Consider the following 135595-nt stretch of genomic DNA (forward strand, 5'->3'; position numbering starts at 1 on the left):
GTGTTGGCCTACGACCCCCATAATTCTTGGTATGCTTGCTGCGGATGATGTGATCTGTAGCATAACACTTCAGGATACCATAATTATTTAAAATGGGATAGATTATCCTATATGCATCAAGGGTGGGGAATCACTGAAGGCCAAACTCAATTTCAGTGCTATCCTTGTGGAGGGCTGCATTTCAGGGATGGGTGGTGCCAAAGTCATAAAGATAGAACCAAAAATAACACCACAGTTTAACTCACTTCCAATTATTCAGCCTTAGGAGATGAATTCCAGCTTTTAGAATGTGGAAACCCATTCAAAACCTGGCAAAATCGCAAATGACTGTGTCATGGGGAATGGAGGTTTAGCTGTTCATGGGACCCCCAAAGGGCCTGACTGGGAAACCAAGAGGACCTGATTCAGCCCCAGGATTTGAAGTTCCCCATCCAAATACACATGGGCTGGAGAGTCCAGCGCCTCCTAAAATCCCCAGTAATAACAGGATTTATTTATATGACGCCCAATCATTTGGAGCTTTTGCTTTTTAAAGCCAGCGGCTGAATTTAGCAGTGGGTGTGGCATGAGGAGTTTTCAGGAGATTGCTACACAACTGTCATGCTTGTCTGCCTACATCTTTCAAATATTGACAGAATCCACTTATTGCTCCACTTGTTGGCAAGTCAATGACCTATGTCTAAATGCAAAGCTTATGGGAAAGGATAATAATAAAGATTACAATCCTAGACATATAAATTACTGGAGAGAAATTCCCACTGAATTCAGTGAGGCTTATCTCTGAATGGACAATGAGAGAGAGAATGGTGTCTCTAGCAACTTTGGACTGCATATTATATCTAGACCTATTTTAGAATACACAAGCCAAACAATTTGAGGTGCAAAGGTAGCCTTGCTCAAATTAAGAAGCCCTTCTCCAAATATTTAGGATTTCAGGACCCACAGAATAAACAGCAACGTTATCAAGAAAAGATAAAGTGGAATATACTCCAGGAATGGGTGGTTGCACACGAAGGGGAGCTTGACTCACAGCTTGAGAGCACAGAGATCATGCTGCCTAGTCATTCATTGTCCATAAGTGGATCAGCTGTCTGGTGAAGCAGCTTTCTTATCTGCTGGCTAAGAAGGGGGGGGTATGGAGGAGGAAGGGAGAGAAGAGGCATGGCAAGAGATGGGGGGATGACTGGTGACATGAGAAAAGCAGCTGATCTCCTTCAAGATTCTCAAGCCACAACTGACCGAACATGACACCACACCCTTCCTATTCCTCGGCAAAATCATGAGACTAATAAGAATTTGTAGGCTTGTAAACACAGAATGATGGTCTCTTCCAGAGACTGGAGAAGCTGCTGTAGGTTGTAACTGTATGTACAATTGTGCACGTGGGTGTGCATCTGTGTGGGTGTGGATAGGGTGCTGTTGGTACATAACAAAAACAACATCAGCCCAAAAAGTTGTTAATAGAGAAAAGGTGAGGATCCTATGACTAGATGATCATAGGAAACAAATACTTAAGCTTGCAGTTGAGCCTTAGCTTGCAGCTGATGTGGATCAGGACCACCACACCAAGAGAGGAGAGAACAAAACCTTCTCCCAGGATGATTTTGCTCTTAAATTGCCCCTTCCCCAGATATATACTGTACAAGGGCTTGGAAAGAAGAAAAATCTCAATTCCCCACATATATACATGGACTTAGAAGAACAATCTCAGTCAGCATCATCTGAGCTCTTCTCTCTCATTTTAAGCCCCATGAATTGGCTGGGTGTGTAGGTTTAAAACATCTCCTATACATGGTGGTCTCCTACTTATACATTATTATACAGGGTTCACCTGCATAATAATATTGATACTTGTACTTGTACAGCTAGTATTTAACATAAGGGGTAACTCAGCCCTGTGTGAACTTGTCTGCTCATTAAAGTATTAACTTGGGATCATTTTATGAGTTCCATTTGGTCTCTCTGGTCTGTTGACATGGGGTCTAGGAGATAGTCATGACAGCTAGTGACTTCCATGCCACTGGGATAGTGAATCTGCTTTCAGTCTATCCAAGGTGCTATCCAACCCTCACCCAGACCAGGATCAGCACATTTGAAAGTTCCTTTAAAGATCAAATCCAGAGCAGATTCAATGCTCCACTTACACGGAAGCCATTGGAAGAACTTTCCAGAGGCTGTGGCTGGACTTTGAAACAAAACCTCCTTGTGGTGCCTGTCTGTCCCCCTCTCTTACAGCCCTTCCCTCAGCAGGCAAAGGCTGTTGTTTTTAGAATAGCTTTGGGTTGATGGCATCTGGCAGTCCTACTTTAATCTCCTCTGCTAGCATTGTAGCTTGTTCATACCAACTGTCTTCCTGCTCTTGATTTTATTAAACACAAATATAGAATTAGAATGGCCTTACAAATTTTCTGTTTTAAGGTTATATAATTGTTGTAATGTCTGATTCCAACACTTTTAAAAAACTTTTTTCAGTTTTTATAATTTTTATCTGCAGTGTTTTAACCAAAAGTACAAAGCAACCCAAGTGAAACATAGGAAAAATCAAACAGAGTTAACAACTCAATTTTATATTGATGTTCATTTTCCTGTATGTTCCTCTCTCTCCCAAATGAGCATGTATTTAGAGACACAAGACAGGGTAGATACAAGCACTTGAAGAATATAACTGAGTTTTAATTTTACACATTATACGGTACGGTGTATAGGAAATGTAAATGAATTTCATGTTTAGACATGGGTCTCATCTCCAAAATATCTCGTTATGTATATAAAGATCTGAATCACCATTAGAAGAACTTGCATGCATACAAGCACACACGCTTGTGCATGTATAACATAACCTCCGTTTACTACAGAGATTCTTTAGTGTACCCCCTCTTCTAAAACCCACAACTATGGCTTTATATATTTATGACTCTGTGTAATTATCTTACAAGCACAGGACCAAGTACCTAAACCAGACTCCTGCTTGCTGTTGAAAGCCATATAAAGAAAATGACCCCAGTTCCCATTTTCTCAGACTCTAAAGAAAAGTTTAAACCAGGCTTGGAAGTTGCCCATGGATGAGGCCTTATATCCATTGACCTCTCAGGCCAAAAGAGACCTCAAGATGGCAAAAATGCATTTGTGGAGTTGTAGAATGTTTAGGAGTGTGCCACTCACTGAAAAAGCCCACACTCCTGCTAATCACCCTAGAGCAGCCTAAGGGTGACTGGAAGTGACTTATCATCACTTCCAGTTGGGTGGCTGCAAGCCTTTGGACCTCCAAAGGAATAAAAAAAAAATACAGCCTTCTGAACTTTGGAATGAATCCACCACTGGTTTAAATACATGGAGACAATGGATGGAATCATCTTGGTGGCCTATTCCTGGACAATATTTCTTACACGTATGCAGTTCTACTATTTTTGGTTGTTGTACAATGGATGTACTCAGTTCATGGTTGCTTACAGTGGCCATTTGACAAGTGCTCCAATCCTATGTACAGCAAGAGCTGTTCGACAGTGGAATATGTTGTCTTGGAGAGTGGTGGAGTCTCCTTTGGAAGTTTTTAAATGAAGGCTGGAGGGCCATCTCTTGGGAGTTCTTTGACTGTATATTCCCATACTGCAGGGGGTTGGACTGGATAGTTCTTGCGATGTCTTCCTACTCCATGATTCTACTATTCTATTCTATTCTAAGTTGTGACTGAAGTAGAGCTGGTGAAATTTAAGGAATGATTGGTTTATCTAGGTGTTGACTCACAATTCAATGGACCTTCTCCTGTGAGAGCCGAAAAAAACAGGATTCTAGCCATGCAGTTGCACATATTTGGCTGGTGCACAACTATTTCTCAGTGCCTTCAGTTTAACACTTTATTCACTGGGATTCTAGAAACAGCCACTGGGCATTCCTCAGTATACAACAGAACAATAAGCAGTCACACTGGCAGATACCCAACTGGTTGCACAATGTAGTCAGCAGAAGGGCAATTTTAACACAACAACCCTGCAAGTATATGCATGATGCAAACCTGATGTCAGATGACAGCCAATATATTATTTGATGAAATCTGAAGATGTCGGAGAGGAGATCAACAGGGACTGCAGTAGATTGCGAATGAGAGAAGATGGAGCCCTGGTACTTTAAGAACACCCAAAGGGCCCAGCTGGATCAGACCAAAAGCCTATCTAGACCAGCATTCTGTTCCCACAAGGTTCACAGCTAGAAAGCTCCAAAGCTGGAGGTGAAGGCAATTGCACCTTTCGCCCAGTGCTCTCCAGTAACAGATAGACAGAAACACACTAACTCCTTCTGACACTGAGGGTAATATATAGCCATCACAATAAAGAGATATTGATAGCCTTCTCCTCCATTCATTATACTATTCCCATATTACAGTTCTTTGAGTTGGTGGGCTACATCTCCTTGTGGTAGAAAATTCTATAGTTTAGTGATGGGCTGTAGGAAGAAGCCTTGGTTAATATTATGCATTATCTCCCCTCCCTATCCTATCACTAATCCACAGTGCCTGTCTCTTTAGAGTTTGACCTTCATTCCTCTGAATCACTCACAGGCTTCCATTTTTAAAAGTCCTGTTTAAAAAAAGAAAATAATGACAAAATCTTGGCAACAGAACAATTTCCTTGGCATAGAATGTGGGTCACCTTGGTGCAGACATCAGGATGGGAAGGTTTTTTTGGCTCAAGAAGCACAAATCTGTCTATGGCTGAAGTCAAAATGTTAGTTCCAGGAAAAGAAGATCAAACAGCCGGATGTTAACTTTTTTCCTCCAGGAGCATGGGGAAACACATTGTAAACAGGCAGAACTGGAAGTTTTCTTGCCATGGTCAAGCCTGCTAGGTTAATTGAGGAGCTTAAAAAGTTACCTTTAAGGGCTACAACTCTAATATCTCCTCAACCAATAGGGTCAGTGACCATGTTAAATGAGATGGATTCTGGAAGTTCTGAGTCCAAAAGAAAATTTTCTAAGGTCTGGGTTAACTGGGCCGCAATTATAAGAAAATTAGGGCATTGGAAGAATGTGGAATCCCAATTCAAAACTGGAGAATGGGTTGGGTCCCCCATATACAGAATTTTGAAATCCGAAATACTCCAAAATCCAAAATTGTCCACATGAGTGGCTGAGATAGTGACACCTTTGCTTTTTGATGGTTTTGTGTTTCATGCACAAAATTATTAAAAATACTGTATATAAAACTACTGTTAGGCTATGTGTATAAGGTGTATACAAAACATAAATGCATTTCATGTTTAAACTTGGGTCCAATCTCCAAGATATCATCATGTATGTGCAAATATTCCAAAATCCAAAATTTTTTCCAAAATCCAAAACATCTCTACTCCTAAGCACTTCAGATAAGGGAAACTCAACCTAAGGCTGTTTTGAGGAGAGAGACAGTACCAAGGATGGAAGAGAAAACCTGCATGTATGTAGGTGGAACTGACAAGATGTGAATCCAGTGAAGCCAGGCAGCTGCTTCTTTGCAAGTGTCTGGCACCTGCTCCCCACTCAGTTATGGTTCTGCAGTCCTAAGCCGCACCTGGTTTGTTGCTGCTGTCTTCCTGCAGTTAAACTGTCATGGTAACAAACAAATACAAGGATGCCCTAGTACAGATGGGGAAGCAACCACAGGTCTTTAGGGCTTAGTCAGAAGCCCAAAGCCAGTTCAAATGAAAGTCACCAGCATTCCCTTCCCGATTCAATGGTCTAGATCCTATTTTCAAAATAGGTTCAATGTACTGGTAAGCTCCTTTAAAATTCAGATAAAACCCTGGAGGGGGTTCACTGACTCACTGACTTGGAAACCACTATCTGATGCTGGCCCAAATCCATGCCTGGTTATCCTAATCTTTCTATATTCCAGTAGTATCACTTACAGCACAGAGATAATTTTATTTCTGCTATTTTTATTGTTTTTTTTAAAAAAAGGGAATCAGAAACCTTCTGCCAATCATCCTGAGCTTGGCTTTGAACTGACATCAGTTATAGGGCCATGAAACCTAGTTCAGCTAAAATATAATCTGAAATTGATGGTGAAGTCAACAGAATTCAGCACTTGGCTTGTCCCTCCTCAAGTGCGACACCAACATCAGACTCCAGTTTGTCAATATCCCTCTTGAATTGTGGTTCCCAGAACTGGACACAGTTTTTCAGGTGAGATCTGACCAAAAGAGTATAGAGTGTTATTATTACTTCCCTTAATCTAGGCACTACACTCCAGTGTCTGAACCACTCTGGAGGATTTGGCGGTCAATTATGTCTACCAAAGCTGCATTTCTACTTTCCAACAAAGCCATGACATGAGTGATCAGAAGGCTTTTTCCTCTTTAACATTTTCCTCTTTTCGACTTAAAAATGTGGAGGGGGGGTTGCAATATGGTTGTAAAGATAAATAGCATTTCACAGAGGATACAAAGAATGCGATTCTCTATTTTATGTAAAAAAAATGGACAGCCTCTGGGGACCTCAACAACAGGTGACCATGGCTACATGCCACCCATGAACCATCTGTTATGCACTCTCAAATAGCCACTCATAGGAGGAAGCAAATGGGAGGAAATAAGCAGCTTGTGAGCTTATTTTCTTGAAAACACAAAGTCAGTTCTGACTTCAGATTTTGTGCAAACATAACCGTTTAGAGTCAGCACATTCCTTGTCCAGTCATCTCATAATTTATATTTAGAAAGGCCAGAATCAGAACTAAGCAAAAAGTATGAACACAGAACTGTAGCGCCCCCTCCCCCCTTGAATAGTGATCACACTAGTTGCTGGGTTGCTTATTGAAGTCAGAAGATGTGAAACACAACTAAAGAAATGGAAAGAACAGTGTGGGAGGAAGAATCATATGAATGTATGCTTTTCTGTCTCACAACTCTGAAAAGCTCAATGGAAGAGCACATGCTTTCTATTTCAAAGGTCCTGAGTCGTGAGTACAGTTCCTCACCTTTACATTTTACAAAGATCTTCATGCAGCAGTTGCATAAAACACCTCTGCTAAAAAGGTATCCATTTTGCAAAATCCGGAGGGCCACAGATCCCCTCACATTACTACACAATGTGCAAACCAGCCCAAGGACAAGAACACAACCTGGTTTTAAAGAAAAAATCCCTTTTAGCTACAAGAGGCAGTGACATTTTTCTGTGACAAGGAAAAACCTTTTAATGTGCCCACAGGCTGTCCAATTCCATAGACAGAAGAGTCCTATCTCTCCAACAGCCACTCCAGAAGTTTATTTTGTTCTCTGTAATGACAGGAAAGAACATCTAGAGCAGAAGCCATTAACAGACTCCTCTGTCCTCGATAGACAAAAGGATCCTGTGTTCTACTGAATGGGTATTAGGTCATAGAGGTGGCATATAAGGCCAATGAGCACTGTGTTGTTATGTGCCTTCAAGTTGTTTCTGACTTATGGCAACCCTAAGGCAAACCAGTCATGGGGTTTTCTTGGCAGGTTTCATAAGAGGGTGTTTGCTATGGCCATTCTCTGAGGCTGAGAGTGAGTGACTTGTCCAAGTTCACCCAGTGGGTTTTCATGGCTCAGCAGAATTTGAACCCTGGTCTCCAGAGTCCTAGTCTAACCACTACACACATCACCTACATGTTTAAACTACTTTGCTCAACCATGGTGGAAAATCTGCTACGTTGCTGGACTTCAAATACCTATCATATCATATCATATCATATATATAGCAGACACAAACAATACATAGCCAAATTTGCGCAATTAGAACCTCATATTATGGGCTTCTCTTTGTCACAATTTCTTAAGACAAAGATCTTTGTCAGAAGTGCAGATGTAAGACCATCTTTGATACCCTCTTCTCCAATTTCTGTTCCAATGACTGACATTCTTGAAACAATTTCACAGCCAACAAGATAGTTTGGATTCTAATGTTACTGAATAACTTGTTGCCAGGTCCTGAATATATTCCCACTCTGGAACGCACGACAGTTTCACAGCCTAGATAAGGCTAAACACAATTCTTAAATTCACAGACCATGAAATCAAAATCTTGGTGGTCAATAAAGTAGCAATATATGAACAATTAGGCAGGTGAAGCAATGCTCAACACCTATAAGTATCAAGAGAAAGAAATGAAGTTGAGACTGAATTGCACCACTGAATGATCTACAGTATGCTTCTATCATTGAAAAATGTGCATGCTTTTACTTGTAAGCAATGACACACACCCCTCCCCAATATCCCAGCTGCTCTACAAATATAGGCCAGGGAGGAAGGAAAGGAGGAAAAATGCAAGTTTTGAAGGCCCTCAATTGCCACATTTTTTAAAACAAAAAAGTCCCATTGCAGCTAAAAATAAATTTTTAGTTTATAAAACAAACAGTCACAGCATCAGGAACAGTCGGGGGGGGGGGGGGAGGGGAGAACCAACAAAAATTATACAAGCAAGGTTAACACTGGCATTTAAAAAAAATTTGAAAAGAGATATGAACAATCTAACTTATCAGTGTTTACTTTTTCTGTTCTGATAGCATTACATTGAATATTGACACACTTTTACTATACATTGATTGCATTGATTTGAACTCTAAATAGCAGGAGCCCAAATAGTACCCGAAGAAATGACATCCATGGATCATTTGTGCTTCCTATTTTTGTGATCAGACCTGTCTTTTTTTCTATTTGAAATCCTCCAAAACCCATACTCCTAGGCAGGGGAGGGGACAAAAAACAAATATCTTTCTCTCCAAGCCAAGGAACATGCAATTTGAGCAGTAGAATTAATGCAGTTTGATACCGTTTTAATACCCATGGCTCAGTGCTACGAAATTCTGAGCTTTGTAGTTTTGTGAGCAATTTAGCCTTCTATATCAGAATGTTCTGTGCCGCAACAAACTACAAATCCCAGAATTTCACATGATAGAGCCATGGCAGTTAAAGTGGTGTCTAAATGCATTAATTCTGCAGTGTGGCAGCTGCCCTGCTTGGCTCTGACAATCATTCTGAGCAAGACACAGCTGCTTTTGAAACATTCTGGTGCAAGGGGAAAACGCCACAGAAGGATGAGACATGAGAGCCTGAGACAAAAAGCAGAGCCTTGCCTTAATCAAACCTGGAGCATTCAACAATGAGGAACAAAACTGCTCATTGGTTAACATGAATATTAATATTTTTATTAGTTTTGTTTTAAATTTTGCAAGACATCACAGTCTAAAGGAAGATAATTTGTTGCGTTTGAAAGAAGGATCTACAGCCATAGTGGTGCAGCGATTAAATGACAGTTCACTCCCAGACAGGGGCTCAGGGTTGAATCAGCATTGCATCCTTCTGAGGTCGCTAAAATGAATACCCAACTTGATGGGGGCAATTAGCTTACAGTTGTAAACTGCTTAGAGATTGCTTAGTGTGGTGTGAAGTGGTATAAATGAAGTTACTATTGCTACAGTTTTGTGCTGAGATGTACAGAAGATTGCTGAGAAGGAAAGAATGAAGCCTGAGGACTGATAGCAGCCAAAGGATAAATATTGTCATACAAAGACTTGTTGTATGGATTTCCTACAGTTATTGCTGCAGCTAAGTGCCTGTGAAGCTGCTGCAAATTTCCAGGGAAGTAAGGAACTACCATTGCACCATGAATGAATGAAGAGCTCAAGACTGCTTAAGTAATGAAAGCACTGTCTGATTTTTCAAGTACTGCAGAGTATGAGAATAACTCAGTAGAATACAGGTGCTCAGGCCACTGAACAAAGTCCCTGGATGTGTGTCTGTGTATGTTATATGCCTTCAAGTCATTTTCATAGAATCATAGAGTTGGAAGAGACCACAAGGGCCCTCCAGTTCAACCCCCTGCCATGCAGGAAATCTAAGTCAAAACATTCCCGACACGATGGCCATCCAGCCTCTGCTTAAAGATCTCCAAGGAAGGAGACTCCACTACACTCCGAGGGAGTTTGTTCCACTGTCGAACAGCCCTTACTGTCAGGAAGTTCCTCCTAATGTTGAGGTGGAATCTCTTTTTCTGCAGCTTGCATCCACTGCTCCGGGTTCTAGTCTGTGGAGCATCAGAAAACAAGCTAGCTCCCTCCTCAATGTGACTTCCCTTCAAGTATTTAAACAGGGCTATTGTATCACCTCTTAACCTTCTCTTCTCCAGGCTAAACATCCTCAACTCCCCAAGTCGTTCCTCATAGGACATGGTTTCCAGAACTTTCACCATTTTAGTTGCCCTCCTTTGGACATGTTCCAGTTTCTCAAAATCCTTTTTAAATTGTGGTGCCCAGAACTGGACGCAATATTCCAGGTGGGGCCTGACCAGAGCACCATAGAGTGGCACTATTACTTCCCTTGATCTTCTATTGATGCAGCCTAAAATCGCATTGGCCTTGTTAGCTGCCGCATCGCACTGTTGATTAATGTTCAATTTGTGGTCTACTTGGACTCCCAGATCCCTTTCACACATAGTCTCGTTCAGCCAGGTGTCACCCATCCTATATCTGTTCATTTCATTTTTCCACCCTAAGTGCAATACCTTGCATTTCTCCGTGTTGTAATTCATTTTGTTAGCTTTGGCCCAGCTTTCTAGTCTGTTCAGGTCATTTTGAATTTTGATCCTGTCCTCTGGGATAGGATTAGCTACTCCTCCTAATTTGGTGTCATCTGTAAACTTGATAAGTATACCCCCAATTTTGTCATCCAAGTCATTGATAAAGATGTTGACTAGCACTGAGCCCAAGACAGACCCCTGTGGGACCCCACTGGTCACTTCTCTCCAGCATGAAAATTTCGACTTATGGTGACCCTAAGGCAAACCTGTCATAGGGTTTTCTTGGTAAGATTTGTTCAGAGGAGGTTTGCCATTTCCATCCTTTGAAGCTGAGAATTGTGGGACTTGTCCAAGGTAAGGGTTTTGTGGCTGAGCTGGGAGTCAAACCCTTGTCTCCAGAGTCGTAGTCCAACCCTCAAACCACTACACCATGCTGGCTTTCTTGCACAAAGTCTCTGAGTACATGCTGGTAGACACGATTTGCAAAGGAGAATTCTAGCATGCCACTGAGAAGTAAGCCACATATTGACTTGCTGTCCTCAATTTCTTGCTCAACACCCTAATCTTTCACAGGGTTGTACTTTGGTATGCACGGGATGAGATGGTTCAGGTGGTCTTCTCCAAAATCGCTTTGTTCAAATCCTCCAGGCTATGCTTCAGAGGCTGAGCTGCCCCAAGGGTTTGAGTACTGGGTTTTATGGCTTAAGATGGGATGAGACCATGCCTTCCATCTTCCTCAGATTTGGTGGTGGTGGACCTGGTGAGTGGCTTGCTGTGCTTCTTTGGACACAGTCATTGGAGAAACCTGGCAAGCATTAGGATTACAGTTGTTGCTTAAGGTTTGAAACAACTCTCCTGTTGTCCCAATGACATACTGAATAAGTCCTAGGGTTATGGAGCGTCTGAAAAGGACGTCTGAGACTATTATTATTATTATTATTAACCTTTATTTGTGAAGCGCTGTAAATTTACACAGCGCTGTACATACAATCTTTTTAGTTAGACAATTCCCTGCCCTCGGGCTTACAATCTGAAAAGACATGACACAGAAGGAGAAGGGAGTGGTGGAGGGAAAGGGTAAGCGGTCCAGCAGTTCCTCTCTACCTCCAAGGCCTGGACCAAGGTAGATGGACTGGAGGGAGGGCTTGGCTTCATAATGGATGGTTAATCTTCTTCCAGGGAAAATACATACTCTCAAGTAGAATACTACAGATAAAATACATAGCAATACAGGAAGTGGTTCAATAAACAGGCACCAAAAGAACATCAAATAGTAAGTGACAATTATGAAAAGCCTGGGAAGGCTTCTCTGAACAGGATGGTTTTCAACTCCGTTTTGAAGCTGGTTAAAGAAGTGATGGCTCTTGCTTGTGGGGGAAGAAGGTTCCAGGAGTGAGGGGCAGCAAGTGAAAAGGGGCGAATCCGGGATGGGGCAGAGGAAATCCTGGGCTGAGACAGCAGACCTTGACTACCAGAACGGAGGGCCCTGGTGGGAAGGTGAGGAGAAAGAAGGTCTGATAAGTAAGGAGGGGCCAGTCCATGGAGGGCTTTAAACGTCGACAGCAGGAGCTTATACTGAATGCGGAAAGGGAGAGGGAGCCAGTGAAGGGATGCCAGGACAGGAGAGATATGGTCAGAGTGCTGGGCAGTAGTGATAATGCGTGCAGCTGAATGCTGGACAGAGATTAAAGGACGGAGGTGAGAAAGAGGAAGCCCAGCCAGGAGGACGTTACAGTAATCAAGTCGTGAGATCACTAGGGCATGGACCAGGATCTTGGCAGTGCAGGTAGAGAGATAAGGTCGGATTTTCGCAATATTATACAAAAAGAATCTACAAGCCTTAGCTGTTGTCTGGATCTGAGGGATACACGACAGAGAGGAATCAAAGATAAAACCAAGACTGCGGGCTTGCTGGACTGGTTGAATAGAAGTGTTGCACACAGAGACAGAAAAGGAGTGTTGAAGGGTGGGCTTAGGAGGAAAGACAAGAAGCTCCGTCTTGGACATGTTGAGCTTCAAACGCCGATGGTACATCCACTGCGAGACAGCTGTGAGGCAAGACGAAACTTGCTGTTCAAGCCTTGGAGAAAGGTCAAGGGCGGAAAGATACAGCTGGGTGTCATCGGCATACAGATCGTAGGAAAAACCAAAAGAGCTGATGAGTTTTCCTAAGGACAGTGTGTAGAGAGAAAACAGAAGGGGACCCAGAACAGAGCCCTGGGGAACTCCAACAGATAAGGGAACAGGAGAAGTCTGACCACCTGCAACTACTGTAAAAGATCTGCCAGACAAGTAAGATCTAAACCAGTCGAGAACAGAGTCTGAGAACCCAAGGTCAGAGAGTATATCAACTAGAAGACAGTGATCAACGGTGTCAAAGGCTGCAGACTAAATGCGTAGAAGTTGTAGCAAAAACTTTCATAGACTTCATATTAAGATCATGTTCAGTGTGCACTGCCATACTTAAAAAGACTGCATCACCTCACTTGGTTTGGTTAGGTGCTCCCAGCTGTGATCCAGGGAGGCAGAAGGGTTGCAGCTATTTCAGGCTTCCATGTGCCCACAAGTCATTTCTTTCTTGTTCAGACCTGTAAAAGCTGTGGAAGAAAACCACAAAAGCTCCTGAGGACAAGGAGGAGCCAGTAACAAAGCATTCTCTTCTGAGCAGATGTTTCGTTTCCTCTCTTCTCAGCAGAGGAGCGAGGAACCGGGAGGATGCGAGACCAAGGACAGGAAAGTTGTTTATAGCACTGTTCGTTAGAAGACAGTACAATACCCTCACTGTTAGCCTCCAAGGACATAAGATTAAATTTCAGTTCCAAGGCATTTGCACCAATCCTATGTATATTTATTCAAAAGGAAGCCCATCATGTTTAATGGTTCTTACTCCCAGCTGTGTATGTAGTAAGACTGCAAGTTTCATTTTTGTTGCTTACTATCATGTTGTTCCTTGCTAGTTTTTAATTCACCCAGTCATGTGGATTCAGTTATCCACTCCTCCTCCTACTATATGACAGCCAATGTGATGTAGTGGTTTGAGTGTTGTAATAGGACACTGGGATACTTGGGTTCAAATCCTCATCCAGCCATGGAAACTGCCTTGGACAAGTTACATTCTCTCAGCCTCAAAAGAAGGCAAAGGGAAGCCCTCTCTGAACAAATTCTGCCAAGAAGACCCTGTGATAGGGCCACCTTAAGGTCGCCATAAATCAGAAGTGATTTGAAGACAGACAACAAACGTCTCTTAATAATGCTACCTCTTCTTTCTACTATGTGTGCTAGGAAGTGGAAGAGGGGCTAACAACTGTTTTGTTCTAAATTACACTGATCTTCATTCAGCCAGATATATGCCACCTTTGGATGCAAATAAGTACACAGAGGGCATACAACAGGGATAAACAATTCTGGACTTGCATACATTCTTGGCCTATAAGTTCCATTGCTCCCAACACTGGTCTGCTGGCTAGGGTTGATGGGAATTGTATGCCAAAAAAATAAAGTCTAGAGGGCCACTGCTGCTTTACACAAGGAAAGAGGCAGATAATGCTGGAAATAGGACTGTGCAGGCAATTACAAAATAGGCATTAAAAGCAGACAGGGGAAGGGGGGAGAACAGCTGAAGGCCGAAGATTGCAGAACAGTTATTTTTAGAAGTATGTACAAATATTGATAAAAGTGGGGAAATGAGATAAATGGGCTAGGATGGAAAGAGCTGCACAATATTTGTTTGAATTATATATCAGTATGCACGTGTGTGTGTGTGTGTGTGTGTGTGTATTTGAGACTGGTATTTGGGACACAATTCCCCTGTGCACACCTCGCTGACATGGACCAGATGTAGATAAACCGTCCTCTCAGGGAAGTCTTACTCATCTCAAGAAAAGGACAAGAAATTTCTCCAGGTATCATACTTCTGAGATTATAAGCACTGGTCAAATTTGGTACTGTGGAGGAAGCACTGTAAACTCATCTCCTGTTTTCCATTCTCAGCAGATATACAGACATATGTTAAATTAGTGAGAGACAGTATGGTTTAATGTTTACTGTACTGATCTGAGGATGAGGGCCAGAAACCTGTATCATAGTTAATGCATAACAGTGTTAGGCACTCATGACTGTTGTAATGTATTCACAATCCCTAGTTTAGGGGCTGTGTAGTAACTGTGGAAGTCCCACAATCTCTACTTAGCAGGCAGCAGTTGCTGCAGTTGAAGGGGATCTGTTCCACTGTCACCTGGGAAGCAACTAGCTGCCATTCCTACCCACTCTCTGGCAATCTCCAGTATGAGAGGGAAATGCAACATGTAACCTGTTTTTTGCAATGGAGATGACTGGAGAGGGGATAGAAACGATAGTCAGCTACTTCCTGAGCAATAGAGGACCAGACCCCTCACCATAGCTGCTGCCTAGTAAGTGAGGACTTGGGGGAGTGGGGGGGGTTTCATACTAGGACTCAGTGGATACCACTATAACTGTTATGCTCATGCATACATGAAGACAGTATTCCAGACATGAAATCTAGATTGCATTCCCCACTATACCATGAAAATGTACCGGGTGAGCATACCTCTATTACATTCTCTCAGCCTGCTCTATCTCACAGGGTTATTGTTGTGAGATTACAGTTAGGAGAAGGAAGAGCCTTATATAACACCTTCTGTTCACAGAGCAGGTGAGATATGAATGCAACTAATTAAAAAACTCCAGCACATCTCATCATTTTCCACATCATGCATCACTACTGCAGCAGAAGGGAAGAAACAACTCCAGAAATCATAGAAAATGCCCCAGGCCAGGTAGAAGGAATTATTTTGTGGTGATCTACTTCCTTCCTCCTCAATTTAACATGCTCAGTCCTAGAGTTAAAATGTAGCTCCATCCCATAGGACTGGGCAACCTTTTGTGTATTTCTATATGCAGAACATTTAATTGTTTAGAAGCAAATAGGCACATAAAATCAGAAACCAGCATCACAGATCAATTAATCCTGGGATAATAACCTCCATACACAATTCTGATTTGTCTAAGTCAGAGACTAGAGTGAGTTCAACAAGTAATTATCACCCCATGGACAGATCAAAGGCTTTTAACTAGTTTCCAATTCACACTATGACATTTTAGTTAATGTTAACCCCAGCAGGATTATCACCAGGGTGGGTGGGTACAAATTTACAATTCCACAGAGAATTATGCCCTATGAAGGCACTCTATAATGTACTTTATGTCAGGAATAGGAATCATGAGACCCAGCAGGTGTTACTGTACTGCAACTTTCAGCATACCCCACATTGGCTAGGGTTAACTAGTTGATAGGAACTGTAGTTCCACATCATCTTGAAGGCCACATGATTCCCACCCTGCCTTAATTTAAAACACCAGGAATTATGTTATCAGGCCTATCCTTAAGATACAGATCCCTCCATCTGTTCATCTGCCATGGTTCAGGCCTCAGAGGGAGAGAAGAATGCTGGACCTGATCCTCTTCCCTTCAACCATTCCCTTCTCCTTCTGTGTCGTGCCTTCTTAGATTGTAAGCATGAAGGCAGGGAACCGTCTAATTAAATGATTTTATGTACAGTGCTGTGTAAATTTACAGCACTATATAAATAAAACTTAATAATAATAATAATAACTTTGCAGAGCTCAAAAGATGTTCCCCACATGCTAACTTGAAATGAGCAACAGAACAACCACAACAGGGTCCCGTGAATATACAGCATATGGGTGTAGTTACCACAATGGAATTCCTTGTTCAGCCGGTGGGCTATTACCTTCTCTGTGTGCAAGTTCATAGGTCACACTTACAGTAGCATTCCCCTTTCATTTAGAGGAAGAGCCATAAGCCCTTTCCCCCTCCACAGGCTGGAGACGGTGGTCAGTTCCATGTAGAAGCAAACTTTTGAATGTATCTATTACCTATGATGCTTCCCTCTTGGAAAAAGGAGAGGGAATTATGTACCTGTAATTTTAGTTACCTAAGTGACGTACCTGAGGTTTTTTTTTTAGTGTTTGCTTAGGGTTTTTTTTAAAGTGTTTGCTGGTGTTTCCTGGTCTCTGGGACCCCCTCCAATGGCAGGTACAGCTAGATTTGCTGCCTCTCCACCAGCAGGCAAATACTTTTTTGTTTATACAGGCCAGCAGTGACTAATCTCATTTGCTATAAATGTGACTTTTGGGTGGATGGGTGCCGTACTTTTATTTGCCCTGGCCTTTTTTTTTTAAGTTGCATGGATTTTTAAAATGCTGTTTTAATTTGTTTTGTGTTTTAATTGTATTTGATGTATTTTATTGTAAGCCACCTTGAAATCCCATTTGTGGAAGAAAGGCAAGATATAAAATCAAATAATATATATAAGAACAGCTGTTTGATGGCTAGCAGGGCAACTTCTCACCTATCAGAAGTAATGCTGCTGCCGGATATATATGAATTAAGCCTTTAGACAAATCCACATATAAGAGTTAAGAGCACTGGGCAGCCTAATGATTAAGATGACATTTTGGATTTATAGATGCACACATTCCTCCCCACTGCACACTCCCATCATGTTCGCTTATTCAGAAGTGGTCAAATTTGTGACAAAAACATTAAACATACTCAAAAACTGTCAAGGAAGGGAAGGGAATGTTACCTGAAGTGCTTTGTTTTACAACAGGGTTTGGAAAACTGTGCTCCTCCAGATATTATTAAACTCCAAATCCCAGCATCTCTTACTGTGCTAAGTATGGATGATGGGAGCTTTGCTGTTGTTGTTGTGTGCCTTCAAGTCATTTCTGATTTATGACAACCCTAAGGTGATCCTATAATGGAGTTTTCTTGGCAAGGTTTGTTCAGAAGGAGGTTGCCATTGCTCTCCTCCGAGACAGTGTGACTTGCCCAAGGTCACCCAGAGGGTTTGCATGGCGGAGCAGTGATTTGAACCCAGGTCTCTACAGTTATAATCCAATGCTCAAACCACTACACCAGTCCAACAATCTTTGGACTCCTCACCCCACCTTACTGTAACTTCTATATCATCTTCAAAACAGGAATCAGTGAGCTGTTTCTAGTTACTGCTAAGCAGATATGGTATCTCAAACATCTTAAGACACATGCACATTTTGAACTTGCATACTTCCTAGAATTCACACTGAGATTTTTTTAAAAAATTAAGAGAAGTCCTGAAGAACATTTCAGATGAGAGGCGCATTACATTTTTCTAAATGAAATACTTACCCATCCCATCCATACCTCAAGGGTGGAAAAAATTTGAACTTCCAAATGTTTTAGATTACAACTCCCACAGTCCTTTGCCACTGGGCATGTTATGTGGGGATGATGTAGGCTCAAATATGTGGAAAACCACCCACTGCCTGTCATACTGGATGACAATGTTAGCCCTACAAGCAGTCTGCCCCAGGTTTGTGAGTTTGAGGTTTTGATGTATGTGTGCACAGGGCAGGCAGAAGGTAATCCCACCTCTTCACTGCTGTTGTTGTGTGGCTTCAAGTCATTTCCAATTCATGGCTACCCTAAGGCACATCTATCATGAGATTTTCTTGACAAGATTTGTTCAGAGGGGGTTTCCTTTGCCCTCCTCTGAGGGTGACTATGACCTGCCCAAGGTCTCCAAGTGGATTTCTATGGCGGAGTGGAGATTTGAATCCTGGTCTCCAGAATCGTAATCCAACTGTCAAACCACTACACCACAGTGGCTTTCCTCTTCACTGTTACTGCTGCCCATTCATTTGTTAAATTTTTAGGGACCTTTATCATGAAGGAAAGGCAATGCAACAAAAAGTCCCCTACTGTCAGTGGTCACAGTAGTCAAGCAGAGGAATTAACACAGAGCAGAGAAAGAAGGTCACAGGGCTACAGTGGTATCTGAGTCTTGTAGTACAAGCCTTGGCACTAAACCCAGGTGCCCCAAACCCCTAAAGCCAGTCCTGCCCACAAGCTTCCATAACCCACTTCTTTTAGGAGTTACAGCCAAACCCTATCATTGTTCAGTTCCAACCTGGCAAAACATTCATAATCTGCCTGACCATCCAACAGTCTTTTGGGGAAATTCTGTTTGTTCAAGAGGAGCCTAGAGCCATCTCTTTCTGGAGCAGATCCAATGAAGAAGAGTTACAACAGAAGAACAGCCAGCCGAAAATGAGATGGGAAAAGAGTTTTTTTGTGATTGCAGGGCACTTGATTAATTTAATATACAATTTCAATCAGGCTCCAGGATGAGGCCAAAAGCACACAGAAACAGAGGGATGGGAGGAAGGACCATCTGTTCCTGAGAAAGGAAACCAAGCAACCCTGGAGCACAGCAAACACCAGCAGGATAGGGAAGAGCCAGGCCAAGGAACTACAGTATTGCAAACAGAGTCTATGCATCATATAACAAACCTTACTGGCTGCACACTGTTGGGAAAGATCAGAATCAGAAGAGAAACTAGTTTCCTGGATAGCTTGTTCATTAACGATCTTCTCATTGACAAACTCCCAGAAGGCTTCAAAAGACCTCAGGATTCCCTATACAGTGGGCCCTTGGTATCTGCTGGGGTATGGTTCCAGGATCAAAATCAATGGATGCTCAAGTCTTGTTAAATAGAATGATATAGTTAAATGGTGTCCCTTATATAAAATGGCAGAATTAAGTTTTGCTTTTTGGAATGTATGCATTTTTGTAATATTTTCAAGCTGTGGGTGACTGAATCCATGTATAAAGAATCCAAGGATACACAGGGCAAACTATAATATACTTTTCAGGGAAGCATATTATATTATTATGTAAGTAGGATCCAAGATCATGTGGATCCATTTTTTTCCTTGCTCTCCTTCCAAACATATCATAGGAGAAGCCCAAGTCTTCAGTTGAGTGATAGTTTATGGCCAGCACTGCCTTTCTAGTCATTGGAGGCCGGAGGGCTTCTGAATGGGGGGGGGGGGGGGGGGGGGGCTCTGCTAAAGTGAGCATTTTTTCTTGATTCCCCCTTCAGTTCCCTGTGCTACAGGCCTATTCTGCTCCTGAGAGTCCTGAAACATCCTGAGCAGATTTTCAGAGGACACAGTAACTTCAGTACAGAAGAGGTGAGCGAATTTATTCAGACGGAAAGAAATGAAATTAAGTCATTCTATTTCTTCCCAGTTTTTCTTTAGAATGAGACTTGTTGTTTATGACAAAACAGAATAAATGAAATATAATTAAAATGTAAAACAAAAATGTACATAAAAATGGGATTGATGAACAGTGAAAAGAAAAAACAGCCCGTGCCCAGTTTTAAACCTCTTCTGCAGTGGAGTGAGTTGGATAAATGTGGCACCCATGCGTACAAAGGCACTGAAGGCAGCTTATAAAACCTGCTGACCCCCATCCTCTCCTTTAGCTCTGCCTCAAGAATGTTCAACAAAGCACTTAAGTGGGTAAAAGAGAGCCAGAAAGCAAATTCTGGCCAAGTCCCCTTTCAAACCTGCCAGGCTTGTTCTAGGGGAACTAGATTGATTGTCAAAATGTTTACCTTCCTAAACGGAGAAAACAAACTGAACACACAGAGAGGGCTACAGCAGATTTCTTTCTTTGTTCCTCTGAAAAGTTTGGCAAGGATTCAAGACAACCAGCTTCTGAGCCCCTGAATCAACTGCTGACCACATCATTGCTTTGGACCAAGTCATTCAAGCAAACTCTCCACATTGTTCCAGGCTGGCTCATGGTAACATGATAAGAGCAAGGAGCCAGAAGTCACACAAAGAGCTATTCATACATTTTTGGTAAGGAGTGTGGTGGGATGTCTGTTATCATCCTAAGCTTGTGCTGTTCTGTGCTACAGATACACCAAGAAAATACTATGTCACACCCCCCCCCCCACAAAAAACCACGTCCCTACCCCCCTCAACAATCTCAAGGTTTTGGATGCAAAGTAACCTAACAATACGGAGCAAGTCATTTTTGACATTTGGTGACCCTAAGGTGAACCTATCATAGGATTTTCTTGGCAAGTTTCTTCTGCGACTGCCATTCTCTGAGGCTGAGAGATTGTGACTTGCCCAAGGTCACCCATGAGTTTTTATGCTCAAATGGGGAATCAAACTCTCATCTTCTGAGCTGTAGTCCAACACTTAAACCAGTACACCACACTGGTTCTCCACCTTTGGCGCCCTTTTAATGCTTCAGAGCTTTTACTGTTAAACCAGTGTTGCTATTGCAAAGCCACTCTCACTCAGGGGCTTTTTTACTCTCACTCAGGGGCTTTTTTACTCTATCAGTTTGTTCTGAGGAAGGTCTGCATGTCTAAAGTTCTTTCCACTGCAGTATTTTTCAAATAAGTAGCCATGTTAGTCTCTTGCAGCATACAACTTTGGGTGTGGGATGGAATGTAAAATGATCATCTTTCTGGATCCTACTCTTTATAACCTGAGGCTTTAATATCACCCTGTACTGCACCATAAGTGGGTTTATACCCATAAAAACTCATGATAAACAACCAGTTAGTCTTAAATGTGATGCTGCATTCCTTTCTTTATTCCCCCTTTCTCCTCTTTACATTCTAGTCCACTAGACCTAGAGGTGTCCTTCCTCAGAAGGCAGAGTTATGAGTAAGGTTGCCAGAGTGAAAACTTGATAAGGTTTCTGTCCCTGTAATGGTTGTGCAGAAGAGGGAAATTTGGCTAATGTTGCTTGGTACCTACTTGAAGGACCAGCAACACTGGCTGAAATTCCCTCTTCTACAGAGCTTTTAAAGAACATTCAGAAGCCCTCTCCAGTTTTTACTCTGCCAACCCTAATTGTGGGGTGAGAAGAGCTTGGAAAATCTACTTTTTTGGATTTCTGCTCCCAGATGCTATCTCAGCCAGCATAGCTATTGGCTGTGTATTCTGGGAGTTGTAATTCAAATAACAAATTCTTCCAAGCTCTGGGCAAGATAGCCCCAGATAGCTTGCAGGAATTCTTGAACTGGTACAGTAAAAACTAAAGCATGCCAGCAGGTTGGTGCACCAAGAAGGAAGAAGATGGCACCAGCATTGCTTGGTTGACTTCAGGCAACAGGATGCTTTGAGCTGGCTCTACCCCATAAAATGATCTCTTAAAGGGCACAGTTTGGGGACCACTGAGCTAGGCCAAGAGGTACAATGTTGATTTGTATCCACATTCACTAAGTAATCAATATGAGCAAACACCTCACCCCAACCAATAATCCAGCTGACTGTATGACCTTGTAGTGTTTAATGGAGTTTGGAAAAGTGACCTTTTTTTACTATGGCTCCCAGAATTCTCTAGCCTTGCTGGCTTGGAATTCTGGGAGCTGCCATTATTAAACTGATGTACCAAATGAACTATACCTCAGCCACATCAACAAATAAACACTTTTCCAGCAATTCATACATGTTAATAGCTATGGAAGGAGGTCTAATTGCACAAATTGACTTAAAAGGTATAATTTTTAAAAAGAAAAGAAAGTACATTGGAAATTACTGTTAATTATACCTTTAAGTCAATTTGTGCAATTAGACCTATTCTTCCTTCCATAGATAGTAAAGTGTATGAATTGCGGGAAAAGTGTTTTTGTTTGTTTTTGTGGCTGAGGTAAAGCACATCTGGAACATCAGGTTCAAATATCCTAAAATTAACAGCAGTTTCTAATGCATTTTCTTTTCATTTTTAAAATTGGGGTATGGTACATTTGGAACCTCAGGCCTAAATATCCTAAAGGCACCAGATTCCATCAGATCTTGAAAGCTAAGACGGTCAGCCCTGGGTAGTACTTGGAGGAGAGACCATCAACAAATACCAGGTGCTGTAGGCAACATTTCAGAGGCAGGAACTGGCAAAACCACCTCTGAGTGTCCCTTGCCTAAGAATTCTTGGAGTTACCACAAATCGACAGGCCACTTGAAGGCATATACACTCACATACAGTTAAAACCTCTATAGAGCGGGCATTTAGTATCCATTGGAATTTGGTTCTTGGACTCCCCTACGTATACCAAAATCAGCAGATACTAAAGTCTAATACAGTGCCACAGTAAAATGGTGTCCCTTATACAAACTGGCAAAATCAAGGTTTGCTTTTTGGAATTTATATTTTTGTGGAATATTTTCAAGTTGTGGATGCTTGAATCTGTGGATGAGTTTTAAGACTTCCCTTCCTAGCTGTGATTATAACAATAACAATGCCCACCCTACTTGATTATGGGGCTCGGTGGGGTGATTATCAGTAAAATCCCAGCTCATAAGGGAAGGATTAAACCTGAAGAGAAGGGTCACTGCAGAATGTAAGACTCCCCCCACAAATTAAAATAAGTACATCTGTGAACTATGCCTTTTAGAAAATTTGTAGTTTAGTTTGACTCATAAATAAACTGACACACAGAAAAAAGACATGGTGTAAAAACACTACTCAGATGCCTACTTCAGCCCAGGCCCACAGTTGGTCACCATGCCATACAATTTTGATTTATTTATTTTTAAGGAAGGCATTTACAATCCTTTAATGTAGTAGCACTTCAGCACATTGTCATATTCAGTCTTTACCCTAGGGCCACAAGGTTTGTGTCATGTTTTCAATGTTTTATGAAACTTGCATGTTGCTGCACTTTAGAATTTGTAAGCCAGCTCGAGCTCTTTTTAAAAGCTAGGGCATACATTAAACATTCAAGCAACTAAGCCTACAAGAATCACAGGTATCCTGATACACTTCACACAAATCAAGGAAGCCCTATTTCAAGTGGTAGCCTTTGGGGAACGAGGGCAGACCCTGTGGATTGCAGACAGGATTGCACTATGAAACCCTAAGTCAAGGGCCCGTTACAAATGGGCCATATAGTACACGCGGAGCATGGACTAGGGTTAGGAAGGGGCGGTGCTTCTGCACTCCCCTAACCCTAGTACGCACTCCGTGCGCACAAAATGGCGGCAGCCGTTCCACACGGCTGCCGCCATCAATACGTCATGACCGCGCCGCCTCCAAATGAGGCAGCGCAGTTGTGACGTATTGGGGCCGCGCCACGGCGCCTATGACGCCCTTTGCGCGACCCCAGAAGGAGCTCCATGCTCCGCGTGTACTATATGGCCCATTTCAGAGCTCCTTCCTGCTTTGCATTGCTGGGCGCAGCCTTTAGACAGCTGCGCCCAGCAACGCAAGGGAGAAAGGGTCTCCTCCTCCCCGCTGTCATGGGGTGTCCTTGGGGCTTGAAGCCCCAAGGACACCCCTTTCCAGGCTGCGGGGAAGAAGCCTTTTGTCGCTTCCCCGCAGCCTGCAAAGCGGCGGATTGGGGCCTCGGAGGCTGCCGGTCTAGCAGCTGAGGCCCCGATACACCGGGGAAAGGGGCGGGTACAGGCCACCCCAAACGGGCGGTCTGTAACCCGCCATGGATAGGGGATATGTTGTTGGGGTGTAACTATTGGACTGCAGCTCTCAGCATCCCTCACCTTTATGTATGCCAACTAGGGCTGCTGGGACTTGAAGTCCAACAACATCCATACTATATGACACTCATCCCTGTGAGAGCCTATGATTCTGAAGAACATGGTTCAATTCCCTGCTCAGCCATGAAACCCACTGAGTGACCTAGAGCAAGTCACGCGCTCTCAGCTTTAGGGGAAGACAATGGCAAACCCCTTCTGAAGAAACTTGCCAAGAATCAGCAAAACTATCTCTGTGAATTCCTCACCTAAAAAAAAAAAAAGAAATTCATAGAGTTGCTATATGTCAACAGGTGACTTGAAGGCACAGACACACACATCTCCAGTAAGTTCAGCTTCATTAACTCAGATATGCTTGTGTCTCTAAAGCTCAGCCACAAAGATGAAACTTCTCATCCAAAAGGGGTTCAAAACAGCAGGAAGATGCCAGACTAGCTTATATTTAGAAGTTCTTTTTTACGGCCTGCCCCAAATGCTACACCCACAGATCTTTATCGTGAGGCTGCAAAATGAACAGAAGCAACAGCATTTCCTGTGCAACAGAAAACAGAGTGGGTAGTAAGCTGTGAGTCAGAGAAACATTCCCTAAATACCATTGCCATTGCCATGAGGCATGCCAAAAAAAAAAGAGAAAGGCTGTGGCCCAGACAGACAGGCTTACCAGCTCATCTCTTACCTATAGTTTGAGGCCTTTACACTGCAGAGGATTTACCCCCACCTTATACAAACACCTACCCAGACTTCAACGGCCAGCTTAGCCAGACAGACTCAAGCCACACACTTGATTGGTTACCTATAAAAACAGTAGCCTCCAAGCATTCTAGAAGGGTTGTTTTTTTTTGCAAACTTGGAAAGAGAAAGAGAGTTGGCTCCATTTTGACCTTTCTCACAGTTCTGTGTCACACATGCAATATTTGTTGTTTGTTGTTGTTAACTACCTTTGAGCTGTCCCCAATTCATGGAGACCCTGTAAACCAGGCAGCTCTCCCTCCACTCCTTTCCAGGACAGGTAGCTTCCTAGTGAACCAGGTAGCTCTCCCTCCTGGAAAGGGGCACTGGGGGTGGGTCGATCCCCCAAACCTTTCCAGGGTGGGAGGGATGGAGAAACAGAGCACTCCTCTCCTCCATCCATCCCACCCATCCTCCCCCAAGGCATGCTCTGCTTTCTTTCTCCCTCGCTCCTCCTGGCCTCTGCTACCTGCCCTCAGAGAGGGCTTTGTATGCCATCTCTGGCACACGTGCCAAAGGTTCACCACCACAGGTCTAGGCTGTATGTATTTTAGTCCTCCATGGTTATTATTTTTGTTATATTTACATTTAGCAAGCCTTCCTTTGCACTTTCTTATTTGATTTTCCTTAATAATTGTTCCAAGTCTGTGATGTTTTCGGCTATGGGCAGACAAGCCTATAAACAACGTTATAAGATCACAGTTTTGGAGATGTGCTTGCAAAGCTGTGGTATTCTCAATATAAATATTTTAGATATTGCTGATTTTCTTTTCAAAACACAACTGATCCCCAATGGGGTATATATCTCATTCTGTTTGCTTTATCAGTTCCTATTTCTGAAGTCTTAAGAACTCAATTTGACTAATCTGAGGCTGCCATACTTTGGCCATATAATGAGAAGGCATGATTCACCTGAAAAGACAATGATTGGTAAGATGGAAGGCAGTATGTAAAAAGGAAGACCACATTCCAGATATAGACTCAATCAGGGAAGCCACAGCCCTGAGTCTACAAGACCACATCAAGGTGGCTGATGATAGGTTGACTTGGAAGTCTCTCATTCATGGCATCGCCATAAGTCAAAGCTGACACGATGGCAATCAACAAGCATGCAAATTTGTTGTTTGAAACAGCTTTACATTACATTTTAAAAACCTGTATTATATTCTTGTGGGAGTTTTGCACAAACTTTTAAGTTGCCAGTCAACTTGTGATGACCCCATGAAATTCCTTAGACTTTTCTTAAGCAAGGAATACTCAAGAGTGGGTTTATCATTTCCTGCCTCAAAAATGTAGCCTACAGCATCAGATATTCAATGACAATCAACCATCCAAGTACTAATCAGGGCTGATTTTATTTAGTTTCCAACATCATATGGGATTTACTGCCTTTAGAGCAGTTAGGTTAACATTATTGTAAATTACTTTGAGATTTGATCTACTCAAAGCCCCAAACAATGATAAATAAATAATATCCAGACAAGCATTTTAGCAGGTAATAAAATTAAGAACTTTGCATGAAATACCCAGCCCTTTGGTGCCATGGCTGTTTGGGGAAATACTTAGTATTTTTTAAGTGTCTGGTTAGAAAAGAGAGGCTATTTTTCCCTTATCTAAAACTAGAGATAAAATATCGCCATTTTAACATGAAACCTAATCTAATTGCTTTATTTTAACTCGTGTTATCATCAGGCTGTTAATTGTATCTGGTTTTTAACTTTCAGAATTTTAACTTTGCCTTGGGTTCTTAGTTGGGACTAAGTAGTTGCTATGTGCCTTTAAGTAGTTTCTGATTTATGGCGACCTTAACATGGTGTTTTCTTGGCAAGTTTCTTCAGAGGGAGTTGGCCACTGCACCCTCTGAAGCTTTGGGAGAGTGACTTGCTCAAGGTCACCCAGTGAGTTTCATGGCCAAGCAAGGATTTGAACCCTGGCCTCCAGATTCATAGTCCAGCATTTAAACCACTACACCATGCTGGCTCTCGGGACAAAGGCAGGACAAACTAGTTACAAACATATATACTGTAAATATCTGTTTTCCATGGCTGATAATGTTTAGACTGTAAAAGGTAAGAAAGTGCCAAGACAGACCGCCTGAAAATGGCGGTCTGCAGGTGCCCGTGTTAACTCCGGAGGGATGGCGCAGCTGCCACGCGATGTCCCTCTGGAGTAAAAAGAACCCGGTTCTTCCGGGTTCTTTTTGTGACGCCTGGGTTACATCGCGAGTGCACCACTGCCGTGCGCTCCAGAACCCTAGTTTCGGCAGGAAGATGGTGCTTTTGGCCCGTCTGTCCCGCCAAAGTTACCTGCACACAGGAGAATCAAATCTCCAGTTACAGGAACTACTCTGGATCAGATTTCCTGGCTAGAAGTAGGCAGTTCCAGCACAGTGACTCATACAGATAAAGTACAACCATTTTTGGAGGAGGAGAGAAAGAAGATGGCCAGTAGTATAGAGTCTTTGCATTAGGTCATGCAGTCATGTCCATTGTAAAGGTGCTCTTTCCCAAAAGACAGTGAGAGAGCAGATCCAAAGCACTGAATCCTGAAGACCTACTGTGGGCAGCCCCTGCTGTCCAGGTTTGTTTTGATGTCAACATGTAATTTTATATCTCACAGCTCACTGGAGATCTTGTAAAACACATTATTTACAACATGATTGATCTTCAGATTCTGCAGTAATGTTCAGTAACATAAAGCCCTAAAGGCTTTGTCTGGGTTAGAGAGGTATGGGTTGCTTTTAGAAAATTTTTATCTAAATGGGTCATCTTGGATGAACCGTGCTAATCCGAGTTTAGAGAAAAGGTACAAATCAAGGAAAGGATGCAGTCATCTCTGCAGAGAGGTTTCCTGCCTGTTACCCAGATGAGCTGCAGATTGAGAGGCTTCAGCGTAGGCCTTTCTGCAGCTTGCTTCCTGGACAGCATCCTTTGTCAGTGCCAACAGGAAGGGTCTCTCCTGCTCATCCTATCAAGATTTATTTAAGACCCTGTCCTCTGCTTCTGCTTCTGCTTCTTGGACTCCCAACAGGAGCAGCAGGTTTCATTATATTGGAGTCACAACCGGCAGCTTCCTTTTCGCTGCAAAGCTTCAAATCAGACCCAATGGTCTTCCCCCTCCCCTTCAAAAATACTGCAGAGAGAAACTAGATCTCATTAAGCCTCCAAAGGCACAAATTATTTAGTGCTGGCTTTCCAGAAAAAGGCCTCCTAACAGCAGCTGGAGGGTTGGGATTCCACAAGGCTCATCTTGTGGCGATGTGGGAGCTCATCATTATCTCACTGGTGTAGCCAAGGGAGTCCGGAGCTGAAATGGCACAAGGAAAGAGGAGGAGTGCAGGATAAGCTACTGAAGTGTAACAGTATGAGGAGGCAGATGAGGACATTAACCTGATTCCTACTAGTTAGTCCCAACCAGAGTAGACCCATTGAATCTATTGCTAAAAAGGAAGTCAACACACACAGGCAAATCCCACTGGTTCAGCAGGTCTTATGTAGGTGAGAGTAACAGTAAGATTTGAGATGGAGAAAGCAACTGGTAATCAAACATATTGAAGGAGGCATAAAATAGATTTAGGTACCCTAGCGCTCACCAAATGTGTTGGACTGGCACCTCCAAGACCTCCACACAACAAAAAACATGGGATCTGCTTCACTGGTCAGGGATTATGCGAGCAGTTGCACAATAGATTTAGAGACCATGCCAGAATATGGAAAGCTGATATAACATTTAATCTAATAGAGAATGAACAACAATTGAGAGGATGTAGCTTTAACCCAGGGGTTCTTAGCCTATGGTCCAGAGACCCCTAAGTGTAACCATGGATAGCATTCAAGGAGGTGGATTTCATTTCCATTTTCCCCTTTCGCTTTCTTTCTGCTACAGTACTTTGAAAACTGCCTTTGAGAAAATGTCAAATTACATTTCACCTATATGAGGTGGCATAGGATGCTATCGTATAGAGTCAGGTAACATATGATCACCATCACTTTGCTATGAGGGTCCACATCTTTCATTAAATTTTCAAAGGAACCACTGCATCAGACTTGGAAGTAAAAGCAAGTTTGATTTGGGATCAAGCTTCAGCCCCAATTGCTCTCACTGGACGTGGCTCCCCTTGAAATCAGTGATATTCCTTTCCAAGCAAACATGAGTAGGTTCAGGCTATACCACATCTTTGGCGCATTACAGACTGCCCAGAAGGGGCAGTATCGCCCCGCTGCCAGTTGCTCCATGAGGGAGCTGCAGCAGCCCCCTCGTGGAGCAAGAAGAAGCGCCAAAATGGCGCTTCTTCCTGGGCCCCGGAAGAGGCGCTGCAAGGCGCAAACTTGTGGCGCCACTTCCGGTGCGCGACATCAAAATGGCGGCACCCATCTGTACAGTATATGGCACCGCCATTTTGATGCACTCATTACGCGCGAGGGGCAAGGCGCGTCAGGAAGCGCCGCCCCTCGGCCCGTCTGTAACGCGCCTTAATCATCCTGGGTCCTATTCAAAGACAAGAGCATCTGCTCTGCATGCAGAGGGCCCCACTCTCAATCTCTGATACATACTGTTAAAAGATCAGATGATAGTAAGACAGGGTAGTCACTTGTGTTCTCCAGATCCTGGAAAGCTAATCAAAACAGATTATATAGAGCTGGATGGATCAATAGTCTGATGTAACAGCTTCCTATGCTCCTAACAACCAGAACTTAGAAATGTCACTTTTATTTGACATGGTAGCTTGTGGATTCTGGCAACACTGTGGTTGACAACACAGCTGAGAATGAGAGACTTCCAGGAGTCCTGGGCTAATGCCACTACGGAATCCTGGGATTTGTAGTTTTAGTACCAGAGCACTCTGACAGAGAAGACTATCTCACAAATTCTATAGCACTGAGCCATGGCAGTTAAAGCAGAGTCAAACTGCATAACTGTGCAATGTGGATGCAGCCATCAACAGCCTTGCACAGGGCCATGGCTTCCTTGACTGAGTCAATCCCCCTGTAGTGTGGTCTTCCTCTTTTCCTATTGCCTTCCATTTTACTAATTATTATCATAATTTTTTCCAATTAGCCATGTCATCTCATGATGTGTCCAAAGTACAAAAGCTTCAGGTTAATCATTTTGGCTTCTAGGAAGTGTTCAGGCTTGATTTGCTCTTGGAACCAGTTATTTGTCTTCTTAGCAGTTCATGGTATCTGTAGAACTCTTCTCCAGCAACTCATTCCAATTTAGTTGATTCTCTTCCTGTCAGCTTCTTTCAATATCTAGCTTTCACAACCATACGTCACAATCAGAAATATGGCATGGATGATTTTTAATTTGGTATATGATATAGCTTTACACTTGAGGATCTTAATTCCTTCACAATTGCCCCAAGCCTTAGTTTTCTTCTGGTTTCTTGACTATTGTCTCCATTATGATAGTTAGTGGACTAAGGTAAAGAAAACCTTTATTTCAATGTTTTCATTATACTTTAAGTTATGTAAATTCCCTGTGGTCATTATTTTGTCTTCCTTCTATTCAACTGTAACTCTGCTTTTGAACCAACCAACCAACCTTCCTTCTTTCTTTCCTTCCTTCATCATTGGTTATCCAATGCTGTTAATATGATGTCATTGCCATATCTTATTTCTTCTCACAATTTTCACACCTCCCTCCTCCAAGTCTTTCAGCCTGATATGAAATGGGTACAAATTAAACAAACAGGGTGAAAAATGCAGTTTTGTTCTGATCTGCCCTCTAGAACTGCCAATGGGAAATCATTCTGTTTCTCTACACTGTATCTTGACAGAAAGCTTTTGTCCAGACTATGAATTGTGCATCAGCAGAATCAAATGTTGTGGCACTTCCATTTCTTTTAGAACAAACCATAATCTCTCACAATCTATGAAAAGCTTTTCTGTTGTCAATTTTCTTCTGAAATTCTCTGGTGGTTTCCACTATCCAACAGCTCTGTTTGAAAGAATTAAGTGATAACGAGGCCACTTACTTTCAGAAGTAAAAACTTGCTTACTGTTGGAAGAAGTGGTTCAAAGATTCCAGATGCTAAAACTGAAACCTGAGGCCCTAGCCAAGGAAGATGACCAAGGGCAGCAGCTCTGGGAATCTGTGAGCAGTCTGATGTCATCAGTTCAGCAAATGAACAAGGAAAAACTCTCCATTTATGGCATGCAATGAACAGATTATTTTCCACAGCAGAGCATGTGCTTGTCCTGCCCTATGCCACATAACAATCAAACACAGAGAACCAACCCTCCAAAGTGGGACGTGGACAGGGGGAAACACCAACCTTTCTTCTCAAAAATAAGTCTGCAGGAACCTCTGAGGGGTTTGTTTATGGGACTATTTCAAGGGGGTTTGTTTAAGCCCTCAGTCTCATATTTGCCTTTTTTTTAGCCAGACTGCTGCACCTCAATCTATTAAAGGATAAAATACTCTGGCTGATGTACTGAGTATTAAACCATGGCAGTCCTGACTGGCATGTCCCCAAGTAGTTTTTACCTCCAGCATCACTAGTTACAAAACCGGGGGGGGGGGGGGTATATACTTCTATTAGAACTTCTTTTTAGTGTCTTCATATTCACTGCCACTGCTTGCCAACTCTTGTGTTATTCTCCATCTTACCATGTCATCATTTCTGTTGGGGTTTGGTGCTGATATCAAGCAAAGTGGAACCAGAGCGTTCCATAAAAGGGAGGAGCACATACTGACTGTTTGCAAGGACAAAAACCTTCAAGGTATCTGGAACAGAGCCTTCCTTCTGAACAAAAGCCACTATTCAAGTGGACCAATCTATCCTATTCTTTTTCACAGTGCATCCTCAGCAAGATATTAAAATAGATCCATCTGGGCACTGTGGCTTGAAAATGTCAGAGTCAGCAAGTCCACCTTGCATGTCCTCTTAAGCCCTTGGGATTGCCATATACCAATAGAGCATCTCACTTGTTTCCGTGACTCTCTGTAGGCCACAATTCCAAATGTTCAAGAAGTTGGGAGAATGTTATCAGCTATGACACAGATAATACATGAATCCTATTTCATTTTTTTAAAAAAATGAGTTTCTAGGTCTTATGCCGATGGTATGGCAAATATGCAGACAATGTCTGTTGAAGTCTTTGCGTCCAAAGTGATTAGGGCACTGGATCTCTGTCTTTCCTATAGCTAACAGAAACACAACTAAACAAAGGAGATATAATTTTGCTTGCCTAGACAGAGAAGGGAATGAGCAAGCAACCCTGTCCAGAACCATGCCAACCTTGGTTAACCAGAACCATAAGTTATCCTTTCTACGTTTGTGTGCTTAAATGCAAGAAATTCAATAAGCTGGTGGAAGCTCATTTGTCAGATTAGGACACCAGACCCAGGACAGCTTGTTTACATGTATCTTGCAGTGACTGCAGACTATTACATGCCTACTGAATCAGGCCCTCCATTGCTGCTAAGCAACAGATCGATACTCATTACATTGAGCTGTAGAGGGAAATACTTCATTTTCCCCCCATTTGCTGCTGCAGAATATGTGATGTAGGTTTATGTAAGAAGCCACATAGCAAAGCCATTCTCAGAGGTGGGAGTCATGTGGCCTTCCAGATGTTGTCAGACTGCAACTCCCAACACTACTCACATTTGGTTATGTTGTCAAGAGCTGCTGGGAGTTGCAACCCAATAGCACTTGAGGGCTGCACATTTCTCATTTCTGCTTCACACCCTGTGAGTTTCTATATCATCCATTAAAGTACTGAATATGATTTCTTTGGATGGGGTCTAAATACTCTAAAGCCACCAGGTCTTTCTTACAAGCTAAGCAAAGTCAGCCTTGGATGGGAGACTGCTAATGAATACCAGGTGCTGTGGGATATATTTTAGAGGAATGAACTGGAAAAAACAGTTCTGAGTATTTCTTGTCTAAGAAAACCCTATGACATTCATGAGGTTGCCATAAGTCCACAAGCAACTGAAAGGCACACACAAAGACCCTTTTTTTGATAGTAACAAAACACTGGGACCTGGAAGAGGGTGGAAATGAGATAGTGCTGAAAGATATCCTGCCCACTTACTCATCTCCAAGTGCCATGAAATTTAGCAAGACAATCAGATGTTTAGAAGTTATAGAGGGGAACTCTGAAATAAGTTTGATGTTGCTGTTTTATGTGCACATTCTGTCTACAGTGTCAAGTCTAGATTCAGCTACTAGTAAGTCAATTAGAAACATGATAGTGATGTAGAGTGGTAGGGATCTTCCAGATGCTGATAAGATTGCTATTCCCAACAGCCTTAGCCAGCATAGCCAATGGTGAAGACTGCTGACAATTAGTCTAAAATTTACAGAGGGCCACAGGTACCTCATCCCTCCACCAGAGTTTATTCCATCAAGACCAGTGCACACTCCACCCTACATCAATGCTAAAATGGATACCCAGATACAAGGTGTGCAGTCTTTAAGGACTGCATACGTGTAGCAATACAGAATAAATGGCATACAGACTTCAGGTTCCATTTAACCAAGAATGACTCCACACATTTCATTTCACACCAAGTAGAGTTAAGCTATCGCATTTAGTCACCACCTCCCATTGTTAGCTAATTGCCTGAGGAGACAGGAGTTTATGCTATGAAATAGAAGAGATGACATACTAGCGTGGAACATCCAAATTATCGCATAAGAGGAGCAATCCTCCTGAGAAAATAACACACAAAATCAGATTAAGATGGGCAAAAGCCTAATTACTCTGCTGAACCACAGTATTCTCAGTTCCCAAATGCCCAGGTTCTTTGGACATTCACTGGCAGCACATCAGTACCCAAGTATGTCAGACACGTCAGCCAAGGATTCCCTTTGAAAATGAAGGGAAGATTCTTCCCCTGCACAGGCTGACTACCAGCTTGCTATGGCCATATTTTGTGGCCTTGAGGCATTCTGCTTTCGGGTTGGAAACATGGAGACCAAGTTAATATTAACTCATCACACACCAAATGTGTGTTATCATAATGCGACTGCAACGTTCAGAGAGATGCATTGTTCCTTGTAAGGGTGCACCAAACATCCCACATGCCAGCCATTCCTCTGTTTTGGCTTTTCATTATTGTTGTGTGCCTTCAAGTTATTTTGAAATTGTGGTGACCCTATTACAGGATTTTCTTGGCAAGATTTGTTCAGAGGGGGGTTTCCTCCCTCTGAGGCTGAGAAAGTGTGACTTGCCAAGGCCACCCAATTTTTTTTCTGCCCAAGAGGGGATTCAAACTCTGGTCTCCAGAGTTGTAGTCCAGCACTCAAACAGGTACACTATGCTAACTCTCCTACTATTATTTCTACTATTCCACCCTTTGTTGACCAAATATTCTTTCCCTTTCCTGGATTGCCTGTTCAGCTTTTCCCTAATATGCACACATTAGAAAAGCAAAGGAAACACAAATAAGGAAAGTATATGAAAATAAAAAACCAAACCAAAACAGTGTTGTGACATCTTAAGAACTAAAAATTGTTCAGGACTTTTGGTGCTGTAACCATGAACAAACAGGGCTAACCGCCTGGAAAATGCTAGGAAATGCTACAGATGATGTTTGCATAAGAGCTGCAGGTGGGAGGATGGAGTGTGTGAGAAATACCACACCAAATCCAGGAAAGGCATCTGCACATGCTCAGAAGATACTGCAGGGAGAAAAGGGGACTGAAGACAAAGCAGGAAAGCCAAGTGGGATTCCCACAAAGGCAACTGCAGGTTCCAAAAGGAAATCTTAAGGAGAGTAAAATGTGCCAACAGAATGTGAAATGGAAGAGCAAGCACTATGGGTATACAAAGAATTACAGAGAGAGAAGGCAACCAAACATAGGGGGATGCTAAATGCAGCAACCACTCTGCAAGAGGGTGTGTTCAGGACAAGCTGCAGCAATCAGAAAGGGAATGTCTGCTCCTTTCTTTCATCTAGATGTAGGTTCATTTCCACCTTCAGCAAAAGATGGAAAGTTCCTGGGAGAGAGCTATAAGCTTCCACTACTAGAGGGCTTCCAGAGGAAGAAAGCAAAGTCTAGCTGGGGGCTACAGACCACCCAAGCTGCCCACTCTAAGGGTAAAGAGTTATCTTCTGCTCCTGCTTAAGGCAGCATTTATAATGCCCAGAGCACTTTGTGGATGGGACTCTCCTTCTTTGAAGGTTTTTAAACAGGTTGGATGGCTGTATCCACTGATTCTTTATCCATGAATTCAGCCAACTGTGGCTTGAAAATATTCCAAAGAAGTATAAATTCCCACTATCAAACCTTGATTTTGTCATTTTATATAAGGGATGCCATTTTACAATGCCAGTGTATTTAACAGGACTTGAGCATCCACAAATTTTGGTATCCATGGGGGGTCCGGGAACCAAATCCCAGTGGATAACAAGGGCCCACTGTATTTTAATAATGTATTCCTGTGCTGCAGCGGATTGAACTAGATGGTAATTGCAATTCCTTCCATCTTTACGATTGTACCACTGCCTTATCCTAATCTTTACTAAAGCCCTGTAAAGTAGATTAGGGTCATCTTTATATTGAAAAAGGGATAGCTTAGGGCTGGCTAAAACAGGTAAGGGTGAGAGAGAAGAAGCAGCAAGGAAAATTTAGGAAGCTCTTTAAGACGCATGCAGCAAGGCAATTATATACACAGGGGTATACTGTCAAGCTCACTTGGCTGAGGTTAACAGATCATCTGCTGGATCACCTGTTGCAGAAGGGAAGGAGGGCTGAAGGATGCAGACACACTGATGATTGTGCAATTGCCTTGTTCTTACCCTTACAATAGCTCTATAAGGTAGATCAGAGTTATTCTTATTTTGAAAAAAGGATAGCTTCAGGCTAAAGCAGGGCAGGGTGAGAGATAAGAAGCATGGAAAGCCTAGATAAAAAGGTGAAACTCTTACATTATTTCCCCTGTCAATTTAGGAAGCCCATGAGGAAGCATGTAACAAGGCAATCATTTTGGTCAATGGAGGGTGTTAATCCCAGGTAAACTGCAGTGAGTTTCATGAAAAAAGAAAAGTGTGATACAGTAAATAAAGATCCTTCAAGCAACCAAGCAGGAAAGCTGTAGAAGGGAGATTGGGATGTCCTGATCTTCCTCCCAGCCATGATTTAATGGAGCCAGGATCCAACATTTAATTGTGTGCAACAGGAGTGGTGGAGAATAACATCACAGAGTTGGAAGAGACCTCAAGGGTCAACAGTCCAACCCCCTGCCATGCAGTAAATTCCACTTTATGAATTCTACTTTGTGCCCACTCATAGTATGTGTGCAGCATGCCTTAAAGTCGCCTATTGGCGTACTGCAGCCCCATGAATTTTCTAGGGTTTTCTTAGGCAAGGAAGACTCAGAAGCGTTTTTGCATGACCCTGCCTCCAAAATGTAGCCTACAGCACCTGGTCTTCATTGGTGGTCTCTCATCCCAGTACTGACCAGGGTTGACCCTGCTTAGTGTGCCTTTTAAGAGACTTTGGACTTCAGCTCCCAGAATCCCAGACTATTGGCCAACATGGTTGAGGCTTCTGGGCGCTGAAGTCCAAAGTCTCTTAAAAGGCAGAGTTTGGGGACCATTGCTTTAGGGTATTTAGGCCCATAGTAGCCCTAGAAAATACTACAGAGGGGTGTGCCAAGGTACTGGTGGGGGATTCAAAACAACAACAACCACCCCATAGCCACTTGTGGCCAAATGCCAGGGAAACTAACAAGCAATAACTGGCCTAGCCACTTCTGAGTGTTCCTGGCCTGTGAATGCTTTCACAGATTCATAAGCCAACAGGCGACCTGAAAGGCCATGGTGACTAGACATCCTCTTTTTCCAGGACATGTCCTTCATTTCAGCCTTCTGTCCAGCAGGAATGCCAAAATGTCCTCCATTTTGAGCAGGGCAAAGTAGTATGGGTTTACATTTCTATAGCTCCACTCTGCAACCACAACAAACTCCAACTCCCAGAATTCCATAGCCTTGAGCCAGAAAAAAGTTAAAGCGGTGCCAAACCTGGTTATTCCTCCAGTGTGGATGCAGCCTCAGTCTGTGTCCAAAACTTGTCTCTCTTGGTCCATCCGCACTGCAGAAATAATCCAGTTTGTGACGGTTTTGGCTGCCCTGGCTCAGCGCTAGGGAATCCTAGGGACTGCCCTCTAGCTTCTTGTGGCACCAGAGCTCTCTCTCTCTGACAGAGAAGGCTAACGATCTCACAAAAAATGCCATTCCCAGAAGCCAGGGCAGCTAAAGCAGTCTCAAACTGGGTTGTTTTTTGCAGTGTCTTTTGGCACTCAAGAGTCTATCTGGGCTGCAGAAATGATCCGGTTTGACACCGCCTTAATAGCCAGAGCTCCAGGCTATGGAATTCTGGGAAGTGCAGTTGGTTGTGGCACCAGAGCAGAGCAGAGCCATTTCCATAATTCCATAGTCTGGAGGGAGGGCAGTTTGCCCTGAGAAGGGAGAGAAGGGAGGGAGGGGGTGTCGCTGTGCTTCCTTACCCAGGCGGGCAGCTCCCCGGGGCTGAGGCTGCGTCCGAGGTTGGCAGCGCTGACGGCGGCGGCCTCCTCCTCTCCTCCGCCCAGGAGCAGCCCCGCCGCCCGCAGGGAGCGCTCCTTGCTGAGCCTGCGCCCCCGCCAGCCCAGGTAGAGGGCCACGCCGGCCACCACGAAGCCCAGGCTCAGCCCCGCCCGCCCGGCCAGGTAGACCGGCAGCAGCCACAGCAGCCGCCGGCCCAGCGCCCCCAGCGCAGACAGCGCCTCCGCAGACCCCAGGCCCCCCGGCAGACGGGGCCCAGGCGGGGCGGCCTCGCCGGGAGCCGTTGCCGCCGCCGGCTCTGCCTCCTCCTCCTCCTTCTTCTTCTTCTCCTGGCTGGGCTCCATGGCACTCCCTCCAGCGGAGTCCCTCGCTGCAGCACAGACACCGCTCTTTACAGCCAAGGAAGCGGGAACACACCTTCTAATCCCTCCCCGGCTCCCGATTGGACGAGGAGGAGGTTCTGTGGGCGGGGCCAAGGGGACACGGAACGCCGCTGCTTTCATTTCCCCCTTGGCTCCGCCCATAGAGCCTCCCTCTCCTCCAATCGGGAGACAAGGAGCATTCGTTGCCTCTTTTGAGGGTGGAGCTAGAAAGGAAGCCAGGCCACGCCCTCCGGCTCTGATTGGGCGGCGGAGTTTGTATGTTAAACATACAGCCACAGAGGCAGGGTAACGGGTCGAGGCTCTCTCTCTCCAGTCCACCATTCAATCCACACTGCAGAAATGATCCACTTTGAGACCGCTTTAACTGCCCTGGCTCAATGCTAGGCAATTCTAGGAACTAGTTTTGTGGGATATTTAGCCTTCTCTATCAGAGAGCTTTGGTTTGGTGCCACAATAAACTACAATTCCCAGGATTCCCTAGCACTGAGCCAAGGCAGTTAAAGCGGTCTCAAACTGGATTATTTCTGCAGTGTGTTTGAACCCTCCTTCCCTCCCCCCCCCCCCCCCCCTTTCTCTTTCTCTCTCCTAGATTTTTCTTGTAGCTAGTGATAAGGCTAAGTAAATAGTTAATCTGGGGTTGGGGACCATGTGGCCCTCTTGGTGCTGTTGGACTGCAGCTCCCAGTATTCCCCAGTTGGCTGGGGCTGATGGGAGCTGCAATCCACACATCTGAGAGGAGGATGCATGACTTAGATGGACCTGTTTAAGAAACAGAGATGGAGCACAGGAGAAAAGCCCAGCACCTTGGAGCCAACTGAATAACCCAGCTCCAAGCGCAGTTATAAATGATACCAAATAGCTTCAAAACTGGCCAGAATGCGCTGAGCAGAGCAGAGCATTGCTAGCATTGCTCACAGAGGCCATTTCACAGGCCATTGGTTCAGTTTCTAATTAGGTTTCAGTATGATCATGTCTAGTTTAGGTTAAGGAAAGTAATCACTGCCTACAGAACACTGAATCTTCATCCACCAGTCTAAGGGGGAAATAGGCCTAAAGTAGGTAGAACCATCCACAGACTATATCACGCTTTTAATGTCCCTTTAAACCTTCTTTCTCCTTGGCACATTCTGATCCTTCTTAATGGTAAACCGTACTTGCCTTTGTCCCAGAGGTTTAACGTATTCCTGCATGATTCGTGATATAGACTGGCCTATAGAGGTTTTAGGAATACCTCTCCAACTGATAGAGATGTAGATGTGTTTCATTTGCTCCATACTCCTACAGTTTTCATTTGGCTTTGAGTCAGGACACTGCGTTCTCAGTGTCTGTCTGGTGTGGGAGAGCACTGCATTTCCCCCTAATGATCCAGAAACCAGTCACATATTGGGTTCATTAGCTAAAATGTGGGGTTTTTTTGGTCTTTCTTTCCTAGAAACTATCTGTAGATGGGAAGTCAATGGCTTGCAGACTGGCACCAATCCAGGGATTGCCACTTTAGGTAGCACTGCAAACGCCAAGTTAGAGCATCTCCCCTTCTATGTTGGGTTTTGTATTGGAGGTGGGCTCAAAAGCTTAAAATGCAATTCTTCTAAGAGTGGAGTAGTGTTTTTGTTTTTAATGATCAAAACAAGCCATGGCAAAAATATATATTCTTGTTCAGTGCTGTGTGCACCTTTCTATAGTAGCAACACCTCTTCTCCAAGGGCCTTGATGCAACCACTTTGATGGGGTGCATCTACACTGTAGAGATAATGCAGTTTGGCACCACTTTAAGTGTTGTGGCTCCATCCTATGAAATCTTAGGATTTGTAGTTTTACAAGGTCTTTAGCCTCCTCTCCCCAAAAGTGCCAGTGCCTCACAAAGTGACAAGTCCCAGGATGCTGTAGGAATATGGAACCATGGTGGTTAAAGTGGTGTCAAACTGCATTATTTCTGAAGTGTGTATATGCACCCATGGTATTATTTATTTATTTATTTATTTATTTATTTGTTTATTTATATAGTGCTGTAGATTTACAAAGCACTGTAGATTCAAACAAAATGCTGATCTCCTTTTGGCTGATATTTTGAACTCTGGTGAGATGGATTCCTTACTGGCCACAAGTTCAAGAGCAGAGTAACTGTGAAATAACAATTGTGTTAGTAACCATTTTCCTTTTATCAGACCAGCAGAGCTGGCTTTATCTTCTATGCAACTCTGGTTACATTGCCCCCTCTTTCCCAGTCCCTGCACCCATCAGCTGTTGTGCCACAGTCCCCTTGCTTGCCGCTTACTCAAATACACTTCCCTGGAGCTGACTTCCCAAGGGTTTGGAGTCTTATCTCCTTTAGACAATGTTTCGTAAACATCAGATAGTTCTAACTACTGGGATATTTGTGGTGTTTCTTCTGCTTTGTCTTAACTGGGTTTCATTCAAGCCAAGACACTCCAGCGTAGAACAGATGAACAATACAGGCAATAAAGTGTAGTGTAGTGTATCTCCAATTATATAGTTTCTTCCCTCTACTACAGACAGACAGTAAAACATGTAAGGAGAGAGAATCAAAGGCAGAAGAGTTTCCAAAACAACCTTGAACCTCAACATCTTTAGGTGTAGCAACACTGCAGAATTAAAGCAGTTTGACACCACTTTGACAGCCATCACTCTATCCTACAAAATCCTGGGATTTGTAGTTTTGTGAGATATTCAGCCTGGTCTGCCAGAGAGCTCCGGTGCCCCATGAAATGACAAATCCCAGGATTCTGTAGGCAGTGGCATCACAAGTGTTGGCATTGCCCGGTGTGGCGACTCACAGTGTCTTTCCTCCATTGGCCTCCTCCTATAGCACACTATACAGAATCCTTAGTAATATTTTTTGTACTCATGTTACTCCTAAATTCCTGTTTATATCCCTGAATGTCATTGTGACATAAACACCTGGCACAATTAAAATGATGGCTTTTAAATTACAATACACACAACCTACATGTATTTACATATACATAGTTTCATGTGCTTAAAGTGAAAATTTGGGAAAAGATGATGTTTTTTAAAAAATAAAAAATAAAATTATTTTTAAAAATAAAAAATTAAGAATATTTTAATATTTAATAAAAATAAAATTAAATTAAAATTAAAATGAAATAAAAAACCATTCAAAATAAAAAAGTGAAATATAAAATAAAAACAAAAAGTAAATTAAAAAGAAAATAATATAGAATAAATTTTAAAAAAACAAAATATAAAATATAAAAATAAAATAAATATTAAAATAAAAAAACAAAACAAAGTGAAATATGAAAAATAAAATAAAATGAAAAATGAAACAAGCAATGAAAATAAAATAAAGATTAAATTAAATTAAAAAGACAGAAAAAAATAAACAATCCAAAATAAAAAATAAAAATCACATAAAAATAATATAAATAAAATAGAAATTGAATAAAACAAAATTGAGAATTAAAATGTAAATTATGTACAAGTAAAATTAAAATAAATCAAAATGAAATATAATAAAATGAATGGAAATAAAATAAATACCAATAAAATATAAATACAAATGTTAATTAAATGAAATATACAAAATAAAATCTAAAAAAGTAAAAACAAAAATAATAAAAAATAAAGATGAAATATACAGTAAAAGGTAAAGTAAATAAATAAATAAAATAATAAAATAAAATATGGAATAAAATAAATAATAAATAATATAAAATTAATGAAATCAAATTACATAAGAGGCAATATAAAATAAAAAACAAAAATAACTATATTTTAAAATTTAAATTTCATTAAATTTTATTTTATATATTTATAAAATATAATAATAAAATATTTATTTTATATTTTATATTATAATTTATAATTTATTTTATTTTACTGAATTTTTTACTTTATATAATATTTTATATTTAATTTTATTATTTATTTATTTATTATTTCAATTTTTATTTTATTTAATTTTAATTCATTTCATTTTCATTTCATTGTGATATATTTTACATTTTACATTTCATTTCATTTTAAATTAATTATTTTATATTTAATTTTGGATTTTGTTTTTATTTCATTTTTATTTCATCTTGTTTTTGGACATCTCAGCGTCTTTCGATACCATCGACCATGGTATCCTTCTGGAACGCCTGAGGGAGTTAGGTATCGGGGGCACTGCGCTCCAGTGGTTCCGTTCCTACCTCTCGGGCAGATTCCAGATGGTGCAGCTGGGGGACGTGTGCTCCGATAAGAGGGCACTTACATTTGGTGTCCCTCAAAGAGCCATTCTGTCCCCCATGCTATTCAACATTTACATGAAACCGCTGGGAGAGATCATCCGGAGACAAGGGGCGCGGTGTTATCAGTACGCTGATGACACCCCAATATGTTTCTCTGTGTCTCTGACTGATGCAGTGACCAGGGATGGCATCTCGCCTCTAGACGCCTGTCTGGAGTCAGTAATGGACTGGATGAGGGAAAACAGACTCAGCTTGAATCCAGAGAAAACGGAAGTACTCGTGATAGGTTCTCCTGGTCCGGGAAAGGAAATTTCTCCACCTGTCCTGAATGGGGTCACGCTCCCCTTGAAGGACTCTGTTTGCAGTCTGGAGGTTCGCAGTCTGGACTCTTCGCTTCACCTCACATCTCAGGTGGATGCAACAGTCAGAAGCACTTGCTATCAGCTTCGGCAGATACGCCAGCTGTGACCCTACCTGGGCCAGGGAGACCTTGAAACGGTGGTATGGTTGCAATCCAGCTTCAATCGATCTTGGATGAAACGGATTATCTAGACCCATTTCAAACCGGCTTTCGGGCGGGTTATGGGGTTGAGACTGCTATGGTCGCCTTGGTCGATGATCTCCGTCTGGGCATGGACAGGGGAAGCGTGTCCCTGTTAGTGCTCTTGGACATCTCAGTGGCTTTCGATACCATAGACCATGGTATCCTTCTGGAGCACCTGGCAGAGTTGGGAATCGGGGGCACTGCGCTCCAGTGGTTCCGATCCTACCTCTCTGGGAGGTTCCAGATGGTGCAGCTGGAAGACGTGTGCTCCGATAGGAGGGCCCTTATATCTGGGGTCCCTCAAGGAGCCATTCTGTCTCCCATGCTTTTTAAAATTTACATGAAACCGCTGGGAGAGATCATCCGGAGACATGGGGCGTGGGGTTATCAGTACGCTGATGACACCCAATTAGTTTTCTCTATGTCTCCAACTGAAACAGTGACCGGGGATGGCATCTCTCCTCTCGTGGCCTGTTTGGAGTCGGTAATGGGCTGGATGAGGAAAAACAGACTCAGCCTGAATCCAGAGAAAACGGAAGTACTCGTGATAGGTTCCCCCAGTCCAGGGATGGCAGTGGTTCCACCTGTCCTGAACGGGGTCACGCTCCCGGTGAAGGACTCTGTACGCAGTCTGGGGGTGCTCCTTGATTCATCGCTCCACCTTACTCTTCAGGTGGATGCGACGGTCAGGAGCACCTCTTATCAGCTTCGGTTGATACACCAGCTGCGTCCCTACCTGAGTTGGAGGGACCTTGAAACGGTAGTACATGCTCTGGTAACCTCTCGTTTGGATTTCTGCAACGCGCTCTACATGGGGCAACCCTTGTACCATACCCGGAAGTTGCAATTAGTGCAGAATATGGCAGCTAGACTGGTCACTGATACATCCAGGGCCAGTCATATAACACTTGTCTTAAAAGACCTCCACTGGCTGCCTATTCGCTTCTGGGCGCAATACAAGGTATTGGTTATTATCTATAAAGCCCTAAATGGCTTGGGCCCAGGGTACTTAAAGGACCGCCTCTCTCCACACAATCCACCCCGCACACTCAGATCATCTGGGCAGCAATTGTTAAGAGTTCCAGAAGTCAGGTTAGTTACCACCACTAAGAGGGCCTTTACCACCTCGGCCCCCAACCTCTGGAACTCGCTGCCCGTCGAGCTCCGCTTGGCCACCTCCCTTATCCAATTCAAGAAGGGGTTGAAGACACATCTTTTTGAGCAGGCCTACCCCTGACTCCTACTTTCCGAATACTCCCCCCCCCCTTTTTCGTCAGCACTGTTGAGCTGGCATGTGTTTTGGTTGTGTTTTAGCTGTGTATTGTTGAATTGTGTAATTCTTTTTAATCTTTATTGTAATTTTAAAGTGTTTTTCAATGCTGTTAACTGCTTTGATCCTAGGAAAAGCGGTATACAAATAAATATTTTATTTTATTTTTACATGCTCTGGTAACCTCTTGGCTGGATTTCTGCAATGCGCTCTACATGGGGCAACCCTTGTACCAAACCCGGAAGCTTCACTTAGTTCAGAACATGGCAGTGAGGTTGGTCACTGGATGCTCCAGGACCAGCCACATAACACCTGTCTTACAAGATCTACATTGGCTGCCCATTTGCTTCCGGGCGCAATACAAGGTGTTGGTTATCACCTATAAAGCCCTAAATGGCTTGGGCCCAGGGTACTTGGAGGACCGCCTCTCCCCATACAATCCGCTCCGCACTCTCAGATCGGTCGGGAAGCAATTGCTAGGGGTTCCCAAGACAAGATACACCTCGTCTTCTCAAAGGGCCTTTTCTGTCTCGGCCCCACACATCTGGAACTCTCTTCCTGACGAGCTCCTCTCTGTTACCTCCCTTGACCTATTTAGGAAGAAGCTGAAGACCTACCTCTTCCAACAGGCTTGCCCCCATGCGTTGTGACATCTGTTCTCTCCCCATCACATTGCACTGTCAAGCTTGTTTTTGTTGTGGTTTTAATGTTGTAATTTTATCCTGTTTTTATTATGGTTGTATTTTTATGATATTTTATGATGTTGATACTGTTGTAAATTGTACGATGTTTTTGTACCCTTGTTGTAACCCGCTTTGATCTCTCTCTGGAAAAGCGGGCTATAAATAAACAGTATTATTATTATTATTATTGATTCTGTTTTTCATTTAATGTAGGGGTGAAACATACTGCCCCTTTTGCGCTGCTGTCCGGGTGGCTTTAGAGTGTTGTGTTTTGACGCTGGATGCTCTGAACCCGCCCAGAAGCCAGCTTTCAGCTGCCCAGCTGCCCATATGTGGGCCAGTATCCGGGCATCGTGGGGGCATAGCAGTTAAATGATGCAAGCTCCTAACATGCCAGGAAGCTGCCGTGGGGCTGTGGAAGAGCTGTTAAAGGTAGCTTTTCCACAGCTGAAAAAAGAGCGGTTTAGTGGATCAGGGCTGCAGTGTGTGGCTGCCACGATCCCAATCTGTCTTCAGGTGTGGCGGCTTCACACTGCCCCATCCAGGCCATTTATTTCAGCCCTAAATTTCCTTTTATTTTATTTTTATTTTTAGTTTCTTCTTAATTTTATTTTTAATTATTTTTTATTTTGTTTTTATTGGTTTAATTTTAATTTTATTTACATTTTTATTTTCATTTTAACTAAGGGCCCAAACAGCTGAGAAGAAAAAGTCAACTTCCATGCATCTTGGGCACCCAAACCTGGCCCAAAAAGGAGTGGACCTTTTCCGCTTCAATTTTGGACTGCAGTGGAGGGAGTCTCTGGGACTTGGGCAGGATTGGATTTAAGCCTGGATTTATTTTTGCTCCTAAAAATAAAAATTAAAAAATTAAAAATAAATAATGAAAATGAAATATAATTAGTAAAAAATAAATGGAAAATAAAAATAGCACAGAATAATAATAATGATAATGATAATATAAAAATAAATTCAAAATCAAAATAAGAATAAATAAAAAATGAAATAAAAATGAACTAAATTAAAATTAAAATAAATCAAAATAAAATAAGAATAAAACTAAAAAATTTAATGAAACTGAAAATAAAAAATAAAATAAAAATAAACTGAATAAAATACAATAAAAAACAAAAAAAACATAAAAATAAAAGCAAATGAAAATAAATAAAAAGGAAAAGGAAAATAAATACATTGAAGTTGTTGCACTTTCACTTTTATGTTTTGTCGCAGCCCCACAGTGGTAGCAGGCTGTTTATATGCAGGCATGAAGGTACATATTTTCTGTGCTAAGTCAGTGTATCCCGAATTCTTTTTGCTCTGGTTTCTAGCGCTGGAACGCAGCTTCATTTCACTTTCCTCCTAGTTTCAAGGTTAGTCCCCTGCCTTCAAAGTGACTGGAAGTTGCTTTATTTTGCCCATCTTTCACTCCACAGGGAGTCTGTTTTTTCTTATGCAGCTGCATTGAAACTGATGAGTTTAAGGCAGTCTAACTCTGCTTAGAATTAGGCTGAAAACTGAATTTAGTTCGGTCACTTTTCTCATCCTCTGATTCTGCATAGATGCACATTTTCATGTACTTCTTAGCAGTAGGAAGATCTTTTCCACATCCTCTTTGTAAATTACTTCATTAGATTTTATCTTAAGCCAATCTTATTAGAAGTATTACTGTTCACTGAGTAGATGTGAGCAGGCATCCGACCCTTCCTTTGCTGAGCAGCTACCTCGTGATGAACAAATGAGCATTTGAAAACATAGCTGACAATCGAGGCTATCTTGTCTTAACTCTTTTAATCCCCCACTACATACATACAATTAGGAATGCGGTGGCTTAGTGGTTAAGACGCCAATTCTGATGATCGGAAGATTAGAAGGTTGGCAGTTTGGAGCCCCAATTGCCGCATGATTGGGGGAAGCTCCCATCACTAGTCCCAGCCTCTGCCAACTTAGCAGTTCAAAAGCATGCAAAGGCAAGTAGATAAATAGATGCCATTCCGATGGAAAGGTAACAGCATTCGGTGCAGTTATGCTGGCCACATGACCACCAGAGTAGTCCTTGGACAATGCTGGTTCTTTGGCTTAGGGCGTTATCAGACAAGGGAAATTGGAAGTATAATCCAATGGCAATCTGAATGCAATCATGGGGTTTAATGTTATTGCGTGATAGACTACCACACACAATTTTGGGCAATGGGAAGTCAGTCCGAGCGCAATCATGGGGTTTCACGTTATTGCGTGAGAGGTGATCACGCGCAATTTCAGGCAATGGGAAGCCAGTTCAAAAGCAATTTGAATTCAAATAATTAATAATTTAATAATAATAATAATAATAATAATAATAATAATAATAATAATTTTATTTATATACTGCTATTCCAAAGATCATAGTGGTGAACAGCAAGTAAGCTAATTAGCAAGTAAGCTAATTTGCCCCCAACAGTCTGGGTACTCATTTTAGCGACCTCGGAAGGATGCAAGCCCGAGTCAAGCTTGGGCCTTTTTGCTGGTCTTGAACTCGCAACCTTGTGGTTTTGAGTGAATGGCTGCAGTACAGGCATTTAACCACTGCGCCACCAGGGCCCCTGGACTAGCGAATTTACATGAATGCATTCTGGCCCCACTTTCTTTTCATTCGAAATTAAGAGAAATTCCTCCCGTGTGATAAAGTCCTTAGTAATGGAGATGAGCACTGCCCCCTACAGTCAGTTACAATTAGACATTCATGCCAAGGGACTACCTTTACCTTTTACATACAGACATCTACATACAGTAATACTTTTGAATAAAAAGGTTGTATTAATGACACCACTCACAGAAATCTTCAAAGAGTCTTGATTTGCTACCAAAAATGGTTCTTGCAATCTCTAATTTAGATTACAGTTACCACTGTATACTGTATATGATTCGGAACAGAAAACTTTGTAATCATCAAATGTTTAAACTGCTCTGGGCATATTTAAAGCGTGATTAAACCCCTAAACAAACAAATCCACTGTAATTTCCCCCAAATTATATGGGGGGGGGAGTTTAGACAGAATTATTAGAAGAACTTCAACCTTCTCATGCAACCCTATAGTCAACATGTGCTTGTGTTATTTTTGTCCTCCCCTTTTTAAAAAGTAGTATCCCAAAGGGTGTGTTTGTAGATAGATACAAATTTGTTCTGAATGTTCTGAATCTTCCTCCCTATTCAAGCCATATTTAGCTACAGAAGCGGGTGAGGTTGGGATCAGGGCCTTTCTATTGACTCTGTGTAGAGACGGGGCCCTACAATACACAACTACCTTAGTTCCATTTTATGGAATCCTAGGATTTACAGTTCAGGGAGGAGTACTTACAATTCTCTGGTGCTTCAAGCTAAATTACAAGTTTCAGGATTCCAGTTAAAGTAAAATCATAGTGCTATAATTGTGTAGCACGAAAGGGATGCAGCTTCATTTCTCCCAGAATGGCTTCCAGCATAGCTGCTGATTACAATAATAGCTGCTATTAAATAAAAACAGATACATGAGTTTGCCTTTTACTCTTCCCTTCCCTTCCCATCCCCCTTTCCTTTTGTGCCATGCCATTCAGATCGGCACCTTGATTTTATAGATCACATGTACATTGTTCCAAGATCTTTTTGATTGAAGAACAGAACCTCTTATGATTTGTGACACATGGACAGTCTCCAGAGCCACAAGGAGCAAACATCCCGTTTAGTAAAATATATTTCAAAGAAAAAGAAAAGAAGAGTATCAGGAACTAAATAATGTCAATGCTGAATTGTGTGCTTGCATGGCATACATACAATTTCCCCAACATCATCATCAGGAAAAGAAATAAAACCCAAGTTGTCCCGTATCATGCTATCCATAAGTGTGTTTCTATAGAAGTTCTGTTCTCTTTTTTGTAAAGGAAACTTATGACAGATCTGATGACACCCACCTTTTTGTGAAGTCAAAGGCTTTCATAGCCAGCATCCATAGTTTTTTTATGGGTTTTTCGGGCTATGTTGCCATGTTCGAGATGAGTTTATTCCTGATGTTTCACCAGATGGCAGCCACAGATGCTGGCGAAACGTCAGGAATAAACTCTTCTCGAACATGGCCGCATAGCCCAAAAAAACCACAAAAAAACTATACCCACTTTTTTGTTACTAGCCTCACAGTTTAAAGAGAAAATGCATCAAGTTAAAAAAAGAAACAGGCTGGTTGGGCTTTTCATATTATTAAACACTCAGTCATCATGGGTGAAAGCTACCCAGATGGCAATAAGGTATCAGCATTGTAAGAGCCATTGCTCCATCTGGTGGCATTAGTGTAGATTAGCAGGAATTCAGAATAGGAAATAAGTGACCTAACGTAAGGGTTCCAAACAATCCTGTTTCTTTTGCTCAGAGAGGGTGATTGTTGTTAGTAAGCCAGGCACAAAGTCAGCATCTACTTCTACTGTCCTTGGCAATTTTAGAAAACAATGCCAGAGTGCTTTTCTCCAAGAATGGAAAGAGACTTTGAAGGTCATTGTCAAGGTCGTATAGCACTGGACACTGCCTGTTCCTCTCCATTGGCACTGTCTGTTCAGTTATGTTTGGAATCAAGCTGCAAAGACCAATATTCTTTGCACATCTACCTGGGAATGCTGCTGCCACACTGCCGAATTAATGCAGTCTGACACTGCTTTAACTGGCATGGCTCCATATTATGGAATCCTGGGATTTGTAATTTGTTGTGGCACCAGAGCTCTGACAGAGACCGCTAACTACAAATCCCAGAATTATATAGCATTGAGCCATTTTAAACAGCGTAAACCTGCTTTAATTTTTTTTAGTGCAGATGCAGCCCTAGTTTCACTAAACACAAAAGCATTTACATCTGAGTGGACATGTATATGTTTGCACTGTAACCATACATGCTGGAAAATCCTGGGTGCTATTGTCCAAAAAATAACATTTCCAAGGGTTGCCTCAAACTGTACACTAAACCAAGACATGGGAATGTTACTTTTGGGGCTAAATCCCCATATTTCTTAGATAACGTGGCTATTGTAGTTTTAGTTTCCTATCCTATTATTTAAAACATTACATTTATATTTGGTTCGGTGATGGTTGTAAAATTCCTTTGAGAACGTTATGAAAATGTAGAAAAAAATTATTGTAGGTAATGTGAAGTTGAAGGCTTTCATGGACGGCATCCATAGTTTTTTGCCTGCCACAGATGCTGGCGAAACGTCAGGAATAAACTCTTCCTAAATATAGCCCGAAAAAAAACCACAAAAAACTATTGTAGATAAATTTCCATAACAGAAAAGAATCTGGCATTTACAGTAGTTTTCCAAATATATTGTTTATTAGTCAGCATATTATGTTATATTTAAAACTGTATTCCAGATATACTAATTGAAAACAAAATAAAACCAGCAAATATTCTATGCAATTCCAATTTTAGGTACATGTTATTGTTATAATACTACTATAAAAAACACAAATAAAAAACATGACTTTTAAAAAGTCCATATTGTGCCCCAAGGCAACTCATATTTATGGACATTTTATTAAATGCATAAAGTTGAACTGCACTTTCTTGTTCTTATCTCAAAAATTTGAATCTACCCATTCCTTATTTTATGTTGAAAAAGCATCTTTCAGTGCTGAAAGTAACACAGCTTCACTTCTGCCTGCCCTTTTGGCCAATGTTTGAACTTTTTTTCCCTTTTATAGGGATTTTTGTGGGTTTGGGAAGTTCTGGAGGGTTGTTGGAAACAAAGTACTGTATTGCATTTGTAGGCCATTTGAGCGGCTTTTGGCTGGATTTTAAGAGAAAATATTGCCTCAAAATCAGCCCCAAATTTTAAAAATAGTTTCTAAGGACACAGTTAGGAGTAACATACAATCTGCCCTGCACACTCAAGTCCTCTGGGAAAAATTTACTACAACCATCAAAAACTTGGCTGGCTGCAGTTACCCGGAGGACCTTCTCTTTTGCCGCTCCCAAGTTATGGTATGGCCTGTGGAAGAGATTTGGAATACTGTATTGCTAATCTAGACTGCTTTAAAAAAGCAGTCAAAATGGATCTCTTCCAGCAGGCCTTCCCAGATTAGCATCTTGGTCGCCCCCATCGACTGCCTGCTTTCTTTTAATAATTTATTTTAATAATTTAATTTTATTGTTTTTATTACGATTGGTGGGTTTGTGGGATTATTGTGTTCTTTTAATGTTGTCAGCCGCCTCAATCTAATTGGAGAGGCGGGGTATAAATAAATTATTATTATTTATTATTATTATTACCAAGGGCCCTATGTGGAGCTTCACCCCATAACTGAGTTGGGGTGTCCATGTGGGTCTCCCTCTCTCCCTGGTTCTGCTCTAACCACTAGAACACCTAGATGAAGAAGCATCCAATTCTTATGGTCATTTGTGGGGAAGGGTTTAGCAGCAGCTCTAGCCTTCCCACAAGTCCAAAACTTCAAACATATCCTACCAGCCTGCTATGTGGCTCCCCTTTTGTTAGAGGTCCAAGAAAGGTGGCCATTTACACATCAAAAAAGATAACAAAAAAGAGCACAAATTTGTGTGATATTGCATATGCTCATTCTTGTATATGTCAGAGCCAGCATTGTGGTTTAGTGGCTTGAGTGTTGGATTAGGACTCTAGGAAACCAGGGTTCAAGTTTCTCCTTTAGGTGACCTTGGACAAGTCATACTCTCTCAGCCTTAGAGGAAGGCAAGGGCAAACCCCTCCAAACAAATTCTGCCAGGAAAACCCCATAATGACCTTAGGGTTGCAAGTATAAGTCAGAAATTATTTGAAGGCTCACAACAACAACAACAACAACGTTTATGTATACAGATGGAAAATTAGAAATGAGTTTTAATAATTTGAACAGAATTACAATGCATCTTACTCAAGTGGGGAACACTGTGGTTTAATGGTTTGGGTGTCTGCTGAGTCTTCTGTTCAGGGGCTCATTGTGAATGGGTAATGTCCAGATTGCTTCTTTACCCTTTTCTTACAATTCTTCATCTTTAAATTAGAATCTCAAGACTGGAGCTTCTTCTCCAGTCCTCAGGATGAGGAATCTCAGGGGAAGAGCACTGCCGTGAAAATGTTGTATATATAATTTTCCCTGATTTGTTAGACTTGGGATCCTTTCAACACTATACTATTATACAGTACCACTATGATTACTCTTTAACTTCCATGGGAGCATCCTGTGGGATCCTGACATTTGTAGTCTAGGAAAGTACTGGAGTTCTCTGCCTGAGAATCCTAAATTCCATTCTATTGCCGCTCCAATTTCCTGAGTGCAGATGAGGCAGGAAATAAATAAATTTTATTAATTTTTATTATTATTATTCCCCAACTGCAAATCCCAAAATTTCATAGGACGGAACCATTGCAGTTCAAGTAGAGCCACAATACTATAATTCTGTAATGTAAAAGGGCCCTTGGTATTTTTTATTCTAATGGCATAATCCATGCAGTTATGGTTGATGCTTAATGTGACATGCTTAATGACATTGTCCCTAGACAACCCCATCTGTGGCCAAAAAGGGGTGAATAGCCTCTGCTGACCTTTTAAATAGATTGCAGAAATTAATATAACCCCCTGCTTTGCAAAACCAGAAGTGGTTATTTATTCATTTATTTTGCAATTTTGGCAGTCCACGGAGCTCTCAGAAGTTTCCAAGAGAAGAAAATTGGAGTCATGATAGTTACCGACCCATGGGGGCAAAAGCTGGACAGATTATGGCTTTGTCCCTCCTAATGGAATGCTTTTCCTGATGCTGCTTGCCTGTTTTGAAGATATATTTCGAAACCACAAGGGCTGCTTTAAAAAGAATACAGAGATCTCCAGGAATCTGCTCTAATTAATCTGCATATAACTCCAGAAATAAAGAATTGCAAAAGATCAACTGTAAGACTGCAATTTTCTGGAACCATATGTCCAGAATCACAGTACACATTCACACAGTATATTTATATTTCTTTTGTTCCAAAGAGTCCTCAGGGATTTTCTATTAGCCTAGTGCCCCACCCAAGAACCTATCTATATGGTTGGAGATCAGGCTATTTGGACGACAGTATCTTCCTATATAAACTTGTCAGTACTCTTAAGATCTTTGATGGAGGCCGTTCCCTCAGTCCTACTACCTTCCCAGGGACATGTAGTGGGAACAATGGAAAGGGCAGCTTGGTGACTGCTCCCAGGTTTGGGACTCCTTCTCTAAGAGAAAACTCCTTTCTTCTGTCCTTCTGCCAGCAAGTGAAAACTGTTGTATTCCAACAGACATTTAGGAGTTGACCTAAATGGGATTCTAACGGTGTGCTGATTTGTTGATTTTTATCTTCTTCATTAAGTTTTAAATATTTTTAATTCCATTGTAGTTAGCTTAATTCTCCTTAATTACATTTTAAAAAATAACTTTTATATGTTTATTGATATACCTGCATTTACTTTAATCTGTATTTGACTTAATTTTTGCAAGCTGCCTTGAGTCCCAGGATTGGGAAAAAGGCAGAATATAAACAAACAAATAATAACAATGAAGAAATACCATCTCCAGGGTTTCCTGTTAGAAAGGAGGTCTTAAACCAGTTAAATAGAGCTGTGGTTTAGACACTCTCTACATAGTGGAAAGGACCTAAAAGCCATCTAGTCTTTCTTTCTAGCACAAAGCAGGTCTATCCATTTATGAACCTCTAAAAGAAAAAAGCTACATAATCCAGTTACTGTGTGTCATAGCATAGAAGGAAAAAGCACCACAGAAACTTTGCTTCTTTAGCAAACGATGTAAAATGAATTTCATATAATATGAAATTGGAATAGTAGCATACTGTCAAGATTCTAGAGACAGTGAGGGCTAAAGTAAATATTAATGGAAATCCTGTAATAGTTCCAGTGCATCCTTCCTCTGTTATTCATAATGTGTATTATTCACACAAGAGGACTAATATATCAACAAAGATGGTTGGGCAACTGAAACTCCATCTCACTGCCTAGCCTGCATTGGAAGCAATGTTTTCACTGTTTCCAACAGCACAGAAAAGGCAAATGGCACAGGCATTTGATTCATGCCAACCACTACCCCATGGTGACATCTCATCTCTATCCATAAATAGAATGAATTGGTCCTGTGGGATCTAAGGAATTTGGAGTCATAAAGTTCCTTGCCTAGTGTTTGGTTTCTTCCCCTTCATGCAGAGATGAGGAGCCCTGACCAACTCATGCCCACCTGGAGAAGAAGCTTCAGAAAGTGTCCATGGCTGCTACGAGAGTGGCCATCACAGCCTCCAGGTGCTCTTGGTAGACGTAGGCCACAAGACCTCCTTGGTTGGCCCAGCGCTCAGCACCCACAGAGCCCTCCACTGGTTTGTTGTAGGTCAGTTCAGGCAGCTGTTTGTGTTGTCCAGCCTGCCATGCCTGCAAGGCCTGTCTAAGATCCACAATGCCGCCGCCAAGGGCTCTCAAAATGGCATGGGGCCCACAAGAGTCCCATTTGAAGGTGCTGCCTTCTGAGAGCACGTATGCATCTGCAAGGCCCAGAGCTACGCACAGCATCTTGTATCCAGCCCCCGAGGCAAAGCAGAGCCGCTCTCCATAGAGAGGAGCCAGAGTCTTCTGTAGTGCTGGTTTCTCATTGCTGCTTAGCACCACACGGGGGGAAGGCTGTAGCAGGGGCTGGCTGAGAGAGCTCAAGTTGGTGCCTTCATAGGAGATGCCCCAGTGATATTTGCTCTGCCACCTGCAAAGGAGGGGGAAAAAACAGTCAGTGAATACTTTTGAGGAAATGCAACAAAGCTTTGGCAAAGTTTTTTGGACTACCAGACCCCCTTGCTTCGAGGTTCCAGGAATTGTAATCCAAAGCAGTCTCTTTTCCAAACTTTGAAAAATACTCACAATTCATGAAATTAATACAGTTGGCACTTCGTATCTTCTGGGGTTCGGTTCTGGACCCCCCCATCCCCATGGATAGCAAAATCTATGGGACTTGAAGTCCCATTGTTCTCAATGGTATGTGGCTGTGTTGGCACAGCCATGTGCACAGGCTGCCATTGAGAACAATGGGGTAGGCCTTCTAAGGATGCTCCAGCCTGTGGATGGCAAGCCGGGGGAATGGGAGAGCCAACTGTAATCAATGGATAGGATAGCAACTGAGCTGCCATTCTTGCTATCAGCCATGTGAGGCAGAGCCATCCCATCATTTGATGCAGCCAAAAAATCAACATGGAAAAGGAGCCTGGGTAACAGGAGGAGGGGAGGAGAATAAAGAAATGAGTAGCAAATGAGAATCATGTTCAGGGACCAGGTCCATGGGCTTTTTAAAACAGTTTATCTGTTTAAGAACTGGACTGTTTGTGTGTAGCAAAGTATATCATTCTTGGATGTAACACCAATGTGTGCTCTGATGTACTTGGTGAGATTGAATTTGGTCTGTGTGGGCTCCCTGTGCTAGTACAGGAGATAATTCAGAGAATCCCAGGTGAGAAAGGAACAACTTCTTCAAAACAAACTTTCTCTTGGTCAGGCATCATCACAAGGTCACTTGGTGAGGACATGAGAGAGAGCCTTCTCACTGGTTACTCTCACCCTCTTGAATTCCCATTCACAGGAGGCTAGGGAGGTCCCCTCCCTACTTGCATTTTGCCGGCAAGCAAAAACTAAGCAGGATTTTAATATGTAATTGTGCCAGGGAGCCTTTTTTAATTGTGTGTTTTATTTATTTGTTAATTTTTGCAAGTTTTAAAATATTGTTTTAATTGTGACTATTTTAATTGTTTTTAAAAATTGCATTAGTAGATTTTAATTAATTTCCTTCTGTGAGTTTCCTTGGGTTCTAATCCAGGAGAAAAGTGGCATATAAAATAAATAAATTAATAAATAAATAGAAAATTTGACAGTATTAAGGTTTGGGCCAGGCCAAGATATTTCACTGCCTGAGGTAAAGGACACAGTGTTAGTCTCCCCCCCCCCCCCCCTCCACATATACAAATAATTTTTCAGCAACCATGATATTGTCCTCCATCACTCTGGAGGTCAACAAGCTAGTTCAGGGGCACAAGGCTTGCCATGAGGCCCACATACTGTTCTGTCCTCCAACAACAGAAAACAATCAGAGGACTCAAGAGGAATGGCTGGGTGGCTGCTACTGATACCTGCCTGAGCACTTGATGCATTCTGTCCAGTGGCAGAGCTGGCCCTGAATCAGAATGTGCAAAGCCTGTCCTGTCTTGTGAGCCATCCTGGGTCCCACTCATATATAAATGAAATAAATAAATGTAACTAACTAACTAACTAACTAACTAATCTCTCTTGTGTGCATTGCAAAGTGTTTGTGGAAAAAAAGAGAGAAATCCTGTGATGTGTGGCATAGTGGTTTGAGTGCTGGACTATGACTCTGGAGACGAGTTTGATTCTCATCTTGGCCATGAAACTCACTGGGTGACCTTGGGCAAGTCACATTCTCCCAGCCTCAGGGGAAGGCAATGGCAAACCTGCTCTGAACAAATCCTGCCAAGAAAACCCCATGATTGGTTTGCCTTAGGGTCGCCATAAGTTGCAAATGACTTGATCACACACACAACAACAGCTGTCATTACCTGTGTGTTTGAAGCTCTTCTTGGAAGAAGGGCTCATTGATGATGCCCAGGACAGGTTCTCCTGAATGACGGTTGTACACTCCAATAAGCACCAGTGCTGAGCGAAGCCCAGATGGGAAGATACCATCCACTGGCGCTACATTGCCTCGTCCACGGATGTACTGATTAGTGGAATCTAAAGAGAGAGAACCCATGAGATTAAAGTTCTTTGACTTAGTAGATCTTACACCTCACATACAAAAAATCCTGGAGTAAATCTTAGGCATCTTTAATTTAAAGAAAAGGCAAGGGATGATGGGAAACACCTCTGCCTGAAAGCCACTTTCAGTTAGAGTAGACAATACTAGAGCAGAGAGGCAGGTGAATGGATCTGGTACAAGGCAGTTTCCCACAGTCAGCAAGAAGTGATATGAAGGCCACTGATGAATTGATTTCATTAATTCTCCACCCCACACTATTGGCTCAGTCAAAGATAAAAGGGAAAAGCTTTGTACCCAAGGCTCCTAATCATGCAAAACTAGAGTAAAGTGCTAGAGCATTTGCTTTGCATATAGAATACGAGTGGTAGGGATAAGAATGCAGCCCACCAGATGTTTATGGACTGCACCTCCCAACAGCCCTAGCCAGGAAAGTCAATGCTGAGGAATGATGAAACTTGTAGTGTAATAACAGGGAGGGCTACATGGTTCTCATCCCTGATATAGAAGACCCATGGTCATTCTCTCCAATGAAAGGACCATCTGACCAGTGAATGCACAACTGACATGTGGTTTCAAGTAATCACAAATCCCTGACAAGTGAACTTGTATGATATGCTTCTCCAAACATTTTTTTCACTACATTCACCAGCTATATTTGTAGGTTTGAGACTTTTTCAAAACACAATTTAAATATTATTCTTAAAATTTTAGATATATTGTATGACTCCCATATCTGCAGGGGTTACATTCCAAGCCGCCCCCCCCCCATAGATACCTGAAACCACAAATAATAGGGAGCCCTATTATTTTAAATTAGACAAATGACATCTGGCTCACATACCATAGAATCACACTAGGGGATCTAGAAATGCATAGAGAGAACATATTTTTTTTCAGACATGGATGACTGAAACTGTAGATACTGAATGCATGGATATGGGGGTCATACTCTATTCCTATCTAATGCAACATGCAAACAAATACAATGCATGAAGAAACCTATAGGAAACTAAGGCAGCAAGGTTGGGAGAAAACATCTGACTGTGATATAGAAGTGCTACCATGAAAGCAGACAATACTGGACTTTATAGACCAATGATCTAATTTAATGTAAAAACAGCCCCTCTCTTATATAATCTGAGTTCTCAAGTTCAGAATGCATTCTCTGGGACAGGAGTGAGGAACATGTAGCTTTCTAGATGTTACTGAACTCTCTCCCATGGTAGCTCACCACTGCCATGCCAGGTCAGATGTTCCCCATCCATGTTGCAACCTGAAGCCACATTTCCTGGTACTTTCTAGTGCCTCATATAGCAGCTCTGCTCACCCGGTGACTTACCTATGGGGTCAATCCACACAGCCATGTTTTCTGTGGAGATTGTCACAGCCACATCATCCAGGACTGGGTCTGAAAGCACTACCTCCTGATGAACAGCAGCAGCTAACAGCTCGGCAGCTGTCAGGTTCCGATCCAGAATTTTTTGCAGCAAGGCAGCCGTGTCCTTTTGGGCGGGACAAACCTGGACCACCACAGTCTCCCCTACAAGACACATAAAGTTCAGTAGACTAGACAGCTCTTCCTTAGACTCCAGCCTGGGCAAACAGATGATGTCCTCAATTGTAGGGTAAAAATAGGCAACTGGTAACCTGCAGGCTGGACTAAAACCCTATTTGGTCTGGTGAGTCTACCTCTGTGGAAAAGGATTCAATGATTGCCTTTGTGGTTTTTTTTATAACATACACCATATGAAAAATTGTTCTCAGGCATTTCTGGGAGAAATATTTCAGACCTGGCTCTTGAGGGATACTATTTAAGAGCTACACAAAGCCACTGAATGGGTTCATCTGGAGTTTTTGAGTATGTTCTCCTCAGTATGCTAATTAACATATCTACTTCATATGCACATCTGCAGAGAGTAAGGCAGTGGATGTACTGCATTGGTGCCTGGCTTAAACAGTGGACTGGATAAGGAACAGATCTGCAGCCTAGAGGTTTTAGACCCAATACTGTCAGTTGAGGCACAGCTGGAGTCAGTGTCTTCTTCTACCAGTGATGGTTAGTAGCCCAGATATGTTATGATGGACAGCAGTAGAAAGATCTTCATATGTGCACTCATTTTCAGCACTGCAACTTCAAGTGATATTAACAGCCTGATCCCAAACATTTTTATTCATTTTCTCAAATTACAACATACTGATTGTAAGTCCTGAGTAAGTAAGATCATGAACCTGCTCATAACCTGAGATCAAAATCTGATCCCTTCCTCAGAGCAGCTCCTTCGACAGAAGTTTGGTGGTAAGAGTGAGGGATTAGGGTGAAAACGCCATTCCCCTTGGCCTTTACACCCTAATCTCTTTGTCACCACATTAAGCCATTTCTCTACTCCATGTTGTTTTGATGGGATATGATTGCTCACTTTTTAAAGATCAGCATTATCCCATTCAATAACCCACATGATTTGTTATGGAGGGAAGAACATAGATATCCATAACGGGTACATTGTTTTATTATTCATGTTTTCAGCTTCTTGTACCTTTATATTAACTGTAACATACCAGTGCAAATACACTGGAACAAGAAATCCAAACAGAACAGGAAATGTCAGTTTTTTTAGAAGAGTTTTTTACTGAAGAAATAGAGCTTGGAAGTGAGAGAAGTGGCAAACTTCATAGAGCAGAGGGACCAGTTTCAAGCATTAAGCTTGAGTTTTAGGCTGAGTTGTAGGACATGAGAATCAATAACTGATCCAGCGAGATAATGTTGAGAGAGAAGATCAAGGATCCAGGAGAGGACAGACATAGTTTTCCTTCCCTTTCAGTGCTCAAGGCTATCATTACTCACCAAGGCCATTTTCAAATTTGTTGGACTCTTCACCAAGAATATGATCTTGCAGCTCTGGGAACTGGTGGCAGAAACAATGGAAAAATTGAAGGAAGGAAGAGTGAAATTGAACTGAGCAGGAAGAAAGTGAAAGTTACTTTGTCATACTAATGAGTCCAAATTCCTCAACCAGGAAGCTCTAGCTGACTCACCCTACTCCCTGCATTCTGAAGTGAGCAAATGCTGAAAGGCCAAGATTGAGTCTGAGAGTGGAGACAGCCCCACTCATACATACCCCAACACTGCCTGCAAAAAGCTTTTTAAGCTCGTCATTTCCAGTGGGATACAAAGGTGGCCATGGTCTCTGCCTGTATCTTTGCTGTCCAAAAGGACAACCAAGGATTCTGAATTGTCCTCAGCCCTGCGAGAGAGGCTCTCAGGGATAATCTCCCTTTATGTACTTCAATAGCTTGCGGGAAGCAATAGCTTCACATACACACTAGGATGAGCAGAGGAGGGGAGGCAAACTCTCAGAGAGAATCTCTGGTGACACAGGAATGAATGAGCCAAAGAGCCCTTTACCAATAAAAATGGCTGAGTCTCAAACCAAGGGAGGCCTTTGGGATAAGGATATTTATGTTAGTGGCCAGACAGCAGCCCCAGAAACCAGACAGAGGGTTGATTGCTGGTCCACCCGTTCCCTCCTAAATATAGGCCTGTGTGTGATGTGTGCATATGCATATTTGCCCTAATACAGCATTAGTCAAATGACTGGTCTTGCTGTAAAATACCACTTCTGTAACCACCTCCATTCACTTAAATTACTTGGCTTTGCAGTTCTTCCCCAACCCCAGTGTGTGGGTGTGCACAGGAGGGGGGGGGGAGGGAATTCACAGCCACTTCCTTGAGGCCAACCAAAGGAGGTGTGACCCAGAATACCCCCCTTAACCATTTCAAATCTCATTTCAACCATGAATGATTACATTATCTCTGGCAAGGCAGTATCTCTTTCAGATTTAGCCCTGACCCATCCCCACCAGCCCACCTGAAATGTGGGTTAATTACTGGCATACATCACAGGGTTAGTTTTCCAAATGCAACAGTAGAGGCTTCTCGAGAAATTAAATGTTCTCTGCCTAATAAGGTAACTTCATAAAGGAAAGAGGCAGCCCAGATCTCAAAGGACATACCTTTTTGTGTTGCTAATGGAGTTTAACTTTTATTTCCTAGACTTTAAGACTTTTTGTCTCCAAGAAAGGGAGGAATGGCCTCTGCTTACATAGCAGAGAACATATTATTTTGAGAACAATACAACATCATCTTGTCAAGATATAGGTCTGTGACTCTAGCATCATCATATTTTTCTTTCTCCTGTATGATTTTAACACTTTTGCCTAATGAATAAGCTAGTGGAGCACTGAAGGCATACATCATGCATTTTATACATTTTGGATGATCCAATAAAGATATTGCTGTTTTGTGGATTTTGGATGTTATTGTACAGGCTTATTTTGAAGATTATTAAGATAATTGTGTGAAGAGCCTAGAATACATGCAACACACTGTACAACTCTACGGATGAAGGAACATCCCAGTCTGTTGAGGGGGAATGTGACAATATCTTCTATTGCCCATCACCACTTGGCAATGCTTGCTAGAGATGCTGGCAGATGTAGTCCAGTACCATTTGGAGAACCACACCATCCCCACCCCTGTCCTAAGTGCACAGGTGTTGGAACCATTGCTGGTAAACCCCCTTGTTTTCCATCACAAGGTGCAGCTCAATCCCACATCCTAAGCATGCTGTGATAAGTGGTGGCTGGTGGCAGCCATGTCAGTGAGGTGGGGATTCTGCTCTGGGCTTTAGTTTGAACTTTAAAGGAGCTGTCCCCTGCTTTTAGGATTTGGAGGTTGTCACCATGGGATAGCATCATCACAGTTCAGAATAAAACCAAGCAGATTCACTGCCCAATTAACAAGGAATTCACCACCCATCATTGGACAAGTGGTGCATCCACTCAATTTAGTCAGTGAAAAAGGGGAAGAGAATTATACGATCACCACCAAGAGGCAGAGGTCACTGTTCCTCTTGCACTAACAGCCACCCCAACCTTGACTCAGAATTGCTAGATAACCCCTTGTGACATTTCCTTCAGGGATCAAGTGCTCTTTGCCCAGCATGTACCTCCTTTCCCACATCATGCTTGATGACCTCTTGGATTAGCACATCCGCCAAGGTCTTGAAGTCTTGCACAAACTTCTTGTTCTTTTCTGCCCCTCGCTTCTCCTCAATGAGCAAGCTGAAGAGTGCTTCCTCCTGGCGACACAGCTGGGCAATACGGGCAGCCTTCTCTGAAGCAGCAAGTAGGCTCTTCAGAAGAGCAGCCATGGTCTAAGATAGTGCTACTCAAATGCGTGGTCTCTGGACCAGTGCTGGCCCCTGAGCAGTTGGCTGTCAGTCCCTGGGAAGAAAAAAAAACAACTGTAGGGAAGGGGCACGAATATTTGCTCTTATCATATAAAAGCTAAAATGGCAAATATTAAGGGGAGAATAGATGTGCCATTGAGACATGAAACCATGGCAATCCTGGGAACGGAGGCAAGAGAAAGAGAAGAAGAGTAAGAAAAAGATTCACTGATGAAAAGGAAATTGGGTCCTCTCTTTGGTGGTGTTAATATGGGGTCATGCAGAGAAAACAAATGTGGAAAGAAGGCACAGTGTAGTTTCTTTCCCAATCATAGAATCATAGAATTGTAGAGTTGGAAGAGACCCCAAAGGCCATCCAGTCCAACCCCCTGCCATGCAGGAAATCACAATCTAAGCATCCCTGACAGATAGCCATCCAGCCTCTGTTTAAAGACCTCCAAGGAAGGAGACCCCACCACACTCCAATTGCTACTAGGATTCCTCTTAATAGCAGTTAATTGGAAAAGAAACCCCACTGTGCCTTCTGACTCTGAAGTCCAGGGTTTGATTTTGGCCATGAAACCCACTGGGTAAGTCACATGCTCTCAGCCTCAGGGGAAGGCAATGGCAAACTCCCTCTCAAGAAACTTGTCAGCATGGGGCTCCCTCTAGGACTTTGGGAGACTAGGGTTCGAATCCTGAGGGTGACCTTGAGCAGATCCCACTCTCTCAGCCCCAGAAGATGGCCAGGGCAAACCTCTCTCTGAAGGCAGGCAACATCAACAACGAGGCACCAGAACTCTCCGACATGCTGAATTTCTCCCCAGACTACAAATCCCAAGATTCTGCCATGGCAGTTAAGGTGGTGTCAAGATGCTTTAATTCTGCAGTGTGGAGGCACCCTTAGTTTATAGTTTTTAATTTTAGCCACCTGACTCTGTCCTATAGGGTCCTGGGGTTTGTAGTTTGGTGAGGCAAACCCACACAAACCCCCCCTGGGTGACTTTAGGCAAAACACACTCTCTCATCCTTAAAAGCAAGTCATGGAAAACCCCTTCTTGAGCAAACCTTGTCAAGAAAACCCTATGATAGGTCAGAAAGGACTTGAAGGCGCAGTGGCCTCCCTAGGGTTGGTGTCACCTGATGCGGGAACTCATGGATCACTCCCTCCATTGACCTCCTCCTCCCACTTCACACCATATAGAACCCTTAGTAATGCTTTCATGCACTAACGTTACTCATAAATCGTAATTCCTATATATTGCTGTACGTACTGCTAATAGCTGTGACTTCAAACAACTAGCAAAATTAAAATTATACCTTCAAATTACAATATTATACGCACAACCTAAATGCATTTACATATGTGTAGTGACAATTTGGTTAAAATGTGATGTTTTTTTTTTTTAAATTGAAAGGATTTAAAAAAAATAAAACTTTAATTTAATTTTTTAAATTAAAATTTTTGAAATTTGGGATTTTAATTTTAAAAACTTCTGGATCCTCTCCTTCCTCCTTCCACTAAGCTTCACCCCACTCCCATCATCTCTTAATGCATTTTAAAGGGAGGCGGGTGAATGCCAGGGCCTCCTTCTACCAAAAGGTAGGTGTCTGAGGAGCAGTGGTGTCACCTGGTGTGGTCAGTGATGCCACTGAGGCCAGGGGTCAGGGGGACAGGGGACCCACATCCCTGGCTTGGCCCCAAAGAGGCTCCCGGTGCCCTCCCTTGTGCCACGTCTCACCTTCATGGCACTGATGCTGGACCAGAAGCCTCCCCTTCCGTCCTTTCCCTCTTGGCCCCAGAGAAGCCAGGGAACAGCAGCAGAGCCAGCCTGGCCTAGTGCTTTGAGTGCTGGACTATGACTCTGGAGACCTGAGTTCGAATCCTGGCTCAGCCAATAGGAGCCACTGGGTGACCTTTGGCAAGTCACACTCTCTCAGCCTCCTCAGAGGAAGGCAATGGCAACCCCCCTTCTGAACCAATCTGGCCAAGAAAACTCCATGAGAGAACTAGAAGGCACACAACACACACACACACACACAACACACAAAGCAGGCAGGGAGAGTGGCCTCCATTAAGCTGCCAAAAGCTTCAAGCCGTGAGTTTCCATAGGGCCTTCGTAGGGAAGGAAGCTCCCAAACACACTGCTGAAATAATCCGGGTTGAGACCGCTTTAACTGCCCTGGCTCAGGACTAGGGGATTCTGTGAAGTGTAGTTTTGTCAGACATTGAGCCTTCTCTGTCAGAGAGAGAGCTCTGGTGCCACAAGGAACTACAATTCCCAGGATTCCCCCTAGCACTGAGCCAGGGCAGTTAAAGGGGCCTCAAAGTGGATTATTTCTGCAGTGTGTTTTGGAGCTTCGAAGATTCAGAAGTGGTTTTGCCGGTTGCTTCCTAGAGGACTTGAGGAGGGGGGCGCTTCCTCGGCGGTCTCCCATCCGAGGGCTATCCAGGACTGGCCCTGCTTAGCATCCGGGATGAGAGGGGATCCCTGGTGCCTTTTAGGGGATGCAAAGTTCCCTTCCCTTCCCAGCTCACCTCCGCCTCTCCCCGGCTTCTTGGGCTCCTGGATGCTGATGAATGCCTAGGTTGAGCAGCCCCAGTTCCTTCCAATGGAGGAGGAGTAGTCCTCCAGCCCTGGAGCATGTGATGATGATGCCAGGCTCAGCCCCTTCGCTGGGCGGGGAAACCTCCAAAGCCTGGCCCTGGGATGGGCTTCTCTCCCTCTCCCCCACTCCCAGGTTTAGCAAAGACATCAGCAGTAGCAGAGCAGGTTACAAAGCATCCTGAGCATAAAATGCTGTTTGAAAATACTGTGGCTGGCATCTTCAGAGAAAGGCTGGCATGGAAGTGAGTGGGGTGTGTGTGTATGTATGTATATGCGTGTGTATATATACACACACATACATACTGTGTGACCCTAGGTTGGGAGGAGTGATTTCCGTGTTAATCTGAAGATGCCAGCCACAGATGCTGACAAAACGTCAGAAACAAACTACTAGAACATGGCTACATAGCCCAAAAAATCCACAAAAAACCTGTGGATGCCAGCCATGAAAGCCTTCAACTTCACGCATGTAAATCACTCCTTCCAACTCACCCAGTGTGTGTGTGTGTGTGTTTGTGTGTGTATATACACACACACACACACCACTCTCTTCCATGCCAGCATTCTCTGAAAAGCCAGCCACAGATGCTGGCAAAATGTCAGGAATAAACACTTCCAGAACACGGTCACATAGCCTGAAAACCCCCCAAAAAACCCTTTGAGGTTAGGGTCTCGCTTTGTTTTTGTACCTTCAAGCTAGAGCACATCAAAGTTTGCATCTGCGCTGCAGGAGTGATCCAGGTTCCATATCGCTTTCACTGCTCTGGCCAGGGTGTCTGAAGGGCAAAGGAGGACAAGGTACCACAGAATGGAGGACCTTCCAGAGGAAAAAAAAGGGGGGGGGGACATAACCAACTAAAGAGCTAAAAAAATTTCTGTAAATATATACATTCACACTTCTTGGTCAGGCTCAGAATAGAGGACAATTTTGGAAATTCCTCCTGGACAGAAGGATGCGATGTAGGACGTGTCCTGGAAAAGCAGGATGCCTGGTCACCCTGTTCTAAAGCTATCCAACATGAAGGCATTCTTGTTTTTTAGTGTGCCAGGGACTGCCAACATATTTAGTTAGGCCCACTGGCTATAACTGTTTCTTTCCTGGAAACCAGTGGCTTGGTACTCACAATTAATTAGTGGATTGATATTGAAAATTAGTGGGCTGATGTTCACAAAAAGTAAATCAGTCTGAAATTCTCTCCCCCCCCCCCTTTTTATGCTGTGACAGACTAACGTGGCTATTTCTCTGAAAATGGCTAGTACAGTAAATAGAAAGGGCAGGCAGTTGCAACTCGGCTCCTCGTTCTGGAAGCCATCCAGAAATAAGAACAAAATAGCATGTTTGGTTTTTCAGTGTTTTCGAAGCAGGTATGCATTTATGTGGAAATTACTTTGAGCAGCTCCAGTTCCCTTCTATGAGATGGGTATCTTTTTTGCGTTTTGTGTTGGAAAATGTGTGCTTTGGCATTTAAGTCTAAGGCTTCATTTGTGCCTTGCGGTCAGGAAAACAAGAGTTATACATAGCCCTGCTTTCCATTTTCCATCCAAACACTTCTTTTTGTGCAGTGATAGTAGTGAGTCATTGCACTTCTGAATCTCAGACCATACTGTCCTCTGCTGGTTGTTTGTAGGGACTGTCCATAGACAAGGGAAAAGCATAATTCAGTGAAGGATTTCGTATATACCTTAATTGTCTCTGATTCTACAGAACTGCAGCCTCACCATGTTGAAAATCTCATATAATTTGGCTGGATTTTAGAGTGGAAAACCAGTAGACCATGATGTGACTCAAGACTGGGATTTTGTGTAACTCCAATGTTTCTATAAGTGTTATAGTATAAGAAGTTTGATTATACAAACCGCCACTTAGTTAACTGTTATAGGATCTGATTAGCATTATCTGTCAGGTTAGCGAGAGATACATCTCCATTGTCTGAAACTGGGATACAAATCAAAATAGTTAAAGATTTCCCATACCTTGGGCCAAACATCATTCAGAATGAAGACTGCAGTCAAGAAATCAGAAGAAGACTAGAAATGGGAAGGGCAGCCATGAAAAAACTAGGTAAGATCATGAAATACTGTATCAAGAAATGCAAAAGAGCACTGAAGTTAAAATTGTCCAAGCTATGGTACTCCCTCTCACAATGTACGGATGTGAGAACTGGACAGTGAAAAAAGTAAACAGTGGATAAAAAGAAAATCAGCTCATTTGAGATGTGGTGCTGGAGAGGACTGCTCAGGATCCTGTGGACAGTTAAAAATACAAACAAATGGGCCCTTGAATAGATCAAGGCTGAATTCTCCCTGGAGGCAAAGATGACAAAAGTGAGGCTGTTGTACTTTGGCCACATCATGAGAAGGCATGAATAACTGGAAAAAAACAATAATACTATGAAAGGTGGAGGGAAGCAGAAACAGAGGAAGACCACATGCCAGAACGATAGACCAGAGGTCCCCAAACTGTGCTCTTTAAGGGATTTTGGATTTCAGCTCCCAGAATCCCAGACTATTGGCCAACATGGTTGAGGCTTCTGGGAGCTGAAGTCCAAAATCTCTTAAAGGGCACAGTTTGTGGATCACTAGGATAGATGATCAAGAGGTCAATTGCCTGAATCTACAATACCTAAGCAGAGCAGTGGAGGACAGAGGTCTGGAGATATCTCATCTGTAGAGTGACCATGAGTCAAGGTAGTAGTAGTAAGTTGTATATTTGGTCATTGACAAGTGTAATGAGTTGAGGCTGATGTAAAGGCAGTTAACAAAAGGCAACCATATAACAGTTGGTAAGAAACACAGGAGAAATCAAGCATTATACAGATAGTGTAGTTGTGATGCATATAGTGAAGTATTTGGCTCCAGTCCATGAAGTTTTATTCTTTAATAAAATTGCAGTTGTTAGGTGCGCTTGAGTTGACTTTGACTCATGGTGACTCTGTGGATAAGAGAGCCCTGCCCTCCACTGCTCTGCTTAGGTCCTGCAAACTCCCTGATGACCTTCCAATTGAGCCTAGCCGTCTGGTGTGTGGACTCCCCCCTTTCTACTGCCTTTCCTAGCATTATTGTCTTTTCTAATGTTTCATACCTTCCCATGATGTGGCCAAGTCTTCAACAAGTTTATTGGTTTGAGCATATGTGATTAAACAACAGGATCCCTTCTTTGTCATCTACACTGTAGAAATAATGCAATTTGACACTCCTTTAACTGCCCAGGCTCCATCCTACAGAATCCTGGGATTTGTAATGTAGAAGAACCTTGTAAAAACTCCAAATCCCAGGAACCCATAGAATGGAACTACAGCCCTTAAAAATGGTGTAGCAAAGTTAATGCTACAATCCTAGACAGATCTCATTTCTGAGTATAAATGCTCAGGATGACCCTGAAAACAAAGGAGTGAATACTAATGCAAGTCTTCTTACATTGTGTGAAAGAGATAAATAACACAGGTCCAGTCCAGACTGCAGAAATAATCCAGTTTGAGACCACTTCAACTGCCCTGGCTCAATGCTAGGGAATCCTGGGAACTGTAGTTTTGTGAGCCATTTAACCTTCTCTGTCAGAGAGCTCTGGGGCAACAATAAACTACAATACCCAGGATTCCATAGCATGGAGCCAGGGCAGTTAAAGCAATCTCAAACTGGATTATTTCTGCAGTGTGGATTAGACCTTAATAACAGTTGACCAACTTGTTTCCCCCCCCAATGCAATGTATGCCTTCTCTTTATGAATATAAGCTATGAGCCCATCCACACTGCCGAAATAATCTGGTCTGTAAGTGCTATGGAATTCTGGGAAGTGTAGTGGCACCAAAGTGGAGGTGCAATCTCCAGCATTCCATAGCATCGAGCGTTGGCAGTTAAAGCGGTGTGAAACTGGATTATTTCTGCAGTGTGGATGCAGCCTAGATCTCTGCACTATGGTCCAAAATACACTGCAGAAATAATCCAGTCTGAGACCGCTTTAACTGCCCTGGCTCAGTGCTAGAGAATCCTGGGAATTGTAGTTTATTGTGGCCCCAGAGCTCTTTGACAGAGAAGGCTCAATGTCTCACAAAACTACATTTCCGAGAATTCCCTAGCATTGAGCCAGGGCAGTTAAAGCGGTCTCAGACTGGATTATTTCTGCAGTGTATTCTGGATCCTGGTTGAGTGATAGGGAATCTTGGGAACTGTAGTTTATTATAGCACTGAGCTCTCTGTCAGAGAAGGACGAATGTCTCACAAACTACAGTTCCCAGAATCTCCTAACTGGGTTATTTCTGCAGTGTGTTTTGGGCCTGCAATGGCGGCAGCAGCAGCAAGAGAAGCAATGGAGGGGGGGCGGGGCAGGAAACTTAAATGTTTTAGGGGTCTATTTTATTTTCCAACCCACTTCCGGCCACGTGTCCTTCCTTACTGGCGGAAGTGAGGGCAGAGATGCGTCAAACCGGAAGTGAGGTAAGGCTGGGGCGGCCAGAGTGGCTGGCAATGCCTCCCCTTCTGTAAGAGGGACCGGGATCATGGAGGCGGTGAGTGAAGGCGACCCTGGGGCTTCCTCCGCAGTGCCTCTCCTCTCCTCCCCAAATGGGGACTCTTTCTGTCCCTCCCAAGTGCCTTGGGCTGCAGCCACACGGCAGAAACAATGCAGTTTGACACCACTTTAAGTGTTGTGCTTCCATCCTCTGCAGTCCTATGGGATTTGCAGTTTTGCAAGGTTCTTTAGCCTTCTCTGCCCAAGGGACTGGGATGAGCAGCCACTCTTCTTTGGTCATGATAATAGGTTTTTAAGGATGCTTTAACCTTGATATTGTTTAATTGTGTTTCAAGGGTGGGTGGGATTGGATGGTCTTGGGAAGGTACAATTTTAATGTTGGAAGCCGCCCAGATTACGTTTCTTAGAGGGGTGGGATATAAATACTTATTATTATTATTATTATTATTATTATTATGACTTTGGAGACCAGGGTTCGAATCCCAGCTCAGCCATGTAAAAACCCACCAGGTGACCTTGGGCAATAAGTCACATTAAATAAATAATAATAATAATAAATAAAAGTTTTATTTCTATCCCGCCTTTCCAGGGATCAAGGCGGCGTACAATGATGGCATTTGTCATCCCAGTGACAGATAAAATACAGTAAAAACAGTTGCAATATCAGCATAAAAGTACAACAATACACAATAGCATTTCCAACATTGTCTCAGCCTCCTCAGGGGAAGGCAATGGCAAACCCCCTCTGAACAAACTTTGCCAAGAAAACTCCATAAGTTCACCTAAGGGTTGCCATAAATCAGAAATGATTTGAAGGCACACAACAACAACAACAACAAAAGCAACAAGCTCAAGAGTGCTGGTGCCTCCTCACAAAACAACAGATCCCAGGATTTATGTAGGAGGAAGCTATGGTGGTTAAAGTGGTGTCAAACTGCACTATTTCTCCTGTGTAGATACACCTTTGGACTTTGGGTACATGCCTATGACCGTTATTGGTAGCATTTCTATTTATTTATGTATTGAATGTATATGCCTGTCTCCCAAGATGGCATTTTGTAGCACTTTAGGTTGTTCAAAGTACACCCATTTACGATACAGATATGGAAACCCAGTGGGTGACAAGGGCAAGTCACTCTCTCTCAGCCTCAGAGGAGCAATGGGAAACCCCCTCTGAAGAAACTCAGATAGAAAGGAAGTACTGGAGAGTCTTGCAATCTATGATCTCGGCAGCTAGAGTATTACTGGCTCAAGTTTGGAAGAGACAAGAATTGCCAACAGTTGATGAGAGACTTATGAAATTATCTGATGTGATAGAAATGGACAGATGAATTTCTTGGCTGCATCAAAAAGATATAGACAAGGCAAAGGAAGAATGGTCTCTATTAAAAAATTGCAAAATAAGATGGGACTAAAAAAGCAAGCATTGTGGGTATAGGAAAGTATTAAATGTATGTAGAAATAAGACACACAAGAAAGAAGACATTTATCATGTAAATAAAAATTGAGGTTAATCTTCCAATAGCTAAGGGAAAAAATAAGACAGATAATATATTTGATAAATATAGAAGGTATTTATTGACAGGGGAGCCATGTTTGCTGAATGAGGATTTGAACTCAGGCCTCAGTGGAGGAGGACCTGTGGCTCTCTTCTGTTGGGATCTCCTCTCACGGAGATAGCCCATAGTATGATGTTCTGCCTGCTTTTTGAGAATAGTACATCTCCACTATTGGGGGAACTTGCAAACCATTTTGGAATCATTGTGATGCAGCAGTTACTTGTCACTCCAACAGCTGCCTCTCCTCTCTTCTAGCAAAGGGATTAATTACATGGAAACATTCTGTTTTGCTTTCTGTTTGACAGTGCTAGATCATTTTGAAATGGCTTATGACTGTCCTGAGTTTCTTTAGGGCAGTAGTCTCCAAACTGTGCACTTTAAGAGATTTTGGACTTCAGCTCTCACAAGCCTCAGCCATGTTGGTCAATAGCCTGGTATTCAGGGAGCTGAAGTCCAAAATCCCTTAAAGGGCACTGTCATGCCTCCAGGGCATCTTTGATGCTCTTGAGACATATATTTAGTTAAGATTATAATAGGTTTTCTATGTAATAGTTTAGGAGGGGAAATAAAGATCTACAGCTTTAAGAAAGGCAAGGATTGTGGGAAATCCCAGGGTTTTATGCTGTCTCCCTCTAGTTAGTTTCAGTGTGTAGTAAGATTTCAGCCAAGTCAGACCTGGAGAGAGTATTTTCCTTTGACAAAAAGATAAGTCCACAAAAGAAGAAAGATAGTCCTCAGAAGAAGAAAGATAGAATCCACCAAGAAGAGAGAACAAGGTATTTAGGAAGGAATCAGTTTCATGTTATTTGTGTTTATAACCAGTAAAGCTTTTGAAACTTAAGAATTTTGTGGACAAGTCTTTTGTTCTGGTTGTGATCCTGAGAGCCAGAGGCCTTACTACACCCAAAGTCCATAGTATTGCTCTTGGGACAAAACAGGCACAGTTTGGGGACCACTGCTTTATGGTAACTATGTTTGCTACAAGCAAGTACATATTGGGCTGTAAAAGTATTAATATGCATATATGTGTGCCCATTAATATTTTTACTCCTCTGTCCTTAAGAGTGTAAAATGTTTAATGTGCACTTATTCTAGTAATTCTTACTACAATGTGAGGTTGATCAGAGCTCTTATCCCCATATTACAGATGGGGAAAATGAAACTGAAGGCCTTGATTTAGTTTGCTCATAAGTTCATTTCATAAGGTTTTCATAGGCAGGAAAGACTCAGAGTTGGTTTTGTCAGTTCCTTCCTATGAGATATAGCCTAATGCGCCTGATATTAATTGGTGGTCTTCCATCCAAGTACTAACCAAGGCTGACCCTGGTTAGCTTCCAGGATCAGATGGGATCTGGTGCTTTTGGAGTATTTCTAGGCATTACTGAAGACAGGACTGGGTACATAATACTGAGCAGACAGAAAGAACAAGTAAATGCACACCTCTGCCTGCTAGCTCACCTGTTGCCTCCTGGGCAGTGCAGTTAGGGATGGAAAGAAATTTCCTTAGCTGAACAGTCTGGACCAGTGTTTTTGCACCTCCTGAGTGAGAAAATTGTGAGAAAATGTGCTCCAAGACTTGAGGCTTCAAACATCTGTGAGGCTTACAGGATCTTTTTAAGAAATAAAGTGTGCCCAAAACAATGCATAGATTTTAAAATGAAAAACTTGCAACAATTTAGAGGTGGGGAAATCTGTTTAAATTAAATATATTGTGTAGATAATCACAAAGCTGAAGGCCTTGACTAAGGTGGCCCAGAGAACAAATTCATGGCTTAAACTGCATTGGAATTAGGGACCTCCTGACGTATGCTACATTGGAGTCAAGTTTCTTGTGTCTGTTTTCTTTTTCACAGTCCATTCTGAGGCAGGTTGCACTGTAACATGATGCTGCTTGGTTGTGTCAATTTTGGGTGTAACTTCATCCTACATTTTACAAGTGAGCAATCATCAGCCAAAGAAGGTGGTGCCCTCCTTTGTAAAGCAGCCCTCTGAAAACAATTGCTTCTCCCTCTATTTCCATCTCAGCATGACTTTCTCAATGATGTTGAGATAAATAGCCCCAAGTTTTGTACCAGAGCAATTCTGCCTTCTATGCCAAGATGCTTCTTATTGTTGGATCTACCATTTATTTATAATTTTAATGTAAAAAACCTGTTGCAAGAACACAGAGAAATCCAGGTTCTTGTTCAATGTGGAGAATGACCATGGGTAGAAGGGGCTCTCCTCTTCAGAAAGATTTATTTTGGGCAAACAAAATAACAATTGGAATAATTCATTAAGTCACTGTGGCCAAATCTCCCTTAAAGAAATAATGCAGTTGGATCCTGTATTAACTGCCATGGGTCAATGTTATGGAATGCTGGGATTTGTAGTTTTCTGAGCTATTTAGCCTTCCCTGTCAGAGAGCTCTGGTGCCCCAACAAACTAAAAAGTCTAGGATTTCCATAGCTTAGAGCAATTAAATCAGTGTCAAACTGCATTATTTTTGCAGTGCAAATTTAGCCTGTTGTGACAGATTTGCAGTGATCTCACCATAGGCAAGAGCCCTGCTGTTGGGCACATGGTCACTGTGACTCAGCCAACTCCCTCTCTGGGGAGCAGCACATCATAGGCCTTTGACTCCTTTAACCCTCAAGCCAAAGAATCACATAAAGCAGTTTATTTGCTCCAATGCTTAACAAAAACATACTGTAATCTATTCCAGTACAGTACTCAGATAGCCCAACAAGCAATAGATTACATGGGGACCTTTTCGTGACTATAGGGTAAACTGTTTCAGCATCGGTTTCTTGAGTGTTTTCTACCTCCCCATTTCCCTGGGCAAGATTGTACCTTCCAGGGGAGATAATGGGTTGTTCCTTCTGTCTCTGCCTTGGTCTTCTTCCAGGACCATCCGCCTTCCTAAGAATAGTCAGCACCCCTTTAGCATGGCTAAAGTGCTGCTTTTTATAGGTGGGTTGCCCCATCCTCTGGTCTATTGAGCTTCTGCTGTTCCCTTGCACTTTAGTGCAGATATCTACCTCCTCTTGCAACTGAGAGTGCCCACAGTTTGGGAATAACAGCAGAGAAGGAGGTAGGTAGCACAGCAGTCCTTGATATCCTGTCACAGTCACTGATCATAGGATGGAAGGGAAACAGGGTTCACTCCAGTGTAACTGGGATATGAATTGCAGGTTAGCTCTTTTGCCTCATGCCCTGTCTGGGATGAAGAAGCTGTGCCACTGCAGAATTAATGCATTTTGACACATTGCTTTAATTGTCGTGGCTCCATTCTATGGAATCCTGGAATTTATAATTTATTGTGCACCAGAGCACTCTTAGAGAGCAGGTGTAATAGTTTGCAAAACTACAAATCCCATGGCAGTTAAAACAGTGTCAAACTGCATTGTTTCTGCAGTACAGATGTAGCTGTTGTCCACTCCTGTGTCTGTGTTTCTGAGCCTTGGCATTTGTGGCTCTCTCAGCAAAGAAGCTATTTGTCACCTAGTGTGTCAACAGCCACCTTGACAGCAGCTGTTGCCACCACAAATAACTTCTTTCCAAAGCCAGCTTCTGAGGACTGTGTGGCTTGATGGGGTGGAATAGGGTGCACAACAGTAGTTTTCTTCTTTGACATCCTTTGGGAAATCATTCCCTCCCCACTTCCAACTGGTGGACAAAGCTTCTTAAAATTCAATTAACTTTGCCTGTGAGACCCTTTCTCCTGTCTGATATTTCTTCCATGTAACTTTGTACTTCTGCTGTTCATTGCTTCAGAGGCTGCTGCCTCCAGAGTCTGTGACCTTCCCCTTTCTGATCCCCATTCTTATTTTTATTCCCTATGAATGCTATGGAAGTGTGTGCCACTGTAGTAAGAATGACAGCTAGCGAGTCCTGGACATGAGCAAGCAGTGAATGCAGAATTTGCATACCAATGGCAGCATTGCAGGCAGTAGTTCAAGAGCTGGACATGGATGTATGAAAGGTTCATGGAGCTTTAGTAGAATTGGTCATATTGAAGTTAAAAACCATGGCCACTCAGATGTTTTCGGACTGCAGTTCCTGTTGTTCCTGGCATACTGTCTATGGCTGATGGATCTGTAGTCCAGAAAGTTTACAAAGGCTATAGCTACACACTTTGCACACTTCATATTTCTGCTGATCCTGTTCAGGAATTTCACATGCACTCATACCTTTCTGGATGCTTACTTGTTACCCGCACAGCAAGGGCTCAATGGCTTTAGTTTCAGCTGGTGCAATTTGTTTAGGGACCCTGCTTTTCTGGTTTCATTGCATGTTTACTGGCGACAATGCCACCGCTGTCCCTGTTGGTATGAGACACCGAAATCCTTCCTGGAGATTAGATGCAACTAGAATCTTTGCTTGGAGTTTAGCTTAAATCCCCAATGCTTTCTGTCTGGTGACTTAGGTTAGCCTTTTCCAGGCATCTCCTTTGTCGCAGGCTTGAGGCTCTTTCCTGTTCAACTCTATCCAGATTTCCCGGCATGGTTCTGAGTGGCATTAAGTAACCTTCTAGCTTGGAAGCCCCAACAGCTGGGTTTTGTCTGGTAAGAATGCAGACTATTGTGGGAATGCTATGCAGTTTTCGTGGGAGAAGGGACAGGAGCCACAGAGGGCACATTTTCATCCATCCATCTGTTAGGCAGGGTCTGGTAGAAGGGCTATCATCAGCATTTCCCAGTGTTGAAACTCCCTCTGTGTTACAAGGAGATGGCTCGCCTGAATTGAATTCAGTTCCTGATTTGACAGTGATGGGGCAGCCAGGAACATTGCTCTGGTTCATCTGTTTTGGCCCGTAGTGGGGTATGTAGTTTTATCCTGGACTCAAAGGAGAGCTCCCTCCCCTCTCATCGGCACACATGATCTCGGAGGCCTGTCTGTTGAATATCCTGCTGTTTTCCAAAAAGCTTGTCATCTGTCTACACAGCAGAATTAATGCAGTTTGACACCACTTTAACTGCCATGGCTCAGTACTATGGAATTCTGGGATTTGTAGTTTTGTGAGATAGCTAGCCTTCTCTCTAAGAGAGCTCTGTTGCCACAACAAATTCCAGGATTTCATAGCATTGAGCCTTGACTGTTAAAGTGGTGTCAAACTGAATGAATTCTGCAGTGTAGATTCAACTTAGGTGCACCTGAGTTTTCTGCATAGCAATCCAGTGGAGGTTTGCCACAGGCTCCTTTGTGACCTTACTCAAGACCACCTAATGGGTTTCTATGCTCCAGTGGGGAATTGAAGCTGATAGGAAGTTTATTTAAAGCCCAGGGAGTGCTCTTTGCAGAAGTATGCTGGATATAGTTCCAGGCCTCTCTAAGGATTTCCCCCCCAGTGTGGAACACTCACCCATATTACTGTTATATCAGACGCTTTATTGATGGTGAATGATGCAGCAGGTGGTACACAACAGAGAGGCATTCTGGCCCTTTGTCACAACCAATGAGAGAAGGACCAAATTAATTTTAAAAATTTACAAATTTTTGTTAAGTATGGATATGTTAGAAGAAACAGTGAAAACCCAATATGATAAGATGGGCCCAAATCATCGGAAAAGAAATACCTATGTCTAGTTGGGAGAATGTTTGGAAAAGAAATCTCCGTTTCACTACATGTAACAACTTAAAAGAGAATTATTATAAATTGTTTTTCAGATAGTACATGACCCCAGCTAGGCTTGCCACAATAGCTAAACATGGTAATTCTAATTGCTGGGAATGTAACCAAAAAGGTGGTTCCTTATACCATCTCTGGTGACAGTGCAATGCAGTTAAAAAATTTTGAAAATTGATACACAAAAATATAATTTGTACACTAAAAAAAATACCACTGATCCCATAATTGTTTCTGTTGAACATAACTGATGTAATACAGGACAACTTGGTTCAGGACGAAGTAAGTATTTATATGATTATGGCTGCTCGATTGATTTGGGCAAAATATTGGAAATCCAGCAGTATCCCAACAGTAAGGGAATGGTGTTTGAAGCTGAACGAATTACCGATCTTGAATATGATATCAATGTCTAAAACAACAGAACCTCACAACAATACGAAGAGAAATGGGGAAAGATTTCAAAATTATGGGAAGATAGCAGTAATGATGTAAGATAGATAGAATTAATACTTTTTCATTTATCCATTTGTTATATATCTCCTACGTTGTGTGTGTTTGTTATGTTTTTGTCTTAATAAATGCTAAATTAAAAAAAAACTAACGAGAGAATTGGCCCCCAAATCAATTTTACCCAAATTTATTCCTTGGCTGGCAATCTGATCAAACCCCCATTGCTGGATATACATGGATGGAGCCTTTGGACTGGGGTGCACCCCCAAGGTGAGGCCAATAGAAGATGGACACCCAACGGTTTATTGTGCAGAAACATACAAAGAAAACCAAAGTTGGGAGTCTGTCTTGTTTCCCTTCTAACAGCAGTAAGAACAGTGCAACAACAGTGTAAAATTCACTCTCCCATTTGTTTGTTAGCCTTCATTTCTTTTCCCTGCTTCAAACTGCAAAATGAATACAAAAAAACAAGTTAACTCTTTCATGCTACTAGACAGATGTTAACATGACAGCAAGCCCTGATGATTACAAAGATTCAAAAAGCCATTTGCTTGACAGTAGAGGCCCAGGTTATTACTATGCTCTGGCTAGCAGTTCAGGAAGCTGCTCTGTGGAACCAAGTCTGTTGCATAGGATGTCAGAGGAATTACTTGATCTTGCTCCTTCTTCTCTCTTGCAGGGTACCATTCCTGAGAGTGGGTTGGAGAAAAGCCTGATTTTATCAGAAGGTGAGTGGGATGACCAGAATAGCCTTTTGCAAGTTTGGTCTACACTGGACATAACAACCCCATCATTCCTAGTCTGTGATGCATATAGATAGTAGGACCTGTAGTTCAGTATTTCCAGAGGCTGCTCTGTGGAGTACTTATTAGAGGATAGGCTACATAGGTCTGTATATGTGTGGTTGTTGTTGTGTGCCTTCAAGAAGTTTCTGAGTTATGGTGATATTAAGGTGACTCCATCACTGGGTTTTCTGGGGCTAAGAGTGTGTGTGACTTACTCAGGGTTATCCAGTGAGTTTCCATGACTGACTGGGGGAATTGAACCTTGATCACCAGACTTGTAGTCCAACACTACATACTGTGTTGTGGTACAATGCTGTAACATTGTGAAAATGTCTGTCTGAGGAGTTTTTAGAAGGCACTGTCCAGATCATTGTTTGTGAGTGTCTCAACAGACTGTGGATGAGGAATTAGGGCACAGTTCCATCATAGTGGTTTGTGCCATCTGAACCAGTAGCAGCCTTCTTTCCCAGATTGTGCTCTTCAGATAATTTAGGACTATAACACTCATCAGCCCTTGCTGGGATTTATAGTCCAAAATAATTTCAAGTGACTAGGTTGGAAAATGCTGCTCCAGGCAAGGGGACAGGCACTGAACACCTTCAGGTGATACCTCATGGTTGGGCTAACAGTGACTGTGGAAAACCACAGCATGTGTGGTAAAAGAAAACCAATGCAGCAGCCACACAGGTGTTTTAATATAAGCTGTTTTTCTGGGTATGAGAGTAACAGCGAGCTCTCTTTGTGGGTGCCACAGCCAAGGAGGGCATTCAGACATTAAAGGGAATATTTGCTCAATTTCTCTGCTTTCTGCAGATTTTTTTTTTTTTTGGGGGGGGGGGAAGCATCAAGTACACAGCTCCACAATTAATATGGTATCTGGTGTATTTTAAGGTACTTGGAACAGGGAACTTTCTTCCCTTGTTACTTATTTTATTCTCCAAAGTGTCATGAGCAGTGATGTTGCATTATAAGGAATGGAACTAGAAGAATAGGAAGTACCAGTGAGCCTTAAATTCACTATTCTGACTGTCAGATCATTGGTAGATCTAAAATCAGTGGATTTCTCTTGCTCTTCATAAGCCACTGTTCCTTAAAAATCCTAATTTATTTACTTTGCTTTTCATGCATTTGGAGAGGTGATGTGTCTATTGGCCACCTGTGTTCATAGTTCCCTCAAATCTCTTGCCTACAGCAGATGGCGATTCCAGCAGTGGCATCTACACATGCTTCATGAAGTCTCATCGCTGCTATGACCTCATCCCAACAAGTTCCAAGCTTGTTGTGTTTGACACTTCTCTTCAGGTGGGTGGTGACCTGTTTTTGTTTTTGTTGTTGTTTTTGAAGCACAGAGAATGATTAGCCTTCAGCAAGCCGGAGGTCCTGAGATTCCTTATAAACAGCAAGGGGGATGCCCATAAACCAGATGGAGATTTCTTTATATCTGGAGAAACTCCAGGTAGTAGCAAAGTGCAAAGTATTAATTAATTGGAAGGCTGGGGTCAAAATGGGATGTTGTATGTGTTTGTTTCTTTCAGGCTGTTGTGGTATCCCTTAAGCCTGAGGCAAAGTGCTCAGCATAACCCATAAATGGATTTTTAAAAGCTGTTGGTGTGTTGCTTATTACTTTCAGGCACACATCCTGTGGCCTCATCTTTGTCATCCCAGCCACACCTTCACAGTCTTTAACCAGTTGCAGTCTGTTGCCTTACAGCACGAGCAGCTTCCTCAAATCTAGGTTAACTTTTTAAACTGCAAGGCTTTGCTGCCTAATACCTTAAAGCCAGAGTGTGAAATTTTTGCGGTTAAACCTGGTAAAATTAAGTGTGTTAATCGTCTATGTTAGAGCCAATATAAAATAAGCTCAGATGTTAGAAATACAGTTGACCCTTCTTATACATTGATTTTTTTATACATGGATTCAAGCATACACGGCTTGAAAATATTCAAAAAAAGTATACATTTCCAGTATCAAACCTTGATTTTTCCATTTTATATAAGGAACACCATTTTGCTATGCCATTGTACTTAATGGGACTTGAGCATACACGGATTTTGTTATTCACGGGGGTTCCTGGAACCAAACCCGAGCAGATAACAAGGGTCCACTATAAAGGCAAAAATTGGATCTCAATTTAATCATATGTAAAAGAGGTATTCATGTTCTTGTTGCTTCTATTAACTCTTTTTCTCACTAAGAAAAGAAGCTGAGAGCACATCAAGGATAGGTTGAATGTAAATCACTGTGTTGGTGTTGTATCAAAGCTTCACTGAGGAACTGTTTTTATCTGGCTTGTAGGTAAAGAAAGCTTTCTTTGCATTGGTGACCAATGGTGTGCGGGCTGCTCCACTCTGGGATAGCAAAACCCAAAGCTTTGTGGGTAGGTATCTTTTACTGGATTCATACATATCCTAAGCATGCTATAGATTAAGGCCTCAGTTTACATGGTGGTTGTAAATACACACACATACATTTTCAAGTTTTACACAGGCACTGGAACAGTACACTTTCCGCAGCTACTCCTGTGGGTCCTCTTAAACCTGACACAGATTATTAGGGCAAGGTTAGGCAACTGCATGGGGACAGGACCCAGTATTCTAATTATTTGAGATCTTTAGGAACTGCCTAAGTGGGGTCCATGAGCTTCATGAAGATGGTAGGCCACACTTTTCCTACCTCTGGATCAGGTTCCCAGCCTGTTTTAAGATGGGCCTGCTGTTTCCTCTGCTTGCCTTCCTTTCTCCTTCTACACTTTCCCAAATTGCCTATTGGCAGGAGTAAACTCCTTTCCACCTTTTCTTTCCTCCATAGGAATGCTCACCATCACAGACTTCATCAACATCTTGCATCGCTACTACAAATCAGCCATGGTGAGTACACATACAGCATTGTTTCCCCCTTCTTCCTGTGTTAAAGGAGCCTGTAACTCCTGCAGAGATAGCTGGTTTAAACCAGGTTGGTTTTAAATTAAATGTCTTTAAAAACCCACAATACTCCTTGTTTTTTTAAATTGATTATTTACACACACACACACACACACACACACACACACACACAGAGAGAGAGAGAGAGAGAGAGAGAAATATGTTTGGCTATTACTATTTTCCAACACTCCTAATGGAACAACAATTACATTGAATTTAAACATTTTAACTTTAATGGTTTCTTGGTAGTTGTTCATTGTTAGACCAGTATCCAGTATCAGTTGCTTCTTTTTAATCACTTTATTTTATAGTGCAGGAAATGCCATTCAGAAACAAATCCTTTATTAACATAAGGTTAACTAAAACAATTTGCTTTGAAAGAGCACTTTAAAAAAAATAACATCTGAACTGCATTTTGCTACTTATGGTAATTTTCTGATTTAATTCTATGTTGGTGTAGTCTTACACATTAATGGAAAAATTAATTTAAAGAAACAAATAAAAAACCTGACTTAAACAAACAAACAAACAAACAAAAACCTGGTTTTTTTTTTTGGCGGGGGAGAGGAATAACCTGTCATCCACCACCCCAACTCTGAGCTCCTGTTTCCTTTTTTCTGGAACACAGCTTGGAAAAAGTTTTATGTGTTTTTTATTATAACTCTCAGAATCCTGCAACCAACATGGCCATTGGTCACTCTTGCTGTGGAATTCTGGGAATTGTCCTATTTTTTTAAAAAAAAAAACCTTTTCAGTCTCTGGCTGGATATAATCTTGAATGCAGATTTATCCATTGCCATCAAGTCCTGACCTTATTAGTTTTTTAAAGAGCATTTTTGAGCCACACTTGTAGGGGGAAACTTTAAATTGTGTGAGTAAAGCATGCAGATTAGAGAATGAAGTTTTTGCTTGAGACGCTGGGACGTTTAGAAATAGAGGCATACCTCAATTAACAAAGTAGAAGTGTTCCTGTTCATTCCTTATTTAACAGAAAATTTGGTACCAGAAGTAGAAATAACATGGAAAGATGGGGATACGTTCCTATGTCACAGAACAGCAATTTAGCATATTTCAGCAAACCAAACAATTAAGAAATAATTACTCAAAACTAACAATATGCGCATATGAAGTTATACAACTTGGTCATATGAGCCTTACTCAAAAATATTTTGAACCTTCCAGAAACTACTTGAAAGCTTCTTCCAGAGTGTATCTGGGGATGATTTTTTCTTGCACCAGCCTCCACTTTTCTTATGATTTCCATTTTAGTGGCCAGATCTATGGTTTTTTAAACATGCTGGCAGTACCTTAGGACTGGAGCATGGCTTTGGCGTAGCGTCCGGCCTCTTAGGTCGGTGCATAATTTAAACAGTATATCTCCAAAATGACCCAAAGCAGCTTTATTTTGGTTTGTCTGTTCGGGCCGTAAGATATGCCTGTAGTAGTTTGTTGAATAAATTTATGTCCTGTACCTTGAACAAGAGTGACTCCCAGCAAGGAAATTACATAAAACAGAGGACAACAATAACATCTCGAAAATACACAATGAATTCCAACAAGGTACAGCAGTGAATTCTACACTCATAACATTTCTTAAGCCTTCACAAGTCTTTCTAAATGTCATTTGGGAGCAAAATAGTTTGGTTTGGATGAGCACCCTGCTGGCTTGGCCCAGCTGGACCCAAACCTGGAATTGGAAGGAGCTGGGATAAATATTTGCTTCCCCTGTCAACTGTCCTAAGAATGCTCACTTCATCCTTTGGAACCCCAAACTCTAGTCAACTGGATCATGCTTGTGATATTGCCAGGGGAAGACCTCTCATAACTGGGTAATGAAATCCCATTGTGACTTCCCAGAGCCAGCTACAGTCTACACTGTCAAAGGCAGGAGGTAGATGGGAGGGAAGATGGCTTTCATTGGGTTGATGCCTTGTGTTGTTTCCTGCATGTTCAGGTGCAGATCTATGAGCTGGAGGAGCACAAGATTGAAACATGGCGAGGTAAGGAGGAGGTAGATGTTGGGGCAAATGAGGCAGCAGTTGGTCTACTGGTTAGTGTTGAACCACAGTGCCTTTCAGCCTTCACCATCATAGCCAGTGGTGGGGAATTATGGGAACTGCAATGTCTGGAGGGCTCTGTGTTCTCTATCCCCAGAAAACAGGTTGCTTCTAGTGAGGTGACAGTAAAAGAAAGTGTTGGGTGTTAGCTTTTGGTGGTTAAGAGGTCAGCAAGTGAAGATGCCGGCAAACCTCTTCTTCCTTGCTTCTGACCACACACTCTTCTAGTGCCCTAGACTAGTTATGCTTGTGGGGAAAGGGGGAGCCTGCAGCAGGAGAAGCCGTACACTCACTTTCCTCACCAGCATAACCAGTATACTTATTCCTCTCTTTCCAATTTGAATGAAATACTGATTTCCCAGCAGAGAGGGTCCTGTCCTCCTGTAATCTGGGTTTAGCTCCTCCTATTTGCTCCTGTAGGCAGGGACAATAAACAAAAGACCGGCCCCTATATAGGGAGGAGCTAGCCCCCCTGAGCCTCAGTCTTGTTCCTGCCTATGCTCCTAGCAGGATGTTCTCTTCGAGCCAGCGAAGTTTTTCCTTTCTGCGAAAGCGGTTTGAGAGTTTTCTTGGTCTTCCCTTCTTCTCCTCTCCCTGCCTTTCCCCCCTTCTTTGGTGGTGGCTATGGCAGAGGACCCTGAGAGCATGGGTGAAGGGCCATCCTTAACCCAGGCTTCCCTAGCTCAGGGTCTGCCAGCTCAACAGAGGGAGCTGGCTTCAGAGGGAGACCCTTTGGGATGTGTTTGCTGTTGCTCTGCAGCTTCTTTACTACAGCCTTGGAAGCATGAAGAAGACTTAAAATGGCAAGGGCTCCCAGGATTGGAGAAAGGTCTTGGCTTTGCCAATGACTCTCCCTCTCCTCCAAAGCTGCCCCCTTTCATGGTGGGAGCACAGGAGATTTCTGCAAACAGCATTGCAGCACATGGGAGCCGTGGGAAGAGATGGTGAGGGGTATCCCCTCCATGTCTCTGTTTCTCCACATCACCTCTGCCCAGCCTGTTAAGGCCAGGGATCAGTGAGGAAACTGGCCAGAAGTCATGGAAACTTCCTTCCTCAGCATCTCTGCCCAGCCAGAGTTCAGAGGACAGGCCAGCCAAAAGCCATGGCAAGGATTTCTCCACATCACCTCTGCCCAGCCTGTTTAAGGCCAGGGATCTGTGAGGAAACTGGCCAGAAGTCATGGAAACTTCCCTCCTCAGCATCTCTGCCCAGCCAGAGTTCAGAGGACAGGCCAGCCAAAAGCCATGGCAAAGGATTTCTCTGCATCACCTCTGCACAGCCTGAAATGGCCAAGGTCAGAGAGGCAAGCCAGCCAGAAGTCACAGGAGAACGGTGAGTACCAGGGGCCCTCTCTCTCTAGCCACCAAAGAACCTTTGCCAGATCTAATGCCCTCGCTCAGGGCAGGCATTGCCATGAGGCCTCTGCCATGGCCATTCTTCTTCGTGGTCTCTGCGAATCATACAAATGGGTTTCACTGCGCCTGCGCAGTGCTGCTCGGAACCTACTGGAATCACTGGGCAGAGTTAACTCTGCAACATATTGAAACTTTTTGGCGGTAACCCCGCCCACCCGTTATAAGGCCCCTGCCTTCCCGCTCTTTCCCCAGTTCCTTTTTTCCGCCGCGCTAGCTGCTTCAGAGGAACTTTCGCTTGCTTTACTTGCTTGGAATCACTTTCGTTTTTGACTATTCTTGGTCTCCCGCCCCTGGTAACTCCGGACCTTCGCGGCTTTGGCGACTTCGGGGATGCCTCCGTTTTTCAAGACATTTCCAAGGGCAAGGTGCCCGTCCAGGATCCGCATTCCTCCTGCTTGTTGTGCCTTGGCTCGAACCACGACCCCAAGGCTTGCCTGCTCTGCAGATCCCTCTCCTCTCAGGCTCGCAAGAACCGTGAGTCCCGGCTCGCTTCAGCGATGGCCCTGAATATAGTTCAGGAGGGAGGTTCGCGGTCCTCTTCTGTCCGCTTTTGGTGCTCCCCGCTTTATCTTCTCGGACAAGTGTCTCCAGCCCTCTCCTCTCAGGCTCGCAAGAACCGTGAGTCACAGCTCGCTTCAGCGATCGCCCTGAATAAAGTTCAGGAGGGAGGCTCGCGGTCCTCTTCTGTCCGCCTTTGGCGCCCCCCGCTTCATCTTCTCGGACAAGTGTCTCCAGCGTGGGATCGGGGAGAGTCGCCGTCCCCAGCGTGGTGTGTGTCCCGGCCGGGACCCTTTCCACCACCGACGATGTGGCCCGTGGCTCCAAACCGCCCAGTGCCACCGACGATGTGGCCCGTGGCTCCAAATCGCCCAGTGCCACCGACGATGTGGCCCGTGGCTCCAAACCGCCCAGTGCCACCGACGATGTGGTCCGTGGCTCCAAACCGCCCAGTGCCACCGACGATGTGGCCCGTGGCTCCAAACCGCCCAGTGCCAGCGACGATGTGGCCCGTGGTCCCAAACCGCCCAGTGCCACCGGCGATGTGGCCCGTGGCTCCAAACCGCCCAGTGCCACCGGCGATGTGGCCCGTGGATCCATACACCGCCCCCCAGTGCCACCGACGATGTGGCCCGTGGCTCCAAACCGCCCAGTGCCACCGACTATGTGACCCGTGGCTCCAAACCGCCCAGTGTCACCGGTGATGTGGCCCATGGCTCCAAACCGCCCAGTGCCACCGACGATATGGCCCGCGGCTCTAAATCGCCCAGTGCCACCGACGATGTGGCCCGTGGCTCAAAACCGCCTAGTACCACCGGCAAACCCTCCAAGCGCCCTCTTAAGTCATTGGGGACTGAGGGTACCGAGCGGGCCCCCTAACCGAAGAAGGGATCGGAGGGCTCCCGTTCGAAGAAGGGATCGAAGGGCTCCCATTCGAACGAGGCTACCGAGCCGGAGGTCCTTTTCACCTCGCCTTGGTCCTCCAGGGCATCCAAGGGATCGTGCCATGCGATACCTAAGGGGCGCACCGAGCCGGTGCAAGGGTCGAAGTCCCGAGGCCTTCGTGGGCGCAACCCATTCTCCCCTACGGAGGAGCCTCCCAGGCCTGGGAAAAAGAGGCACCACGGCGAGGCGGGTTGATATCCTGCCCCTAAAAAGGCCAAGCCCTCCGGGGATCGGCCCACCACCGACCCACCGAGGGCAAAGGAAGAAGCGCTCCTCCTCCAAACAGGCTCGCGCTTCCACCTCGTCGGCCCCCCGCGACCTGGAGCCGACACCAGTATGCTACCGGTCCTCAGTCGACTTTGCTCCAACCCGCCCGGGAGCCCAGGTCAAAGTGACGGATCCTCTCTCCTCTGACCTGGACTCCGAAAACGGGCCGCTGCCACCTTCGGAGGCACCCTCGGACGAGGATGTCCTCTCGGGCTCGGCCTCCCCTTAGAGGACAGAGCCGTCTTCCCCGTCGGACGACGGCAGGTCCTTCACTGAATATGTGGTCAAAATGGCGAGGGCCCTCCACATCGAGCTTGCATCCGCGGAGGACGACGCCGACGACCCGGTTGAGCGTCGGGTACATGGACCAGTCCCACTCCGCAGTGCCTGCCTCTCCTTCTCTCTCTCCAGACCATCGTAAAGAGGTCCTGGAACCCTCCGGCCGCCCTGTCTGCGTCCTCCCACAAAATAGAGTCGCTTTACACAGTCGCTCCAGCGAATGGCCCTTTGTTGGCCGAACACCTTAGGCCGAACTCTGCCATCATAGAGGGAGCCCAACTCAGCTTCATCCCGAAGCAGGCCACCTCCCCCGTCGACCGGGAGGCTAAAAAGGTCGACGGACTGGCCGAGAAGGCCTACTCGGCATCGGCCCTTTGGGTTGAAGCCGCCAACTACACCGCTTGCATGGGGGCTAACGTCCAGACCCTCATGGACCGGATCTTCCCCCCTCGTTCCGGACGTCCCAAATGACATCCACAGGCAGCTGGTGGAGATCAGGGACGAGGCTCGCTTCATCGGAAGCTGGTTTATTACCACTTCCAAGAACATGGCGGACTGCCCCGACCTCAACCCGACGGTCGGAGCTGCCATCGAGGACATGCCGCTCAACGGAGCCGGCTTTTTTTCACGCGGCGGCAAATAAACACGGCATGTCCTCAACACCCGCCCTTGACAGCCGCAAGGATCTGTGGTTCGCGACCGTCGACCTGAACGATGCCTACTCCCACGTCGGGATCCGGGACTCCCACCGGAGATTCCTCGCCTTCGCGGTTGGCTTCGACTCGTACCACCACAATGTGCTTCCTTTCGGCTTGGCCACGGCTGCACGAGTCTTCACTAAGTGCGTGGCACCAGTGGTGGCATACCTTCATCAGAAGGGCTTCATGGTTTTTCCCTACCTGGACGACTGGCTGTTTGCAGCCGAGTCCCAAGACAAGCTGCAGGAGGCAGTCGCATTCGCCCTGCGCCTGCTGGACTCCCTCAGGCTGGTCGACAACAGGGAAAAGCCCCATTTCTCGCCGACCAGGCAGGTCAAGTTCATCGGGGCCATTCTTGACTCCGGGAACTGTCTAGCCTTGCTTCCTCCGGACCGTTTCAGGCCCTGACAATATCTCTCAGGCAGTACATCTCACACAGAAGGGTGAGAGCCGGAGGCGTCCAAGTTGCCCTGGGCCACATGGCATCGACTACATTCGTCACCCCCTGGGCAAGACTTCGTCCTCTCCAATCCTGGTCCCTCTCCGTCTTCTCTCCGTTGGAGGACCCGCCTTCAAAGTGGCGCACGGTTACGAGACCGGTAGCCGCTTCTCCCATATGGTGACTTAACAGCTCCAATGCTTCCACCGGGATGCCCTTTCATCAGTCCCAGGCACAACTGGCCCTGACAACCGACGCATCCCGGGAGGGATGGGGCGCACACCTGCTTGACCTCGTCGTCAAGGCAGGTGGTCCTCACAAAACAAGCTCCTCCACATTAACGTGTTGGAGATGCTCTCAGTTGAGAAGGCTTAAGGGCGTTCAAGTTTGCTGTCTCAGGGAGAGTGATCCTCCTCAGTACGGACAACACCACCATGATGTACTACATCAACGAACAAGGTGGTACCAGGTCCAGGACCCTGCTCAACCTCACGCTCCGCATCTGGGACTGGTGCACCCAGAGACGCGTCCTCCTCCAAGCGATTCACCTCCCCGGGAGGAAAACGAGCTGGCAGACTGCCTTAGCAGGTCTCCATCGGTGGGCCACAAGTGGAGGCTCCATCCCGGGACGGTCAGCGACCTCTTCGATCGGTGGGGAATCCCCCGGATCGACCTCTTCGCGACCACCTGGAACAGCTACTGTCCCCAGTTCTGCTCCAGGAAGCGAATGGACAGATCCCTCGGAGACGCATTCGCTTTCCTCTGGACGGGGGAGCTCCTCTACGCTCCCTCCGTTTCCTCTCATTATCAGGGTGGTGTCCAATATGACAACGGATCGCTCGTACGCGATCCTGATCACCCCGTGTGGGCCACGACAGCTGTGGTTTGCATCCCTTCTCCACCTCTCCCGGAGATGCTTCTCTCCGTCTCTACCCGCTCCCATACCTGTTGTCAACCAGGACGGATGCGTCCTCCGCTCTACCCGAGCGTCCAATACCTGTTGATCCAGGACGGACGAGTTCTCCACCCGGACATCGAGAGCCTGCCGCTGGTGGCCTAGAGGATTCGGCCCCGACTGCCTTGCCGGAGTCGGTGAGGACGGCGATCCTGGCTGCGAGGAAGCCTTCCACCCAGCGGTCCTATGCCCTGAAATGGAGGAGATTTGCCTCTTCCTCGACCAAAAGGGCTTCTCTCCGACACAAGTGTCCACTCCAGTGGTGCTGGGTCTTGTGATGGCACTCTTTGATGGAGGGCTGTCCCTCACGTCCATCATATGCTACCTTTTTTGCCATTTGTGCCAAATACCAGTTCGGAGAGAGGTTTTTCTTTATTCAAAGACCCCTTGGTGAAGGGGTTCCTGAAGGGTTGTGCCAACCTTTACCCTCCTGTCTAGGTACCTACACCGACTTGGAGTTTGCAGCCGGTACTGTCGGCTCTCCAATCCAAGCCCTTTGAACCGGTGGCCACAGCGGACTTGAGTCTATTGACTTCAAATACCACTTTCTTGTGGCCATCACCTCTGCCCGCCGTGCGGGCAAACTCTGTGCCTTACGGAGGGACCAGCCATTCCTGTTGTCCCACAGGGGCAAGGTGGTCCTCCGTACGGACATTACCTTCCTGCCTAAGGTAGTGTCTGCTGTCCACATGTGCCAGGACATTGCGTTGCCACTCTCGCATCCACGATGTTGGATGAAAAGCGACGCCTTCACTCTCTTGAGGTCATGAGTGCGCTGGCCTTTTACCTGGACAGAACTGCTGCCTCTTATCGTTCCGAGAGACCTTTCCAACCTACTCGGAACCAAAGAAGGGGTTGCCTGTGTCTGCTCAGAGGTTGTCCAAATGGGTGGCTGGTACCATCCACCGCTGCTATGAGCTGTTGGGTAAACCTCCCCCTGGCAGGGTTCGTTCCCATTCGACAAGGACAATGTCAACGTCCTCCGCATTCCTCTTGGGGATTCCTTGGGGGATGTCTGTAAGGCTACTGTCTGGTCTCAACCTCTGTCTTTACTACTATAGGTTGGACACCAGAGCCATCCGAGACACAGCTTTCGGGAGGGCTGTGTTGGTTTCAGGGTTGCATTGATTGCACTACTGAGGTTTTGTGTTCTACAGTTGATACTGTTACATTTGTTGAATGTTGGTTTGCACAAGCCCTATGGATCGGTCTTGCATGACCTCTGTTCCCTTCTCGGGCTTAGCAAAGTTATTGCTATGTGATCTGTGCATGAACAAAAAGACTGACTCTTTTATGGTTCAAGGTGTTTTATTTGTAATAAATATACCTTTGGGTTACCATAGCTTTGGTATCAGGACACTCCCTCCACCGCGTACCTAAGCTTGTCAGTCTAAACCCATTTGTATGATTCGCAGAGACCACGAAGAAGAAGGACAGGTTGCTTACCTGTAACGGTATTTCTTCGAGTGGTCATCTGCGAATACATACAAATCCCACCCGTCCGTCCCCTCAGTGTCCTGCTCACTTTGGCTCTCTTTCCATCGCCTGCTTGGCGGAAAAATTGCGGAACTGGGGAAAGAGCGGGAAGGCAGGGGCCTTATAACGGGTGGGCGGGGTTACCGCCAAAAAGTTTCAATATGTTGCAGAGTTAACTCTGCCCAGTGATTCCAGTAGGTTCCGAGCAGCACTGCGCAGGCGCAGTGAAACCCATTTGTATGTATTCGCAGATGACCACTCGAAGAAATACCGTTACAGGTAAGCAACCTGTCCTTGCAGGCACTATGCCTAGCATAAGGTTTGGGACTCTGCCAGGAGGGCAGATGGGGGCATTAACCCTTGGTCTCCCCCTTCCTTCCCATCTCTGGCCCCAATGGCACCCAGGACCCTAACAGGTGTGGGGGATCCTTTTGCAGTCTGGGAAACACATGGTGGTGTTGCCAGGGCTCCTGCACATTCCTTTTGAATTCTTATAATGAGATGGTGTGTAAGGAGGCATAGGATTCCTCCTCTGTGTTGCACAGACACATGGCTGTAAAGGAAGCTAGAATTGGCCCAGCAGGAGCTGAAGCTTCCAACTCTAAAATGGTCTTTTTTGGCTGCCACAGAGCATCCCACAACAAAGCACGAAGTGGCTTCATGTCCTCCCCAGAGAGAGTATGGCCTCTGCCACCCACTTCTAAACAGAGGCTGGAGGGCCATCTATCGGGTATGCTTTGATTGAGAGTTCCTGCATGGCAGAATGGGGTTGGGCTGGATGGCCCTTGGGATCTCTTCCAACCCAAAGATTCTTGGAGAGACCACATGGATACAAATCCTCCTGTGTTCCCTCCCCAAAAATTACAACAACAAAAAGGGGTAAACCATTTGTGGATATCATGGGTGGAGAGTTCCCTTCACCCCCAATTGTTTGGCTGCCCCAAAGCGTGTCACTCTTGAGAGAGCAGCTTGAGTGCTTGGCCTCTCCTTTCCATCAGAGATTATCCTTTCTCAGGTCACAGACTTACCTCAGGTAAATGTAGAGCCATGTCCCACAGCAGTCCCTCTGCCCTTCCCAGCTACCTATGCAAGTGGGAGGGAGTTGAGGACCAAGCTAGCTTCTATAATGCAGCCAGGTTACTATAAAGCCTGCCTGAGATTGAAAGGCCTAAGCTTCTAAACCCCAGCTTGAAGTTGGGGCTGTTTTAAACATAAATAAAACAAAGTGCCCTGTGAGTATCAGGGCTACACTACAGGCCATATGCAGCTATCTACCCATGATTAGCAATGGTCTTCAGTCACTGCTAACCCAGGAGCAGTTTCCTCAGTGCCTGGAAGAAGCTACTGCCCAGGCAGCCTCCCTTGATGGGCCAAAGCATGGAGGGGAGAGCCCCCACAGCAACAGGGCTGGGGGCTCAGATTTACAAGAGATACTGGTTAACCTTTCTGGTGTTCATTTTATTACTGTTAGCACATGAGGTTTGAGTTGTGCTGTTTCTGCTCACCCCCCTCTCCTTTTTCCAGGCCAGAGAAGATGCCTGTAAACTAATTCTTCAAGGGAGGGGCTAGCCATAAAGCCACTTGATGACCCTTCTTGCCTCCTCATGGGCCTCCATCACTGTCTCCATTAGGTCCAGAGCCTTTTTTTGCCTTAGGTAGAACAGCCAAAGACATAGGATGAGCACATGGTTCTACCTCCTTTGTACAAACTGTTGTCAGCCATAGCACTTCTCATTAAGAGCATAAGCTTTAACAATACAGATTCATTTAAATGCTTATAAACAGGGTGACTCAAGCAAGGGGAAGGTCTCTGGTCACTCAGCAAACCTCTAATGCTTACATGCATTGAGGATCTTTGGTAAAAACATCTCATATGAGGTGAGAGATATATTGGATTAAGGTGACCAACCTAACTCCATTTTAGTGGCAAAAGGATTATGTTCCTGTTATAAAACAGTGCACCTCAGTCAGCTAGCCTCAAAAGATGTGGCTCCCCTTGCCTTCCCTTCTTTCTTGGAGAGATGTCTGTTAAAGGGAAGAAACTAAAGAAACAAAAAGCAACACAGTTTCTTCCATGAGATGGTTCTCACTAATACAGGGGGTTAAGAAAAAACTCTTTATCAAAAACAAACAGACTCCATGGGGGGGGGAGAAACCCCCCCTTCCTCCATGAGTGTTTTAAAACAATATAGTCAGTTTTTTCTGCTAAGAGGTTGCTTCAAATCCTATTCAGACATCCTGCAGAGCCCTGAGGACTCTGCCACAAAGACCACAATTGCCTCTTACCTTGTCTAGATAGTTACATTTTAAATAAGAATGCCTGCTGATGGGCTTGCCATTCTACTGCTCCCTGCCCTGGATAGGCCTATTGTAACAAGGTCTGTCTTGCATATGATGAATTGGGCTCAAGGCCATGAAGGGTCAGGCTGCCAATCTTTTTCTTTTAGTGGTCTCAGGAAGCTACAAATTCCTTTGCATATTGTTGGGCATGCTTTGATTGTGATTTCCTGCATGGCAAGGGGTTGGACTTGATGGTCCTTGTGGTCTCATCCAACTCCATGATTCTATGGTTTTATGGTCATAAGGTTAGCTGCTGTGTGGGTGAGTGTCTTATCCCTGATTGGGTTTTCATGGCATGGTCTGGTCCAAACAACACCATTGGTTTACTACCTTTGGGGAAAAAAATCCTACGATTTCCTATGCTATGCCTTGTTTTCCTGCGAGCAAAAATGCTCAGATTTAATATACCATACAGCTCCAAATAGAGACTTACACCAGCCACCTATATGCCCACAGCTTGTAAATATGTAGATGTATGTGGTTGTAGTAGATATATATATATATATATATCCAAAAAAACAAACAAACAAAAATACGACACAGCAAACTATGGTTTTACTATTTATATAGGAGACTCCATTTTACTATGTGATTATATTTTATGTGCCTTGAGCTTCCATGGATTTGGTATCCATGCAAAGTCCTAAATCCAACTCCAGTACATATTGAGGGCCCACTATACTATTTTAAATTTAGGTTTGTGTTCCTTTGACAGATCCCTTTTGTGGAGAAAACTCTCTCCTCAAAATTAGATACCAGAGGGCTATCCTTGCCAAGCCCCCTGTTCCCATTTCATGTCTCCTTAATCAGCAGTTCATTTAGCCGAGAGACCCCTCAGCCTTCATACAGGTTGAGGATAGCCTGCTACATGGAGTTGGGGTGATTTTTGAAGGCTCTAGACTAGTTCATCCTCAGATGAAATCAGACTTAATTCTGACCACATGCCCTGTTAACACAGAGTGCATCTATGCTTCTACATGGACTCTCCAATGTCTGTGAGATAAAGGTTAATCCAATGTCTTCTGTGCCTAACCATGGGATTAGTCTTATTTTACACAGGTTCACAGATGTCCCAGTAAAGAACTGCACATTGTTTTGAAATTTTAATTGGAAGTCAGACATTAACATTCCTCTTTCAGAATGGTAAGTCTTAATTACTACAAATGAAATCACCTTAATATCACCTTCATTGCTATAAACAGTTGACAAGGTGATCAGTGGTAGGCTGTAAGCTGCCATAGGTCCAGATTAGATCAGATTCTATTCTGATTGATCACATAATCCACTGCTTGGGCAAGTTCTCATCAACTGCTTCAGGTTTTCAGTGGCTGACCTGCTATAGTCCATCCAAGATGACATTAAGAAGGGACTTGACCTACATGGTTATAAGGCAGGTGTCTGCCATCACGTCGTTTCTGCTCCATACGAGAGCAGCTAGAATGGCAGCCATCCTCACATTAAGAGGCTGTTGAGGGGAGTTTTCCAACAGGGCCTGCCCACCAGACATCGTCTTCCATCTTGGGATGTGAACACGGTCTTAGAGGCTCTGACGGTTGGGCCGATCAAGTCCCTTTGGGAGGCCTTCCTCGAACACCTCTCCCTCAAGGTCATCTTTCTCACGGCCATTCCCTCCGCCAGATGGGTGTCAGAGCTGGGGCCCTGTCGGTACGTAAAGACTTGTTTATATTTAGGCCTGTCTCAGTGTGCCTTCGTCCAGACCCTACCCTTTGTGCCTGGGGTCAACTCAGCCTTTCAGGTGTCACAGGACATTCTCCTGCCTTCATTCTGCCCCGATCCTAAGAAGGACTTGGAAAAGACCTGGCACACATTGGATGTGTGCAGAGCCCTCAAAATCTACATCAAGAGGTCTTCAACCTTAGGTCATCTGAGATGTTCCTTTCCTTTCGCCTGGGCTCTTTGGGGTGCAAGGTACCAGTCTCGACTCTGAGTAAGTGAATCAGGTCTTGAATTCAAAAGAGCTACTGAACTCTTGACCTCACTCCACCCGAGGGATTGATGGTGCACTCAACCAGGAGTGCATCTACCCCTGCGGCCTTGACCACTAGCGCCTCCCTGTCAGATATTTGCAGGGTGGCCACATGGAAGTCGCCTTCGACCTTCATAAGACATTACAAACTGGACGTGTCTCAGTCCGCAGAGGCGTCATTTAAAAGGAGGATCCTCCAACAGATTGGGTCGGGGGCCACAGTCTCCTAGCAGCACCTCCCTCCCAGTTCAAGACGGCTTTTGTAAATCCCAGATTACAGGAGGACAGGACCCTCTCTGCTGGGAAAAGGAACGTTGGGTACTTACCGTGACACGTTCATTTCCTGCAGAGAAGGGTCCTGGCATCCTGCCCACCCGGGTGCTGCCTGCGGCCTCCGACCCTGCCTGGCTCTTGGTGGACCTGCCTTGTTCTTCTTGTTGTTGCTGGATTGGTATTCTGAGTTCTTGTTGTTCTTGGACTAGTTTTTCTAAGGTGTTCTAGTTAACCCTTAGCTGAGGTTACTGAAGTTCAGTTCCTTGATTACCTTACTAGTCGCTTGGCTTGTTATTGACTGAGGCTCAGGGGGGGCTAGCTCCTCCCTATATAGGGGCCGGTCTTTTGTTTATTGTCCCTGCCTACAGGAGCAAATAGGAGGAGCTAAACCCAGATTACAGGATGCCAGGACCCTTCTCTGCAGGAAATGAACGTGTCACGGTAAGTACCCAACGTTCCTTTCTGTTCTGTCCCCAACAGAGGTCTACCTGCAGGACTCCTTCAAGCCACTAGTCTGCATTTCGCCCAGTGCCAGGTAGGAGATGCCACCAGTGTGGATCTGTGTGTTGATCTGTGCCTACCCTTTTGCCATGTTGCTGCACTTCTGCTTCTTGACAGTCTTCCCAATCATTTCCCCTTGCCAAACCCAACACCAGTTCTGTGAGTTCTTTTGTACCTTCTTGCTCCCTTCCACTGGCCCATCCTGACCTTTTTTTCTTAACTCTGATCTCCCTGACCTGCTCTGGTTAGGAATCCAGTGTAGCTAAAGCTCAGAAAAGAGCATGATGGCAATTCTTCAGCATGCAGGCATAGTTGACCATCTGATCAAGGCATTGTACAGTATTTTGTATGCATCCAAATGAACTGTAGTATCTTGATATCTGAGAAGATTAACTTTCTTTCCATAAGCCAATTTTTTAGCTCTTTTAGGTTGCATCCGCATTGCAGAAATAATTCGGTTTGACACCACTTTAACTGCCATGGTTCAGTGCTGTGGAATTCTGGGAACTGTAGTTTTGTGAGACATCTTTGTCAAAGACATTTGATTCCTCAACAAACTACAATTCCCAAGATGCCAAAGTACTGAGCCATAGTAGTTAACATGGTATCAAACTTGATTATTTCTGCAATGTGGATGCAGTCATAGTTGTAGGGAAGGGTTTAAAAATGAGTAGGTAATTTTTAGCAAAGGCTTACCGACAGTAGGGCTTCAATGTGTCACATAGTTCTACTCTAGCTGTTAAGAGCCCTCCCTCCATTCCAACTACCATCATTCTGGCCTGAGAGGGAGAGAAGAACCACTGGACTTGATCCCCTTCCCCACTGCCATTCCTTTCTCCTTTTGTGTCCTGTTGTCTTTTTGAGTTATAAGCCTGAGGGCAGGGAACTGTCTTATTAACTATCTGTAAGCAGCTCTGAGAGTCTTTGTGACTGAAGCGCAAGGTATAAATACAATATAAGTAATAATAAATAAATATTTTTTACTTCTTATCCCACTAATGCTATCCCCACCTTCATGCTTTTCTTTCATTCTTTTCCTTGCCTCAAAACATTTTGAAAGCATATCCTAAGGAACCAGGATAAATTAGCAAATAATTTACTAGAAATTATCTGACCACATGTTCTGCAATTATTATGAGTACATCATCATCGTCATCATGAGTGAATAATTATTACTGGTTCACAATTTTTATTAGAATTCATCTCGCAAGAATCTTGTCAGAGAGGGCTATTACTTTTGCTTCATAGATGAGGAACTGAGGCTGAAAAATGTGACTTGTGTTAGGAAGAGAGAGAGGCAAATTGTGATCTGCAGGCTATGGTCCCATCTATACTTGGGAGAAACATCCAAATAGATTCCCCATCTGTTCTGTCCTGAACCCACCCCAGAGCTGCCCTGTACCTATTTTATCTGCAGCATTTGTCTACACTGCTGTTGCTCTGGTGTGCTGTCTGCTCCTACTGTTGCTACCTTTCCCACAGCTCTGAGAGCCAGGACAGATTGCTGTCTGGCAGGGGCCATTATTTACCTGGAACAACATTACAATAAATATTTTTTCTGCTTGTGAGGCACCCAGTGCCTCATTATCACTTCAGAGGATGCCACCAGGAATGGTGTGGAGGAGGGGGGAAATGCCCATAGTGAAGTTTTCTCTTCCTCTGCTCCTGACATGTGCTTTGAGGTACAATGAAGTGCCAAGTGCCTCACAAGCAGGAAGTCTTTATTTTAATGTTTCTGGTGAGAAATGTAAATGGTGGCACATGCCAGTGATCTGTCCTGGCTCCGAGAGCTGACAGCAGCAATTGGAGTTGACTGAAAATGGCAGTACCTGCCAGGTGATCTGTCCTGACTGCCCTTCCCAAAAAAAAAAATCCAGTGCAAATTGATGGGACACGTGGAGGAAACACTGGACTTTCATAGAAACTCTGCAGCAAACTCTGAGTTTTAAAAAAATCCTCATCAAGGCATTTTACTCTTCAGTTTGCTGCTGATATGATCCTGCACCGTGTGTCCTGATTGTGCCAGATTCAGGGGAAATGCTATGCACTATGTATCTGGATCAGCACAGATTTGAGGGGGATTTGAGTCCCCTCCTTGTGTAGACTTGACCAGTATTTAAGGTCTGAAGCTATTTTATCAGACTCTTGGTGACCATATCAGATTTCAGTTGTGATATGATTGGCTTCATCTTAACACTGAAAAAGAAAAAAATGCTTTTCTCATATAAGAAAGAGAATCCACATTTCAGTGCAATGTGCCTCCTTTGGATTTTGTAGATGAAGACACAGCTGTGTTTCAGTCCACATGCTCCCTAATTGTGAAGCCCTTAGTAAACCAGTGATGAATTTAAAAGGCAAAACACATACATATACTCACACATTTCTGGGACCACTTAACTTACAAACTAGAGGATACTTGGAGGATACCGAATGTTTCCTTGAGACCATGACTCCATCTTGCATGCATGTGTCCATCAGTCCACTTGCTCTCCCTCCTACTATCCCTCCCTCCCTCTCTTTCTTTCTTTAGCCTGTCAGATTCCCTAGGCATCATAGAATAATTTAAAAACCAGAATAGTTGCGCAATAAAATCAAGCAGAAACCAGCAAATGTGGATATAAAACTGGCCAGAATAAAAAGCAAGCCTTGCAAAATTAAAAAGCAATTAAAAAACAATATAACTGAAGGCAAATACAGGCAAAGACTTAAAACCACACAAGAGTTACGTCACCAAAGTGTCTTAGGGATTTAAGGAGTAGGTTAAAAGCATAGAGGAGAGATTTTTTTTAAAACAAAACTGTTTAATCTAGACCTGAAAAGAACATTTTTGGCACAGAAAGAATTTCTCTAAGGAGAGTATTGAATATCTGGGGGTGGTGGGGGGGTTCCACCACTAAGAAAACCCCTCATTTGTAGCTGTCCTGCAAACTTCAGAACAGGGGACACACAGAAGAGGGCTTGTGTAGATGATATTAGGACATGGATGGGCACATAAGGGTGAAGGCATTCAATTCATAATGTGTTTAGTACCAGTTGGTGTCAAAATACTATCCTATTGCCCTTCTCAGTCAGTCAGCTGTTGGGTTGACAATATAGCAATCTTCCCTCTTCCTGCCTTCAAATATGCAGCTGATTGTCCTGTCCTGAATCTTTGGAATAGGAGAAGCAATGTATTAAAACAGACCTGAATCCTGAAATCCTTGCTCACTACCACTGGAGCCAACCTCACCCAGCCTGTGAAATGGTTCCAGGAAACCCAGACACACCTTTTCTCTGCTTTAGAGACATCCCTCATGGACTTAAGAGAGAAACTTGGTGATAGATTGCTCTTGTTGCTGTGCATTTGTAATGTGCTCTTCCTCTCTTCTTGTGACTTCCAGCCTGTATGACGCCGTTACATCTTTGATCCGGAACAAGATCCATCGACTTCCAGTCATTGATCCGGATTCAGGCAACACACTATACATCCTGACGCACAAACGCATCTTGAAGTTCCTCAAGCTCTTTGTGAGTGTCCACCCCACCCCAGCCATCTCTGATGGTTGTGATGTAGCTGTGAGATGCCATTATGTTTCTTTTGCCTACAGAGCCCTAGATTATATTAAGAACCTTTGTTTCCCTACAGATTGCAGAGTTTCCTAAGCCAGAATTTATGTCCAAAACTCTGGAGGAGCTAAAGATTGGCACCTACGAAAACATTGCCATGGTCCACACTGACACCCCTATCTATGTTGCACTGGGCATTTTTGTACAACACCGAGTCTCTGCATTGCCTGTGGTGGATGAGTCAGGTGAGTGTTGTGGAGTTAAAAGGCAAGGATGGAACATGTGAGGCCTAGGACCATAGCCAACTCATGTGGCTTTTTTGTTCAGTCTCTAGGCTACTCCGTGGTCACCACCACAAAAAAATAAATAACATGAAAATAAAAAATAAAATTGGCCCCAGATGAAGAATCCTCCTGGGATGGATGTCTCCATTGAAAAGCTACCCAGTCCTATGGCATCTTATTTAAGCTTGAAATAGCATTTTTATAAAATGGGAAATGATCTCTTTTATAAAAAAAAGGATGGGTGTGGGCCAAAGGGGTCTCTTCAGTGGAAGAAAATAGGGAAAATGCTCTTCCCCTGTGCCCACTCCTGTTGTAGAGGGAGTGGAGCAAATTCAGGAACTCTTCTAATCCAGTTAGGTGTCAAGCATTACTGGTTTATCACTTGGGACATAGAAAGACTGGGGATGAGCAGAAAATAGATTTGGATTTACTGGTAGACCTCCAGGTGATTTGCAGCAGATCAGCAAGAATTTCTGCCTCCCCCTATTTTAAAAAAATATAATAAAATGATATTCCTCTCTGCCAGTTATACTACTGAAATGAGGAAACTATGAAGATTCCCTGATCTTGGGGTGAGGAATTATGTAGGTGGTTGTTCCTGCCTTACAGTCTGTTCTTGTTTCTGACTGTCTTTCAGGTCGGGTTGTGGATATTTATTCCAAGTTTGATGTCATTGTGAGTATATTTCTGATTTTTTACAATACATTCCCTCCAAGGTTATGGAAATATATTTAGTTTTGTTTGTAATCTCTGTGTTTGTGAGAGGGAGAGAGAGAGGTGTCTTCTTGACTCAAGACTTCACAGGACAGATAATACTGATTCAAACAATATAAAAATTATGTGCCATAGAAACCAAAGCTCTGTAAAAAAAACTTGCTAAAGAACATAATGTTTTTTTATAAAACTGTAATTAATTTACTAGTTTTTTAATAGAAGAAAGATAATATGTCAATATGTAATTGTTTTTTAGTACTCAAAACAGTCAAAGCATAGGTTGTGATAAGTCCGGTAGAATTTAGGAGACAGAAGATTTTAAGATTGGGTTGGAAGTGGAGGGGAAAAAATGTTTGGTTGTCAGAGGAAATGCAAGGAGGAGGAAGAGAAGCAAAGGTTTTAAGATCAGGTTAAAGTGGAGGAAAAATGGGGAAATGCAAGGAGGAGATTGTGTTTCAGGTGGTATTGCTGGTTGAAACACTATTACAGCAACTGTCCAGTCAGTTCATGGCCTAGCTAAGAAATATACCTGGTAATTTCTAGCACATGCATTTTGTTTACAGAGTTCGTACATGGAGGAAAAAGAGGAGGAAGTAGGCATATGAGTTAGGATAGCATCCCTGAAGGGCAGGTGCCAAGATAGTGTGCAGAGACACTAGACTTCCTCTCCAGACTGGCATGTCTTGAGCTTTTTATTTAGGCTGGTATGGTTTAAGCCAGTATGTAAATAGGATCAGATAGCCTGAACTACTCCTGTATGTGTGTGTCATCCTGCAGCAGAGACAAGGTGCTGAATGGAACCATATGGAACCTAACACAATTTAGTTGATGGACTTTTGCTTGGAATCAGGAAGGAAACTCTCCTTGGGTTCTCCTGGCTTAACGCCTTTGCAATTTTTCTTTCTACTTCAGTTGCACATGGCTTGACTCACTCACTAACATGAGTCCCCTATAAGGGTTGCTTTTTTGACACTGTTCTGTTATGAATTGGCTCTCTGATCAAGTAGTACGTGGTCTTCTTTGTGTTGTCTACACCACAGCCTACTTTGTGATGTTTGATGTGTGAGTGGTCCTAGTTCCTGTCAAGGAGTTTAGGTGTCTAAGCTAGTTTTCTGCTGCAATGCACTGCAAGTAGCCTAGGTTGTAGGTGAGATTCAAACTCAACAGCTGGGCAGAAATATTCTTCCCCTTATATTCTAGGGCATGTACACAATCCTGCAGGAGAGGTGGGATAAAAATAAAAGGTGGTTGTTGTTGTTTTTGTGTACAACATGCAAGGAGAAAGGTGTTGGAGTCAGTGTGGGCCAAGTCCTCTCACCTCCTGTCTCATCAGGTTCTCTCATCTTCTTATCTTCCTGTGGTCAGAACCTGGCAGCAGAAAAAACGTACAACAATCTGGATGTGACAGTGACCAAGGCACTGCAGCATCGCTCACACTATTTTGAAGGTGTACTGAAGTGTTACAAGCATGAGACTCTGGAGACAATAATCAACCGGCTGGTGGAAGCAGAGGTAATGTGTGGTCCTTTCAACCCTTCTTAGACACTGAATTTCAGTAGGGAAAAGAGATGTAAACGTCCAGACTGATTTTTGTCCACCGGGAAGTTGCGAAAAGGAAACTGCAAATTAAACAGCTGTTAGTCCTTGTTATAAAGATGATAAAATTAACACCAAACAAACAGGGACAACAGTAATGCAGTCAGTGGATGCTAGAATCCTGATATACACTCATCCCTCCCCGTTTGTGGACGGAGTCCGTGGTTTTGGTACTTAATGGACAGCAAGCTAGGAGGTATAAGATGGTGTGCGCAGGAGTGCACTGCAATTATAATCATTGGGGCTGAATAGCCACAATATTTCTGATTTGCGGGGAGGTTTGGAACAGATCCCCCCTGAATCGGGAGGGACAAGTGTACTATATTACTGTTGTCCTTGTTTTGTTTGGTGGTTATTAAAATTAAGATGTCCCTACAGCAGCCAAAGAGTGCTGTCCAGAGTCTGACAGCTGTGTTGTGTTTACTCATATATTCCCTTCCTTGATACACTGGGAGAGGCAGGGAAGAAATAATAATAATAATAATAAATACAAAATAGCAGGGAACAAGACAGGCTCCACCCATGAGTGGAACAGGAGGATATATGACTTCCCTAAGCAATCACTTTGACAACTCTTGGATTCAGGAGTGGGAATTTATTAGTGGCAGTCAGCAGCATATGTGGTTTGATCGTTGGACTATGACTCTGGAAACCAGGGTTCAATTCCCAGCCTGCCCATGAGACCCACTGGGAACAAATCTTGCCAAGAACACCTCATGAAAGTCAGAAACAAGATGAAGGCACACAACACACACATCATCAGGGATTAGCTTGGGGCGGCCTCCACTGAATTATGGTTATGTTAAAACAAGGTCTCACCAACATTTTCTCTAACTAACAGGTTCATCGGCTGGTCGTGGTTGATGAGAACAATGTGGTGAAGGGTATCGTGTCCCTCTCAGATATCCTGCAGGCCCTGGTCCTTCCTGGTGGTCAGAAGCCCTGACTGTAGAAGAGATGAACCCTGTCATAGGCTTGGAGCCTAGCACAGCTGTCCTTTCTGTTTCACTTTTTGGGCCAATCAGTCACAGTGTGAGAGAGACTGTGCAGCCCAGTTACAAGGCAAGCCAAACTTCCCTTCACTTCTGGGACTAATTCTTTTGGTCTTTCTTTCCCATCAAAATGGGCTGTAGGTCTTCTCCTTCTCCATTTTGGTTGCAAAAGAGCCCTGAGGCCTGTGGTCACCTGGAGCTAAGTAGGTTTATTTAGTGCCCAAGGTGCAGATTCAAAACGGGGTGACTCTGGCTTTCCTTGAATGGGGAGGGAGATGGGACAGATTTTCTAGAAGATGTTGAAGGGAGTATCTGTAGAAAGGACCACTTTTTAAAAAAAATTAAAATCCAGAAACACAACCTAAGATACAGTGTTCGAAGGACATCTGCTTTACAGCTCAAACAGAAAAAGAGGCACCTGTCAACTCTCAGTGCAGCGGATCTGTGTGTTTACATACCTCTCTGCCAGCTGTGTATATATGAGTCAAAGTATTTGTGAGCAAGTGAGAAATCACCGTCCCAATGCAGCTTCCACCAAATACTCTTTTCCTTCACAGTCTCCTAGGTGGTTATTTTACTTGTTATGGTAGCCTTCCAGAAGGATTGGTTGGTCTCCAGCTCCCATAATCCTATAGTCAATTCACATCACCTGCCCTCTCTTTATCAGCAGGCAAAGCCATCAGCTCCCAAATTTGATCTTCTCAGAAGCTGAATATTGTTTTCAGGCTCAATCTGATGGAATAATGTTTTGACTGTCCAGAACACTTGACTTCGTGTTTATCTTTGTATGGTGGCAGGTATCTTCTTTCTTTCCTTCCTTGATCTGAGTTCTTTGCTTCAGTCCTGCCTGCCCACAAGCAGTAGGAGGATTGTAGAGGGATGTAGTCTGTTTGTGGCCTGGTGTCAGTAGGACGCATTTGTCCATAAATACATGGTTGTATTTCAGATAGAAATATGAGCACATTCTCCCAAACTGCACAATTATAACAGTATGACTCCACTTTAACTGCTGCAGAAACATCCTATGGAATCCTGGAATTTATACTTTGAGTGATGTACTAGAGCTCTCTGGCAAAGAATTCTAAACACTTCATGAAACTGCAGATCCCAGAATTCTGTGGGATAGAGACATGGCAGTTTAAATAGTATCAAAGTGGTGTAATTGTGTAGCATGAAAGAAATCCTGGTTTGAGACTCAGCATCTGGGTGTCCTTACTGAGCCAGAGGCAGAAGTATAATCTTGCCCTCACAAGAGTCTTTCTTGCCATAAATCCCACCTCTTTTGCCCATGCCTACAACCCATTCCCCAATGTACATTTTAGAACTTGTATTTTTGTAAAGCCACATTTCCTATCTCTGATGTTCCGTCCACACTCTTTTTTTGATTGTGGGGCTGAATCTTCAGGCTCTGCCTCACTTGAGTGTTTTTAATTATTTCACATCCTTACAGGGAACCCTTCTAAGGCCCTTCCTTCTTTGTGGGGTCAATTAACTACTTGTTTTATTCAGATTCTGTACTTAATAAAAACATTTTCACATTTTATCGTGTTGTTTTTTGCAGGAATATACTTTGGTAAACAATGTTGGGAGGGGCATGGTTCCCTGAAAAAATGAGAACTGTTGAAGGTGTGAATCTGCTTGAGTTTGAATAAAACTGAAGAACAATATCATAACTCACTTTTTCCTTTCAGAAAGGAAAAGGACAACAGTATGCCCCCCCCATCTGTTGCTACTCCAAAGCATTTTGCCATCAAATTACTTGGAGCCCTTGCTCCCACTGGAAGGTTTAGTACTGTATAGCCATAAATTAAGTAGTTTTCATATAGCCGTAATATTGGTGTTTCAGTGTGCATACTCCGTGCAGTTATGAGGTCCTTGCCAGTTGTATGTTCCAACACTAGAGTTCCTTCAGAATTCTTTTTAACAGGCATGGCTTTCTCAGCTGATAAGACAGTGTAGAAAAGATCTTTTGAAGACAAGACTGAAAACCACAGATCTATGCAACTATCTTCGGTACAATCTGTATTACCTTTCGCTATTGCAGGAGCCACCATTTGTATTCTATTATATATTTTAACATCATTCAGGCATACATCTATAGCTATGTACATAAAAAATAGTACTAAGTGCAAACTAGAACAGTTCCATCTTTGCAAACAAAATGCCAGATGCATCCCTATTGAATTCTTCATCGGAAGATGCAGTCCTGTGCACTCAGGTAAAATGGTTAGAGGATTTCATACTTCTTAAAGGGCATGTCAATTCAATTTGGGTGCAGTGTAAAATGAGAATCAAAACTGTTATTGCTGGAACTGTTAGACTGCAAAGCTCTTCTGGCCTAAGAGGCCAGCCCTATTTCTATGTATCTTCCAGGCATTATGTCATACAAAAGTACCACATACTGTCCTGAATCTAGTCCTACTTTGTCCATGAACTAGTCGCTCCTCTTTCCTCACTAGTGTCCTCAGGGCCAGGAATGTGCTGAGCCAGCATCACCGCCCAGACACCAAATCCCTGTTTGTTCTGCCCGTGGCTTTTAAAAAGGCGGAAATCCCTCCCGGCATCCAGCTGGAGCCATGGGTGGTGATAGCATCCCCTAGGAAAAGGAGAAAGCCATTGGGACAAGGCAGCTATCCCAGAATTGGGTTCTCTGCTGTAGAGCCAGAACGAGTGAAAATGAACCAGAACAACAAGAAGGTAGTTGTATCCATCGGCGCTTTCCAAACAACTGGTAGTTTATCTGAGTAAAGGAGAGGCATCTGAGTTGGGGCTTTCCTAGGCATAGAGGAAAATTGGTAGAAGGCTGCATTTAAATTTCGGCTATGGGAAGGGGGTAATTTCTGAAGGGATGCTACAGGTGATAATGGTACCTGCAGGGCCAGTTCTACCATTTGGTACGATTATGGAACTGCCTTTGGCAACAGATTTGGGTTGTCATAAAAGGGCAGTGAATGCTTATGTACTGGGTTGATCTTATGAGGGTGCACAGAAATGGCACTGATAACCTAAGTATCTGATTCTGTCCTGTTCTTACGCAATCTCTTCTACATAAAATCCCTTTCCACTCACCCCCACTCCTTTGTTGATGCAGCACATTCCTAGCAGGGTGGGAGAAGGACAAGAAGGTAGTGGTTATTAAAGCTGCACATACTGGTTGAAAGACTATTTCAGCTTTAAATGTCTTGAGTCTGAGGCTAATAGAACTTTGGGGGGGGGTGCAACTTCAAGTTGCCTTATGGCAATCACTTGAATTTCATAGGGTTTTCTTAGGCAAGGAAGACTCAGAAGTGGTTTTGCCAGTTTCATCCTCTGAAACATTGCCTACAGCACCTGGCATTGGTTGGTGATACATAAAACAGGGAAAGGCCCTGAAATCTCTGGGTTATTGATGTTATTCTGTCTAAGGACACACAAAGGAATCAAGAAACTGATGACAGTGGACAAAATCAGCATCTCTGGGAGCAGATTGAGGGTTGACTGGGTAGAGCGTTCATAATATTACATGTGTCAAGACTGGACTTCAAACCTCACAGGCACAAAGTCATGGCTGTTTAACAGGTACAGTGCTCTATTATTTTGGTTCCACTTGGTGATTTGTGAAAGTGGGATTGTGGTGTGAATGGATGGATGAATAGAGTAGTCTAAACTGAATCCTCTTCAGCAGATGTTCAGTACAATCAGTTGTTGGCGTATAACAGAAGTAGGGAATCTCTGGCTGTTCAGATGTTTGGGACTTTAGCTTCCAAAAGCTCTTGCCAGCAGTTAATGGTAAGGGATTATGAAAGCTGGAACCTAAAACATCTAAAAGGTTAAAAATTCCTCAACCTTGGTTATACGAAAATTATATCTATTACTACAGTGCCTTACCAACTGATTTGTAAAATAGTCTGTTTTCAAACACGCTTGTGAAGCACATACTTCTGAACACTGTTCTAGACGTGTGGTCTATTAATGAATGGCTATTTAAATGCAAGTGTTTCTTACTTTCTGTGTGGAAAATGTACTTGCCATTGAATAGCTGAATGCATGGTGTAGTTAATAGCAACAATATTGTTGGATGGTGCATACTACTAGGTCTCATGCAAGCAAGCAACTGCAGTGGCTCACATGTTTTGTTTGCTTGGGCCATCCAGTCCAACCCCCTGCCATGCAGGAACACACAAAGAACTCCTGACAGAGGGCCATCCAGTCTCTGTTTACAATTAGGAAGGTCTTCCTGTCAAGAAGTTCATCCTAATGTTTAGGTGGAATCTGTAGATTCCACCTAAACATTAGGAGGAACTGTCTGATGGTAAGAGCTCCTTGTCAATGGAATATGCTGCATTGGAGAATGGTGGATTTTTTCTGAATAGAGGCTGGATGGCCATCTTTCGGATGTGCTTTGACCATGCATTGCCTCCATGCTTGCAAATACTTTTGGCCCTGTCACCACAACTTCTCCATGCAAAACCTTCCACATTTAGTTTCCTTTGTCAGAGTTCGAAAGCTTGACTTTTTTTAAATGGAATGTTTATTTTTCTTTTGTTTTGAACTATGTCATGCATACGTAAATGTAAATATAAATAAAATACTTTAATAATAAAAAATATATAGAAATACAGATGTGACAATGAAATAACCAATATACTATGGCCTGTTACAGACAGCCAAAATAAAGCTGCTTCGAGTCACAGTGGAGGTATGGTGTTTCAATGATGCATGCGTCCTAAGAGTCCAGAAGCCACACCAAAGCCACGCTCCAGTTCTTAGGGTTGGAGCGTGGCTTTGGTGTGACTTCTGGACTCTTAGGATACATGCATCATTGAAACACCATACCTCCACTGTGACTCGAAGCAGCTTTATTTTGGCTGTCTGTAACAGGCCTATGTGATTTAAACTAAGGGCATGATGTTATGCTTCAGACACGTTTTGGCACAAATCCTTGTCAGAGATCAGAACTGGCTATATACATATGTGGTTACATTGAGGAATCTTGTATTAATGTCAAGGAGAGCTGTATTTAGCATAAACCAGAGAGATGGAGGAGTGTGTGCGTATGAGAGAGAGATGAAGCGAGAGAAAATTTTGGGTATTTTTCTATATGACATTGCCACTTTTTCTTTTCTTACTAGACCTGCTACTGGGCTTTGAGTAACAGTCTCACTCACCAATATTGGAAAGGTGAGCTCTCTGTGCGAGGCTGGCTAGGCTGATGTATGCTATGATCAGGATCTTGTTAAAGGTAAAAAAAGAAGAGCCATTAAAAAAAGGAAAAAAAAAACATCTCAAGGGTTTCTTGTTTGTCAAATGAGAATCGTGATGTAAAAATTGCATGTGTCACAGGACTGTTTTATGGTTGATTTGGTCGAATTTGTTAAGTACTGTGTTACACTAAAGTGATATATAGGGATGTGTGAATAACCTGGACCCCTTTTTCCTTCTTTCCAGTCACTCACTGGCCTTTGGGAACTTATGGTTACTACTGCTGCTGCCACAGCAATGGGATGGGAACAAAAAATTGCAAGACCTTACCCCTCTTCTTCCTCTCCACCCCACAAATAACAAATGGAACTGTGTCACACGCAACCCGGCTAGCCACCCCCATCGTTGCCAGCCGTTGTCAATGCAGTTGCCATGCTGGTGCTTCAGTTGCTAGGTTTCACTAAGAGCTGGCGTGGGAGTTGTACTGAACTCTCTCATTTACTGGGAAATGTGTGTATGTGTGTGTTGTGGAAGGGGGGAATAGAAGAAGGGAGAGACTGCATTTCCCATGGTGAGGGCTTGGATGGGTTTTTCTGAAGGTGTGGAGTTAGAGGAAGCTTCTTGCTTTCCAGCACTAAAATGGGACTGGGGCACTGGGCTCTAGTGGAATGGACTGTCTCTCCCATGAAGAGAATATCTGAACTGTCTCTTGGTCCATTTGAAACCTGTGATGCTCGCTTCCCATTCCATGCTCGGTTGTCAAGTTCTTAAAGGCTCTTGGATGTCCTTAATCGATGGGATCTGGGCCACTGCATCTTGTTGCACAACAGTAATGGGAGACGGATTAGGCGCCAACATTTCTCTTATTACAGTGCCATTAAATGTGCTGGAGTCCAAGTCAAAGTTTTGAAGACTCTGGCATGGTGATCTCAGAGGGCATCCCACTTTACTTCCCTGTTTCCATTGCCTGTTTATTCAATCCAATCTCTCCACCATCTTTCAAGGGAGGGAGGAAGAAGGAGAGGGGAAGTTGGGAGGTAAGGTATGTGGCAGCTACTGCTCCTTTTCTTGCTCTGTAAAGATTTGTTCTTTCCTTGCTGTGTCAGTAAACTGGGAAGAGCCACAGCAGAGCCACAAATCTCTAAGCACTGGCAATGGGCCTTCTCTTGCCACTGGGGCCTGAGGAGGTGCCCAAGGGTTCCAATGTACAGTGCTAGCCTTGTCAAGATTCTGTGTTCCCAAGTCTATTGGGGCTTGGCATGTAGCGCCTTGTTCCCACTTTTGGATCTAAGTGATTGCCAGCAACTCAAGGTATTTCATTGCTTCTGGCAGAAGATCCAAGCGGTGATTAAAAAGACAGAAAAAAGTGAATTAACCATTTGGTGCCTTTAAATGAGAAACCTGAACTGTGACCTGGACACATAGCAAAATGGAGAGCCAGGGAACTGTCTTGTAACAAGTCAGATTGTTGGTCTATTTATTTAGCTCAGTATTGGGCTGCCTCTACACTGATTAGCAGCAGCTCTCCAAAATTTCAGACAAGAGCATTTCCCCAGGCTTACCTTGAGATGCTAAAGGCTGCTTAGTACTTGGATGGGAGACTGCCAATGAATACCAGGTGCTGCAGGCTATATTTTAGAAGAAGGAGCTGGAAAAAACTCTGAGTATTCCTTGCCTAATGAAACCCTAAGAAATTTATGGGGTTGTCATAAGTCAACAGGCAACTTGAAGACACAGACACACACACCTGGAAATGCGGGGGATTGAACTTGAGACCTCTGTGGAAAACATGTGCTCTGTCACAAAGTTATAATTCCTTCCCAGTGAGGTGACATGGCATGTTATACTCTCAGTAATGGCTAAATACTGCAAGGATACACTTAACAGGGATGTTGCAGGAAGTAGATTCTAGTGACACAGTACAGCTGAGCCCTGGCAGAAAGCAGCGTGTTGTGGATGACACAAACTCTTGCATGTCTGTGGCCCACAGCAATGCAGCAAGTCATAAGGGAAAGAGGCAACAAATCTATGCTCCTGTCCTACATGAACACAGCTCAATTTTATAGATTTATTCATTTTATATAGTGGATTTCCATACCATTCTTTATCATTATTTATCCCAAGACAAATTTAAAACAAAAACAGACAGTAGAAGAGTTTACACCATTGAGATAAATACTGCAATGAAATCTAAGTGAAAACAACATCTCCTATGTTTCATACACAATTTTCTCAGTACTATACCAACAATGACACAATTCATTCTAATACCCAGGAGGATGGTGTGACACCTACAACAGACAGTAACACAGAAGCAGAAAGCATTTAAGAATTAAAACCCATGTTTTTTCTTTATCATAATTTATCAGCAAAGGGTTTCATGGGAACAATGCAAAGAAGGGAGGACATGAGCTGAGATAAGTTCTGTTCTGGGCATGAAGTGATGTGTGGAAGCCATGTGTGTTTGTTCTGTGTGTGAAAAACTGAGAGAATGCAGCATTTGCCTGTGTGATGTGGTGTGTCCTTAGTGTGCTGACATGTCTTGTATAGCTGTAGCTGTGTAACTGTTCTTGCAGCAGCTTGTGGTGGCAGAGATGCTTTGTATGTGTGTGTGTGCCTATGTAGTCTCTATGTAGAGAACAGAGTGTGTAGCAATGCGAGAGAGTCTCAGTGGGCGTAGCTGTTTTTCTGATGTGCCTTTGCACTATGCACGTGTGTGCATATCCACGTGTCTCTGTTTCTTTCAGTCTCTCTCTGCTTCTCTCTCTCTCTCTCTCTCTCTCTTTTTCTTCATTGGTGTCTCTTGCAGCCACCTGGCCCTGAGCAGTGGGCTTAACTGAGTGAACCTCACCTTGTGCTACTTGCTGCCAGCAATCCTTACCCTCTCCACCTGCACAAGGGACTTGCTTGTTGTGTGCTGCATGTGGGTGTAATGCACTCCCAGACTTTCTCTCTTGGTGCTGCTGGGTTGGCTCCAGCAGCTGCTAGATGTCCCAGCAACCAGGATGATCTTTGAATGTTTGAATCCAGGTGATTTCAGGTGCCTTCAGGGCTTCGAGAGAACAACCCTGCTCCTTGTTGAATTTAACACAGTCTTTTGTTCCAGCCAGAGCACCATGGAAGCAGGGGGGACATGGACTGGGCAAGGCTACAATGCCCCCTGGATGCACCACAGTGTGGCCGGGCAGTACACGTGAGTCCTATACACTTTTGCAGGGGGTGCTGCTTGAAGAGAAGGGAGACAAAATTAAACTCCTGACACTGGTGAACCAATAGAGAGCAATGTATGGGTTGGTATCACAATGTTCCTGGGCTGCATCAAGTGAAAGGTCACCCCTGGATTGTTGGAGGAGGTGGGGAAGGAATTTAATTTAGGATTTGGGTGCATTGTAAGTAATAGAAGGCACTGCATTCTAAAAAGATAAAATGCTAGAAGTTAAATAACATTTTTACAGTATATTTTTAATTGCTATTTTTAAAGCTCTTTCCCGTTATGATCTTTATATTATAAGGCATTAGTATAAGGCATCTTTACAACAGCAATGGAAAATAAAGTAGTATAGTATAATGCCCATAATATAGACTAGAAGGCTGTGGCTGGACATTGGCTCATAACTGATCTGAGATTTGAACTAGTGACTTGGCAGCTCACTGCACATGCTCTTAACTACTACATTATTTTGGAGGCAGTATATTGGCTTGGACTGATGGCTGAGTTTGGATCAGCATTTTAATTTCCAAAAAGATAAATACTAAGATGCAAATATATCTGGAAGTCATATATGCAATTCTGGAAACTCTTTTTCCTTAAAACATATGGACTGTATACTCAAGGCAAGCAGGCAGATAGATAGGCATTCTTGTGCACATGCTCAGAGGCACTCTTCTTTTCCATTTCACTTTATCTGAAGACTAATCCAGTTCAAGGAATATATACAAGTTTAGCTATAGGAGACCCATACAGGATCTAAATATTGTTGGGTTTTATGTTGTTTTTATCTGTCAGCATAACTGGGGTTCAGCTCAAGGCTTGAACTGTAAAAAATGAAAGTCAGAAAGTTCTGCAAGAGAAATAAATCACCCAGAGGGATACTTCGTTCTTCCACCTAGCTGGGTCCTCTTTTGCACTGTTTGCTACTAATGTCAACTTACTGGAAAGGCAAAAAAGCCACTGTATATTTATATTTTTAGGAAAGAAAATAGGGCCTGTGACAGACTGTGACACAGATGGAGCCTTTCCAATGTCCAGCTGACAGACCTTGCCTGACGAGGAAAGGGCTATAAAAAGCAGGTTTTCTAACTCACCCCACACGAAAATATAAATAAACATCTGAGTAGAAGGAGTGCTTGTCTCCTTGCTTGCACCCTGTGTCAGTGGTGCTTTTGCCATATTTCTTACTGGCTGCATTGCAACAATCCATATGTGAATCTGCCTTAGTTCCATGATGCCTTAATTCAATAATGAAGTTATTCCAGCTATTTTATCTAATATACACTGCTGATACAGATCTGACTAAAACACTGATTTCCCACCATTAGATTCACAATAATTCTGGATTATTTTTTTCCAAGTTTCTGCAAGAGTTTTCCCAAGTTTATGTAGCTATAAACTTCTATTCCAATGTAGAGAAATAATCTACATGCATAAGATGTGCCTAATTTTTTTCTCCCACTTTGTCAACTGCACATTTCCATCTCTCAGCTGCACATTTTGTGTCCAACTGCACACTTAAAAATACTTTTTAAAAAATTGTTGTAAAGAGGGAAGAGAAGCTACTGAAATGTGCTAGCTGTCCTGGATGGACATGGAGTGAAATGGAATCAAAAGGGTAGAACAGAAGGGCATAAGTGATGCTGGTGATCTGCCATTGCTGGACTAGCAGAGGACATGGATCTCACCAGAGATGGTGGAAAGAAGAGTGGTAAATTATAAATACTGAAGAGCAAATTATGAATACACACAATACAGCACTACTATTAATAGGCATCAAAGGCTGGATTAGTGTTGGTCAGGAGGATGCATATGGGTATTGCATATGGCTTCAAGACTATCTCTTGGTTCAAAGTTTACCAAATGGAATCATTGAACTCATTAGGTTGCATGATGCAAGCCACAATGGCTGCCTTCCCCAGCTGTCCAGATGTGTTAGCTAACAGTATGGGGAACTATTATCTCAATGTGTCAAAAAGCTGATAGGAAAAGAATCATCTCATTTGAAATGTGGTGATGGGGGAGAGTTCTGCAGCTATCATGGACTGACAAAAAGATGAATAAATGTGTCAAAGAGCAAATCAAGTCTAGACTCTCCTAAGAAGATTAATTGAGACTGTCATACTTTGGACATATCACGAAATGAGAAGATTCATTAGAAAATACAATAATATTAGGTAAAGTGGAAGACAGTAGGTGTATTACAGGTGGTTTGATTTAATCAAGGAAGCCACAGCCCTGACTTCTGAAGACCTGAGCAGGAGGTCTTTCATTCATATGGTCACCATAACTTGAAGCTGACTTAATGGCCATTAGCATCAACCAAAATTGTATCAAGCCCATTCTGTCCATACTGTGATCGGTGAATAATAATATTTAATATTATTCCTTATTTATGTCACTGTATACCACTTTTAATTCAATTAATTTAAAACTATAATCGTTAGTTTTGTTGTTTTATTTATGTGTTTATTTTCACTTGTTTTTAAAATTTTATTGTGAGCCATCTCGAGTTACAGTTTTGGGGAAAAGCCAGGATAGAAGTCAGATAATGATGATAATTAAATAATTTACAGGTTCTAAAGAGAGGTGTGAAGTGTTTTGAAGGCCAAGAACTGATACACTGGATACACTGGCTAGGACTGATGGGAGCTGTAGTTCAACAACATCTGCTGAGACTCATGTTTCCTACCCTGCAAATAGCAGGACTTCAAAGTATCCTGTAGGGGGATCAATTCACATTCTGTACAGTACACCAATTTTAATAGCAATGAGCATCATAAAATGTAAAATAAGATTCATGTTTGTGGGGGCCAATATTCCATGTTATCATGATTTTCAAGCATAAACATAATTTCTCCACAATGAACCAGAAGTTAGTTCAGCAAACATGCAGCTCCAACTCGTGTGTTTGCTATGGTAACAGCAGAGTTAACATGTAAAGAAGAATTAGCAGGAAGAGAGATGCTGAACTCCTTCCACGGCCATCAGTTTCCCCAAGACTGGTCCATGAGGCAAAAAAATAAGATGGTGCTCCTACCCAAGTGCCAAAGCAAGGTGACTGCACTAACAGTTGAACCCAACAGACTTGAGTCTCTAGAGCATTTTAGGGTACCCATGACAGTTTGTATGGCACATGCAGCTGTGCCCTCCAACAAAGGGCCCTTTCACACTGCAATAGTGGTATGATTTCACTTCAATTGCCATGGCAACATCCTATGGAACTCCCTGGGACTGGCAGCTGAGGGAGAGGGCTTTACTAGTCTCATCCGGAAAGCTCCTCTGATGCCTCTCACCAAAACTCCCAGAATTCCATAGGATGCAGCCATGACAGTTACAAGTGGAATCATAGTGCTGTAATAATGCAGTGCAGAAGGGTCCACAAGGGAACAGCCACACCATTCAGGGGTAATACCACTACTGTCCCCCCAGTATTTGCCACCCAAGGCACTTGCCTAACGCCAGTGTTGTCCTCGGATTCTGCTCAGCAAATGCTAATTGCTTCCTAATTGCTAACAGAAAATGGGGATTGTGCTTGTGGTGCAGTTAGATCACTTCCCCCCATAATGGCTTTATGTCCCCCTCCCCACATCCCTGTATGTGGCATTGTGTATTCCTTCACTTTGTGTGTGTGTGTGTGTGTGTGTCACCTGTTGACATATGGCCAGGGTGACCAGATGTCATAACCACAAAGGAGGACAAGGTACCGTAAAACGTAGGGCATTCAAGAAAAAAGGAGGGTGTTCCAAAATAAAACCTAGACGCACTCATATAAATATAAACCCATGCTTCTTAGCCCTGCTTAAAATTGTAGGACATGTCCTGGGAAAGGAGGACATCAAGTCACCCTGCATATGGCGACCCATGGATTTCAGAGGATTTTCTTAGGCAAGGAAGACTCAGAGGTGGTTTGGACAGTCAATGCCTCTGAAATATAGCCCACAGCACCTGGGATTTGTTGTCAGTCTCTGATCCAAGTACTCACCAGGGCTGACCCTGCTTAGCATCCAAGATCAGATAGGATCTGGTGCCTTTAAAGTATTTAGTAAGCCAGTTGTGCTGCATTTAGAAGTCTTCAACCTATTCAGTGGAGACTAGGACCTTTGTTGGCCCTGTGTACTTTTGAGTATAGGTCTACCATGAGTCTTATCAATGTGCAGTTATCAGTCAGGAACAGAAGCTGTAGGGACTAGATTATACTTTCCTACCACTTTACTCTCCCCTTTTACAAGAAGCCTACCTTAAATTGAAGCAACAACAATACCAGTTGGCAACTAAAGACAGAATATCACTCCACTGCCTGCCAGTACTCAAGTAATCCCAGTGCATTTTGAATGAAAGCTAGGTGAAGTGTTAATGGGTCTGGAGGGAATGGAAATGACTGCTGGAAAGCCTTAATAACAGCCACACGGGAACAATATTGCAAGGGAGAAACAGATGACACCAGAAAAAGGTTCTCTTTTTAAATGCAGTGGGAACTTCAGTACACACAGCTTTACTGAAAGTGTGGGAGGGACATAGAGGGTTAATTCCCACTTACTTTTAAACTGGTTTGCGATTTGCCTTCGCTCTGTGTTGGTAAATCAATTCCAAAAGGTCCATCATGACCACTATGAAAGCGGATCTTTTCATTGTCCCCCTATAATCACTTCTTTTTTGGCATGATAGTCATCCCCACTAGATTGTGCTGCTTCAAAATGCATGTCAATCATCTGTGCGTCATCAGTGACATAAGTGGCAGCCCAGGCCACTTGATAGAAGATTCAATTCATTGGTTTTGCAACTATTTGCCTCACTTTGAGCTGACGTTGGATGGCCCAGGTAATTACAAGTAGTTGCAAAACCAATGAATCAAATCTTCTATCAATATCTGCCTTTATGGGCAGTAAAAGATATTGTCCCATTCCCAGTGTTGAAATAATATTCTATTGCCAATCTAGTTTGCTTCTGAAGGGGGTGGGTGAGGGAAAGAGTTGCTGTCTTGCTTAGTGGTTTAGGCAACAAAAAGTCTCAGGTCAACGCTGGCATCCCAGTGTCCAACATGGGCTTTATTTTACTTCTGTATCATTTCTGCTGAACTCACAGACTTTTCCTCTCTCTGTCTTTCCCAGGCTCTTGGAGAAACAGCTTGTCTCAGATTTGTCCCCCTACCGGCGTCGCCCCGTCCCCCGGGTGCTCCAGGATTCCACCAACTGGCACGATGCCCAGCTCCCATCACGCTGGAGCCTGCTGAAGCAGGAGGGCCAGTGGTTTTCTGGGAAGGACTTGAGCAGGGTGACCTCCTCCCCAAAGGCCCAATGGCAGCCACCATTGCCACTGCCACCACAACGTAGCCCTACTTATGGTGGCCTACGTCCAGTCCATAGGAGGGATGGAAGCTGGGGAGCAGTCAGCCACCTGGGAAGGGATGGCCCCACAGACTTCCTCACCGGAGGCTCTTTTACTGCCACTCCAAGCTGCTGGTGGTATCCTAGAGGAGCTTCTGCTAAAAGCAGGTGTGATCCCCCTGTCCGGGCTCCTCCAAGCTACGAAGCCCATATGCTATTGCGCCTCCGGGCTGGGCAGGGCCCCCGCAAAGAAAACTGGCCCCATCCTCCACCTTATGTTGCTCCCCCATCTTATGAGGCACCCCACTGCACAGTCCAGCCTCAACAGCCACCACCAATGTGCCAGCGTCCATGCAAAGAAGCTTTAACAGGAAAGCAGCACCAAACAATGGGGCCCAAGAAATGTGGGGAGAGAATAGCAGGGACCTATGAGACCAGGGGACCACAGAGTCACGGTCCTGGGAGGAAGGCAGGGAGGCGCCAGGCTAAAATCCCAGGTAGCTGGAGCTACCTTTCTGGAGCAAGCACGTGGGGTGGCCCTCGGAGGCAGCCAGAAAGGGCAGAGTCCATCAATGGCTTGGTGCCCAGCTGGGACATGAGCCCCCAAGACCGTAGTTATACTCTCCCTCGGATAAGTAAAAGGAATAAGGGGGTGCCCGTGGCCTGTCCCCCTCAACACACACTCCCTGCAGGCTTGGGCTTTAGCCATGCTGTGGGTTGTCCCCCTGGAGCTGTAGGGAATGGTGGGAACAAAGCAGGAGACAGGTACATCAGAGACCTCATGCCCAAGTGGAAGGAGCCAAGCCATACTAGGGAGGCTGGGGGGAGCCAGGGATCATTGTCAAAGCTGACGCCACGGCGGTGTGGAGGTCTCTTTGTCATTGATGCCACATGTGTGGTCATCCAGGCCCATTACATCCCGGCTCCCCGGACAGAGCATGTCCGTTACTTGGGCCAAGAGGGCCTGGACAAGGTCAAAGCTGCCGTTTCCCCTGGTTCTCCAGCCCCTGTCTCGATGGAGGAGCGAGCTGCTCGCATCCTGGGTCTATCGGTGAGTGAGTTGGGGTTCACAGAGGCAGGAAAAAGTAAAATATTGGGGCCAGGGAGTCCTCGGCAAACGGTTAGTGAAAGCTCTGCAGCTGAGGTGACCGTGGCTGAGAAAAACTATGGAACAGGGCAGCCTAGAAGGGCTCCTTCATCCCTGGCCAGCCCTAGGAAAGCTTTGCCACTCCCAACTCCCAATAACTTCCAGGTTAAGAATACACAGGAGGAGCTGCCTTGCCCTGAGGATACAGGAGCATCAACAGTTCCATGCCAGGAAAGTGTCTCTGGCCTACCACAACGAGAGGAAGAACCAGAACCCATCTTTCCCTCACAGCGCAGGTCCTATGCCCTGGAGCTGAAGGAAGCCATGTCAAGGATCCGCCGACACACGGCTCCAGATTCGGATACGGATGAGGAGCTAGAGAAAGAGTGCGAGCCAGTCTGTGGGCAACCAGTGGAGTGGAAAGGGGGGATGAATGAAGGGGCTCTGTACTGCAGCAGCAGCAGCCTAGACAGCAGCAGTTCCAATGCCACTGTGGTGCCAGGGAATTCCACTCCCACACCGCTCCCCGTGGGGGACCTGATCCAGATGATGCCGTAACCATGAAGACAGATGTGAAAAAAGACTGTGAAATAATATGAAATCCTCACCCACCCCACTCTCCCAAGTGCCTGGTATCCCCATGCCTCTCCCCACTCCCCCTTGCTAGAAGCTCAGGGACACTGAGGTGTTTGGGGCTGTAGGGTTAGAAAGGATATATATATATATAGTGGTAAGCCTTCTCCAGAGGTGTAACCATGGGGGACATGCAAAATGAAGGCACTGCACCACCCCACCCCACCCCACCCCAATAATTCCATACCCTTCAACTGTCCCAGTTTGGCAGGGACAGTCCTGATTACCCTTCTGTTATAACACTGTTTCAGCTGCTTTTAAAATGTTTTTCCTCTTTCCCCTTTTGTGCTCAGCTTCAATTGCTGCAAACTGAGTGCAAAGTGCAAAAATAATTTGCAGTCAATGAACTCAGCAGTGGGGAGAGGAGAGGGTGGTATCTTATCCTTCTCAGTAGGCTCAGGTAAAAGCAAATAGCTACAGCCTCTCCTAGTTTGTGTGTTCTTCCACATTAACTTTTGCCATATTGACCACTCTCTGATGTTGCTTGGCCACATATGTTCCAGTTTTATCTTTAAAATGTTGGAGGGTATGAAATTCTGCCCCTTCAAATTAAATTGTCTTTCCATCCCCAAATTTCTAGCATTGCAGAGAGTAATGATTCACACCTAGAATATTTGCTGTGTTTGCTCAGCTGACGTTTAAGTTACTACAATGCTAAAAATATGTGTATGGAAGGAAAATTTCATTTTAGAAGGAAGAATTCTTGCTGCGGGGGGCAATACCCTCATTAATACCTCCCCCTTCAGAGCTACATCCCTGGCCTTCTCACATCAGTGTCCTGTCTGTGTGTTTGTAGTAAAATAGCTAAGAATGGATCCCACATGCAGTCAGAGGGCAATAAATCTCTGATTATTAGACGCTAGGGACAATCTGCCATCACCATAGTACCTTACAATAGCAAGCCTCCCTGCCTGGCCTTAGCTGCAGACACTAGTATTGCCTGATGAGAGTAAGGACTCCTTTTGGGTTGATCCTGATTGCAAATTTTGACATAGCAGGGATGTTTGCAGTGAACAATAAACCTGCCAAGACATTTTTTCTGATTCTCTGTTTCCGTACAGTTCTTTTAAGAAAATCTATGTGTGCAGGGCATCCAGAAATGGCAAGGTTATGAATTCTGAATATAATAATAAAGTTATGTGAATCTGAGAAACTGAGAGATGGAGTCTACATTTAATTATTCATCTTCTATTTGTGCTACCTGGTTTGTTCATGTTTGCATCAGAGATGTTCATAGGTACAAAATGCTTGTTGTTGTGCGTGTGCTTTCTCTCAAAGCCTGTTCAAGGATCCAAGCTGCTAAGCTTCATATAGAATTGCACTATAAATACAACTTGATTAGAGTGGTGTGCATAATAATTTTTCTAGTTCTGTGAATAATTAACAAGTACAGTACAATTATATGCATGTCTACTTAAACGTAAGACCGTTGGGCATGCTCTTAGAATTGCAGCAAAATATTCTGTTTTTTACATTATTATTATTATTATTATTATTATTATTATTATTTTGCTTTCAAAATTTAAATTTCTCTATAGCTTTACCATAGAAGAAACCATAGAAGCCTAATACCTGTCTGAGTTTTAAGATCTTGGGGAGGGGGACTTTTTCTTGGGCTGTTGCTAAACTGCAGAACTTTCTTGGGGGCTGCTCCAAGGCTATGGATCCTTCTTCCAAAGAAGACTTGGTTGCCCCCCCCTCTTTGCTTTCTTTTCTTTGGCAGGCATAGACTTTCTTCTCTGAACAGGATTTTAGATTTTAACTGTTTGGTACAGTGCAATAGATGTGCTTGTTCTTAATATGTAATAGCTATTTAAATGTGTTTTAAATTATTCTAAATTAATATTTTAAATGGATTTTAAAATACTTTTTAAATTTTTTGTATTACAGATTATTTTACTATTCAGTTTTAGTGTACTGTGTGTAAGCTGTTTTGAGTCTCCTATGGGAGAAAAGCATAATGTAAAGTACTGTAAATATGAATAAATGAATAAATACCTGTATAGAGATTCCCAGCTTAGTCATGAAACCCACGTCTTTGGGCAAGTCACATGCTCTCAGCCTAGGGCAGTGATGGTGAACCTTTTAGAAGCCTAGTGCCCAAATTGCAACACAAAACCCACTTATTTATTGCAAAGTGCCGTGTCCCTCTGGCTTTCCAGTAACAAACTCTGGCAAACTCTGTGCTGGGGCGACGGCACATGTGCCCACAGAGAGGGCTCTGAGTGCCACTTCTGGCACACGTGCCATAGGTTCGCCATCACTGACCTAGGGGAAGGCAATGGCAAACCTTCTCTGAACAGATCTTGCCAAGAAAAACCCGTATGAGATTTGCCTTAGGGGCACCATAAGTCGGAAATGACTTAAAAGCACAAAAGAACAAATAGAGTTAATTAAATTTATAGAAGGTAGTAAGCAAGTTTTTAAGCTCACTAGAACCCTTTAGGATAGGATGTTTAAGCAAAAAGAATGTTGTACCCAGGGAGAGATTAAAAAGCTATACATGAGGTCAGAAAGTGATTGAATTGATTCTGGCCTATTGCATGATGCAGACGCAGGGCACCTTTTGCTAGATGTTTTAGACTTTATCTCACAGCAGCCCAGCCAGCATCACCAATGGTAAGGGATTGTGGGAGCTGTAGACAATTAATCTGGAGAGGTAAAAGTTTCCCAACCTTACATTACAAAGTCATCTCTGGTGACTAAGAAAATAAAGAGCATTAAGTATGCTTGCAAATACTGTATTGTCTCTGATCAATATGCAAGGCATACCAAGGAAAGTTTATGATCATTTTGTTCATAGCACCCAAAACTAGCTGGATTGTTGAGAGATTAGTAACATAGAAACCATAGAAGTACAAAGAGGCCTCTTTGAAATATCTATTTTAAAGTGAGAGTGTGAAATATGAGGCCTTCCAGAAGTTGTAGAAACCAGTTCCTATCAGCCTTAGCCAACTTGGCCAGTAAACAGTCAGTTGGAATCCAACATCTGGGAGACAGCTGGTTTCCCACCTCCATTTTAGGAATCCGAACTATCATATACAGATACAGGGGTGGCCATTTAGACCAGAAGACCAATTCCACCAGAAGTGAAGGAACTTTGGTAATACAGTATCTTTATTGTTGTTTGTGCTTTCAAGTCATTTCCAACTTATGGCAAACCTGTGAGGCTATTCTTGGCAATATTTGTTCAGAGGCATTTTGCTTTTGCCTTCCTTCCTCTAAGGCTGAGAGTGTGATTTGCCCAAGATCACCCAGTGGGTTTTCATAGCTGAGTGGAGATTTGAATCCTCATCTGCAAAATCATAGTTCAGCGTTCAAACCGCTACACCACGCTGGCTCAAAAATAAGTAAAAAAAGATAGATAATATCTGTAACAGGCCAACCAAAAAGGCACTTTTTTTTAAAATTTTGGGCAAGTTTTTGAAAGCTGTGACCATAATATAGAGTTTGGAATTTATTCTTTAGCACACTTGCTCCATTTTTCCTAAGAGAGAACCCATGTTTGGAATTTATACAGTGTTAGTGTTAGTATTATGTTGAGTTCCTGGATCTCAGAGCCTGGCCCTGACTCTCCAGTTTCTGCAGATGCTCTTCCAGCCACTGACAAAGGAGATGATCACACCAGGACCAATTCAGCAATAATCACGGTAGTGAAAACTAACGCAGCAGTAGCGCTAGAGCATTCAATGTTTTTGCACAGCTGTGCAATAGTGCAATAATTGCAAAATAAAAACCTAATAATAGGTTGACTAGATTAAATGTTCCTTATCCCATCTCTTTAAACAGGCGAGAAAGAAAAATCTCCTCATTTCACTTTGATCTACGAACAGCCCATTTAGTGATGATTTCTCTTTTAATTTCCAGACAGGAAAACATGTGTGTGTGTTTCAGTGACAATCTGTGAGCAACTATGCTTGGGTCTTAATAACATTCCAAGGGGCTATCCTCATGACTCAAGTTTTTTTCTGGCACAAGGCCCTTTTTCATCCTACCAGCCCATATAGCTTGGTAAACACACATGCCACCTTCCCAGTTGCTGTGTGCCATCATTAAATCTTTACTTCAGGGATAGAGAATCTTTGTCCCTCCAGATGTTTTTGAGCTACAGTTCATTAGACATTGGCCATGCTGAGTGGGCCTGATGAGGATTTTAGACTGAAATAATTGGAGGGCCAAAGTTTTACATGGTAAAATGGTTTACCATGATAAAACATCAGGAGGATGGAATCTTGTTCTTTGCCATAGATAACAAAATGTTTTGAGCTGACCCTGAAAATGGACACTTATCCATACTTAGTATAGCAAGGCCCCAAATAATTTTCAAAAAAGGGCAACCCTCCAAGTGGAAATCATGCAACCCTCCAGAAGTTGCTGGACTGCATCTCCCAGCATTACTCACCATTGGCTGTGCTAGCAAGGGCTTCTGGGACTTGCAGTCTAACAACATCTGGAGGGCTGTATGATTCCCACCCTGATATAACAGATACTTGCAAGATTGTCTTTCTGATGTGGAAGGATTGTGTGGAATCAGAGCTCAGACCCAGAGGTAGTGGTGGTAATTATGATATTTGGATGGCGCACTCTGTCTCTTACATATCCATCTGCTTTCTGCTGCTTTCCTGAGAAAAAGTAGTGTTGGTGAGTGGAGGAGCCCAGTTTGTCTTTTCTGCTAAAAGCTTAGGTCTACAGAAAGCCCTGTGTGTTATGCCTCTCCCAGCATAGAGGCCTAGGACAGATGCTGAACAAAGGATGTCATTTGTATTCCTTGAAAAAGAAGAGTTCCAGTTATGTTTGTATTTGCCAGCTCTGTGTAGTCTGGATGTCTGTGCTGAAAGGTTCATTCACCTGCAATGCTCCACTGGAACAGGGCATCAGTTCCTCAGTGTGCAAGTGACACATTGGCAAAGCACAACCATCATGGAGGCCCCCCATACATGCCCCCTACAACCCCCTTCACCTCATGCCCCCTTTTTGACTGTCTGGTTTGTGTATATTGCAATTACATCCATTGGAGTTGTAGCACTTTCATTTCTTTGCTTTGCACTTGTGTCGGGGCATTTATATGCAGGCACAAAGACGTGCATTTTTTTCTGCCTTGAGTCAGACTATCCTGGTTTCTTTTTGTTCCAATTTTTAGCCCTGGAGTGTGGCTTCAGTCCAGTTCCCAGCCGCTTTTGAGGCATGTGTTGTCTATATGCCTCACCTTCAAAGCAGCAGGAAACCACTTTATTTTGCCTGTCTGTTTCACCCCATTGAGTGTCACAAAGGGGAATCGTATAGTTAGATCAGTGGTAGAAATCATGTGGTTTTCCAAAGGTTACTGGGCTAAAAATCTCAGCAGCCTTAGCCCTCATAGCCAATGGTGAAGGATGCTGGGAGGTGCAGTTCAACATCTGGACAGCTGCATGATTCTCATCTTTGAGTGAGATAATTAATTTGTTATTGTTTTCTATCTTTCTCCTTGGTGCCCGTGGTGGGGAATAGCAGTTATGGGAGCTCTTACCTCAGGTACTAAAATAAATCTACTGGTGTTAGTTGCTCTGACTTAACTGGTGGCAGGTATCATTTGCTCAGTCAGAAAAATGTATTTGGCCAGCTCTGCTCCCTTAAAATGTGTCCACTGTAATAATACTACCTTTTCAAAGCCCTAACAGCCTTATCTTGAATGATCAGAGAACACAGTCAAATAGAATTTGAACAATTATTTTTTTTGCTGGCACAAGGATCACTCAAGAAAAAAACTGTATCCAGAGAAAAGTGTGCACTTTCCCCTTAGCCACTGGATGGTGCTCTGCATCCACTATTTAAATAGTGTGTGTATATATGTTCCTTCAAGTTGCCTGTTGACCCATGGCTACTCCATCAATTTCATAGGGTTTTCTTAGGCAAGGAATACTCAGAGGTGTTGTTGCCAGTTCCTTCCTCCACCTGTATGACACATAACCATTTCCCCAAGTTCAAACTTCAAGATCTCTGTTGAAAGACATTTGTCTCTGGGATCATTGAGATTCCCAATTTTCATGTGAACAGCCAGTCTGAATTGTTAGCTTCCATTCTCAGTCAGTCAGGAATATATCAGGAATGTGGCTTCAGTTCTGGTGGGGAAAAATAGTCTCACAACCCACTAAGAAACAAGACTAAAATGGTGAAGGGTCTGGAAACCATGGCCTATGAGGAATGACTCAGGGAGCTGGGGATGTTTAGCCTGGAGAAGAGAAGGTTAAGGGGTGATATGATAGCCCTATTTAAATACTTGAAGGTGTGTCATATTGAGGAGAGAGCTAGCTTGTTTTCTGCTGCTCCAGAGACTAGGACCCGGAGTAATGGATGCAAGCTACAGGAAAAGAGATTCCACCTCAACATTAGGAGGAACTTCCTGACAGTAAGGGCTGTTCGACAGTGGAACAAACTCCCTCGGAGTGTAGTGGAGTCTTCTTCCTTGGAGGAATTTAAGCAGAGGCCAGATGGCCATCTGTCGGGGATGTTTTGATTGAGATTTCCTGTATTGCAGAATGGGAATGGACTGGATGGCCCTTGTGGTCTCTTCCAACTTTACAATTCTATTATTCTATGAAAGCAGAGACTTGAGCAGGGCGATCAGATGTCATACGGTTGGCTCTTGCCATCTGTGGTCTCTTCCAACTCTATGATTCTATGATTCTAAGAAGAAAAAGGGATTCAGGTGGGATTCAGGGGTAAATGCAACAAAATTGTGATTGAAAGATTTTCAGTACAAAGGGTGCATTCTAACAATTAACATGAAAGATGAGAAGATAGTATATTCACATGGACTCAAAAAGAGATTTGAATCTCTATAGATTAGGATAAATACAGCAAAATATGGAAGAAAAAGTATAAAGATGCTAAGTGGTCAGAGAAGCACAATCTGACCTGCTCCCATGCTCTTCTTTGGTCTTATTTGGCTAATGCCAAGGAATGAAGCTGTTAATAGAGTAGAGGAAAGGGAGGAAAAGGACAGCCTCAAGAGACACATGTAGTTCATACCAAATACATTGACCAGTACATTTAAAATAGAAAACAAAATGTGTTCCAATCAGCAGAAAAACACCAAGTCCTTTCAGTTCAGCTGGCCAGGCTGAGAGGGAAAATTGTCATCTTTACCAAAGAGCTTTGGAGGTGTGTTCAAAGATGTAAGTATTGAGGGAGGGGGAGGGAATAAGAGCTTTGTTCCTCATATAAGAATTCTTCTTGTTGTGTACCTTCAAGTCATTTCCAATTTATGGAACTTATTCCAACTTATCAAAAACTGGATTTTTGATGTTACTGGATTTGCTATATGGCCAACACAGCTACCCCCACATGTTTTCATAATTTCTAAGTGTTGGCCAAGTTGGCTGGGGCTTCTGGGAGCTGAAGTCCAAAACAAATGGAGTACCAAAGTTTGGGAACCACTGAACCATTTTGCAGAATTTTTCAGAGCTTTCCAAAACTGGCAAATTTCTTCAATTATAGTGCTGGAGAAAAGTCAGATTTTATAAACTCACATCTGGGACAAAACCAAATGCATAGACTTGTTCCATCAGAAAGAAAGCTTTGAGTGCACAGGTCTTAAAAGTCAGTGTTCAAGTCCCTGTATATCCAACCAAATTTGATGCTGAAATAAGGTTGCTACCACTTTTTCCCCCTGATAGACTCCTTTATCTTTAACAACTACATGCCAGGCTGCATGTATTCTCCCTTCTAAGAATAGCCTTACTTATTGAATTTGGCTGATGAAGATCTGGGAAATATCCATTCCTTTAACAACTATGTGCCAGGTGGGCCAAACATGGCCTTCTTCCTGCTGGGAATAGTCATAGTGAAGATCTGGAAAATATTAATTTCTGTTCATAATTGAAGAATATAACATAAGTCACAAATTTCTTCATATTCAGTACAGAATGAACTTCAGATTTAAAAAGGTTGAACATGAGAGAAAGCAAACTGTAAAGATCCTATCATTCAAGCTATCATTAGCCCCACATTTCTGCTATGGTTGGGGGCTAAAAGAAGCTGGAGTGGCAATATAAATCAGGGAAATAGCATGGGACTGATAATTAACTTCCTCTCCCTCAACACTATTGTTCTGCCAAAATTGGGACACACATCCCTTTGTGGCTGTTCTTGGCTTAAATATTTAAAAAAATACTTTAGCCTTTAGTCTCTTTGTCTGCCCAATTGAAATTAAAAGACTTGGCAAATTGTGTTTCTTTGTTGGTTAAAAAATATGTTGATTTTCTATTAATTTTATCTTTGATGTATTTATTGTGACAGACTTTTATTTTGGAGGGGGAGGGCTTTTCATCTAAACTGTTCTTCTCTTTCTTTAATTGCTTTTTGGTTATTCTTTTAAAAAACTTAGGAAACCTTTTTGTTGAAGTCTTATGACTCAGCTGTTCTGGCCTCCACATTCTTACAAAACTCTGCAAATACAAGAGATGCCTCCCACAGAAGAAGATAGGAGAGTGGATTGCCTTTTGAAGAGAAATAGATGATATCTTTTGAGAAAATGGCTAGACAAAATTGTTGACAAAAATTCAGAACTTTTGACTGGAATCAGATCACGACCTATCTGGCATCATACCCGAATAATTCTGAAGCTGTTTCTTTTGAGCAGATCCTTTATCATCCTACTTTGTTTCTGTGTGCCTACTGTCATCAGTCTCCCTAAATTTGATATATGAACTATGAGTGAAATAGGAAACTAGAACCTCCAGATGATGTTGGGTTACAGTTCCCAGCATGCCTCATCATTGGCTATGCTGACTAGGGTGGATGGGAGCTGCTGTCCAACAACAGCTGGGGTGGCACAGCTGTCCATGCCAGCCCTATGCATATCAACTCATCTGTTGTATACTGTCTTCCATTTTATATTCAGGTTTGGGCGCTTAATGTGAATCCCAGATACAGAAAGAACAGGATTAAGATGGATTATGTAGTGCAAACTAACCGATTCTACGAAGCAGGGCAACAGTCAGACCCTGCTAATATGACACTGCAATTCTGAAGTCTAGACTGCTTTATACTTTAATCACATAGTTGTTTTGCCCTTGGAGGCAGAGCTGTTTTTCCACAAATGGCTCTCACAGCTGCCATTCCAGCATGGATTGGGACACGTTGTTGTTGTTAACTGCCCTTGCATCAATCTCAACCCATGGCAGCCTTGTGGATGAGACATCTTCAAGACACCCTGTCTTCCACTGTTCTGCCCTGCTCCTGCAAACACATACCATACTTGAGATCTCTTTAAGAGTCCATGCATCCATCCAGTATGCGACCTTCCTGTCTTTCTACTTCCCTCCACTTTTCCCAGCATTATTGTTTTTTCCAATGATTCATGCCTTCTCATGATGTGTCCAAAGTATGACAGCCTAAGTTTTGTCATCTTGGCTTCCAGGGAGATTTCTGGCTTGATCTGCCCTAGGACCCATCTGTTTGTCTTTTTGGCTATCCACAGGATCCTCAGCACCCTCCTCCAGCACCACATCATGAATTAATTAATTTTGTTCCTGTCTTCTTTCTTAACTGTCATAAAGACACACTGAAACAAATTCATTCTAGTCTCTATTAATCATTAGTCATTTTGACTAAATTGAAATAGGCTGAGGTGAGACTATTATTATATGATGCTAGTAAAATGCAATTACAGTAGGGTAACAATGTCTTTGGCAGGTACTTACTACACAACTTTGATGCCATGTCTCTCCTGTTACTGCTTTTCATTTCACATGTTGGTGGAGCACACCCTTGCATTGCCTGGGAAAAAACATCAATGATAAGGTGTTCTTTCTTCACCAATTGAAAAGCAAAGCAGCAGCAAGAGAGACTTATCATGTGATAAGTACCTGGTGGAGATGCTATTGTTTTCCTGTGATTGTGCTTTGCTAACCTTTGCTAGTGTGATAAACTCCTAAAACTGTGTGGAATCCAAATGGAAAACCTAAATGGCCTTTGTCTCCATTCAGGGGGTCATTTTCTTTCACAACTTCCACTTATTTTCTCCCCAATTGGGTTTATCTACAAGCTTGTTGTTGATGTTGTTGTATGCCTTCAAATCATTTCCGACTTATGGCAACCCTATCATGAACCTATCTCCAAGTTTTCTTGGCAAGGTTTGTTCAGACAAGGTTTGCCATTGCCAGAGGCTGGTGTGACTTGCCCAAGGTCACCAGTGGGTTTCATGGCCATGAACCCTGATTTCTAGAGTCATAGTCCAACACTCAAACCACTACGCCATACAGGTTCTTGATTTTTCTAGTTAAATGTATCCCATGCAGAGATAATATGTCTGCCATGATTGTGAGATACCACATTCACTACTTGTGGGAGCCATCTTGCCTGACCTCATGGCACAAAAAATGGCAAAAATCCAAAGTGAACTCATCAAGTGCCTGCTTGTTTCTCTGCAAGACTCAACTTATCAAAGATGAATTCCTGTTTTGGAATGACTACCTGTCCTACTCAAATCAACACCTTGCTACTGCAAGCACCCACAAAGAAGAATTCATCTCTGAAATGGTGGGGTTTGCACAAACAGGCATTGGGATGTCTTGCAGTTGCATTTATGGTTGACAGCCTATTAGTCAACTATGCCGATGTAATGTTGGCATATGTTGTTCTGTGTAAATTGGCATACATTCTGTGTTGTTGCTGGAGATTAGTTACCTCCTTTGTGCAATAATCTCTAACTGATCAAAACCCAACTGTCTCCTGCTGTCATCTCCTCCACAGCCTTTTAGTGGCTGGAGCAGAGCTGGGGAACAGCAGTAAAGTGTCTGGCTATGTGCCTGTTTTGTTGTTGTTGTTCTGTGCTTTCGAGTAATTTCCATCTTCCAGAGACCCTAAGGCAACCCTATCTTGGGGTTTTCTGAGGCTGAGAGTGTGTGACTTGTCATATAAATATAAAATAAAATGAGTGTTTACACTTTTAAATCTGTTTCCTATTTGAATTATCTTTCTAAGTCACCTGGAGCCTTGGATCCCATTCTGAAAGAAAAGCGACATGTAAATAAAAATAAAATAGAATAAAGTAAATTGGGTGTGTGTGCTTTTAAATATATTTTCTATTAAAATTGTCTTTATAAGTCAACTGCAGCCTTGGATCCCACTATGGGCCAAAAGCAGCATATAAATAAAATTTAAAAAATAAAATACATTGGATGTGTACACTTTTAAATCTATTTTCTATTTGAATGATCTCTTTGGGATAAAAAGTAGCATTTATGTATTCATTCATTTATTTAATTCAAGGATTTATATCCTGTCTTTTCCCTACAATTCAAGGCGGGTTTTATATTTATATAAATAAAATAAAATAAAATGGTTGTGTATACTTTTAAATCCACTTCCTAGTTGAATTGTCTTCGGAGTTTATCAGACAAGGGAAATTGGAAGTATAATCCAATGGCAATCTGAATGCAATCATGAGGTTTAACGTTATTGTGTGATAACCCACTACACACAAATTCGGGCAATGGGAAGTCAGTCTGAGTGCAATCATGTGGTTTCACGTTATTGCGTGATAGACTGCCACACGCAAATTCGGGCACTGACATGCTATTTTGGGGCAATGGGGAGCCAGTTCGAATGCAATGAGCATTCACGTAATTTCGCTAAACTAGCAACTTTACGCGTGATTGCGTTCTGGCCCCACTTTCTTTTTATTTGAAATTAAGAGAAATTCCTCATGTGTGATAAACTCTTTTGTATGTCACCTAGAGCATTGGATCCCATTCTGGGAGAAACGTGGATGTATAAATAAAATAAAATAAAATGTGTGAGTGCTTTTAAATCAATTTTCTGTTTGAATTGTCCTCATAAGTCACTTGGAGCCTGGGATCTCAGTCTGGGAGAAGAACCACAAATAAAATAAAACATTGTCTTTAATGTGTTTTATATATGTTGTTAGCTGCCTTGGGTCCCACTTTGGGAAAAAGGTGGGATAATTTTTTTTTTAAATTTAAAATTTTTTAAAAAGTTTGTGTGTGCTTTTAAATTCATTTTCTAGTTGAATTGTCTTTATAATGCCCTATTGTAAGTCACCTGGATCTCCATTCATGGGAGAAAGCCAGGACAGAAATAAAACAAATATACACTTGTCCCTCCATATTCGCTAGGGTTAGGGGCACAAGACCCCTGTGAATATAGAAAAACGCAAATAACAAAAACACCATGTTTTTACCTGAGAGGACACCTCTCTAGGAATCTCTAGGTCCTCCAGTGCAACTCTGTGGTCAATGTCTGACAGACACTGACCATAGAACTGCACTGGAGGAGCTACAAAGGCCTAGTGGAGTGTTCTCTCTAGGAATCTCTAGGTCTTTCAGTGCAACTTTTGGTTAAAGATGACCATAGAGTTATACTGGAGGACCTAGATATTCCTAGAAAGAACATATCAATAAAATCTGTGAATAATCAAAGCCGCAAATATGGAGGGATGAGTGTATACAGTATACAGTTTGCCCTCCACATTTGCGGCTTTGACCTTTGTGGCTTTGATTAGTTGCAGTTTTGATTAATATGTTCTCTAGGAATCCCTCTAGTGCAACTCTGATGAAAGTTGACCATAGAGTTGTGCTGGAGGAGCTAAAAGTTCCTAGAGAAGACCCTTCTATCTCTAGGCATTTGTAGGCCCTCCAGCATGACTCTATGATCAACTTATGGCAGATGTTGACCATGGAGTTGCCCTGGAGGACCTGCAGATTCCTAGAGGGTGTTCTCTCAGGTAAAAAGAATAGTGACCCCTGACCCCAGCGGAAATGGCGAGACTAGGGGCCACTTCCCACCAGAGAGGTTCTCCTCCTCCTCAGTCAGCTCAGCTGGCTCAGAGGCAGGCGTCCACTAGAGGGCGCCCGCCGCCCGCCGTGTCCTGCCGCCTCCCTGGGCTCCCTTCCGGTCCCCAGGTGCGCCAGAGGGAGGAGGCCGTGAGGCAGCGTCGGAGGGAGCCACGGCCGAGGCTGAGTCACCGCCCGGCTGCATGGGGCTCCCGGCAGCAAGGGAGCAAGGAAGAAGGATCCCGAGCCAGGGAAAGGCAACAAACCGCACGGAGCGCCGCCGCGCCAGTTTGAACCTTATTTAAAACCCTCCTCGGGGGACCCTGTCATTATGGGAAGGAGGAGGAGAAGGGGCCACGGCCAGCCAGGCAGGGAGCCAGGCAGCCCTCGCAGGCCCAGCAGGCCTCCTCTTCCTACGGCATTCCAGCCTTTTCTCCAGGACAGGTGGACCAGGCCTCCTCCTTTTCCAGGACCCGACCTACTACATTTCAACCTTCTGTCCAGGACAGGTGGCCAGGCACATCCTCCTCTTCCAGGACCTCTCCTCCTACATTTTAAGCTTCTGTCCAGGACAGGGGGACCAATGTGTCTTCATTGCAAAGGAGGACATGGCGCTGCAAAAGGAAAGGGATTCAAGGAAAAAAATAGAGGGCATGACCCAATAAAAGCTAAAAACACCCATAGAGTTGTAAATGCCTGCTTCTTCGTGATTCTCAAAATGGAGGGCATTTGGGGATTCCTCCTGGACAGAAGGCAGAAATGGAGGACATGTCCTGCAAAAGGAGGACCATCCTGGTCCAGCAGGAATTCCAAAATGTCCTCCATTTTGAGCATCATCAAGAAGCATGCATTTACATTTTTATATTTGAGTTTCAAGCTTTTATTTTGTAGTGTCCTGCGTATTTCTTCAATGTCCTACATTTTGAGTGTCTTATCCTCCTGTGCGGTTAAAGTCAGCCCTTCATATCTGCAGTGGTTCTTTTAAATACCTCTCTCCCTGCGGATAACAAAAAATGTGGGACCTCAAGTCCCAATGCTTGTAATGATGGTATGCCACACACGCAAGGCCATGTGCTCACGCCACCATCATTGGGATGAATGGAGCAGTGCCATCTGTGGATTCTCAGTTCCACAAATGGGAAGCCCACAGATGGCAAGAGCTGACCGTATGACATCTGATCACCCTGCTCTAGCCTCTGCTTTCATAGAATCACAGAATTGTAAAGTTGGAAGAGACCACAAGGACCATCCAGTCCAACCCCATTCTGCCATGCAGGAACTCCCAATCAAAGCATCCCCAACAGATGGCCATCCAGCCTCTGCTTAAATACCTCCAAGGAAGGAGACTCCACTGCACTTCAAGGGAGTGTGTTCCACTTTCGAACAGACCTTATTGTCAGGACGTTCCTCCTAATGTTGAGGTGGAATCTCTTTTCCTGTTCTCTAGAGCAGCAGAAAACAAGCTTGCTCCCTCCTCAATATGACATCCCTTCAAGTATTTAAACAGGGCTATCATATCACCTCTTAACCTTCTCTTCTCCAGGCTAAACATCCCCAGCTCCCTAAGTCATTCCTCATAGGATATGGTTTCCAGACCCTTCACCATTTTAGTTGCCCTCCTTTGGACATGCTCTAGTTTCTCAACATCCTTTTTGAATTGTGGTGCCCAGAACTGGACACAGTATTCCAGGTTGGGTCTTACCAGAGCAGAATAGAGTGGCACTATTACTTCCCTTGATCTATCTAGACACTATACTTCTATTGATGCAGCCTAAAGTTGCATTGGCCTTTTTAGCTGCCGCATCACACTGTTGACTCACGTTCAACTTGTGGTCTACTTGGACTCCTAGATCCCTTTCACATGTAGTCTCCTTAAACAAGGTATCCCTCATCCTATATCTATGCATTTCAAATATCAAGTCGAGTCTCAAATCCTTGTAAGATATTTTCAAGTCAAGTCTCAAGTCTGGGAGCCATCTTTTAACAGTAAAAAATGAAGGGAATGCATTTCTTGGAGGGGAACAGCAAATACATTCATTGATGGCGAACCTATGCACACATGCCAGAGGTGGCACTCAGAGCCCTCTCTGTGGGCACACATGCTATTGCCCTAGCACAGAGTTTGCCAGAGTTTCTTACTAGAAAGCCAGAGGGAGGTGGCACTTTGCAATAAATAAGTGGGGTCCGGGTTGCAGTTTGGGCACTTGGTCTGTAAAAGGTTCTCCATCACTGCATTAGGTATTGAGCCAAGGGTTAGGGTCTGCTTGGCAGCCTGTCCCTGCTTCACATCAGTGAACCTTCTAAAGCTTTCCAGAAGCTTCAGAAAGATTCTTCCGCTTCAAGCCCATTGCCTAACGCATGTGCTGTTCCCTTTCAAGAAATGTGCCCTGCACTTTGGGGGCAGGTTTTGCTTGCTGCTCAGAATGAATGGCACCAGCAAGTCAATCACTAAAAAAATACAAGAGACAAGTCAAGTCCGTTGGATCCAAAACACACTGCAGAAATAATCCACTTTGGGAACACTTTAACTGCCCTAGCTTGGTTCCAAGGAATACTGGGGACTGTAGTTTTGTGAGACATTTAGCTTTCTCTGTTAGCTCTGGTGCCACAATAAACTACAGTTCCCAGGATTCCCTAGCACTGAGCCAGGGCAGTTAAAGTGGTCCGAAACCTGATTATTTCCGTAGTGTGTTTTGGACTAGTCATTTTTTGCCAAGTCAAATCACTACAATTAGACCTTTTTGCATGACACCATTATAAAGCTGTGTTGTTTATTGTTGTGTGCCTTCAAGTGGTTTCCAGCTTATGGAGACCCTAAGGTGAATCTATCCTGGGGTTTTCTTGGCAAGATTTGTTCAGAGGAGATTTGCCATTGCCTTCCTGAGGCTGAGAGCATGTGACTTGTGGAAGGTCACCCAATGGGTGCCACAACCAAGCTGGGAATTGAACCCTGGTCTCCAGAGTCATAGTGCAAAACACTCAAACCAATATGCTATGTTGGCTCCCACTACTTTAACTACTATGGATGCATTCTATGGACTCCTGGGATTTACAGTTTAAGGGTGGGTGTTTAGAACTCTCAGCCAATGGCCATCTCTTGGGGGTGCTCCCTAAGCTACAAATCCAAGAATCCCATAAATGTTGCCATGGCAGTTAAAGTGGAATGTAGCATTATAACAATGTCATGTTATAAAGATCAGTTTATACCATTAGTCATATGAGGCAGCCATTAGGTATTGCTAATTTTGCATCTCATGGTATCTCTCCGCCAGAAACAAGCTGTTGTCCTTTTGACAACTGTCACAAGCAGGATTTGGCAACCAACAATACAGTTTCCTGTTAACATTAGAAGTTCACAGGTGATGGCATGGAACAGTTTGTGCGAAGATGATCCAGTTTCTCTGCCAGAGGTAGGAATCATGGGACTGCAGCTCCCAACACTTCTCACACTTGTCTGTGCCAGCTAGGGCTGCTGGGATTTGCAGTCCAATAACGTCTGGAGAGCTGCAAGAGTCCCACCTCTGGCAGGGAAATAAGCATAACCACTGGTTCCTGCCTGCACAAGTTGCTGTTAAAGGAATAGGAGAAAAGGCCAGCAAAATGCTAGCAATTTGGAGGAGGAGGCGGTAGTGGTGGCGGCAAGCCCCAGCTTTCTTGCTTTAAAGATGGGTGAAGGATGTAGGCATCCTGGATTAATTGAACATGGTTCCTTTAAAAAGTAACAAGGGAAGACTGGGCACTGCTCCCGAAATAGTCACCTAAGGAGAGGAATCCAGAGTGCCTGTAAATTGCAGGGCAGGGTGGGCAGGGTGTCTTGTGGACTTGGAGGCAGGGGACAGGAATCATGCCATGGCCAGGTTTTTGTTGCTTGTGGGCAGAGCCTCCTTAAAAAAAGAACGTGTGAGTAGCATCACAGGCTATATTTACCAGGATGACTCAGAACTCACCCCTGCCCGGAATTTGTGACACTGCATGAGCTGGGAAACGGGACACCCAGACACGGAAGGGGCACCTTGGTCAGGGCATGGAGAAGGCAAGGGGGATGTCAAGCCAGGAGAGTTCCCCTGATGGCCAGTTGGTGTGGTGGGGAGATTAAAAAAAGGAAGAGTGGGAGAATGCAAGAACAGGCAAAAGAATTATCTTGTCTAAGCAAGCATTGATTAAAACTGGTGCTCACAATGCTAACTAAGGAACAGTACTCCTACTATTAATTTTAATAGTACAATTAATTTCAATAGTGCTATTGATAGTGCATATAAGTGAGTGTGGGGTGCATAGGAGAAATGATGATCATGATCATGATAATCATCATGATCATAATCCTGCTTCCCCCCCCCCCCCCAATGGGTCTCAGAGCAAAAAGTTGCTTTTTGGACTTTAGAAGTGTCTGGGTCGAGGGAAATAATTTCTTGTTGCCAACTACCCTCAAGTCGATCTCGACTCATGGCAACCCTGTGGATGAGAAATCGCTGATACCCCCACTGCTCTCCTTATTTCCTGCAAACTCATACTCGTGACCTCCCTAATATAGAGTCCATCCATCTAGCATGTAATGGAACATACTCCCTCAGAGAGTAGTGGTCTCCTTCTTTGGGGTTTTTTAAACAGAGGCTGGATGGCAATCTGTTGGGAGTGCTTTGATTGTGAGTTCCTGCATGGCAGGGGGTCGGACTGGATGGCCTCTGAGCTCTTTTCTAACTCTATGATTCTGTGATTCTATGAACCTTGGAAGGTCAAATTACTTTTAAATACACTTCTATGATTCTATGACTACAACTTCCAGAATCCCCAAGCCAGCATAAGTCAAGGATTCAGAGCCCTTAGTGCATCACAGAGCAGGACATTGTGAGAGGAGACCTTCTGACCATTTATGTGTGATCACACAGCTGGACAGGATAGCAGCATCATAATCTCAGATGGACCTGCAGCTCAGCAATAGCTCACATGCTTTGTTTATGAAAGCATGATTTCAGTGTCCAGCATTCAGTACTGTACCAGTCTAAATAAAATGAACTTTGGGTAGACTACAAAAATATTGGGGCCTGGAAGAGGAAAGACAGACAGTGCTTCTCTATGCCAGGGAAAAGAGGAGGGAGAGAACACTAGCCCACCCCTTCACCTGTATGGAATTCCTTCTTGCCAATGGCTACCTGGGGACTGCTTAAATATAAGGCAAGGGTACGTAGGGCATTCTGACCTGGTATTCACCAGCTGTATCTATTAATATGTAGGATAAATAGTTCTACATACATCATTGGTGAGTGCTAATATTCTAACTAGCGAGCCAACATGTTTGAGCATTGGACTATGGCTCTGGAGACCAGTGTTCAAATCTCAGCTCAGCCATGTAAATCCAATAGTAATAGCATGTACGTTTCTTACAGCATTCCTGTAATCTGCTTTGATTCTTTTGAGAAAAAGCAGAATATAAATAAATACTATTATTATTATTTCTATACCGCTTATCAGTGAACTTAGCACTCCCTAAATGGTTTACAGTCTGTAAGCTAATTGCCCCCAATGAGCTGGGTACTCATTTTAACAACCTACGAATGGATGGCTCAGTCAACCTTGGAGCCCCTGGGAATGAACTCACAACCTTGTGGCTGAAATACCAGCATTTAACCACTGCGCCATCAGGGCTCCCCGGTGACACTGGGTGACCTTGGGCAAATCACACTCAGATTCAGAGGAAGGCAGTGGCAACCCCCCTGAAAAACCATGCCAAGAAAACCTTGTGATAGGTTCATCTTAGGGGTAGCCATATGTTAGAACTGGCTTGAAAGCACACAACAACAACAACTTTCTAACTGTGCTATTTAATCTAGCACACAGCCTCAAATCAAGATAACATACCCAAATTTGTATTGGTGGTCAGTAGGAGGAGGCTGTGATAAGGAGAGAACTTCTAAATCAATGGTGGCTTCATTGGATAGGACACGTCTAATGGTGAATAATTCTGCTTTCTACATTGTAAGTGGTTGAAGTGGTGGCACAGTGTTTAAATGCTGGCACTGCAGCCTCACACAGCCACAAGGTTGTGAGTTTGTTTCTGCAGGGCTCCAGGGTTGACTCAGCCTTGCATCCTTCTGTAGGTTGCTAAAATGAGTTCCCAACTTGTTGGGGGCAACTAGCTTACAGTTGTAAACTGCTTAGGGAGTGTTTAAGTGCACTGATAAGCGGTATAGAAATGTCCTTGCTATTGCTGTCTGACACAGAGATGTGGCAAAGTTACCTGACCATGGCAGGGGCTGATCAAGGAGAAGGCACAAAAGAGGAAGCAAGGGCAGAGAAGAACAGTGATAGGCTGTCTGCAATTTCATGATGTTTAGTGGGGAGGACACTAATTGGTTCCTATTTCCCTGTGGCTTACAGTTCTTGTACGCTATGACTCTGGAGACCAGGGGTAGAATCCCAGCTCAGCCATGGAAACCCACTGGGTGACCTTGGACAAGTCTTACACTCTCAGCCTCAGGGGAAAG

At 43.5% G+C, this 135595-nt stretch overlaps 3 protein-coding genes across 5 annotated transcripts; 2 read left to right on the top strand and 1 right to left on the bottom strand.

Annotated features, from left to right (window-relative positions):
• Nucleotides 1-51055: 51055 nt before the first annotated feature.
• INPP1 (inositol polyphosphate-1-phosphatase) lies at nucleotides 51056-63846 on the bottom strand. Its single transcript, XM_042455388.1, has 6 exons — nucleotides 63772-63846; nucleotides 61011-61287; nucleotides 58847-58907; nucleotides 57344-57544; nucleotides 55805-55979; nucleotides 51056-53949 (listed from the first exon to the last, which is right to left on the bottom strand). The coding sequence occupies exons 2-6, from the start codon at nucleotides 61212-61214 to the stop codon at nucleotides 53454-53456; spliced, it is 1137 nt and encodes a 378-aa protein (XP_042311322.1). The 5' UTR covers nucleotides 61215-61287; nucleotides 63772-63846; the 3' UTR covers nucleotides 51056-53453.
• Nucleotides 63847-68264: 4418 nt separating this feature from the next.
• PRKAG1 (protein kinase AMP-activated non-catalytic subunit gamma 1) lies at nucleotides 68265-102439 on the top strand. Of its 2 annotated transcripts, none has more exons than XM_042452561.1 (12): nucleotides 68265-68346; nucleotides 76609-76657; nucleotides 77907-78016; nucleotides 79011-79092; nucleotides 79524-79582; nucleotides 81591-81636; nucleotides 93746-93800; nucleotides 97147-97273; nucleotides 97392-97557; nucleotides 98234-98271; nucleotides 99676-99822; nucleotides 100748-102439. In XM_042452561.1, exons 1-12 carry the CDS (start codon nucleotides 68338-68340, stop codon nucleotides 100850-100852), a joined length of 993 nt encoding a protein of 330 aa, XP_042308495.1. In that variant the 5' UTR covers nucleotides 68265-68337; the 3' UTR covers nucleotides 100853-102439. The 2 variants fall into 2 exon arrangements, with proteins under 2 accessions (XP_042308495.1, XP_042308496.1); XM_042452562.1 differs by having other exon boundaries at nucleotides 68276-68346; nucleotides 77910-78016.
• Nucleotides 102440-108582: 6143 nt separating this feature from the next.
• On the top strand, nucleotides 108583-116425 carry DDN (dendrin). Of its 2 annotated transcripts, XM_042447919.1 has the most exons (3): nucleotides 108583-109109; nucleotides 109186-109272; nucleotides 114402-116425. In XM_042447919.1, the coding sequence occupies exons 1-3, from the start codon at nucleotides 109096-109098 to the stop codon at nucleotides 116260-116262; spliced, it is 1962 nt and encodes a 653-aa protein (XP_042303853.1). In that variant the 5' UTR covers nucleotides 108583-109095; the 3' UTR covers nucleotides 116263-116425. The 2 variants fall into 2 exon arrangements, with proteins under 2 accessions (XP_042303853.1, XP_042303852.1); XM_042447918.1 differs by having other exon boundaries at nucleotides 108583-109272.
• The last annotated feature ends 19170 nt before the right edge of the window (nucleotides 116426-135595 follow it).

This window comes from Sceloporus undulatus, chromosome 2 (genome assembly GCF_019175285.1).
Source record: "Sceloporus undulatus isolate JIND9_A2432 ecotype Alabama chromosome 2, SceUnd_v1.1, whole genome shotgun sequence".
NCBI classification, from domain to species: Eukaryota; Metazoa; Chordata; class Lepidosauria; order Squamata; family Phrynosomatidae; genus Sceloporus; species Sceloporus undulatus.

Excerpts from the sequence above, each read along its gene's own strand:
- DDN (XM_042447918.1), top strand. The coding sequence starts at position 109,085 with ATGATCTTTGAATGTTTGAATCCAGGTGATTTCAGGTGCCTTCAGGGC. Across the intron at positions 109,273-114,401 it reads AGTGTGGCCGGGCAGTACAC|GCTCTTGGAGAAACAGCTTG; the intron begins GTGAGTCCTATA and ends TGTCTTTCCCAG.
- PRKAG1 (XM_042452561.1), top strand. Across the intron at positions 76,658-77,906 it reads AAGCCTGATTTTATCAGAAG|CAGATGGCGATTCCAGCAGT; the intron begins GTGAGTGGGATG and ends TCTTGCCTACAG. Across the intron at positions 79,093-79,523 it reads CAAAACCCAAAGCTTTGTGG|GAATGCTCACCATCACAGAC; the intron begins GTAGGTATCTTT and ends TTTCCTCCATAG.
- INPP1 (XM_042455388.1), bottom strand. The coding sequence starts at position 61,214 with ATGGCTGCTCTTCTGAAGAGCCTACTTGCTGCTTCAGAGAAGGCTGCC. Across the intron at positions 57,545-58,846 it reads CAAATTTGAAAATGGCCTTG|GGGAGACTGTGGTGGTCCAG; the intron begins GTGAGTAATGAT and ends TGTGTCTTGTAG. Across the intron at positions 53,950-55,804 it reads GAAGAGCTTCAAACACACAG|GTGGCAGAGCAAATATCACT; the intron begins GTAATGACAGCT and ends CCTCCTTTGCAG.